Here is a 129,010-nt window from a genome sequence, read left to right on the forward strand (position 1 = left end):
TTCTCTCTCTCTCTCTCTCTCTCTCAAAAATAAACATTTAAAAAAATAAAAAAAATAAAACACTACTTGAGGAGACAACCAAATCCTGGCTTGCTGTTAACCTTATTAGTGTATACATTGTAATTTGGGTATTTCTAACAATGCAAAGTTTAAGTGGGGTATTATCCTTAAAAAATGTTAGAAACCATAAATTACTTTGCAATTGTAAATTGTGAAATGGTGTTATTATAACACATAGCTTTGAGATAAAGCCAAATTTCTCCTGCATTCCCAATGGAAATTAGACAATTGGGTTAACTCCTCCCTGCTTCCAGAGTATAAGTTGGATAACTACAGTTTTGGAGCCAAAAGGGGATACCTGCAGGAAGTTATTGAAGGCCATACACAGATGTGGGAAATAGTTGGAAATATGTGTTTTCTGTGACTTAACTGTCATGGTTTATTCTTGGGGCAATTTCCTCCTGAGTTCATCAGTGAATTTCTTGGATTGTAGTACCTTGATTTTTCTTCTCTTCTCAGTTTCTTTTCACCCCTACCAATTCATTGACTTAAATTCATGTAATGAAGGAAGATTAAGTGATACAGTGCCAGAACTTGCCTGAGGGCTCTGAACTGGACAAGGCATAGGTGATGTCCACTAATGAAATCTTTGTTTGGCCATGTAGGGCATGTAAGTCCTCATAGATCTTGGGGGGGTCTTAAACTTTAGTGTGATGAGAATCTCCTGGTTAATAATAACCTGGTAAAAAACCAAAACCAAATTCTGTTACATTAAGTCTGAGAAAGAGTCCAGGAATCTATATTTATAATGATGGCAGGGAATTCTGATGCAGTTGGTCGAAGGGACTGCAGTTTGAGAAACACTGCATAGAGTCCTAACTCTGTGGCATCCTGGTGCTCAAGAAAATGGATTAAAGTCCCTACTTGTCTTTATTTTTAGACTTAAAAAAATTTTTTTTATTGTATTTTAGGTAGACTCCACACTCAGCGTGAGGCTTGAACTCACGACCCAGAGACTGAGTTGTGTGCTCTACCAACTGAGCCAGCCACATGCCCCCCTACTTTTCTTTGTGTAGAAATAATGTATTCTGTCTCAATGAGTGAATGGATGAATGTGGCATTGTCTACTCTGGGAGGTTTAATGATTCTGATCTCTTCTTCACCAAGGTTGGGAAATGCTAGGTGAGTGGATATTCCCAGAGACGACATGGTCTCTGACCAAGGAAGCTGTGTAAGAATATAGATCGAAGCCTTCAATACTCTACACTTGAATCACTTTTTCTGAGTTGAATTGTAAATCAATAGGAAACAACTAGAGCCAGCCAATTAGTAAATAAACACAAAAACAGGAAGAGCACAGAGGATGGCACAAAGCAGTGGGGATCTGGTTAATCCTGTATGAGCAATATAAACAGTGGCAGCTCAAAGAGCTGTGGGTTAAGAAGCTATGTGATCACAAAGGAGGCCGGCGGTTCTCAGTCTCAAAATGCTACTGTGTGACTTCCGTAAATGTGTTTACATCCCTGTTATTCTGGGGTCTGGCATGTAAAAGGTACAAGTAGGGCTCGGTGTAGAGAGCATAGAGATGTATTACGTGGCCCCCAACAATTTACTTTTGGCAGGCACTTGGAGGGAAGCGGGGCCTTGGCTCTCAGAGCTCACGGGTAGTTTGGCAAATGTTTCTTGTGTACCTACCGTGTGCTCAGCATTGAGCCCCGAGCCATGATAGGTCTGACTCACGTTCTGTGTTCATTACTGGCCAGACAGGTGCCTTGCATTTCTCAGAGCCAAACTGAAGCCGGCTTTAAATCCCTGGGTGTAGCATACAGACATAAGCAGCTTTCTATGTTCTGAACTTTCTCTCTTGCTTAAAGGGACAACTCTATGCCACAACCTGGAGAGATTAAAATGCCACCTAATTGCTGCAGATCACTGATTTCGAGTTCCCAAACTGACAAAACTGAAAGATGAAGACCCCTGACGCTGTTGAGAAACAGGCACCTAACCCCAGGCATGAATTAGTACGTGGGAGAAAACATCAGGTAAGTGGGCAAAATATGGACTTGAGAGTCAGACTTGAATTCAAATCCTGATTCTGTCACTGCTTGCTTGCTGAGCAGTTTCCTCATTTCTTACAAAAAAAAAAAAAAAAAGATTCTACCCACCTCATCAGGTTTATGTAACAGTTGATAAGATACAAACATATAGCACAGTAGTGGCACATAACGGGGACTTGGGAAATATAAAATACTCCCTTCTCCTCCTTGTCCTCATATCCTGGGCCTTCAGGAATTATAATCTTGCCTTTGGCAAAACCTCACATGAAGCACACAGTACATTTTGGTTTGAACCTTCCTGAGATGAGTGTGCTTGGGGGAGAAGGCCTGTGTCAGAGTTCCCTGCAAATTGAGCATAAAATATCAGGAACCAGAAACCATTATCTCTCTAGGAGATTGTTTATACCAGGGTTCCTATCAGAAATAGGGCATAAGACAAGGGTTTGTGTGCAGGTGGTTTGGGAAATGAGGTCAGCGAATGGGAGTGGGGGATGGGGAAGAAGGAAAACAAGACAAGCGGCAAAGCCAGTTGGTAAAGAGTTTGTTATCAAGTTTGGTCACTGCTGTGAGAAACTGGGGCCTGTTCCTTCTGGGACTGAGAGCCATGAAAAATGCCTCTCAGAACTGTCCACTCAAGGGACACAAGTGGGACAGGCACCCGCAAGTTCTCAGCCCTGACATGTCAAGGATTGCCCCCAGGTGTCATCTCCCTTGCTTCACCAGTTTCGCACAAGTTCTGGGTGGTTCCCGTTGGTGTCCTAGCCCAGTGTCTGAGAAGTCGAGGCAAGCGTGTGGCAGAAGTGAGGTGCACTTGGGAAAATCAGAGTAAAATGTTAGGGTCCAGAGCATGTGAATGTGACCAAGTCCAATACTGGGATCAAAGGAAATGCCGACCGACAGAAAAATGACCAAGTGTGTTTCTCCTTTCAAACCTCAGACACCTCTACTGTTTACAAAAGTAGCTGCTAGAATATTCTTCAAGTGCCTCCATGTGGCACTGCACAGCCTCACTTGTCTCTTGGTTTCCTGAGCTCTAATTCAGGTACCGCCTCATTAACTTTGTACTTGATGACATATTTTCTTCCTTGTCCTCCAGTTTCTTTACATGTTTTAGTTGTGTCCCTCTTCTTCACAAGAGACACTTCTCTCCTTGGGTGGCTTCGGATGGAGTCTTCTAATTTTTTTTTTTTTTTAATTCCATCAGCACCTAACTGTGCTCAGCAAAAACCTGTTGACTTGAACTCACTTGATACAAGATGATAAATCCTTTCTCTAGTGAACACAGGCAGTAACTTCTTTGACTTCAGCCGTAGCAACTTCTTTCTAGATATTTCTCCTGAGGCAAGGGAACAAAAGCAAAAATAAACTATTGGGACTACATTAAAATAAAAAGCTTCTGCACAGCAAAGGAAACAATCAACAAAACTAAAAGGCAACCTACGGAATGGGAAAAGTTATTGTCAAATGACATATCTGATAAAGGGTTAGTGTCCAAAATAGACAAAGAATTTATAAAACTCAACACCCAAAAAACAAATAATCCAATTAAAAAATGGGCAGAAGACATGAATAGACATTTTTCCAAAGAAGACAGACACATGAAAAGATGCTCCACATCACTTATCATCAAAACTACAATGAGATATCACCTCACACCTGTCAGAATGGGTAAAATCAGCAACACAAGAAACAATAGGTGTTGGTGAGAATATGGAGGAAAAGGAAGCCTCTTGCATGGTTGGTGGGAATGCAAACTGGTGCAGCCACTGTGTAAAACAGTATGGAGTTTCCTCAAAAAGTTAAAAATAGAACTCCCCTACAATCCAACCATCACACTACTAGGTGTTTATCCAAAGAATACAAAATTACTAATTCAAAGGGATACATGACCCTGATGTTTATAGCACCATTACTTACAATAGCCAAATTATGGAAACAGCCCAAGTGCCCATAGATGGATGAATGGAGAAAGAAAAGCAACTGGGTGGCTTGGTCTGTTAAGCATCCAACTTCAGCTCAGGTCATGATCTCATGGTTTGTGAGTTCAGGCCCTGCATTGGGCTGTCTGCTGTCAGCACAGAGCCCGCTTCAGATCTTTTTTCCCCTCTCTCTCTCTCTGCCCCTCCCCCACACTCCCGGTGTCTCTCGAAAGTAAATAAACTTAAAAAAAAATTTAAAAAAGAAGAGGTGGTATATATACACAATGGGATATTATTTACCCATACAAAATAATGACATCTTGCCATTTATAACGAGATGGGTGGAGCTAGAGAATATTATGCTGCGCAAAATAAGTTCGTCAAAAAAAATGCCACATGGTTTCACTTTTATATGGGATTTAAGAAACAATACAAACGAGCAAAGGGGAAAAAAGAGAGGCAAACCAAGAAACAGATTTTTAACTATAGAGAACAAACTGATGGTTACCAGAGGGGAGGGAGGAATGGATTAACTAGGTGATAGGGATGAAGGAGTGCACAGGTGATGTATGGAAGTGTTGAATCACTATATTGTACACCTGAAACTAATATTACGCCGTATGTTAACTAATTGGAACTTGAATAAAAAATTTAAAAAATCCTTTCTCTAGAAGCACAATGATTTTTTTCAGGGGCTTGTGCATCTTTCTACTCCTTAAGTATATTGGGACCCTCACCAATTAATGGGGCTTCGAAAGCAACATCTATAATGAAGGGCAGGGAGGTGGGAGCGCAATGCCAGTGCCTCAGGGTGTTGTAGGGTTTTCACCAGCAATTCATTCTGTGCTCTTTGTATTTGCTTTCATTCCAATTGCTTCACAGCAGTAGCACTCAGAAGGGACATATATTTAGACTAGACTTCAAGCCTCTTGTTGAAGCTTATAATGAAACACAAATGCACTGGTCCTTTTTCTGCCTATCCTTTTTCCTCTCTGGTTTAGTCCTGCCCAACTGTAGACACCTGGTAAGCATGAATAGTAACTAGGACCTGGGTGGATCAGCAGGGAACTCATATTTGTTGGATTCTTTGAGATGGCAAAAAAGGAACATATCTAAGTCACTCTCCGTATTTCTTAGTGTGAACTTAGAGCCACTTACATGAGGACTATTCATGGCCACCACATTTAGGTGGGCAGGTTGTGCACTGCACAACTCTCAGGAAGCATTCGCATTGTCGTCAGTATGAATGTGTTCCTGGAGGAGTACGGTGAATAACCTGTGAGGTCACAAATAGTGACCCTCCCTGTCTGAGGCTCCACTCCAGTTCTACTGAATCAGAATCTCTAGGGAAGGAGCCCATGAGTCTACATTTTAACAAATTTTACAGGTTTCTATTAACACTGAAGGTTGAAAATCACCACTTAAGAGATAGGTTTTAACACAAAGATGCACCAGAAAGATCCTAATCAATTGAATGGAGCCTACATGATCTGAATACAATATGCACAGTGTTGTCAGTCCTGGAAATAGTCTTTCTTTTTTCGTAAAATATGTGAATGAAGTGTTGGTGTCTTCACCAAGAGGTGGCACACCTAGGGGTTCTGAGGAAATAAATGTATAGACCCTATGTATAGACTTGTGTATAAACAATTTTGTATATACATACAGGATAGCTTTTTTGAATTTATACAGCTGTACTTAAAAGTAGCTGGTATTAGTTAATCCTATGTTAACAGTTTGGATATTTTTCACTTGTACATTTGGGACTTTTTCTTTTGGTTGATGAAAGTTGCATATGTTAAGTGTGTGAATGAAGTGAAAAAAAAATGTGGGAAATTATCTCACCACCTGTGCCATCACTGGATCCTCTGCTTCCCAGGCTTAAAGTTCTTCTGGCTTCATGAATAACTCAGTGAATAATTGCCGTTCAGAATATGGTTGCCCTACTAGTGATCTGACCATTTTTTCAATGTCTTTCAAACAGGCCTCTATTGTTTTCTTCCCTGTGTGCTTTTATATTCCAACTTTCCAAGAGAGAAATTCTGATCGGGCTGGGTTGTCACCACTCAATGTGGAGTGCTCTGATTAGGTAGCTTCTTAGGTCAAGTTGTCTCCTTGGCAATGTCTTGCTCATGTTTATCTTATGGACATGTGGTTGCCTCAGTCCTGGGCACTCATTTTTGGTTCAGTGACCATCAGCGATAGTATCTTAATAAAGAATAAAGAATATCCATGACCACTTTCCTCTGAATGGAGATGTGGGCATAGCCAACATCTAGTACTTTACTGTTTGTTAGAACAGGAAGGAAATGTAATTACTCAATATGCCATCTAGATGCCATATCCTGTAACAATAAGAGCTGATATATATATATATATATATATATATATATATATATATATATATATATATATAATGAGTACCACCTTATGCCAGACATTTTTTCTGATCACTTGAATAGCATTCATAACTTAACCTTCAAAAGCAACTTTTTGTGGTAGATGCTATTATTAACTTCATTTTACAGATTAGAACATTGAGGAGTAGAACTTGCCCAACAGTTTGTATATGGTGGAGCCACAATTAGATCTCACACTATTTAGCTCTGAAGTCATTGCCTTTTATGACTATGTTGGGGTTGTGATAGAGGATCGTGTGTGTGTGTGGTGGGGGTGAGACAATTAGGGAGAATGAAATGCACAAATCAGGTCTGGTAGGCAAAGCATAGGCAGAAGCCTCCATTGGTGCATGTTGGGGGAAGGAGTTGTAAGACAATGACAGGCAGATGCCACAAAGGGACAAGACACAGCTGGACTTGCCTTGAGGGCCAGACAGGATTCTAAAAAGATATCCTGAGAGGTTATTCTTACTCCTTCCTTGATTTCTTAAAAAGGAGTATAAACGACATTTAATTGCCCATGGTTCCTTTTAAAAATAAAGGCATAGTAGCGCCTGGGTGGCTCAGTCGGTTGAGCGTCTGACTTTGGCTCAGGTCATGATCTTGCAGCTTGTGAGTTCAAGCCCCGCGTCAGGCTCTGTGCTGACAGCTCAGAGCCTGGAGCCTGCTTCTGCTTCTGTGTCTCCCTCTCTCTCTGCCCCTAACCCACTCGCATTCTGTCTCTGTCTCTCTCAAAAATAAATAAACATTAAAATAATAATAATAAAAAAAGGCATAGTAAACACCTTCTTTTGGGGCCATTATCCATCCTGGCCAGTTCCTCCAGGGGGTGCCTAGCATTCCTTGATAGAAAAGCCTTGAGAATTTAGGGTTAGACAGGAAAGTTTGGGTCTGACTGTCAAAAGAAAGTGAAGGGTATTATCCTGTATTGCTGAGGAGCACGAAGTTTGCAGCGGGGACGTGGAATGGAAGACCGTTCCACTCTGAAGAATGCTCTTAAGGTCCATGACCAGAGCAGCTACTAAGCTGTAATCAGTCTCCACCAAAGTTTGAGGCAAGGATTTTAGCATTTCAAGAGGAAAGAGGGCTATTGAATTACTACAATAATTATCTTCATTTTCTTTCTTTCCCTCTTTGTTTGCAGAGAGAGAGATCTGGTCTGCTCAAGTCAATGTGTTCTACATTGCTTGCTGTGGGCTGTCTCCCAAATCCTTAACTCTTTGAGTAAAACACATTTTTTTACTCAAAAAAAAAATCATTGAAAAATCATTTTGAGGGCCCATACGGGTTTTGTCAAGGTCTTCTTGGTGCTTCTGAAGTGGAATCTTTTCACCTTTCATTAGCTACTTGTTTTCTTTCAATCAATGCCTTAGGAAGTAACACAGGAGACCAGAGAAGAAAATGGCTATTTTATGTCATTCCCAGGTTATAATCAGTTTCTTGTAGGTTGGGATTAATTTTGCATAGTCCTGACTGAAAACAGGATGATGGACAGGATGACCTTTGCCCTCCCCAAATCTGAGCAGGCCAAGGGGCTGTGCAAGGTTTGGGTTCTGGCCAATACTAGGCACAATGAATGAATTGGGTATTTATATACCCAAAACCAGTACTCTGCTGAGAATAGAATTTGAAGGAAGGGCCTATAGTTCTCTGGGTCAGTTGTTCCTCTGAGAAACACTCACAAAGATGTTCTCTGTTTCAGGCAAAACAATTACTCTAGAGACTTTGGGAGTTTCAAGACAACTGAATGCACGATAAGAAAGGGGATATCTTGGAGAAGACAGACTGCTCATCTCTACTGGGATTCTTCTGTAAGTCACATTATTGACTTCAAGAGGCCATGAAAGTGTGTCTTTCCTTGAGACAGTAAACTCTCTGTTTTCTGAAGTGAATGGAAAAAAAGGGGTGTATTGGTTCGCCATGTCAGTTTCCAGAAATGAGTATACTGTACAACGTACTTCATCTACAATGCTACCAAATATAATTTATTGTTACTCAGATGATTCAGAAGACCTTCTGGTATCTCATCAAGGTAAACAGAAAATATTTTGTGCTGCAGCTGTGTGGAGGAGACATTGCCCAGTGATTTCTAGAAATGAGTCAGAAAAATAAAAATAAATGCTTTTCTCTGTTATAACATATTCTAAACCAGTCATTCAATCAATTGGAACTTACAATTTATTTATAACTGTTGAGGAATTAAAAAATAGGTATGTGGGGAATATAAAGAAATGTAAGTAGTGGACCCACTGGTTGCAAACAGAGTTACATCTACAAAAGTTCTTTGTCAGAGCTTGAGACTAGAACTTAGTATTTGGGGTTTGTGATGGGTTTGCTAGATCTGCTCCTACTGTCTACGCCACCTGCCTTCTAATATGTCTTCTTGTGCTGTAGTGGCTGAAGAGCCAAACACCACATTTTCCAGACTACCCTACCCTCAGGGCTCTGGATGTCATTTAAGTTCTGCCATTATGTTGCACTGTGCAATGTTTAGAAGGTAGAAATGAGGCAGAGGCCATGCTTTCACTGCTTCTGTGTTTTCTTTGAAGTTTGGTCATAGAGGCATTAGAATTTTCTTTTTTTTTTTTTATATTTTTTAGTTGTTTATTTATTTTTGAGAGAGAGAGTGTGAGCAGGGGAGCGGCAGAGAGAGAGGGAGACACAGAATCCAAAGCAGGCTCCAGGTTGTGAGTTGTCAGCACAGAGCTCAATGTGGGGCTTGAACCCTCCAGTTGTAAGATCATGACCTGAGCCAAAGTCGGACACTTAACCGACTGAACCACCCAGGCGCCTCTCTCTCCCTCTCTCTCTTTTTTTTAATGTTTATTTGTCTTTGAGAGGGAGAGAGTGAGAGTGGGTGAGGGGCAGAGGGAGAAGGAGACACAGAATCCAAAGCAGGCTCCAGGCTCTGAGTTGTCAGCACAGAGCCCAATGTGGGGCTTGAACTCAAGAACCGTGAGATCATGACCTGAACGGAAGTCGGACACTTAACAGACTGAGCCACCAGGCGCCCTAAGGCATTTGAATTTTCTGCAGCAGCATTAGCAGAAGTGTGTGACTGTCAGGAGACAGTCACAGAAAGCTCATTTGCAAGTGAGGATTAAAGCATGTCTGGTTTGGTGTGGTGTCAGCTTCCTGTCCATGAGGGCCGCTCCACTGTAATGGCTTCTGGACTTTGGTAGTCATAACGTTTAAGAGGTGGCGGTTTCCTAATCTTGGGAGAACCAAGAGCTCCCCTGGTGACCCAGATCTACCATGTAGTTTCGGGAGACATTTCTGAAATGTCAACCTAAATCCTTGACTCTCCTAATGATGCAATAAGCTTTAAAAAAATTTTTTTAAATTATTTCTTTTTAAAGTTTATTTATTTATTTTGAGAGAGAGAGAGAGAGAGAGAGAGAGAGAGAGAGAGAGAATATGAGTGGGGGAGGGGCAGAGAGAGAGGGAGAGAGAGAATCCCAAGCAGGCTCCTCACTATCAATGCAGAGCCCAACGCAGGGCTCAAATTCACAAATCCCAAGATCATGACCTGAGCCAAAATCAAAAGTTGGACACTTAACCAACTGAGCCACCCAGGCGCCCTGATTCAGTAAGCTTTCTAATGCCCTATAATAAGTTTTTTCATTCTTCATTTTCTTGCTAGAATTGCTTATGTTCCCTGGAATTGAACCCTGTCCATGACTGTGATTGGTACCAGGAGGGTTATAGGCAACAGACTCTTAAAAAATTGGAAATTTGGATTTTTTTTCATTTGATTGGGTTTGATTTGAAAGTAGCAATGATTATGTTAGCATTAGAATATGGAATACTAGCAGTATATGACATGTAGCGGTGAAGTAGTTTCTTCAAATATTGATCACTTAGAATGAAGCGCCCAGTGAAGGCAAAGACTTTGGTAGAGTGCCTGCTGACCACCATGGTGAGAATAAGGAATACAAGATCTGTGGAGTTGGGTGGCTGTTTATAATTACATCGGAGAACTTCAAGAAAAAAAATGATATGATCAGGATTTTAAGGTTATTGTCATGAGACATATCAGAGGACTAAGGAGCTTCCACAACTTTCTAGAAAAACCATTTATTTCATGTAGCTGCAGAGCTGATGCGTTCTAACATCAAATGCCATTTGATCCTGTGGGCTGATGATTAAAAGATAATCTAAACTCATAAAACCACTAGTTCTTTTATGTAAAAGTTTAGGTATTGATTGGGAAAGAGTGGGACCCTGAGAATTGGGACTATTTGGGTGGGTTCAGTTGAACCTCAGTACCGAGTTCCCCAAAACTCCATTGAACCTCATTGCCATAAAAGCTTCTTGTCCTTCTCTGTTTGATAAGGCTGGTCAGGGCTTGCTTAGAGACTCTGTAATGACCTTACTGAGATAAGTTCCTTGCTAGGGGATTTCAGTTTTCTTCCTGCCCCTATTTCCCACCACTCATTGTTCCAGATCTGTAAGCAGAGTCAGACACCAGCATGTCCCCAGAAGGACAAGTACAATGTCTATCTTATGAAGCAAAGGTTTACACAACTGAGGAATTGCAAGAGTTTGCTCATTTATATAGGTAAAAACCTAGGGAACAGGTGTGGGAGAATCTAGGCCAGAGAGGAAGAAGCTTAATTTTAAATCTGGCTTAATTTGTTGGTGTGGGTGCATTTCCCAAAGATTCTGGACTCATTGTTCTAGTTGGTGCAACCGGTAATGGTTGTAACTCTTGGCCTGGCTGAATGACTGGAAATGGGACTCAAAGGTGGCCTACATGGAAGGAAATTCAGGCATCAAAAATCCATGGTATAATATAGGGGGAGGAATCCTGAGAAAAAGAACCATTGAAGTAGGTATTTCACATATGACGTATGACCCGGTAACTAACTAAAGAGGTCCAGAGGATGCTCTCTTCACCAATGCACTGAGAAACAAAATTGTGAGAAATATATCCTTGGCAAATATTGCAGTGTAATCCTCTCTAGGTCAGGGCAGGGGTAAAGGTGAGAGATGCTGCTATTGAAATGGGAATTTTGATTGCAGTGGGCTTGTTGAGATCCTGGAGTGGCAGAAGACAAGTAGCAATAGTCAAATGCACGATTCAAGGTGGAAGCTGCTTCTGGTAAGGGAGCTGGAATAGTTAATTGGGTAGTTGATTGATTATGAGTAGTTAAGGATCATGATGTTTCCAGGAATGGAATAGATGACTGGTCAGGATCCCACTTGATATACCTAATGAAAAATACTCCCTTTGGGAAATAGGCCTGGCATGTTTTTCATGGAATACCAAGTGACCACGTGACCTGAGCTGTCCCTGGGCTTGGTGTTATCTGATTAATCAAGCTATAAGAATGAGTCTTCTCATTCTTCATTCTTCAACACTTCATCATTAAGTGGTCTTGAAGGCACAGGTACATTGCCTGAACAAAGGGCTCACACTCCCAGGGTATCGCCTATTGTTGCATTGTCCTCTCCCTTAATCACTACCTATAGATCCTTGGGTGTGGGCCCAATGAACGTGTTAACTGGGTAAAAAAAAAAAAAAAAAAAATCAAGCCTGGTTTATAGATGTGTTCCACATGACACGCTTGTATCAGCTGGAAGTCAGCTTCTGTAGCATGATAGCCCCACTCGGTGGTAATTTTGAAGGACAGTAGGGAAAGAACAATCTCTTAGTGGGAAGAACTTATCAATATTACCTGAAAGTAAAGATGTTTAGAGGTCCAGGCTGAATCACTGGTGATGGTTAATGGGCACTGGAATAGCTAGATGGTTAGACATACAGAGGGAAAAACATAGGGGGGCTGATGTCAAGGACTGAGGAAGAGGTATGTGAATGGAACTGTTAGGATGGTCACACATATCTTCATGTTCAGGATAGGGCGTGTTTTGAGGATTAGTTGCTAAGAAATAATTTGGACACATTGACCTAGTTTGTGGATATCTGTAAGCCTCTTTCCACGATCTGACAGTGTTTCCTCATAATTAGATTCAGGTTATGCATTTTTTGGCAGTAATATCACGTACCTAATATTGGGTCCTCAGTGAAAATGCCAGGAGGCACATGATATCAGTTCGTACCATTAAACTGAAATTTGAGATTGCCAGTCACCATTTGGGCACCTCATGCAAATGAACCAACAGGCAGAAGAGGGGTCATCATTAGGTCAGCTGGGTGATTGAGCCCCGTTGTCAAGAGGAAATAGGATTGCCATTATACAATGGGAGCAGGGAGAAGTATTTTTGGAATGGAGGGGATTCTCTGGGGCATTTCATAGTAGTGCTGTGCCCAGTGGTAAAAGTTATATTAAATTATATTTTTAATGTGTATCTTAAATATATACCTTTAATGGAAGACTACAGAAATTGAATATAATCAGGATCCCCTAGTGTTCAGATTCACTAGGAATAAAGATCCGGGTGACTCCATCAGCTAAATAAGTTGGCCCAGCCGTGATGCTGACTGAGGACAAAAGTAACCTACAATGGGCTGTGGAGGACAAGAGTTGTAAATACCAACTATACACTTGCACCTGAAACTGGAACTATCATAACCACCAACGATTTCTTCCTTGCTCTGACATGTATATTTTATATAATTAACCATTTCTCTTCCTCCCTTATCCCTTTCATCACAACTTTACATGTGGTCTACTGATAGTGGTTAATTTTATAAGTGAATTTATATATAATAAATACCCTGGTGGAATTGAAACTGAACTAGAGAAGGAATGAATATCACTCAAAGATAGATGCAGACTCATGGAACTTTGAGTTTCTTTTGATGGGAGGTGAGTACATGTTTTTTTTAAGTACAGGGACAGTTATGTTATTATTGTTTGGAAGTTTAAATATGGAGAGAATGTAAGTATGGATGGATGTTGACGAGCTGGAGGAACAGTCTATGGCATTTATGGTGGATCGGTGCTCAATATCCGTTCAGGATTTGTTCTGTGAACTTTCATGATCTGCACAAGTTAGAAAGTAAAATACTTGTTGACTCTCTTGCAGCTAACATTTTGGGTGTCATTTAGGCTGGGCCAATCAAACACACTTGGGTAAGATTTGGAAGGTGGACGTGGAGTGGAGGCTATACTCTGCTGTGCTTGCTTTTTTCTGAAAAGCAGAGTCACGGGGTGGGGGGCGGGGGGCGGGGGGGGATTTATTTTTTTCTGTGGCAGCTTCAAGATAGGTACCAGTGTCTAGTAACCTAGCTGGTTTGAGTACTAAGAGGCAGAGCGTTGGCTCCTCCCTTATGCTGGTATGTATGTAGGCATGATACAACTTTCTGATGTGGCAGCCTTCCCACTGTAGCAGCTTCCTGATCACAGCAGTGCAGCGTGGCTCTGGAGCCAGCTGCTTCCTGCAGCAGAGGCAGAAACTCCTTTGGTGACCTGTTTCTGCATTGTGGCTTTTTGTTCCCGAAAGCTTGAGTTGGAGGCTATATCTTCAGCTTTCCCAATGATTCAGTAAGCCTTTACAGTGGCCTGGAATAAGTATTTTTCCTACTTAACACAGCTACGATGGATTCTGTTCTTTGCACGTACAATCTGATCTCTATATGTACGGGTTTAGGAGACCACTATTCCTATGCCCATACTTTACATGAGGAGCAAGCAAAGTTCAGGTGTGGCTTCTCCACTACTGCTGGTTATGTTCCCTACTTATTCTGGAGAGAAGTCTGTCAAAAATGACATGTTAGTTTATATCTTTTATTGCTTTTTATCTGCTTTTGATTCTAATAAGAAGCAGTGTGGTCTGAAGAATCTGAGACCAAAAGCTGCAGAGACACAGAGGGGTTAATGAGAACATATGTCACACCCTTTATGACAGTGGTTCTCAAACTCACCTGCACATTAGAATCATGTGGGGAGGGGCGCCTGGGTGGCGCAGTCGGTTAAGCGTCCGACTTCAGCCAGGTCACGATCTCGCGGTCCGTGAGTTCGAGCCCCGCGTTGGGCTCTGGGCTGATGGCTCAGAGCCTGGAGCCTATTTCCGATTCTGTGTCTCCCTCTCTCTCTGCTCCTCCCCTGTTCATGCCCTGTCTCTCTCTGTCCCAAAAATAAATAAACGTTGAAAAAAAAATTAAAAAAAAAAAAAAAATAGAATCATGTGGGGAGTTTAAAAAATTCCTGACCTGGGCTGTCCCCAGATCAATTAAGTCAGAATTTCTGGTGTGAGTCCCAGGATTCAGTATTTTGAAAGCTCCCCAGATGATTCCAATTGGTGTTTTCAAGGTTGAAGAATCAGTTAAGTCTGGGAAGAAAGAGAGAGGTGAATTTTGGGGTTATGTAGGAGTTGCAGCTGGGGAGAAATAAAATACTAGTAAAGTAGCAAATTTACCATCTCACAGTCAAAAATCCAAAATGGGTCTCACTGGGCTAAAATTAAGGTGACTGTAGGGCTGGGTTCCTTCCTGAAGACACTAAGGGAGACTCTGCTTTCTTGCTTTTTCCAGATTCTAGATACTGTCTGCATTCCTTGGTTCTTGCCCCCCTTCTGTCTTCAAAGCATGCAAAGGCTGGTTGAATCTTTCTCATGATGCCATTTTCCTAGTTCTGACTGTCTCCCTCTTCCACTTTTACACACCCTGTGATTCCATTGGGCTCACTACAATAATCTAGGGTCATCCTCCCCTCTCAAGGTCAGTTAATGAGCAACTTAATTCCAACTCCAACCTTAATTCCTCCTTACTGTGTAACCTAACATATTCACAGGTTCTGCAGGTTAGGATGTGGATGTCTTTGGGGGAGCCATTCTGCTTATCATAGGAAATAATGGACAAGGACGCTGGAGAATAGACACCCATGGGATTCCTTCCTCATACTTTTGAATCAGAAAAGGTAATTGGAGGGGCCAAGTCACTCAAAAACTATTACAATAAAATAAGACAAAAACAGAGAGGGAGGCAAACCTTAAGAGACTCTTAAATACAGAGAACAGGGGCGCCTGGGTGGCTCAGTTGGTTGAGTGTCCGACTTTGGTTTAGGTCATGCTCTCGTGGTTTGTGAGTTTGAGCCCTGCATCAAGCTGCTATCAGCCTGTCAGTGCGGAGCCTCCCCACCCCCTTTGGATCCTCTCTTCCACTCTCTTTCTGTCTCTCCCCCATGTGCGCTCTCTCTTTCTCTCTCTCTCTCTCTCTCTCTCTCTCAAAAACTAAATAAAACATTTTTAAAAAGTTTAAAAACAGAGAACAAACTGAGGGTTGCTGGAGGGAAGGTGGGTGGGGTGTTGGGCTACAGGGGTGATGGGCACTAGGAGGGCACTTGTTGCGATGAGCACTGGGTGCTATACGTAAGTGATGAATCACTAAAGTCTACTCCTGAAACCATTATTACACTATATGTTAACGAACTTGGATTTAAATAAAATTAAAAAAAAGAAAAGATAAAAAAACACAAAACTTATTGCAACTCAGCATGGGAGCTATCCATCTTAAAAAAACCTATTACAATATTAATTCGGATGTGATGGGAAGCCTGGTACACTGTATATTCATACTTCTGGAAGAAGCAGGGTTAGCCAGAATGGATTGTTAAGAAATTAGATAAAAATTTGGGATTGTTTAGTTTGTCACTTTTCACCTATGTGCAAAATTATATTTCAATGATTTGAAACTTTTGTGCAATCACCTGGATACCTGGCTATAGATAATAGGATAATACAAACATGCAAACCTTCCAGTTTACTGATCTGTGTCCTCTTGTAAGGAACCAGGAGGGGGTCTGCCACAAACAGGTGGTCCTGCTAGCTAATTGTTTTTCTCTTTTTAAGAGCCATTTGACATTAACTATTCTAAAATGATAATTATTCTTTTGGCAGATGTCCTCCAAAATTTATTGCTCTGTATCTAGTAACGACTGCTGCAGGCTAATTCGTGTAGTTCCTCTAGGGGCACGTTGTGCAGCTAACTCATCCAGGCAGGTTCACTGGGAAGCTTTTGCGCGTGAGAGCATTTCTGAGATTTTTTTTTTTTTTTGACCTTGCTGAATGATTGGTAACACCTGTTTTAACTAGAGTCCATGCCAAGAGCATCAGAGCCACGATCCATGGTATAGAATGCCACAACCTTAGCATTTACTTGTTGCCATGCTGGAGTAGACCATGTCTCTTGAGAAAATTCCTACCTTTGTGGCAAGTATTCAACAGATGCTTACTTTACCACTTATTCATCTGATCTTAAAAGCATCTGGAAGCACCCTTAACCAGCATGTCGGACTATCTACACACTGGGTCTTTGGAAACTAGTGATCTGTGTTTCCCTGGGGCCATACTAGATGGAGAGGTGGGTGGGGTGGGGTTGAAATAATGGAAATAAAGTTGGATATTTCTGGCCCACTGGCTGTCCCCAGTCCAGACTTGCAAGATCTTCAGCCTCGCCCTGCAATCCCATTTTTGATTCCAGTGGCTCCTGCTGTTTCCTCCTCTCTAGGCTTGAGGTTGGCCTCATGGGCCCTGGCTCCTGGGTTGCTTCTCTGGTTTCCTGGAAACTACTCTCTGTAGCTGAATTTGAGGCACACTCTAGCCTATTAGCTGCCTTGGGCTTTCCTTAGGCTTGATTTTCTATTTTTGTTTATTTTATCCCTGCTGTTGATTCCTTATTCTAATTTATATTATGTCATAATATTATTGTACAGGTTCTTGCTGAAAAGCTCTTCAAGTTTCCCGAGGACTAATACAGGACACAAATAAATATTCAGAACAGTGACACTGATGTCCCTCTCCCCATTGAGAGACTGGTGATGAACGTCATCTATGTATTTTATTCCTGTACATCAAAAGAGCCTTGGGGATGATGAAATATCACCCATTTCACTGTGTTGATCAAGGGAGGTCTTGGTTGCCTGGGTCAGGAGAGGGGAGCTTTACCTTATCAGGCACATTTTCCAAGTATTCCAGATAGGCAAATGGCCCATGAAATGATCACATACCAGGATTTAGTCTTAGGACTGAGTAGGTAGAAAAAATTATCACCTGGGTCTTTCATTTTTGTTGAAAAAAAAAAAAAAAGGAAGGAAACTAAATATAGCTAACTGAATTTCCAATCTGGCATAAATTTAAAATGTACAATTTTAGCTCAATTGGCAGCATCTAACAATCAGATTTTAAAAAATGTCATTTTGGACTGTGCGTCTAGGGTAGAAGTTATCCTGGGGAAAACTCGCAAAACTTGTCTGTCCGATTCTTGGTCTCTCTTTTTCTCTCCTCTTTCTCCCCCGCCCCGCCTCTTACTGTGCATTTCTCCTCATTTTTCCTCCTCCCTTTGCCTAATACCGTGTGGAGTTTCCACACGGGCCCCACTGCTGTGCTTAATAATAGCTGTAGCTGCTATTTATCAAGCCTTTACCACTTGCCAGGCGTCGTGTGAAGCACCCCGGATACATTACCTCACTCGCTCCTCCCCACAGCCCTCCAGAAGGATGGGCATATTTGTGTAATGAGCCCAGTCAGACGTGCTGGTTAATAGCTGCATTATGCCCTTTGTCAGCACTCCAAATAACAGTTATTGGTATTCTTGACTTTTTCATGCTTGGCTTAAAATTTATTGGTAAATATGATGCTGGCTACAGAAAGAAACTAGCAGGTGGACTGTGGGGAATTGGAGTTATGCTTTATATATACTTTTAATCCTTTCCCTGAGCAGTAATCACTGGTGGTAAATGAAAGTCCTGGGAGCTGTCGTTTTATGTTGAAATGGCATTGCTTCTTTCCCTGGAGTTGTTTTAACACTGGTAGGAATGTGTCAGAGCCCACAGGAAAGTGTTAAGTTTTGTACAATTTTTTTTTAATGTTTACTTCTGAGAGAGAGAGAGAGAGAGAGAGAGAGAGAGAGAGAGAGAGAGAGAGACAGGGCACAAGTTGGGGAGGGGCGGAGAGAGAGGGAGACACAGAATCCAAAGCAGGCTCCAGGTTCTGAGCTGGCAGCACAGAGCCTGATGCAGGGCTCGAACCCACAAACTGTGAGATCATGACTTGAGCCCAAGTCGGATGCTTAACTGACTGAGCCACCCAGGCACCCTGAAAGTGTTAAGTTTTAAATTAAACTTTCCTAGTAGGCTCAATAGTAACCAACATTTTCAGTACTTAACCCTAAGCGAAAATAAAAGTACCAAGTGTTTGTGCTAGGTATTTCATAGGCAAGATGTTCCAAGCTGTCTCTGGAAGGTTGGAGGCAATGAATCAGGAAAGTGTGGCAGGTCCATGCTGTGGATCCCCAGGCTGGGGTGTTTGTTTGTTTTCCCTTTTCTTGGCATGTGCATCACCTTCTTACCTTCCTGACCGTCATAGCGAACCCACCTGTGTGCAGAGTTCTCCAGAGTTCTTCTGCTTCACATGTAAAGACCTAAGGTTGCTTTCAAAGTCAGAATCTGGAGCTCTGGGGACTGGCAGATGTTCCCCAGCCAGGCAGCCGGGTTCTCACACAGGGGACAGAGCCAGCTTGTTGGGTGAGAGGGCACCGAGGGAGCACTGTCTTGCATCAGACGCTGTAGGTCTTTCATCATGCTGTTCTGACAATGACAATGAGGCTGGAACAACCACAGCTGGAAACTGATGCAACAGGACGGAAGGGGCTGGTAGCACGGGGAGTTAGGTGGCCCTTGCAGGGGGGAAGATGGGAAGGGAAATTGAAAACAATGTCTTGAGGCACTGAACTTAAATTACTGGCTGCATACGACCTGTGACCATCCCATATCTTTTAAGATGAGCTTAAAGGGGGTACAGTTAAGTCCCTCACAGGGCAAGTGATAGGGATGTTAGAGATTCATCAGAAAATCAGCCTTTCTTCGTTTTGTTAACATGAATAAGTTCTGGGCAACAGTTGGGTTCTAGATATCGTCATTAATTTGTGAAAGGAAGCTTTAATGTTAACCGATCCACAACTTACTGGAGTGGTCTGAACAAAAGCCCCCAAAGATGATTGGTCCTAATACTTGGAACCTGAGACTATTTCTTTATTTTTGGAAGATTGTCTTCACAAGTGTGATTCAGTTAGGGATCCAGAGAAGGAAAGATAGTCTTGCATAATCATACTGTAATCCTTTCAAGAAGGACACAAGGGGAGATTTGACATACACAGAAGAGGAGAAAGTGATGTAACTATGAAGGCAGAGATTGGAGGGATGTGGCCACAAGCCATGGATTGCTGGTGGCCACCAGAAGCTGGAAGAGGTGAGGAGCAGAGTCTACCCTTGAGCCTATGGAGGGAGCTCAGCCCTGTTGACACATTGATGTGACCCAGTGATGACAGTGGTTTCAGATCTCTTGCCTCCAGAACTGTGAGGGAATAAGTTTTGTTGTTTTAAGCCACCAAGTCTGTGGTCATTTATTATAGCAGTCATAGGAACCTAATACACTTACCTACCTTGAACCTCGTGAGTTAGAGTCTTAAGTCATAAATATAGTTCTCTCTACTGAAAAATATGTCAGAACCTGCATGTACTTGTAGAGAAGGAGATACGAGAAATTGGCAGCCATGGTTGCTTCTGAGAAGGAGAACCAAGAGAATAGAATCTAAAATAAGAGGCAGACTTACTGTTACATTTTATATATTCTGGTTCTGTTTGAGACTTTTTTCAAATGCATGTATTCCTTTTTTTAAAACATCAACTTTTTATAGACATATAGATCAATGGAACAGAACAGAGAGCCCAGAAATAAACCCATGGTCTTATGGTCAATTAATCTTCCACAAAGGAGGCAGGAATATGCAATGGGAAAAAGACAGTCTTTTCAACAAATGGTGTTGAGTCAACTGTACAGCTACACGCAAAATGATGAAACCGGACCACTTTCTTACATCACACGCAAAAGTAAACTCAAGATGGATTAAGGACCCAAATGTGAGGCCGAAACCATAAAAATCCTAGAAGAGAGCCCAGGCAATAATTGCTCTAACATTGGCTACAGCAGCATTTTTCTAGATATGCTTCCTGAGATTCGGCAAACAAAAGCAAAACAAAAACAAAAACAAACAGCCAAAAACAAACAAATAACCCCCAAAACAAAACTATTGGGACAACTACATCAAAACAAAAAGCTTCTGCACAGCAAAGGAAGCAATCAATAAAACTAAAAGATAACCTACTAAATAAGTCTGTAAATGACATGTCCAATAAAGGGTTAGTATCCAAAATAGATAAATAGCTTATACAACTCAACACCAGAAAAACAAATAATCCAACTAGAAAAACCAGGCAGAAGACATGAATAGGCACTTCTGTAAAGAAGACATCCAGATGGCCAACAGATACATGAAAAAATGCTCAACATCACTCATCAGGGAAATGCAAATCAAAACCACAATGAGATATCACCTCACACCTGTCAGAATGGCTAAAACCAAAAACACAAGAAACAACAAGTGTTGGTGAGGAAGTGGAGAAAAAGGAACTCTATTGCACTGTTGGTGGGAATGCAAACCAGTGCAGCCACTGTGTAAAACAGTATGGAGCTTCCTCAAAAAGTTAAAAATAGAATTACCATATGATCTAGGAAACGGCACTACTCGGTATTTACCCAGAGAATATGAAAACAGTAATTCAAAAGGATATATGCACCCCTATATTTATTGCAGCATTATTTATGATAGCCAAATTATGGAAGCAGCCTGAGTGTCCATCAGTAGATGAATGGATAAAGATGTGGTATATATACACAATGAAATATTACTCAGCCATAAAAATGAATGAAATCTTGCCATTTGCAACAGCATGGTTGGATCTAGAGAATATAATGGTAGGTGAAATAAGTCAGTCAGAGAAAGACAAACACCAATATGATTTCACTCACATGTGAAATTTAAGAAATAAAACAAACAAAGGGAAAAAAAGAGACAAACCAAAACCCAGTCTCTCAGCCATAGAGAACAAACAGATGGTTACCAGGGGGGTGGTGGGTGGGGGACAGGCGTATAGGTGAAGGGGATGAAGAGTAAACTTATGATGAGCACTGAGTGATGTACAGAACTGTTGAATCACTATATTGTAAACCTGAAACTAATATAACACTGTATGTTAACTATACTGGAATTATAAATAAATAAGTAAATAACTAAATAAAATATTAAAACCTTTTAAATTTAGGATAGTTTTAGATTTACAGAAAAATTACAAATATGGCTCAGAGGTTCCATATACCTACATCCACATCCTCCTATTACTAGCATCTTATATTATTAATATGGTACATTTTTCACAATTTGTCACAATGAACCATATTGATACAGTATTTACGTACTTTATTTGAATTTCCTTCATTTTTACCTAATGTACTTTTTCTGTTCCAAGATCCCATCTAAGATTTCACATTACATTTAGTTGTCCTGTCTCCTTAGGCTCCTCTTTGCTGTGATAGTTTCTCAGACTTTCCTTGTTTTTGATGACCTTGACAGTTTCAGTAAGTACTAGTCAGTAGTGGCTACTAGTCAGTATAATATCTCTGAATTGGGATTTATGATGTTTTTCTCATGATTAGATTGTGGCATGTTTTCCTTTTTCAATTAAAAACTAGTTAATAGAAAAGGGAATATATTATTAGTACAATAAAAATACTTGTGTAGATTATTGTCAGTATTAAAAGAGTACATATGTGTATGCAGATACAAATATTGTTTAGGACATTATTTAGCATTTAGTCTATACTGCATGGGTATTATGTATTACCGGAACTGCTATTTTATGAGGTAAAACGTTAAAAGCATACACTAAATAAATGTTTGGAGAAAAAGATGTTATGTAGGATAATGTGGTGAAGTCAGGAAGGTCGCTATTACAGTCTCAGCCCTATCACTTGGTAGTTCCATGATCTGGGGCAAATAAGCTCTCTGAGCTTCAGTTTCAAAATCTGTAGAATGGGGATAATAATACGTGCTTAATAGGGTGGTGGTAAATGTTAAGAAAAAAATGTGCAAAACTTGAATGCAGCTACATTAATTTTGTGTTGTTCTTAAGTTTAATATTGGAAGATAAACTAGATACAGCAGATTGTGACTAATTTGCCGGTAAGACAAGTAAAGTACAAATAAAGCAGCCAAGTTATTGCTTTAAGTTGGCTGTATTTATAAACATCGCAGCCCTTCTAATTGTGATTCATCCATCAAATACCTGTTGTCTATCAGAGGTGAAATTCTGAGCAGCACAAAGTTACAAAAGACAGGGTGCTTGCTTACAGTATAACAGAGCCGGGAATGAAATGACCCATGAGTGCGAAGAGGAGGGGGTATTTCTGGCAGCTGGGGCAGCTTTGTCTTGAAATACAGGTGGCTAGAATTTTTATACCTTATCTTCTCTTGATTATCAACATATTGGATGCATACCGCAGAAAATTTGAAAAAGTATAGACAAGTAGAAGGAAAATATTCAAACATAAATCTATTTTGGCATAGTTCTTTCTGGTGTGTTTAACCATGAATTTGTTAAAGAATTGCTGAGATCATATTATATATACAATTTAGTATCCAGTGTTTCCCCATTTACTGTATCATAAACATTCTTTTGTGACATTCAGATCGCTCCTCAAAGCATCATTTAAAATAGTTGCATAATATTTCCGTGTGCTAATAGCAAACAGGGTTGGCTCTTGTGAAAGAGACACAAAATAAGAGTGGGCTCACCAAGGTAGAAATTTGTGTCTCTGTGGTGGCCCTCCAAGCCAGTGGCTCCGAGTCTCGGCTCCTTTATTGTATAGCTCTGCCATCCCCTGGGGTGGCCCTCATCTGCATGATCCAAGCTGTCTCACCACCCCGTTTATGTGAACACAAGAAGGAAGGGAAAGCAGATAGGGAAGACACACCCCTAATCTTTAAGGACACAACCCAGAATGTAGGCCTATCACTCCTGCTCACATCCCATTGACAAGACTGGTCATTTGGCTCTAACTAGCTGCAAGGTAGGACGGGAAATGTATTTATTCTAGGTGATTCTCTGCCCTGCTAAAAACCAGTGTTTCTACTTTAGGTTCTCCTTCCGTAGAAGGAAAAGACTGACACTGAGGGTCGACTAGCAGTTTCTGCCACCCTTCGTGTGGCCACATACTGCTTCTAGACACCACATGCTGTTGCTAGAGGTTTTTGCATTTTCTTTTGCTGTAATGATAACTCCTTAACATTTTTGTGTTTACCAAGTGTCAAGTGTTTAACGTATTAGTTCATTTAAGCCTCACAGGAATCTTATGGATAATACTATTATCCCTATCTTCAAATGTGGCAAGTGACGTTCAGGAGTTTGCACAAGGTTATATTACTGGTAAGTAGAGTGGCCAGCATTTGAACCTAGACTCCATGTTCTATAACCGCCACTTTATGCTTCTCATCTTTGACCATTTACTGATGATTTCCTTGAAAAAGATTTCTAGCAGAGGAATTACTGAGTCAATGGCTATGGGCGTTTTTGAGGCTTTTGATATATCTTTCCCAGTTACTTTAACTTTTTTAATGTTTATTTATTTTTGAGAGAGAGACAGACAGATAGTGAGTGGGGGAGGGGCAGCGAGAGAGGGAGACACAGAATCGGAAGCAGGCTCCAGGCTCTGAGCCGTCAGCACAGGGCCTGACGCGGGGCTCGAATGCACGAACCGTGAGATCATGACCTGAGCCGAAGTCGGACACTAAGTGACTGAGCCGCCCAGGCGCCCCAGAAGTGCATTCTTGAGTAGAGAAATGAGAGCCGATGGAAAACTGTACAATTCATTTCCAGGCAAGTCGTTGCTCACGCTTGTTCTTAGGTTGTCTCAAGTAAGTTATCATGCAATCAATCCGTGGTCTACATGTGTAGACACCACCTGTGGTATGTAGGGTGGCAGCTCCATGAAACTAACACTTGTCTATAGGATAAATGGGGGAGATGTCTAAGTGACCTCTTACTGAATTACCCTAAAGTCTCGTCAAAGGCATTGAGACACTAACTGGAAAAAAATTTTTTTTCCTCCTCTTCATTTCTGTCAAATTTAATTTTTTTGTTTTCTTTTCCTGGAACTCTAGTAGCTATCAAGCATGTATTGCTGGGAGCCAAATTGGCCATTTTATCTTTGTCCATTGCAGAACTTTGATTTTTCTTTCTAGGGGTAATGCATTTCCACTTAGAGGACAGCTAAGTGAAAATGCACTCCGGAAACAAGATTTGTTCTGTCGGCTTCTTTCAATTTGTCAGAAGGACAAAAATCTCCCCAGCCTCAGTCTGTAATAATGCCCTCAGATTACTTAGCATCATCTTCCACCTGCTTTTCTTATCTGGATTATCTACCACTTGTGGCAGGGAAGAAGAAAATGAACACATTTAGAATGTAACGTTCTGTATATCCGTGTATTGCCAAAGCTAATTGTTTTCAACAAGGTGTCTTATAGCTGATTAAAATGATCAGGGCCTATAAGTATAAAATAAACAATAGTGGAGTTTTACAAGCCTTTTACATAACTCTTTCATGTGCTGACACTGATTTCTAAAACACAAGTCCTGAGTTAAGCCATGATTATCCTTCAAAATAGAAAGATGAATGGCCCATTCATTAAGGAAACTTTTTGAGGTTCCTCCATGCTCTATCCAGTTAGTGAGAGGCATTTTCCCCCCCAAATCCTCATTTGCAGAGGAGGAAACTGAGGCCACTAATCGCTTAAGGATTTTTGCTTTTCAATCCAACTGGGTATGAACAATGTTGAATATTCGACACAACTTTTAAGTCTCCTAAATCCCAGCACCATCTTCAAAGCACATAAGGCTTTCCTCTTCAGGCTGGCCATTTGCTCTGACACAGACCTGATGTCTTTTGCTTGTATATTTGATGTTAACCATGGATAATGGAAAAGCAGAAAGAGGTTTTTATTGTCTTCACAGAGTAGGTCTAGTAAAAAAAGAAGGATACTATCTCATGCTTGCCCTGGCCATGTAAGTAGCATTTTCTTTTCTCTGGGTTCCTCCTCCTCACCTCGCCCTCCATCCCTATCCTGGGCAGACTCATGGTGACAGTGCTACTGTTGGGCAGTTCCAGTTCACTATCATCTGAGAGGTTTCCTGGAGGTCGAAATCTGTGTCTCCCTCTCTCTCTGCCCCTCCCCCCCAATCGTGCTGTCTTTCTCTCTCAAAAATGAATAAACATTAAAAAAAAAGGTGTTATGAAGCTCTCAAAAATGTTTTATGTTTATTTTTGAGAGAGAGAGAGAGAACAAGCAGGAGAGGGGCAGAGAGAGACACAGAATCTCAAGTGGGCTCCAGGCTCTGAACTGTCAGCACAGAGCCCCATGTGGGGCTTGAACCCATAAACTGTGAGATTATGACCTGAGCCGAAGTTGGGTGCTTAACTGACTGAGACACCCAGGTGCCTCTAAGTTCTCAATTTTTAAAAAAGTCATTGAATTGTTTTTGTGTTGTATATGTTTGTTTATATTACATATATACATATATATATGTATACATATAATGTATGTATACAAATACATACACATCGTATCTGTGCTACTGAAAGTCCCAGAAGGTAGTGCAAAATTAAGCGAATTTTGTTGTTTTTTTTTTTAATTTCATAAAGGAAAACAGATGGAACACGGTGCCAGGCTGAAAGGAGCTTACCATGATAGGTAACTGACAAGCAAGGGTGTTAGAGATAGAATATCAAAATTCCAGAAACATTGTGAATGCCTGATTCAGGGAAATTATACTCCATCTAGAGTAAAACCACCTCTTAGCTACATTGGTTCTTGACCCAGGGAAGGTTCTTCTTAGGGGACATTTAGAAAAGTGTGAGGGTATTTTTGGTTGCCACAGCAACAGGAAAGGGAAGGTGGGAAATGGGGAAGGGTGGCGGAGAAGGTAGAGGGGTGGGGGAACAAGCAACATTTGGTGTCAGCAATCCGGGATGCCCCACGCCTATAGTTCTCAGGGCAGTCGTTGATGGCTTGTCTCACTGAAATAATAGTAACCTGTCTACGAGAGACACCAAAAGGGAAGAGGATAGTACTCAAACAGATGCTAACACTGGTCATTTGGAATTCATCAAGTTAAAGATGCTGCCATTGAATTGAGAACTTGCTTAGTGTTCGTTCTACACTCCCCTTGCCTTCAGACACTGGACAGGAAGCACACTGAGAGTCTCCTGGGCTTTCTCTGTTTATCTCTCTCCTGTGGTTGCACTGTGATGAGTCACACAGGCTGGACCAGCCTCCCTTACCCCCTTGGTCATGATCACCACCACCATCATCAACCACCTGGAGAGGGAGTAGGTCGTGCAGACAGAGACTGCTCTGCCTTTGAGATCACAAGCTAGTTTGGGAGGCTGGAATTGTATGAAAGTCTGAAGGAGAAGTGTGTTCAAGACCAAAGGCTCTAGGGGGGCCTGAGTGGCTCAGCAGGTTGAGCATCCGACTTCGGCTCAGGTCATGATCTCGAGGTTCGTGAGTTCGGGCCCCCCATCCGGCTCTGTGCTGACAGCTCAGAGCCTGGAGCCTGCTTCTGATTCTGTGTCTCCCACTCTCTCTCTACGCCTCCCCCACATGCACTCTGTCTCTCTCTGCCTCTCAAAAATGAAGAAAACTAAAAAAAAAAAAAAAAAAAAAAAAAAAAAAAGACCAAAGGCTCTAGAATCAAATCATCTTAGTTGGAATTCCAACATTACCATTTATTAGTTTTGTGACCCCAGGCAAGTTATTTAACCTAGTTTTCTCCTCTGTAGAATGGGGATAACGATAATAATCATCTTCAGAGTTTTCATAAAGATCAAATGAGACCATGTGTATAAAGAGCCCAGCACATAATAAGCATTCACTGAGTGTTTGCTCTTTTTATAAGGGAGGTGAAGAGCTAAATTTGGCTGAAGGGTTAAGAGTGCGCCTGCTGGACCCACACTGTTGAATTAAAAATGTTAGTCCCACAGCTTGTGGCCTTGGGAAACCTACTTAAACTCACCGTACCTCATTTTCCTCATCAGTAAAATGGGGGATTATAATAGTCTCCACTTCAAAGGTCTGGAGTGACTTGATTTTAACCATGTAGATCTCTTAGAACAATGCTTGGCACATAGTAAGCTGTCCAAGAATCTTTGCTATAATTTTAATGGAGTAAGGCAGGCAAGCAATGATAGGAATGAAATAGGAATCTAGATTTTAAAGGACAATTAATGAGTGCTTTATATAAAATGATGAAAGGGACAAGAGAAGCAATTTTGTTTGAATGCTTAATAAGTACTTGTAACTTAACATCAAAGGAGTTGTTTTGAGCATTGAATAAAATAAGATACCCCCATGCCCACTGTCAGTGGTTGTTTTCTTATCCCAATTTTGCAGCCGAGTCTTACAGAGTTTTACCCAGGGTCTCATGATGAGCGATGGGCCCTTGGCTATATTTGCCTGTAAGCCCCTGTTGTTTTCCTCCTCCTTTCTGTCTCCAGCCACAGAAGGGAGGTGACGCAGGGGGTGTGGAGACATGAGGCATTAATTCAGCTGCAGTTAGAATTGGTACCTGGTTCCCAGGTTAATGCTTTCAAGTTCAAGATACTGCAGTGCCAGCCTCTTGATGACCACCAGATGTCAGTGCTAACAAGGAATTTCTCCCCTTCCTTCTGTTTCTAGAGCTAAGTGCCAGAGTAGACTTAAATCTTCATTTGGCAAGAAGCACCATCAGATATGTCTCTCTAAGAGAAATTTAACCTTGCCATGGAATCCACCTTCAAATTTATCCATGCGTAGAGTGATTTTGGAGGGCTGGGTCAGAGGAACATTTATTAGCGGAGCCCAGAACTGAATTTGGAAAATGGGTAGTGGTTGAACACTTGGATCTTGAAGATAGAAGTCCAAATCATCACTTCCTAAGGAAAAACTTGTATTTCAAAGATAAAAGTTCCTTGAGGGTGGTCAGTTGTGGAAACCAAAAGGCATTTAAAACCTTGAATTCATGAGTTACTGATTGGCTATTATTCAGCAAAGTCTTTGAAATGTAGCTTTAAACTTTTAAATCATGGAGTGTAATTTATTCAGTGATGAAGGCCTATACACATACATACATGATTAGAATAAAAATTTCCTGAACCAATCCAACATGTAGGACACTCTGATATTTTCTATTCTAGTCTACTCTATTCTATTCTTTTATTAAAAAATGCTAGTGGGAATGCAAGCTGGTGCAGCCACTCTGGAAAACAGTATGGAGGTTCCTCAAAAAACTAAAAATAGAACTACCCTACAACCCAGCAACTGCACTACTAGGCATTTATCCAAGGGATACAGGTGTGCTATTTTGAAGGGACACATGCACCCCCATGTTTATAGCAGCACTATCAACAATAGCCAAAGTATGGAAAGAGCCCAAATGTCCATCGATGGATGAATGGATAAAGAAGATGTGGTATATATATAAAATGGAGTATTACTTGGCAATCAAAAACAATGAAATCTTGCCATTTGCAACTACGCGGATGGAACTGGAGGGTATTATGCTAAGTGAAATTAGTCAGAGAAAGACAAAAACCATATGACTTCACTCATATAAGGACTTTAAGAGACAAAACAGATGAACATAAGGGAAGGGACACAAAAATAATATAAAAACCGGGAGAGGGACAAAACAGAAGAGAGTCATAAATATGGAGAACAAACAGAGGGTTACAGGAGGGCTTGTGGGAGGGGGATGGGCTAAATGGGTAAGGGGCACTAAGGAATCTACTCCTGAAATCATTGTTGCACTATATGCTAACTAACTTGGATGTAAATTTTAAAAAATAAAAAATAAAATTGGGGTGCCTGGGTAGCTTAGTTAAGCATCTGACTTCGGCTCAAGTCATGATCCCACAGCTTGTGGGTTCGAGCCCCACATCAGGCTCTGTGCTGACAGCTCAAAGCCTGGAGCCTGCTTCAGATTCTGAGTCTCCCTCTCACTCTGCCCTTCCCCTGCTCGCTGTCTTTCTCTCTTTCTCACACACACACACACACACACACAAATAAATAAACATTAAAAATAATAATAATAAAAAATAAAATTAAAAAAATATGTACATTTTTTGCATTGTTATATTGGCTAGACATCCAAGACAATGTTGAATAAAAGAAGTGAAAATAGGAAAAAAAAATGCTAGTGGGGGTGGCTGGGTGGCTCAGTTGGATTCTTGATTTTGGCTCAGGTCATGATCTCATAATTCGCAGGTTCAAGCTCTGCATCTGGCTCTGTGCTGACAGTATGGGGCCTGCTTGAGATGGTCTCTCTCTGCCCCTCCTGCCCCCTCTTTTTTCTCTCTCTTTCTAAATAAATAAACATTTAAAAAATGCTAGCTGGGACCCACAAAACTTATGACCCATAGTTTGAAAAACAGTGACCTAGGAGATTATCCCACAGTGTGTTTCAGATGAAGTCCTGGGTTTGCAATGCTTGACCAGAATTAATTTCCAGGATTAGAGTATTCTAACGGAGAAAGCCACTGCTTGACCTGGACTCCAACTACAACTATTTTTAAGTTACTTATTCTCTGAAGCTCACCTTTCTTGTATATAAAATGGATGTAATAATGCCACCTCACAGAACTGTTGTGAGCTGCCTGGCACATAGCAGGTTTTGAACATATGCCTTCCCCTTCTGTACTGGAAGGGTTTTATCTTCTACCTGGTTAGAGTCCCTTACTGTTAAAGTAAACGAGGGCATTCTGAAGTGGAAGGGGATTATTGCTAAGAGCACTGATTTAGGACTAGAGTAATCCTGCACGTGGAGTTCAGGCACAATTGCATTCAGAGGCAGAGTGCAGGAAGCCTCTCGGAGGTTTGGGGAGAGGAAGACGTGTCCGGTTTACAGTGATGCTTTCACTGGAATTCCTCTCTCTGACCTTCTCCTAGTGCTTATTGCATGCATGTTATTACTCGTTTAATGATTTTCCCTGCTAGGAACTGTGTTTGGCTGGTAAACAGTAGGTGCCCAAAATATTGCTGAATTAATGCAAATTATGGGTCAGACTTCTCATCTGAAGAATTTAGCCAAGAACCCCTGTGAGGTACTGAGGGAGGAGCTAGAAAGACTGAATTTTTAATTTTCAAGGTAATGAATAGTAATCACTAGGATGCTGTGATTTGCTTTATAATGGAGCTACTTAGACAGGTTTTCTGTTTTGTTGTTGTTGTTGTTGTTGTTGTTGTTGTTGTTTTTCAGTCTGTGAGAGCCTCCTACTTCTGTTACCTGAGGAAGAGACCCAGAACATCTGGCATAAGAATCCATACCACCATTGGCATTGTTTTCTTGTGATGTATTTCTATCTCTCCTCCCCCATTAGACTGTAAATTCCTTGAATCTGTTTTATGATGATGCCTGTTGTTGTGTTCTATGTATGCATGATCATTTACCTTCAAAGCTACCATAGCAATGTAGATGTTGTTATATCTCCATTTTATAGATGACAGGACTGACAGACAGAGAGGGTATAACACTTCCTCAAGGTCACACAGTTAGGAAATAGCAGAGCCAGGATTCAAACTCATCCCTGTAAGGCCAGAGCTGGGCACATACCCACAGCACTCATGGCACCTCCCTTCTTCATGGCCTCCACATGCTTGCACTCGATAAATACAAATTGATGGTTGGTTAGTTGGTAGACCCAGGAATTTGTGATCTGATTTCTTACAGACAAGCGGGAGACTAACTTGTCCAGCTCCGGGTTGGAATAGAGCATTTCAGGATCCTGAGCCTGGTCTGTGGGAGCATTGCTTCGGAGCATAGAGCCTGAGGAATGGTGGTGTGAGAGATGATGCTTTAGGGGGACTAGAAATGGAAAACCAGGAAGTCTTTTGAGGCTAGGTGAGAGGACTAGGCAGAGGGAGAGAGGATGAGAGAGAGAGGAAAAGAAAGACAGTGATTACATGCAGTCACGGTGATGAGGTTTTGGGGTGATGGGGTTCAGAGCCGACGGCCAAGAAAGAATTCTTGAAGTCATCTTTGGTGCAAAAAGGTGATTTTATTAAAGCACAGGGATGGGACCCGTGGGCAGAAAGAGCTGCCCTGGGACCATGAGGAGAGACTGGTTACAAACTTGGGAGTTGAGGGAGATAAATCCCAGGGGAAGTTTCCAAAGTGAGTTTCATATGCTAAAGAAGACTCACAGGATCCCGGAGGCCTGGCTATTGTCAAACTAAGGTTGTTTTTCCCTCTAGCAAAGCATTAACATTAAGACAGGAGGGAGTTCCTGGAGAAACATTTTACTCTGCCAGCCTCAAGTATTTGTCAGTGGGCTGTAGGTTATAAGGAAATTTAATTTCTTCTGCCATTTTCTTCTTGCTTTTGTTTCTCATATCACAATGGAGGGAAGGTGATGTTGGGGCTCCAGGAAACTGAGTCTATAGGCTTCTGGAGATTAGACTATTGATAAGATTGTCCTTTTCCTTGTAATTTACTAAGATATTGTAAACTGATGGAGACTCACCTCCTGCATGACTATGATCCCTATCAGTTAACCATTTGTTTCCTTTCCTTTGTCTTTGGGCAGCCAGGGGTGCCTGAGGAATATCACACATACCCCATGGAGGTGGGGGGTGGTATGCTAGTTTGTACTTTGCCCTCAACCTGCCTTATGCTCGCTCATCAAAGGGAGAGCAGAGGATTAAAGAGAAGTAAGACAGGGAGGTGGAGAAACCCTCTGAGCCTCAGGAACAGAGCCCCAGACTCACTCAAAGACACCTGTGGATTCCTGCCTCGATGGGAAGGAGCAGAGACCGATGCTTCTGGCTCTGAGAACAGACTTGTGTTACAACCCAATCCTCTTTGGCCTGACTCCATTCCAGCTATAGAGAGAGCATTTTCACAGACCCATGAAACTTTAGAGCTGGAAAAGACAGCAAAGACTTTGGAGATTATTTGCTGCCATCATGTGGCAAGATTCTCTCTCTCTCTCTCTCCAGATAAAGCCACCCTACACACACTGTATGAAACAAAAGTAATAATAACATCAGTACTAACAGTAGCCAAGGGTGAAAGTAAAACTACTTTACAATTGCTAAAGCATGGATGCTGACTAATCAGAAGTAAAAACAGCAGTAAATAGCTGGAGTGGCTGTCCTGGTGCACTGATTTTCAGCTGTATTTCAGCCCCAGAAATTGCTACAGTGTAGTGAGCACACGTATGTGCTGGGCATCAGCTAGGTATTACCTAATTAAATACCCATAAAACTCCATGATACTGATGAGGGAGCATGGGGCAAGCTGAAGGCAAAGTACAGGCTAACAGCAACCCGCTCCCCCCCACCAGGTGGGATATGTGTGATATTCCTTGGATGCTCCTGGCTGCCCAGGAACAGAGGAAAGGAAAGGAAACAAATGGTTTGCTGATAGAGATCACAGTCATGCAGGACAGGAGTCTCCTTCAATTTACAGATAACTTAGTAAACCGCAAGAAAAAGGCAATCTTATCCATAGCCTAATCTCCAGAAACCCATAGACTCTGTTTCCTGGAGCCCTAATATCACCCTCATCAAGATGTAAGGGGATTTAAGTGCTTGCCATGGTGATGTGGGAAACAAAGACAAATGAAAAATTAAATTCCCTTACTGCCCACAGCCCATTGACGAGTCCTTGAAAGAGACAGAGTGACTTCCCTCTAGGAGCTCAGGTGCCTTCATGATGACACTTTGCTAGGGGCAAAAGGGAAACTTGGTTTAACATTATCCCAACCTCCAGGATCCCGTAAATCTACTTTAACATATAAAAATTCCTTTGGAAACTTCCATTATCTCAACTTCCCCAAGATATATGCTGGCAATCGTATTCTAAGCTTATGGCCCCCTGATATACATCTGAAGGGTCTCATGACTGAGGCTTTTCTAAGCAGTAATAAATGGTGTTTTCCTAATAGCAGCTAGCCCCTCGAGCTCCTGGAAACCTTGCTTCCAAAATTCCTTAGAGATTTACACTGTCCCTGACCCCCTCCCAACCTGAGGGTATATAATCAGTTACATGTCACAACCCCAGTGCAGCTCTTTCTGCCCATGGGTCCTGTCCCTGTGCTTTAATAAAAATCACCTTTTTGTACCAAAGGCGTCTTCAAGAATTCTTTCTTGGTGGTCAGCGCCAGACCCCACCAGCACCCCAAAACCCCACAATACTTCACTAGAGGAGGAGAAGTTAGGCTTAGAGAAGTGACATTACTGTCCCAAGGGCACATGACACTTAGGTGAAGGAGTCTGGTTTGAATTGGCAAGTCATGGTCAGGCTCAACCACTCTGGGGTGGAGTGGGGGCAGGGGTGGGGGGTGGGGGAGGTGGTTTGCTGTCTCATAAGCACAGAGCTGGGACAAGGCAGGAACAAGGGGGCATCTGCTTGGAGTCTGAGAGTTTGAGATGAGTGGGTAAGGGAGCCTTTTCTGTTCTTGGAATGACTCCTTGATTTTTTCCAACAAGGGCCTCTGAGAGATGGTATTGCTCTCTTGGTCTTTGATTTCCATTAGCGCAGGAAACACATAGTAAATGGTGACTTCTTTCCTATGTCAAGGTTTTCCTTGATTTTGGTGGGGGGGGGGGGGGATGGATTAGACTTGAAAAACATTTCCATTATTTATACTTCAAGTCTTCTTTCCACCTCAAGAGGGCTCTTGCCTGAGGGACATGTCCGGACTGGATCCAGGCCAACCCTGCAGGGGCCAGAAGGCATAAGGTGAGTTCCTTTACAGTGGCAGAGCCCTCCAACTCCTCAGCTTTTCTCCAAGTGTGGGTCCTTAGTCTCTCTCCCATGGGACCTCAGGGGGCCTCTAAAGTGCAGTGAAGAGGTCCAGGGTGACCTGGGAGTGTGACCTGTGTCTCTCATGAGAGAGACAAATGGAGGAAATGAGGAGAAAATGGAAGAAAAACCAAGGCCAGACATAAGGGCCCAAACTAGTTTTCATTTCATAAGTGAATAAATCTCAGAGGGATAAAGACTTCTTAAGTAGAAGTAAAAAAATCAGTCTTTGAAAAGGCAGTGGGAAAATCCATCAGATGATAAAGAACCCCAGTGAAGATTTCCCTGCCTCTGCCTCATTTTTTATAATAATAATAATAATAATAATAATAATGATTTATTATTATTACATAATATTTTGATGGGAAAAATTGACATGATTTTCTCTTTTGCTTTTCTAAGTATATTTCTGTCACTCCAGCCAAGGGCCCTTGTCTGCCTTAAGAAATTAGGGAAGTTACTGCAGAAAGAAATTGATAGTATTCAGATTCTGATTTCCAAAATAGGGTCTTATTTCAAGGTAATAGACTTGAGAACAGGCACCATGAAGAGAGATTTTCTAAATTCCTTCGTTTCCTTCCTCATCTTATTGAGACCAGCGAACAAGGCCAGCGAACAAGACCATAGCGTTTTCATTTGGGAGGTTCATGCAGGAAGAGAAGTGGGTGGCAGAAAACCCATCCTTTCCATCCATGGTGTGGCTGGAAAAAGAAGGGAGGCCATGAGGGTAGTTGTTCCATAAGCTGATGAGAACACCATGGGCAGAGAGCTCTGAGCCCCCTCCTTCATTGTGCTGGGCTGCTCTGCACCAACAGAAGGTGTGGGCTGCACCTAAGACCTCTCTCATTTCCTGTGTGGTGTGCATGTCAGGTTGAGAGCCATTAGGTCTGATGGGGACCCTACCTTAGTGGGAATTACAGAATTGGGTGAAGAATGTGGAGAAGAGGGGAGAGAATGGGAGGTCTAGAGGACTGCCCTGAAAGATACCAAGCATTTAAATTGAAGGTAGCCGAGTTACCCAAAGGAGACTATTTAGATGGGCAAGCACGAGGATTGTTAATCTGAGAGGACAAAGAAGGATCTCCTGCCTCTGAAATTCCCAGAGGCATCCCACCCCGCCTAGAATAAAATTTACAGTCCTCACATGGGCTGCAAGACCCAACCAGAGGGCTTTCCCTCAGTCCCTCTCTGACCCCTCCCCTTTGTCCAGCCCTCCTGACCTCCTGGCTGTTTCTGCCACACAGCTTTGGAGTACACACTGGAGGTCTTTGGAGATCCCCAGTCTTGCTCTCTCACTCCATTCACGTCTTTCCTAAAACAGAGGCTCCTCAGGAAGCCTTCCCTGACCATCCTATTTAAATAGTGGTCCGATCCCTCTCCAGGCTCTTCCCAGCTTTTTCATTCTTCATAACAGTGATTGCAGCTTGACCCAATGTCTTTTTTTTTTTTAAGTTTATTCATTTTGAGAGAGAGAGAGACAGAGAGACAGAGAGAGAGAGAGACAGAGTATGTGAGCTGGGGAGGGAGAGAGAGAGAGGGAGAGAGAGATTCCCAAGCAGGCTCAGCACTATCAGCATAGAGCCTAATGTGGGGCTCAAACTCATGAACCACGAGATCATGACCTGAGCTTAAACCAAGCATTTGGAAGCTTAACCAACTGAGTCACCAAGATGCTCCAACTTGACCCTATGTCTTCGTCAGCTTGGGCTACCATAACAAAATACCACAGACTGAGCGGTTTAAACAACAGAGATTCATTTTATCACAGTTCTGGGGCCTGGAAGTCCAAGCTCAGGGTGCCCACATGGTTGGCTTTCTTCCTGGCTTAGACATGGCAGCCTTCTCCCTGTGTCTCCATGGGGCCTTTTCTCGGTGTGTGTGCATGGAGAGAGAGGGCCACCAATCCTATCGAATTAAGTCCCTACTCTTATGACCGACCTCATTTAACCTTAATTACCTCCTAAAAGCCCCATCTCCAAATATGTCATATTGGAAGTTAGGGTTTCAACACATGAATTTTGGAGGGTACACTCTTTAGTCCATAGTGCATGTTTATTGGAATATAACTCTATGAATGGAGGGACTTTCTTTGTACATCCCTGTGCCTATATTACCCATTACTATGGCTGGTGCTCTATAAATATATGTTAAATAGAGGAAAGAACTTCATTTTCTCTGTGTATTCTAGTGGTACTGTGAATACATGTATTCCCATTATAATAACACCCCAAACTAGCACCATTTATCAAGCATGTGTATATGTCAGTGACTTTACCTGTGTTTCTTATCTAGCCTTCAACAATCCTAGAAAATAGGATTGATTATTGGGCAAATTGAAGCGTGGAGAGGTTAAGTAACTCGCCCAAGGTCACACAGCTCAGAGGCACAGCCAGGATTAGGACAGTCTGTCAACGCCAAAGTCTGTTTCTTTTTGGACTCTAGACCAGTGGTTCTCAAACTTTGGTGCGCAGCAGAACGACCTGGAAGGCTTATTAAGACCGATGGCAGGGCTCGGTCTTAAACCCTCTGAGTTTCTGATTAGGTAGGCCTAGGGTGGAAATCTGAGAATGTGCATTTCTAGTAAGTTCCCAAGGGATGTTGATATTTCTGGTCTGGGGACCACACCTTGGGCATCACTGCTGTAGACACAGAATGCTTCAATTTCCTTTTTTGCTTCAGCTTTCTGAACTATTTTCTGTCTCTGTGGCCCTTGCTTTCGTCACTGAGTAATGAGTTTCAGGCAAGTGCTGTTTCCACGTAGCCTGGTCTGGAGTGGCCACGAGGAGCCCGGAGAGAGACCTTTGCCACGGGGTGGCAGCAGCACCGCAGGTACAACGTCTGTCCTTGCTGGGGCCAGCTCATTAGCACAGCATCCCCTGGGTTCCCACAGAGCCAGGGCCTGACCGCCTCTCTGGTTCCCCTTGGCAGGGAGGCAGAGGATGGAAGGGGGCCTAGCAGAAGGGGAGGTCACTGGCACACAGAGGGGCAGTTTTGTTCTCTGAGAGACTCAGGAGGAAGCTGGGTGGTCTCCTCAGAGTGTCAAATTGTGCCATGCACAAAACCGCCATGCAGTGTGGTGCTCCCGGGAGCCCAGCCTAACAAAAGCCCTCGGAGGAGACTGGCAGGGCTGCTGGTCCGCCCGGGCGCAGAGGCCCCGGCCCCTCCATGAGGAGGCCCGCGGGTTTCTCATGATGCCGGTTTCCAGGGGCGACAGCCCCCCTCCCAGAAGATGTAGGTCTGCGGCCTCCTGGCCTCCTGGCCTCCGTCCTGCCCACAGATGGAGCTGGGAAACACTCCCCCCTTCTGCAGCGTCACCCCCACTCTCTTCCTCCTTCACTGAGCCGGTTTTGTTCTAAACATCCTAAGAATCTTTCTAAGTGCCAGAAACCGTGCTGGGGGCTTTCTATTATCATCTGTTTCATTTTCCTTACATCCTCATGAAGACAGCATTCTTATATTCATTGAGGATGAGGAAGTTGAAGTTTAATCTCTCGTGCGTCAAGTTTAGTTGACCCCAGAAGCCCGCTGTGACACCTCTGCCAACGTGCAGAAACTTGATACCAACCTTGCTTTGCAGACTGCAGGTTTCATCCAGTCCCCCACATGTACAGATGAGGGCGCTGGACGATCAGGTCAAGGAACCACAGGTGGTTAAAAGCAAGTGAGAGACTAAACCTCCTTTTCCCAAGTCTGCTTTGCACTTGACCTGTCCAGTGAAGCTGTTCTAGAACTGCCATTACCATGAAGTCAATGGATTACGTTCCAGGGTTGATGAAGACGATCCTGGGACCCTGGGGAAACTGCTCGAGGATTCAGGTGTAACAAGTGTGGATTCAGCCCAGTGCTGCGGACAAGTTTAGGTTCAGCCACCACTCTGAAGCTGAAGGCCTTTGGGTTTTAGGACACACGCAGCTAGTTTGAGTCTACTTGTGTTAGTTTCCTAATTCCCACGTGGACTTTCTCCAGTTTGTTTTCTACCTCTTTGGCAAATAGCTCATCATCAACTTAAATGAAACAATGCTTCACAGAGGCCCTGTGGTGCCAAGGCAGTGGGATTTGGTGACAGAATCTTTTAAGTGCTAAGTTCTCCCCAGGGCAGACTCATCATCAGTTCCTTTAGTGGCTTAGCTGACTTCCTGGATGGTCTTTATTTTCTCCTGCAGTGTCTGTAAACTCCAGGCTGGCTGCCTTCAGGCCTTCTTAGGATCCCCTGAACCTGCAGAGTTGAAAAAGTCATCTGACACCATCTTCTCCGAGACTCACTGCTACCTTTAACATGTGCATATGCAATTATTGGGAAACAGTTTATGATTTTTAGGGGCATATTTTGTCCTTCTGCAGTATCCGTTGGGCCCTGCTTTTCATATGCTTCAGCCTGGATTTAAAGAAGGGGCTTTTGTAGGAATGATGCCCGTCCACGGATGGGGAAGTTCCCCGAAAAAACCTTTGAGAAATGCCTCACTCCCAAGTTTACAATGACTGCAAAGTGATAGCCTTTGAATAGCTCAATATGAAAAAAATATGGGCGCTTTCCTAAAAGGAGCACCCCAAATGAAAAAAATGTGTTCACCAGTGGAAAACAGTATGCGGATGCCAAATTTTTCAGCCCTGTAATGGATTACAGAAAATATTTTGTTTGGGGGGGGGAGCGGGTGGTGGTCAGGAGGAAGGATTGAGAAAAAGAAAGGAGAGAAAAAAGGAATGAGAAGAAAAGAAAAACAGATGTGAATCTTAAAATATTTCAAGCATGGATAGCTGAAATACTGTTTAATTTATTTAAGACTATTCTGTGAAGTCTAAAAGGTGATTGATCAGGCTTTTAAGATGCAGCCACAAGATTTACAATCATGTAATGAGTGATAATGTCCCCAAAGCAAATAAATAGTGGGAAATATCCCAGGTCTGGACTGCCTTTTAAAGCGTGTTGTTTGTAGAGAGAAATTAAAGTTAGGATGATTATTTTTAGTAATCACACAAACTTTTACCTGTAGTATCACTTCATTGAGGCAAACATAAACTGTCTTGAATTCTTCATTTCATTTGTATGTAGGGTTATTAGATTCACAAATTAAATTACAGGTTACCCCATGCAATATTTGTGATGTACCCACACTAAAGCATTGTTATTTAATACTTATACTAAGACATTGTTACTTTTAACTGGGCATCTTTTATTTTATCCGACCACCCTACTTGTGTGTGCAGATTCAGTAAACGTGACTTTCCAAACTGAAGGTTGAGACAAAGAGTTCTGTGGTCATGATGAGGAAAGATCAGCTGGAAAATGTTACCATCATGCTTTCCGAGTTCCTTTCTGTGCCTGGGAAGCATAAGTGACGGAAAAGGAAGATGAGAATTCAGAACAGGATGGCAAAAAAGGCGTTGGGAGGGGAGAGAGGCAGGACACAAGGAGACCAAAAGGAGAATACCCAGAAAGGAAGGGGTTCCTGGGGGAGAGGCTATTGGAGAAGCAGAAAGACTAGAGCGAAAACAGAAATGGGGGCATTGAAAACTTTTAAACAGCTGGATGACTTTCTTATACTTATCCTCCCTCTGCTCTGTAGACCTTGGAATTCCTTAGGTGCTTATCCAAGCAAGTTCTAAGAGGAAGTTCAGTCCTTACCCCCCCACCCCCCGCCGTCCCGCAAAGAGCTCCGGGCTCCCCCTGTTGGCTGTCTTGGGTATCGCTTCCCCAGCCCGGGCCTCTTATAACCCAGAGATTTCTCATCTCCCACTTTCCCTCTTAACAAGCTCCCCATCAGCTTCCTTTGCTCTTCCTGCCTTGCTCTTTCTCCGTCGGTTTATTTATTCATTCGGAGCCTGCTTTCGACGTGACACCTCCCAACTGTTCTGGCGCCCGGGAACAGGCCACACAGAGCTGGTCATTGTTGCCCCAGCTCGGGGGACCACCCGGGTGGGAGCTGAGGCTGCGAGCCCGCGGCGGAGGCCGGATGATTGACAGCAGCCTCGGGTCAAGTGCCCAGAGGCGGCCCGGAAAGAGGGCTCCCGGCCCCCAACCCCCCCCACCCCCTTCCTCCACCCCCCCCCCCCCACCGCCCCGCAGGACGCTCCTCACTCGGCTCCCAAGGAAATGAACCCTTCCTCTAACCTCCGTTTAGACCCACGCAATTAGCAGCACGAAAATCCCTGTTTTCGACGTGGTGCCTATGAATAAAGACAACAAAAAAGGATTTTACTTGGAGAGTGAGACTTTTTTAACTTGGGAAAGGGAATCCTGCTTGGGGCAAGACAGTGGTGCTGAAAGGATAAATATGAGAAAGGGAACACACAGACCCCCCCCCCCCCCCAGCTTCTCAAAGTGTAGGATTTAAAAACCTTGTTAGAAATGTATTTACTTATCAGAAACATTTTTAAGAAGTTCACCTGAAAAATGTCCAGTTATATTGTGAACAGATCTGTGACGACCACGCCTAACGATCTATGTTTTCCTTCCCCATCATCTTCTGCATCCCCACCCCACCCCGCCCCCCAAAACAGGCCATACAGTCACACCTTGACCGAGCTGCTATGTCTCCACAGACCTCCCACAGGAGGATGACCAGCTTCTCAGACTTGCACTCTGGAAAGGGTGCAAAACCCAGCTTAGACTGCAGAAGTGAGAAAAAGCCTGGTGATTGCAGCAGGAAGCATTTCCTAGTACTGGATTGATCTTTTGTGGCACTTCCCTGAATGCTTCTGTGCCCAGAATGTCCTCACCCATGTCCAGATATGGGTCCCCTCAAGGTGGCCAGCGCTGGTTTGGTTCCCGCGGGCTGTGAACCTCCCCAATCAGCTATGTGAATACCACAGATGCCTTGAAATAAGTTAGGATGTATTATTGATCAAACGCTGATTTGTAAATTTTTTGGTCAAAAGAGGCTTCAGAGAAACAGATGGGAATTAAAGTTTCTACCCCAGAAAAAAGAAAATGCACAAAGCCTTCCCTACAGTTTCAAGGGCTATGCAAACCCACTGAGGTCTTCACATGGAAACCCATGACCCAAGGGTTTCCAGACCCTACTTAAGAGCCTCTCCTCTGACTGTTACCTACAGGTAGAGGGTCACATTTAAGAGTCTCCAGACACAACTTCAACCTGGGCATTCCATAATACTGTCTGCCAATTTTTTTTTTTTTTATTAAAAAGCCCGAGGGGGAAAATGCAGTAGTCCACAAGTTGTTCTTTATGAAAAGAAGGGTTTACTAGCACGGGGGCTGCTTCTGAAACATCCCTTGAGATCTTATTCAGCTCTTTTCACAAATGGCAGCAGTAATCACATAGATAAATCTACCTAATTTGAAGGCCAGGCAGGAAATTACTTTTTGGGGAGAATCAACGGTGGCATTACACTTTTCTAATCCCCACGTGGAAATGATTCAATTTCTCTGAGAAATTTATGTGGACAAGTAAGGGGGGGCTGTTACTGCAAAGTGCTTCCCTCACCAAGCCTAGTTCTAGGACTTGGGCGGGAGAGCAGGCATCCTTCCTCATTTTCTTGTGACTGGCTCCCCCAGCTGGTCCTCCCAAGCTTTTGCCTAGTAAAAACCTACAGAGATCTGGAGGGGATCCCTTCCCGGCATTGCCCTGAGCTTACTGCAATACTTCCATGAATGGGAACTTTATGGGAATAACAACAACATACAAAATTATAATGTAAAACTATTTTTTTTTCTTTATTGAAAATACATCTACAAAGTAATGTTTCTCAGTCCACACGGGGTGCATGTTATATGCAGAGCCTGTGATGGGCTGGCGAGAGGATCGTCCTAGAGGATTTACTTTCCATAAGAAATGGTTAGTATTAAAAAAAAAAGATCACACGGCGTAACAGAATTAATTTGACATGATTAATTTTTGCTCTACTGGTGTCGTGAGACGACAGCCACGTACATTAACTTTCAGAGTGTATCTCCCAAATAAGGCCTCGGCATTAAATGGTTATTCCACCACAGCCTAACGTTAACTTTTGTACACACGTGATGCTCACGATCTCTAGAAAAAATGTCTCTAACTGTATATCAGAGGGTGTATGTCTAGATATCCAGTCTGTTAGCATAATTAAACCCATTCTTCACCATTTTCGGTCAGAGACTCAAACACAGCTGGTATTGTCTGACAGTTCCCACTTCATGTCTTTGACTGAATGAATACTCCTTAGGGGGTAAAAAATTAATCTCCTCTAAACCTGGGAGCTGCCTCGCCTGAAACTAATGCCCCTGCTGGTTTTTTTCTTGGAACCCCATTGACCGTGTCTTTATACTGATTCATCTTCTACCATTTCTCTCAGGGACACAAACAAAATAAAACCAAACCCCACTCCGGCCGAAGGGTTTGAATGACTTGGTATGTGGAATTCTTACACAAAGAAATATCTTGTTTCTCTTATTCTAAGAACTTCTGATTATAGGCAAAAACTTTTTTCAAATAAGAGACCACCCACCCAGCTCACGGACCTCTATTAGAGAGAGAGCTCATTCATTTGACTTCTTTATATATAAGAAGTGACCTCATATTTTCATATGCGGACCTCCTTGGGGGATGATTTTGAACTGAAGAGACAAAGTGTTTCAGGTTAAAAAAAAAAAAAAAAAGAACCTCTCCTTTTAAATTCTTCCTTAAAGATCATCTATAAATCTTGGTGTCTCAAAATCCCCTGTGTAACGTCAACCATGCTCCGTTCTTTCCTACCTGGCTCTTTAGTGTTCCGTAGTAAGACTATGAGCATGCCTGCTGGTTGCTAGTCTTACATTTTACTTCCTAAAAGTCCATAGTCAGTTGAGGAGTGGTGGGAGACATCCTGCCCAGAGAAGTCCCTTCGGTTTGGGAAGAATAGGAAAGAAGGGCCTATTTCCCGTACTGGGAAGGACCGAGCAGAGTTTCGTGAATAATTCCGCTCCCAAAATGGCCTCCAGCCTGGTGACTTGCATGACTGATATTCTGGCCACAGGACCTGGTTAAACCACACAGCCATCCGTCCCCTACTTAGAAATGTTCATTCCTAGTAAACGTCCTTTCTGAAAGTCCCATGGTCCATGGAATCATACCTGCTTGGGACAGGATGTTCCAAGGGAAAATAGAGGGGAGGCTCTTCGTGATGTCACAGGATGTTTGGGCTAGAAGAGACCATAAAGGCATCTGGGGAACTCATTTGATTTTACGGATGAGAACACTGAGGCCTAGAGAGGAGATGTAACGTGCCCATGGCCACATGGAAATTTCACTTTTATGTGCTTCCTCACAGGTGCACTAGGTGAGTATTCATATTGTCTTGCTATTAATAAAATCAAAACACAAATCGGCAGAGAAAGGGGAACAAACCCTTCTACTGTCCCATTTGATAACCGATTGTGGTTTATCAAGTTGTTTTGTTTTGATACTAAAACTGAATTGTATTCTGAAGGATTTTTAAACGTTGTAGGTTGATTTAAAAGCATATTTTAGCCTACTATTTGTTTGACTCTCTACCTTATAAAAGAACCACATTTACAGTTTTGTGTGCCACATAAACTTGTAAGATCTGATCCGACTCGCAAAATCCTCCCTTGTTTTTGGATGATTACTTCCCAATCCTATCAGTGTATTATGCAGGACAAGGGAGGTAAGGGGCTTACTGGACAGAATGAGTTGTAACGAGATGGAAACATTTTACAATGGTTTGCAAACACCCGCTGCTCAAGAAAACATTTGTGTGTTAGTCTACATCTTGGTTTCACTGTCCATGGGTTTCTCACTTTCGCTTTCCTGGGCAATCAGCTGATAGGGTTTCTTCATTTCATTCTCTTCGATGACCGAGTTACCCATTTCTACGTCTCGGTTCTTCAGTTCGTGTCTTGACAAGTGCTCCACAATGCCGGCTCCAAGAGAATCTCCCAGCACGTTGGTGGTGGTGCGTAGGCGGTCCCTGGGGGTGTAGGTGTGGGGGAGGAAAAACAGGGCTCCTGTGAACATCATGTGATCTCAGCTCATATTGTGAACTGGCTGCTAAGTCTTTAGAGGCATCTTTTTAAAATTCTGCTGGGTGTATCCACCAATTGCAACATCACATAATACACATAATATTTATAATAGTAGTTACTAAAAGTTATAAGGATATATAGATTACCAATCTTCAGTTACTAGTTCCAGTCCTAACAGTGGGTAATGACCCTTCCCTTTCTCCTTTTATTTAAAATTTCTTGTTGCCTCTCTTTCCTACAATTCACCTTCCTTTATATCCGCGGTTCTCAAAGTGTGATCCAGAGACCCCTGGGGGTGCCTGTGGTCAAAACTATTTTATTTTATTTTTTAATGTTAATTTATTTTTGAGAGAGACAGAGAGAGGGGAGAGCACGAACAGGGAGGGGCAGAGAGAGAGGGGGGAACAGAGGATCCGAAAACAGTCTCTGCGCTGACAGCAGTGAGCCCGATTTGGGGCTCGAACTCACCCACCATGAAATCATGACCTGAGCCTACCCAGATGCTTAGCCAACTGAGCCACCCAGATGCCCCAAAACTATTTTCGTGATAATGCTAGATGTTATTTGCCCTTTTTTGTTCTCATTTTTTCATGAAAGCCTAGTGGGGTTTTGTAAAGACTACAACATAACACAAAAGATACCACAACAGATTCAATGCAGAAGCAGTTAGGAGACCCCAGCTGTCTTGCATTAAGCCAGACACTAAGGAGATTTCCAAAAATAAAATAAAAGGGCATCATTCTTTTCCCAAAATTTTTAGTTTGGTCAATGACATTTTTTTGCAAAAATATTATGTTAAGATGTAATGAATTTATTATTATAACCTTTAAATGAATTTAGCACTTAAAAATGTCTGTTTTCGGGGCGCCTGGGGGCTCAGTCAGTTAAGCATCCAACTTCAGCTCAGGTCATGATCTCATGGTCTATGACTTCAAGCCCCGAGTCAGGCTCTGTGCGGACAGCTCAGGGCCTGGAGGCTGCTTTGGATTCTATGTCTCCCTCTCTTTCCGCGCCTCCTCCGCTCGCACTCTGTCTCTCTCTCAAAAATAAAATAAAAGCATAAAAAAATTAAAAAACTGTCTGTTTTCCTAATATGATAAATATTGGTAGAATCCATATAGATAAAAACTTTTGGGATCCTCAGTAGTTTTTAAGTATAAAGGGGTCCTGAGGCTAAAAGCTTTGAGAATCACAGTTTTACACTATGAAAGTCCTCAAGGAGTTGAGTGCCAACCGTGGGCCCAACAGTGGGCTGAATGCTTTCCGTGCATCATTGCAGTTAATCCTCGCAGCCCCAGGGGGTGGTGGATGGCATTATCATCTCCATTTTATAGAGGTGGAAACTGGGGTGGCTGGTGAGGCTGCCCAATGTCACACCGGGCTGGGATGCAAACAGATCCAAGTGACTGTGGGACTCATGCTCTCAACTGCCTACCCTGCTGCCACCTATCGTGCCTTGAGCACACCCGTCAGCTCCTGGTGACCCTTCTAGTGAAGACAACATACAGTTGACTCCAGCATCTACTGTGTCCTTCTAGGCATTGGCTTTGGGCAGCCTGTGAAAAGATGTTTTTGCAACGGAAAGGGAATTTATGAGAGAAAAGAGGCAGATAATGTCAGCTGGAAGGGTGAGGGGAACATGAGAGAGGGCTGGGCCCCCCAAATTAGGGTCTGAGGGGATGGGGGCTGCCTTTTCCCCAGAGCCAAAAGTCATTTCTGCTTCACTAGTTCTCCCACTGCACGGCTGCCCCTCTCCCCGCTGGGTTCGGATGCGCACATCTGTGCTGCATTACGCCATTGGAATGGGAAGCACAAGGAAAAGGGCCTGAGCCAGTGTGTGGGGCCTGTAGTTCTGTTCTCACCACCACGGGGACGTGTTGTGCAATTCAGAAAATGCCTTGCTGATTTATGTCGGCTTTCAGACAGCCGGTTTCCCAATCGCCGGATGGCTTTATGGAGTGAGAAGTGTAGTTGCCAGATGTGCCCCCTGGGCTGATAAGGGAGCGAGAGCGCTTGGCGTCTGGGACTTGGCCTCCAGATAAGGGCAGGGACCAGGCGGTGAGGACAATGCAATTACACGCCAAGCTGCCCCTGCTCTTGGAGCCCTTTTGGCGGGAGTGCCCAGCTGCCAGTTTCCTTAGGAAGACAGAGGGGGTCCCTGCGACAGCAAGCCGGGAGGCAGTCGGAGCATACTCACAGAAACCAGTCCACGGCGATGATGAGCGTGATGTCGTCGGTGGGCAGGCCCACGGATGTCAGCACGATGACCATGGTGACCAGGCCCGCCTGAGGAATCCCAGCTGCCCCGATACTGGCGGCTGTGGCTGTGATGCTGTTAAAAGAATTCCCCAAACGTAAAACATTTGTACACATCTCCCCAAATGATAGGCCCCGGAAAAACCATGCACAGCGGCGATGTCTGACTTGCCAAGTTAACAGAAGAGGACGTGCTTTAGAAACCTTTAGATGAGAGTGTAAAAAACCCGCGGAGCTAACAATAACGTTAACCAGTATTTATGAAGAGGTTCTTTTTTTTTAAATTTTATTTTATTTTTAACGTTTATTTATTTTTGAGACAGAGAGAGACAGAGCATGAACGGGGAGGGTCAGAGAGAGAGGGAGTCACAGAATCCGAAGCAGGCTCCAGGCTCCGAGCTGTCAGCACAGAGCCCGACGTGGGGCTTGAACTCACAGACGGTGAGATCATGACCTGAGCTGAAGTCGGACGCTTAACCGACTGAGCCACCCAGGCGCCCCAACTACAGCCATTTTTAAATGGTAGCTATGTACTTTTGCACATACCTGAAAATATTTTCCAAGGTCTAAAAGACTGCATAGTTACAATAACAATTTGTTTCCAATAATTCTGTCCAAGTAGAGGATTGTAAAGCTACTGAACTTATAAGGTTAATGTGGTCAGAAAAACAAATCAAAGTTATTAATGCAAAAGCAAATGATTTATGAACAAAGTTCTGTGTGACTATAAATATTTTTTATGGAGGCAGTGTAGACCTGATTTGTAAGGCATGCAACCTGTCTAGGACTCTGTTAAATACCTATTTGATTCAGGCTGATGTGACACTGTGGAAAATGTTTTATAAATAGTTTTATAAATAGTAAAGTATTACCTAGATATAAAGTGGAATTAATGAAGCAGTACGTCTGTGGAGGAGACTATATGGTTCCCTCATACTGTCCCTCTTCTGTGGTACTAGAGTATTTGGTTGGTAAATGGCTGTTCAGAATGAAGACTACGTTTCCCAGCCTCCCTTGGAGATTAAGTTCTGGCCAATGAAATATGGATGAAAGTGACCAAGTACCTTGCACGCAATGCCCTCCTCCTCTTCCCAGTGGCTAAGATTTGGAGGTGATGATAAGCCATCCTGGACCACTTGGATGAGGGTGACACCCCAGAGACGATGGAAACGACACCCCAGTCCCTTACACTGTAAAACACCTACCAGCCTTGAGGGCTTTGTGGAACAGAGCTGTTCCACATGAGGAAAAAATGCAGTTCTGTCTTGAAGTCACTCTTATTGTTATTATTATTTTTTTACTCTGTCACATGCAACTGAACCTTTGTTTATAACTCAGGGATTTTCAACCAGTATACCAGAGTATGCCCAAGAATAGGTTATGGTGAGCTGAGATACTGACTCCCAGTCCCAGTGTGGTCAGACTGTGCTCAGGCCTCCCAGAACCCCCAGGCCACTCACTTCTGGCCATGATCGGCCTCATTTTTTAATCATCACGCATCCTACGACTATTATTATTTTCCAGTAACTCAAAACATATATATGGAGTCTAACATAACTTATTTCCAAACAGACATATGTGCGCACACACACAAAAGGTGGGGGAATTGAGAGATTGAAAACAGACTAAAATGACATAAAAACCAAATGCAAGCCATAGATATGGATTATATTGTGGTCTAGGGGAAAAGGCTACACAAGATATTTTTGGGGCAACTGGGGAAATTTGGATACAGAGTGGGTATTCTGGAAGTATTTTAAAGATTCCTACTATTGTGGTTATGTAGAAAATGACTCTTATTCTCAGGAGACCTATGTTGGACTCTGTATATGTGAAATTTAATGAAGGCAGAGAAAGAGGCAAAAAATGGTAAAATGTTAATTGTTGGATTTGGGTAGATGTCTGTCATCATTTTATTTCAACTTTCCCATTTGTAAGATAGTTTTTATAATGAAAAGTGCAAAAACTATTTCGATATCCAAAATAAATTGCTGATAATAATTCACACACACACGCATGCACACACACACACTGAAGAGGAGGGTCTGATCTGGATTTGAGTCTCTCTTGCAGTCACTTATTGGTCTGTTGTGCATAACTGACTGTTAATGAGTAAAAATGGGGGGTTACAATCACATATGCACATGGATATGCATGGGCTAGTGCCAGAAGAATATAAAAGAAATTAGCAAGCCACAGTGGTTGCCTCTGGAGAAGGAAACTAAAAAATTAGGGGAAGGTGTGGAAAGGAAAATTACCTTTCACCAGATACCTCAAATGTAATAGTTAAAAAATAGTCCACGGAAATAAAATTCTCAATCTATTTGTCCATGTGGCCTCTCCTCTATTTTATAGTGCCTAAAAATTAACCCAAGAGAAAATGTTAATCCAGTTTTTCAAGTGTATTTTTTAAATACTGTCAGTAAAAGCTAATGCATTTTAATGCTATTTAAAACTGAAGTATAATCTAACATTTTTTTTTTCAACGTTTATTTATTTTTGGGACAGAGAGACACAGAGCATGAACGGGGGAGGGGCAGAGAGAGAGGGAGACACAGAATCGAAAACAGGCTCCAGGCTCTGAGCCATCAGCCCAGAGCCCGACGCGGGGCTCGAACTCACGGACCGCGAGATCGTGACCTGGCTGAAGTCGGACGCTTAACCGACTGCGCCACCCAGGCGCCCCTAATCTAACATTTTTAAAAAAGAAATATCCATACTATGTATTCTGTAGATTTTATTTTTATTTTTTAAAATTTTTTTATTAAAAAAATTTTTTTAATGTTTTGATTTATTTTTGGGAGAGAGAGAGAGAGATAGAATGAGACTGAGCACTAGCAGGGGAAGGGCAGAGAGAGAGGTAGACACAGAATCCAAAGCAGGATCCAGGTTCTGAGCTGTCAGCACAGAGCCTGACGTGGGGCTTGAACTCACGGACCGTGAGATCATGACCTGACCTGAAGTCGGCCACTTAACCCACGGAGCCACCCAGGCACCCCATATTCTGTAGATTTTAAAAGAGTTAGATGTTTTATCGATGGTACATTGATAAATAAATCAATCCAGTGGCAAGCAGTATGCATGGTATGATTCCATTAATTACAAAAAAAGTGTGTGTGTGTGTGTGTGTGTGTGTGTGTGTCTAGGCACTAGAAATGGTTTTTGTACCCCAAACATTAACAGTGGTCACCTATGGAAAGATGGGGGGGGTGATAGTGGCAGGTAAGTTACACTTCTTACTATCTACATTTCTATATTATTAGAATTTCATTATTAATAAATGTGTACATCTGTAATTTAAAAAAAAACTAATAAAAATATCTAAACATCAAAAGTAAAGCTATTGCCACAAACCCCAACCTCCGGTTTATGTATGATCTGCTTTCCAACAAGTTTCTTTATCCAATCCCTGATCACCGTCTCATCACGTAAAGTCATTCTTAAGCAAATGTTGTGTAGAACTTTCCTCATACCTGATTGTAATAATCTGTCCAAAGTTCAGCTCAAAGTTGTTAACTTGAGCGATGAAAATGGCAGCCAAAGCCTCATAGAGTGCAGTCCCATCCATGTTAATGGTTGCCCCCACTGGGAGCACAAATCTGGTGACTCGTTTGTCCACACCATTGTTCTCTTCCAAGCACTTGAAGGTGATGGGTAGGGTAGCAGAACTGAGAATGGTTAAAAAAAAAAAAAAAAGGTGTGTCAGCTGATCGTCCAGATGGTTTAGACCATGACCCTGTGTTTGGTACTTTGGACAGAGTTCCTTCCTCTCCCATGTCCTAATTTAAAGGGAACTAAGTCAGCACTTGTATAAATAGGGGATTAGGGTTAGCAACAGTGTGGGTCCCCTCACTGGGTTATTTGCAGCTCTCCTGCTCCTGGGTTCTTCTGTGAGGCATCACTTGTGATTATCCCCTATCCTCATGGCCTGTGCCGAGTGACTCTGCCATCTTTCCCTCAGGCAAAGGTCAACTGGAAGAGAGAGATGACAGTGGGCGGGAAGGGAATCGCTGATACGTTTGCCTCCCCAAAGGAGAGCCAACCATTCCCTCAATCCCAACTAGGTCTGATTAGCACCTGAGTGAAAAGGCCAATTCATATGCCTGGAAGTGTAAAACCCAGAACTGCACCCCCTGCCCCCCCCCCCCCCCCCCCCGCCTCCCAGGATTCTGGATTAAAGTTAAGTTTGAGCTACATTTCTTGATAGGAATAAGCCACACATATATCCATACATACCTGGACGAGGTTCCTAGAGCTGTGATGAGTGCCTGCAGCAACCCTCCAATAAAAACCCAAGGGTTTTTCCGAGTTACCAAGAAGTAGAGGAGGGGCAGGACAATGACCGCGTGAATGAGCAGGCCGACGATGACCGTCACTGTGTACATGGCAAGCTGCCCCCCAATCACTCCCATGTCTTCCATCTCAACAATTTTCCCTGCAATCAGGAAGAGGATGCCCAGAGGGGCGTACCTATGTAGAAGCAACATACGCACAGTCGGAAGCCTGATCTCCAATGAGCTATTCCAAAGAAACTACCATGTGACAAGAAAACGTGAGGGTTATTTCCACACTTTTTGTGCCCAGGAGACTATTAGAACTTGCAGAAACTGTGAACTTCTTTTCTTTAAAATTTATTTATTTTTGAGAGAGAGAGAGAGAGAGAAGGGGGGGGGAGACATGGCATGAGTGGGGGAGGGGCAGAGAGAGAGAGAGAGAGAGAGAGAGAGAGGGAGACACAGAATCAAAAGCAGGCTCCAGGCTCTGAGCTGTCAGCACGGAGCTGGATGTGGGGCTCCAACTCATGGACCAGGAGATCAGGACCTGAGCTGAAATCGGATGCTCAAATGACTGAGCCACCCAGGCGCCCCTTTTCTTTTCTTTTTTAAATATAAATTTAACTATAAATAGCACATAATCAGGCTTTCCTCTCAGAATTTCGCTAGGCCACAATTTTTTTTTTCTCCTTAGCCTATGATAAAAGACAGGTACAGAGGTTTTGTGGGGGTTTTTTTTGTTTTTTGTTTTTTGTTTTTTGTTTTCACCTCTTTTTCTAGATCATTCTCCTTTCACCTCATCTGAGTCACTTTTGCGGTCCTCAGATGCCACCCAACTCCCCCTGCCTTTTGTTCTCTTTCTAAGTACCCTGCACAGCCAGAATCCACTGAACCAATATCCAGACTTCGGGAGGGTTTCCCACATCAGAGCCTGCGTTCCAACTTAAAGCAAGACACACACAATGCCATTTCAGTGTTTTAGATTTGCAGTCATCTCAATCAAAGTCCGTTTTTGTTACTTTTTCCCCATACTACATACCACTTACACTATCACTCAGTATTAGTCTTCAAATCAGCTTTTAAATAAATTTACTGAGTAAATTTCATGTTATAGTGACAGTGGAAAACTAGTACCATTTCCCACAGATCGAAGGCAACCATATAATCAATCCAAAGCTATTCAAATTAACAATGTGTATGCAGGTACCGCCACGATCAGGTTACAGATGTTCTAGTTAAGTAGTTGTCACCCACCGGCTGCTACTGACATTTGTGATCTTCCCCTGTAGCCTGGCAAGAATGAACAAACGAGACACAAAACAACTTGTATGTATAGCAACCCCTGTTGCATCAAGATCCCTCTGCCCTGCTTTCAACTCCCTTTGATGTATGCAGTGAACTACGCCCAAACTCACGTTACCAAAAACAGAGGGGCCAATCACCCTGAAGGAGAAGGGTCTGCTGGGAACTGTGGAGGTCTTATTTCAAGTTGAAAAATACAATGCTTCTTTTAAACGTCCTTTAAAAACACAGGCCAGGAAATTATAAGTACCTGTTTTCAGAAATGTAATAACTCAAGGCTGAATGTGCAGGCAAATGTACAGCTAGAAAAGCTACATGTGAGGTTCATTCAGCAGCCTTGAATGGGCTTCTTTCATAAAAGAGGTGAAAGGTGGAGGCATTTTCATAATATGAAGATAAATGTCCACTTTCAGCTCTGCCAGGATTTCAAAGGAGGGGCCCCAGGATTTCAATCAAGGGCTCCTGTGGAGACCGCATTCTGATCAGTCTTCGTGCCCAAGTTCACATCCACCTCATACAAGCTCCTGAAAAATGGATTTCTCTGGGCTTTGGAGGCAATAAAGACAAAGGATATTTTTAATCATGTTGGCGAGGGCTTTTCTTAGAAATGGATGCCTCCGTCCCTCCAGTGCCAAGAAGGAGTCTGGATTAAAAATAAAGGCCAAAGGGAAAGCAACCCCTACATGAGGCCTAAACCAATCAAACGGTTCTCTCCCAGCTGGCGAGAATTTACTTTCCAAGGTCAATGTTCCTTTGCAGATTTAGTGTTTTCATTTGTACCCTACTCTCAACTTTATTTGAAGGAAGTTTTGTTATAAACTCTGGATTGGCATTCTATAATGCTTCCCATGAGTCCTCCAGGCGGTGCACCAAATTGCCATTTGATGTCTCTTTCTTAGGGCTGAAACGGAGGAGAGGCAATCTCACTTTTTCTGAAGGTCAAGGGGCCTCTATGTTTGCTTTTCCCTCCACTGGGAATGCTCTTCCCCTGGCACTTTGAATGGCTAGCTTCTCCTCGGTCAGATCTTAGCAACAAACTCACCTCCTCAGAGGCCTTTGTGAACCATTCAAACCATCCAAGGCAAATTTTATGCTTCTTCCCCAGTTGCCTTTTATCATATCAGATCACACAAAAAAAATTTTCTGTTTTATTTATTTTTTCACAGTATTTGTTACTAAAGCACATGGTGGATTTGTGTGTTTATTTTCTATGTCCCTTAAAAGAATATAAGCTCTAGGACATCCTCGTCTGTTTTCTTCATTGCTATGTCCAGAGTACCTGGCATTATATGCTTGGCATATAGTAGACACTTAATGAACATATATTGAATAGATATAGACTAAATAGATATAAAATGAAGGAATGAGGAATGGGATCCCATCAGCACCGGAGTGAAGAAGTAGACACCTTTCAAAAACAAGGAAGCAAACTTATTAAGAGAGGCTTGCAGACAGGTTCAAGGCCACTACAGGCACAGGAAATCATTGATTTTCTTGTGTTTACCCACGTGGAATTGTTGCAATTGGCTATCCTGCCTGGTGGCATCTTCCTCAGTACAGAACACATGTTGATGGTAATAAGCATCTGGATACAGCATATGTAGCCAATGGAAATACGTACCACATTATCACTGCTACCAATCTCATGATGGCTTCGTTAAGAGAATCAAAGAACTCTCTCAGGGCTTGCCCCTGCTCTTTCATGTTTCCAATCACAAATCCAAAGCACATGGAGAAGACAACTAGTCCAAGGGCATTGACCCCATTCACAGACCCTGGAACTGGGACCAGCTCCTCTGTGATCCTTGTAAGAGTCTCCATGGCCTCCGACACATTGTTTATCACGGCGCTCACGAGTGTTTCATTGGACTGGATGGGCACTTTAAAGCTTCTCTTCTCATAGTTGGTTTTAAACTTTAAAAGAAAAGGCACAACAGGGATTAACGGTGATTTTTGTTTTCTGTTTTTAACTTTTCTGTTGTCCAAATTTTCTATAATCATATACAATACCTTGCATTCAGAGAATAGTGTTATAGAAGGTATCTATCATCTATCCATCTAATCTGTGACAAACCCCTACCAGTTCCTCAGCACAGACAGACACACACGCACTCAAATAAAAAGCATATCTTAACAGGAAAGAGGTATCTGGCTGAAGACGTTGAAGTAGGGTTTTTTTTTTTAAACCCTAATAAAATGACTATAATGGGCTTTTAAGAACTATAAATCCAAACATTCACAATAGTCCCTTTACTGTCTATAGGATCATGCTATGGGATCATGGACAAATCACTGAACATCCTTCAGCTCATGTTCTGCAGCTGTGAAACAGAAAGAACTGTGGTGGTTCTACCTCACAGGGTTGTTGTGATGATCAAATTGAGCAGAATATATGAGAACATCTTGTAAATTTTAAAGTACTACACTACTATTGGCTAATGGTGCTCAATAACAAAACCCTTTAGGGACTAGACTTAGCTGGGGATTTCATTAAATAGTAAAATTTTTAAATCCCATATGCACCCCAATGTTTATAGCAGCATTATTTACAATAGCCAAATTATAAAAGCAGCCCATGTGACTGTTTACTGATGAATGGATAAAGAAGATGTGGGGTACATATATACAATGGAATATTACTCAACCATAAAAAGAATGAAATCTTGCTCTTTGCAACAACATGGATGGAGCTAGAGGGTATAATGCTAGGTGACATAAGTCAGTCAGAGAAAGGCAAATACCATATGATTTTATTCATACGTGGAATTTAAGAAACAAAATAAATGAACAAAGGGAAAAGAGAGAGAGAGAGAGAGAAAGAAACCAAGAGACAGACTCTTAACTATGGAGAACAAACTGGTGGTTACCAGAGGGGAGGTAGGTGGGAGGACAGATTAAATAGGTGATGGGAATTAAAGAGAGAATTTATCATGATGAGCATTGAATAATGTATAGAATTGTTGAATCACTATGTTGTATACCTGAAACTAATAAACACTGTATGTTAACTAAACTGGAATTAAGTTAAAAACTTAACAAAATTTAAAACAATTTAAAAATTCCCCAACAAAGGTCTTCTAGGCACTTCTGATAATATTATTCTTAAGAATAGATGTTTCATTAATAGCTGAGGATGACAACCTAACTCTCAGGTCAATAAAGGAATTTCTCTTCGTATTCAAGATATGGTGTTTTCCCAATAGCTTCTGCATAGATGCCCCAGACAGAAGATGTGAGCATATGATTGTGACCATATAAAACAATTAAGCCCATCCATCTATGATTTTAATGAGAGCAGAATTCCTGGCCTTTGTGTTGATGGTAGTCAAGGATCAGGGAGAGTAATAATGTATGGATGTTGACTGGTTCTCACAGCTGTACATGAAGTGCTGGGCCATTTCTCTACCAAGAGTGAATGGGAGACTTTTTTGTCCAATAGGAAACCACTATTCTCAAACAAGGACGGCCAGCTGTCAATACTGGGGACACATCTCTGAACAACCAGTGATACTGCTTGTAATTCTAAGTAACAAAGAAACTGGCCCTTTTTGGTGTCCTATTCCCGTCAACTCTCAAATCTCTATTTCATCAGGATGCCTATGCATTTTATGGATTGTCTAGGGTAGATTTCCAATCCTGGTTAGCCTTTCCTAAGCCTCCAAGTCTTTCCCCTTAGACCCAGTTTGTAGCCTACAGAAATAGCAACCTCGTTTGCATTCTGGCCTAAGACAAATAGATCTGGGAAGATACTTTTGCTTCCCTTTCAAAATCCTGTAAATGCAATCCCAAACCAAATACAATAAATCTGCTTAAGTCTGCACTTTTCCTGGTGCTGCTAGAAATCAGCATTTTTGATGTTGTCCAGTGCCAGCTGACTAACTGGAATAGTCAGCCCCATGGTGCTGGGGTTGGCTTGTTGGATTGAAAGGGGTTTATTATTTATGATTATTGTTGGTTTTGAATAAAGAAAGTTCGATTTGGGCTTCTTAAACTTTTTTTTAAGGAAAGGATTCTGTTTGAATCTTGCAGCGTGTGCACACATTACCTATTAAAAATAGTCAACAAAAATTTTAAAAAGTGGGGGGACAAAGGGTGACTTGTATGTGTAAAATTTAGTCCTCCACAAGGCTGGGGTTTTATTTTGTTTGTTTTACAGATAGGGTTAGGGAATTACAACTAGGGTCAAGTAACACCATCTGGAGAAATGTTTTGGAACTATTATTTAACCCAGAATGTCTAAGTGTTTTCCTTTTAATGTTTTGGGCCACAAAGCTTTTTTTATTCAGGTGAAGTTAGAATGAACTTTAATCCCTAGCAGCAAAGTATATTTGTATCCACAACACAGACAGCCAAGAACTGTTTGGATATGGGCGAAAAGGAAAAGGAACTGGACCTCACTATAGCCTCCAGGGAGGTGTCTCAAACCTTTCCAGGAAGCAGAATGTAGGAGCAGAAAGAGGATAGAATTTGGAGTCAGCACAGTAGGTTTGGATTCTGGATCTACCATTTATTACTTGTAAGATCTTGTGCCTATTAGACCATCCTGAATTATCATGGACGAGTTTCCTCATCAATGAAATGAAGACAATGATACCCATCATATTCATGTGAGGACTGCATATAACATTAGTGCTTGGCACATAGAATCCATAAGGCTCTTAGGAGACTTTAAAAAAAACAACCCATTCACTTTTTACATTAAACCCAGAAACTTGAATAATCTCTCTAATGTTTAAAGCAAATTGTAAATGTATTTTCCACTAGAATTTGTTTGCTTGGTGGGCTTTTGTGTGTGGAATGTGGGGACAAGAAGAGGGAGGGAGTCTCCTGATTGGCCTTTTTAACAATTAACAGAGACTCGATGAGCTATTCGTATGCGACACATTTAGTACCTGGTAACTAATAAGCCTTTAGTACAGGGTAAGACCTCCCCACACCCTACAAATCCCCCAGAAAACCCTAGTGCTTTCCATCTGGTTGGCAAAAGAGTGTTTCTTACTGCAGAGAAATGGAAAAAAAAATAAAACAAAATGGATAAGGAGGTCCCACTCTGTTTGGTATGCCAAAGAGGAATTTCAAAAGCGAATTAGTGGCTATAGAGTGTTTACCTGTTTAAAGCAGGCTTCCACCAGATTTGGAGGGAACATATTCCTGCAAAGAAAATAATGGTCACTTGAAAAAGTTCTCAAATAATAAGTTTGTTTCTTAAACACTTTTTCATTGTGTCTAAGGTAAAGATTGTTTTGAACTAAGTAGCATATGGGAAAAAAAGAAAGGTGTTGGTGAATTTTATGTCTTGTCATGGGACATATGGTCATCCCTAAGTGGGGCCCATGTAGTTCATATTTTCCAGGGAAATCTCAAATTCAACTCCTCTGTCCTTTTGTCAGACAATGGGATTTTTCACTTCATCATTGTATCTTCAAATCCCGCTCCCAGGAAGAACCAAAGTGAGAATGGAAACAGCTTTGGCTACACATGTTCTGGTAAACTGAGGTATTATCGAATAGTGGCCATTTTGGTTTTGTGCCATGTGTCCAGGGACTGAATGTTCTGAATCATATGCCATGGTCAGACTGCTGAATTTTGTTCTCTACAGAGTCCTCCCAAAGGCCCTCTGGGGGATGGGATATTTACTCTGAATTACTGGAGCTTCTGAGGCTCCTTGGTAACCAACAGGGAGATGGCCCACAAAACTTAAACTTGTGGTACATGTGGCAAAGTTTGTCACTTTCTCAGAGCAGTGTTTGAGTTCATGGTAGAGTTCAAGGGACAACGATCTAGCCGGAGAGTCTCTAACCAGCTGTGTGACCTTGGCCAAGTCACTGCACCTATTCAGGTTTTAGTTGATTTATCTGTTGAAGAGGAGACTGGATTAAACTATCATTCGGACTCCAAGGTTGAAGACTGTGGGAGGAGACATGGCCCAGGCAGTTGCAGAGCCCGAGATCCCAGCAGTTGTGTGCTATCAAAGTCATATTTTAAGGTTAAAAACTCTAGTCCCTTTCTTCTTACTGCCTAGACCATCCTATTTGCTTTTCCTTCCTATCTATGCTCTGTGAGTCTGTTTTTATAAATCTTGATAGAAATGTGGGTTTGGGAGATTTCAGGAAAAATGCCCAAGCCAAGTGACTGGGTGGGGATAGGTTAGTCATATACCTGCCTACCAGTGGGGCGGGCAAGGAGAGGCAGAAACACACAGCATTCAGATGGATCAACCAGAATTGAGATGACAAGATCCCAATTCTTTAAACAAGGAGTAGAAATTATACAGAAAGAGAATATAATAAAATACTCCTAACCTACCTAATGGTAAAGTTCATGAAAAAGTGGTGAAAAGCCTTAATTAATTTTCTGAACTAAATACAATCATAGCTATCAGGTAACAACTTGGTATAAAATAATGTTATATAGGATGGCTTCTTACCTTCAGATAATTGTGATTAACTCCTAGAAAGGGCTTTTAAGAAGAGGATCTATGGGGCTGGGTTGTTCTTACAAACAGATGGTACAAAGTCATTCATGGTAGAAATTCAGAAGTGCTGCTGAAGAGAGCCTTTGTTGCTCAAATCTCTGCTAAATCTACCTGCCACAGAGCCATCCCTTGAGATGGCATGTGAAATCAAGTCCCTAGGAAGACTTTCTTTCAGATGATCAACGGGCAACCCTTTGGGGTAGGCATCTAGGGTTGGTAAACCAGTCACTTTGTAAGAAAGTTGTATAGTAGGGAGGAAAGGGCCAGGTTTGGGGAGGATAGGTTGGGAAGGCTACATGGTGGAGGAATGCCAAGCAGGTGGGAAATATAGAGGCCTGTGCTGGGGTATCTTCCATTTGTCTTTCTAGACCCACTCTCCATCCTGCTCTGTACTCTGGGAGTCTGGCCCCTTGGGTTGTAGCGCGTGGGCTCTCTTGCCTTCCGGCTTCCTTTTGGGTTTGTACAGTGGGATGTGCCGACAGATGACAGGGCAGTGGGACATGGAAGTGGATATGCACATTCTTCAGCTCTCTCTTTGACAGGTTGGGCAGCAGTGCTCTCCCTCTAAATTAGAGCTATTATTCTTGTCACAGGGCCTTTTCCCAAGACCACAGCTCTTCCTGAATTCCTCCCTTTGCCCCTCAGAGCTGGGGTGGCAACAAAACACCTTCCTATTGCCTTCAGTCCCCTGGTGCCTTACCACCCCTTGTAGGCTCCCTTAACCCTGTCTGTACCTTTGCAAAGCCCTCTCAGGGATCCTTTTGAATATGCAATATGCTTCCAGCCAGGATCTGACTGATGCAAGCGAAGGTGTGTAGAGAGAACAAACAGGAAGGTGTCAGGATCAAACCTTGGTTTACTTCACAGTTCTGTGTGAGATGACTCTGCCATCAAGTCCCTTTCAAGAATCAGATAAGACTTATTTGCAATCGGTGTATGGTTTATATACAAAACAATGCCAAAGAAGCCACCCTTTAATCTTTTCTTGCTGCTCTGCCAAATCCTTTCTTCATAAATGGTATAAAAGGAAAACCTTAGAACAAGTATGACCAGATGATCTTTAAAGTCCCTTCTGGACAGAAATTGTTGTGTATAATGGATGATGATACAGATGACAAATTCTAAAGTAGAAGAGTCCAATCCACAGGCTATACTTGAACACAAGCAAACCTTAAACAGCAAAACTGGAAAAAAGTAGGGTAAGGCTTATTAATATTCCAAGGTAAGTGGCACAGCTGAAAGGAGAACCGAGGGATCAGAGAACAGACTGATCAGTGATCAGTGAATCCTCAAAACAGGGCACTCAAAATCTATATCCTCTCTCTGTTCTTCTCACCTCTTTCCCATTAGATCAGAAAATAGAAATTTACTTTAATTTCTATTAGAAAGAAGTAAAGATGTGACCTTCATTGCAAAGCCCAGCAAGGCTGGTTCAGTTAGACACCTGTTTTGTGGTTTGATTAGCTCCCCCAAATGAGGGGTTGGGTGGTCAAAACATACCCAAAGGATGAGCTTGCAAGGACGTACCTGATCAGGTCCAGGAAGGCGTCCGCAGCTGTCACTTGTACAATTTTGCCTTCTCTGTGCATATTTTCCTTTGTGCCTTTCCCGGGGTGGATGATGATGACAATGATTATGCCAATCACCACGGCAATGATGGTCGTAGTCATGTAATAGACTACAGCTCGCATTCCCATCTTCCCTGACGCCTTACTATCTAGGGCCGCCATTCCTGGTGAAGGCAAACAGAAGGAGATTTTCAGGAAGTCAGTCCAAGGAATTCTCCAGTGGAAGGTAACGGGAACAGTATTTCCTTCTATACCCCCCTGCCCTCATTCCAGCCGGCAATGGGATTTTACATAAGTTATGAGAACTTGGCATCATTTTTAGTCAAGGCATCATAAAAGGTGAAAAAAAAAAGCGCCATAGAATAGCTAGTCATCAGCTGTGTCAGCAAACACCTGATCACCCTTTTCTTGCCTCAAGAGTTGATTTCACATGGCTCTCTAATAATATGAAAAGGACCTTAAATTGTCTCCTACGTTATTACTGGATGGGGAGGCTATGAGTGTACATAGCGAATAGCGTGTGTGTATCTGTAGATGAAGAGTTACTTAGAAAAATTTTCTGGCAGGATAACTTGAGCATATTTCAACTCACTGTGGTGTCTCGCAAGGATTAACTGGCACTAAATATTCTTCCAAGAATTATTATTTTATATAAGTACTTGGGAGCTCTTTTTTGATGTCTTTATGCAAAATTGAAGCCATTATTCTGATCACCTACTAACTTAGCTTCAACTTGCATTTAAATTAGACATTATGTAATAAAGCCAAAGTTCTCAAACAGTTTCTCTGTGGTTTCATTTCATTTCATCTCATCAAAATTACAAAAAAAAAAATTTTTTTTTTTATTTTGGTAGGGTTCTTCTCATGTTTCCACCTCATCCCCTGGGCATGGAGTACCTCATCTCATGTTAAACATCTTCACCCCCCTATTTTCAGGACATTCTTCAAAGTCTACCTCAGGTGAGGTGTTATCCTAGGTAAAAAAGGAGGCGTGACTTTCAAGATTTCCCTTACTACTCTAGCAAATGGAACACATCTTAATGCCTCTTGGATGGAAAAAAATTGGAAATGATACAAACCCCTCAGAAGATTAGATTATAATAATATGAGCTCTTCTGTTTCATTAGCTATTTCCCCACTTTTCTTCTTTCTTTCCCCTCCTGAATCGCACTAAAACTCTAAAATCCAATTATAGTACAATCCAATTATAATGAATTGGGACTATTTTCTTTACTATTTAAAATTGTGTTTTTATAAATTGTATTAAAAGGTTATACTGTATCCTAATGATCAGTATCAGATTCTAATAGTGGTTCAATCTTTAGGTAGTGACCCTGTTCATACCAACATATTTAGAGTAAGGTAAAGTATTGGAAAAAATAGTATCCACAGTTGCCAGATAACTGGCTGGGTTTGCCCAAAAAAACATGATAGAATGGTAATGAGCTGATGTGGGAATTGAGGCCAGAGCTTTCAATTTATAATTTCATTTGTATTTGAACCCTGTCATTCATAATAAACACTTATTATTATGCTTATGATACGTTCTTATTTTTAACAACAGCCTGTAACACAGATTTAAAAACACTTAAGTGACTGTCTCAGGTCTTAGTTAACAACAAATAAAATGGAGTGGGAACTTGAACTTTGCTTTTATGTAAATAATCTTCCTGTACTTTTTGCCTCTGAGAAAACCACTTGCAGCTCCCACAAACAACAAGGCCAACTTTGGCTTTAATGCATGAATTTAACTTCTCCTCCCCATGCATTTCAAGAAACCCAGGGCTGAGTATCCATTTATTGGGATGATGCCACTTCAACACTTTCACCAACCTTCAAAATGGGCCAATCTGTTCTCAAAGTGTCCCGTCCCACCATTTTCATCCTCAGGTCTGAATCACATCTCAAATATTTTGGCTTCCTGTGCCTGCAATAATTTCTCTCAGAAGGGGCCTGCTCTCTTGCCCATTATAGCCTGAGCTTGTCACCACTGAAGCCTGAAATTCTTCTGCAGCAAGTGGTGTGGGCACAATAGGCCGGATATCTCTGCTAGGGGGTACCAGGCAGCAGTATTTTCTTCCTCTGAGATGCTTTCTTTCCCTCTTGCCTTCTATTCTGTAGTGCTGTTCCGTTCTCACGCCAACGCTTCTCTGACGTTCCTGCCCACTATTCCCGACCTATAGCTATTCAGAGAGAGCGCTAAGTGGTCAAGGCAGAGCACTGGAAACCAAAGTGGCAAACAAAGGAGGGGGCTTAAATCTCCCTCCCTCCCACCATGGGGTAGGGATTGAAGTTATCCCGGAATCCACAGCTACAAGGCTATCAACTCAAAGAAATGAGTATTATTTATAGGATTTTTTTTCATTTAAAAATGAAAACCAATATAAAAGTATTTTCTCCATACTTTTAAATTCTGAAATAGCTGAAGACAACCACCAAGGCATTTTTTTAGCAGTGAGCCCAGAAGGAGAATCCACAGTCAAATGAGAGGCCTCACCCATCTCTGTATATTGACCCTTTTCCTTTGAAAGAGGATAAAGCAACAGCTGCTATTATTTCAGCCAAGGAAAGAGGGTTGTGTATGTGTTGGGGTGAGGGGAGTGTCTTCATTAGCTGATTCTCCAGGTAGGTCCTTTCCCAAAAGGGGGCTTGGCCTTCCCACTTCTACCCCTGGTCCTCCATCTCCTCCTCACCACCCACCAGCCCTGACCATTCCCCTTCCCCTGAGACAGGCTTGTAAAACTAAAGGGGACTGGGGACAAGGCCACACACCATCAGGAGGGCAAAAGTAGGACGGATGTGGACAGTGTGCCACACGCAGGGAATAGCCCCGATACTGGTGGAACCAGGAAAATGGAGGACGAGCTCTGGAAGACAAAACCCAATATGGGCAGTGTCACTCTTTCTCTCCTTTACCCAAACTCTGTGACCATCTCTGTTCCCCAGCCTCCTGAAATCTGAGACAAAGCTCTACATCAGAGACTATACGCACATGTCAGATCATCTGGGGGCAAGGGTAAAGTACTAAATCACTTTGTAGAAAAGGAAACTCTGGCAGGAAGTGCCCTACATGTTTGGAAAGGGAAAGTTTTAACTGAACCTTGTCACTTCAAAATATGTGGAAGTAAAAGGCACCAGGGCAAGGGAGACAGGAGGTCACTCAGGTATGTAGGTACTGATGGGACTGTGTTACAACAACTATGCGTTTGTCTAAACATACATTTGAGAAACGCATTCCTGAGCAAGTAGTAAAGATAATGATCTCAACTGGTCTCTTTTTCTTCATTAGAGCTGGGTTTAGCTAAACCAGACCCATTCAAGACATCTTTACATCTTTATTATGAATGGCAATTCTGCCATCAGAATTGAGACCTTCTTGAAACCCAAGAAATACTATATCGTATAATTGCTACAAGCCCCATGACTGGGCTTCTTATGATAAAGACGTGTTTGTTATGTTTATATGCTTTATATATTTTGAATTCACTTTGGTGCTAATTCACTAACTTACTCACAAAACCCCACCCCCAATCAATGGCAGATATTCATCTAATTTCATGTCAACTCTATGTTGTAGATGTCATTGATATCATTCCGAAGGTAAAGATACAGGAGGTCAGAGAAATTAAGTAACTTGTCCAGTGTTGCATAACTAGTAAATGGCAGTAGTAGAATTCGAACCCACACTCCCAAGGGATCACTCTTTCCACTATACCTCTCTTCTTATGGACAAGCGAGGAGTCACCCACATTTCGTTTGCTTGTTATCCATGCTAGCTTTCTCTAACTCTCTTGCATCTGGGTTCAATGTTGAGATGAGCCAACTGGCTGGAGGAAAATTCTGTGGAGGTAGGTAACTGTGGAGACACTCTGGCACGTTACTCGGCATTCCCTACCTTAAGAGGAAGTGGGTGACACTGGTCACGGAAGGACTAGCTAGAGAATTAATCAATTAGTACACATTTCTCACCATTCCTAGAAAAGCAGCCAAGAACATGTTCTAATGGAATGTGAAGGGTCATGGATACTTGCTGGCTGTGGGTATGTGAATCTTATTTTCCTTTCTAAAAACCAGCCCATCAAGAATCAGCCATCAAGATAGCAATCCATTGATCATTTCTGCCCATTACATGTTCACCAATGAGGTAAGCATCTAAAAGGGATCAAACGAGGGGCTCCTGGGTGGCTCACTCAGTTGGGGGTCCTACTCTTGATTTCAGCTCTGGTTGTGATATCACGGTTCAGTTCGTGAGTTTGAGCCCCGCACTGCACTCTGCACTGATGGCTCAGGGCCTGCTTGGGATTCTCTCTCACCTCTCTCTCTGCCCCTCCTCCTGCTCGAGCTCTCTCTCAAAATAAATAAATGAACACTTAAAAAAATAAAAGAGATCAAATAAGATGTTTTTTAGAATGTAGAAGATTAAGACTTTGCTTCAGATACCTGAGTATTTTAGGCAGCAGTCACTTTGAACAGAGGAAGGAAGAAAAGAGTTTCTTAATGCAAATAGGTAAATACGCATTTACCTCTTTGTTTATAAAGACAGTCTTTTGGTAATCAGTTAACATTAACAAACATGCACCAAATTCATGGTTTTGGGGGATGGAGGGGGGAGGGAGTGTTTCATAAATATGTATGTGGAACTCTATACGTCTATGTTGTAAATTAGATTTCTTTTGGTATATTATTTGGTATGACTTCTTGGATAAATGAAGTATGTATAAAGCCAAGTATAAAGGATAACGTATAAATAATGTCAATTCTCAAGGCTCTATTATTTGCACGGATTTTATTCTCCCATCTGCTAAAAATCTGTGTCTTATCCATTCATGTGTCTTTTTATACTGCCCCCCAATAACTCCTGTCTCTGCTTTTAAAAACTGAAATTTAAGGAAGAAGACTTCTGTGATGAATTGTCTTACTACTCATTCTCATGGTGTTTCATTGTTCTTCCAGGGCTGCTGGATCAGGCCCAGAAAGAACGGAAGAGGCTGGGGGATGGTAAGTGCTGATTCAGGAATATTGTCTGTTTCAGTTTTTATTTTATTTTAGATGCACTCCTTCTCCACAGTGGGCTTCTCAAATACTCATCTAATGAAAGCCGCCTGTTCTCCATCCTCCTAGAATTTCAAAATGGGCACACTTACAACAAGGAAACCAAGGATGAGCTCCAGCATGTACCACAGTCATTAGACTAAAGGTGATGGATTGTTAATAAGAAAGTTAAATTCTAAGAGCACAATATACTTCATATTTATAGATTGAAAAATGATCTCTTGTGTCATAAAGCAGCCACCCACTGCTGGAGCAGGGGCACGCTGGAACCCTCTGAAAGGAGAGTGAGCAAAAGGGTCCAAAAGCTCAGAGGAAAGGCAGGGAGGAGGTTGGCGGGGGCAGGGAGTAAGGATAAAGTAAATCATTTTAAATCTAAAACTATGTTAAATTTTTCTTCCCTAAAGTATTTCCTTCTGGCCCCTTTACAGACTAGTTTGTTGAAAAAAAAAGTAAAGTTCTACGATTCTATAGGTTCTGGGACAAAAGAATCTTTAAAAGAATCTTTAAAGAATCTTTAAAAAGTAAAAAGTTAAAAGTAAAGTTCTACGATTCTACAGGTTCTGGGACAAAGAATCTTTAAAAGAATCTTTAAAAAGTCTTTTTTTTTTTTTTTTTTTTCTAATAAAAGGTTAGAAAAGGTTGGTAATGATTGTATCACAATTTTGAATCACAACCAGTAAGTAACTAAACAATAGTTCAAACTGCTTAAGGCCAACCTCAGGTATTTTGGAAACATATTCTTTTTTAAAAAAAATTATAGCTCAGTGATTAAGAGGTTAGGCTTTCATGTGAGAAGACCTGGATTTCACTTCTGGCTCTGGTAGCATATGACCTCTGTAAGCCTCTGTAAGCCTCAGTTTCCTCAACTGTAGTATGGGAATAATGAAAGCTCCCTTACTGGATTTTCATTGGCATTAAAGGGACTTCCATATTGAAAGCACTTAGCATAGTGCCTGGCACATAGTAAGGACTCAACAAATGTTAGCTGCTATTATTAATTAAGCTTATAAGTAATAAGCAATCTATTCCCTAAGTATTATTTGCTCTCTCTAAGTCTCTATTTCATCTAGGCAAGAAGCTAATAATATTTGTAAAATTTGCAAGCTTAGGGAAAACTTATATAAAGAATCCAGACAAAGCAGCTTCTTGATAAATGCTAGTTATGATCATTATGTGTCTTTCTCTACAAGAATTTTAGTACCACGAAGGCAGAACCATCTGTTTTATTCACTGATGTAGCCTCAGTGCCTAGAACAGTGCCTGCACTGGAAGGTATCCCATAAATACTCGAATAATCATTCTTATCACTGTTAGTGTTGTTATGCTGGGTAGCGGCCACACACATTTTTTTTTTTTTTTTAAACATTTAGGTTAGGTTACTGTGACTTACAAGTACTAAAGTTGCTTTTTGTTTAAAATACTCTGTAATTCTGATTCATCAATTTTAGTTTCTCTTCCCCCAACTAATCCAAAATAATGAGGTTCATTCTATCTTGAAGAGGGAGAGACAGATCTGGTGGGGAAAGAGTGGCTGAGTGCTTCATTTCCAGAACTGGGGGGTCATTCACAGCAAGGTGTCCCTGGGATGGTCAGGAAGGTGGAAGGCTGGCACACCTCTACTATTCACTACCAGGAGCACCCTTCCTCTTTCCCTTCCTCTCCCACTCCTATATAATTTTCCATCTTTTACTAACATGATGCAGTCTTGCAGAGGAGCCTAGATAAGTAACTGCTGAAGTCCTATCTGTCCACATGTTAACAGAACAACGAGTGAATAAAGTGAAAACATAAACATAGAAAAGGGAATGGAAGAGAGAGATGGGGTCTGACAAGTGCTAATGATGCAGGTCATGAAATCAATTCAGTGGGTTATGACTCGTATTTTTTTCCAATAGTGAAAGAAGACAGAATAGAAAATATTAAAGGTGTCGCCTGTGATAAAGCTAAGTATTATTTTGTGGATCTTTTTTCAGCTGTGTGTGTGTGTGTGTGTGTGTGTGTGGCCAGGTCCCAATATAAAATACATTTGTATCTTTTCTTCCTGTTTTTTTGAAGGGGGCACCCAAATAGGAATAGATTTGTATTTTATTTGTAGGTTCTAGTAAAAAAAAAAAAAAAGTAGCTTCCAAACATTGGTAGATGCCCCCATTCAGTTAATAGTAGACGTTTAAAAAAGGAGTCAGGACTCCGTCGTTGTCATCTTCACTTCCTATGACCTTGGGCTGCCCACAGCACCCAAAAATGTATGTCATCTTGCTAGTGGAGACGAAGGAGACGAGGGTGCTGATCTCTAACATACAGTTGAAATGAACAGAAATTCTGCAGACGTTGTTAAGAAGGGGACATTTTTGAGAAGAGATTTAGCTTCATGCAACTTTGAGCAAAGAGGCATTTACTTTCCTCGGTGATTCTTAGTGAAGAAGAGTCAAACCACCTCTATAAGCAGCTGAGAACAATTTTGTGAAATTCACAGTCAAGTAAATCACAAGTATCTTCCCAGGGGTTTCCACCTTGGCCAAAGTTTCCTTCCCACGTAGCTGTTCATAATATCACAAAACTTCATATTTCATTCACCTATAATACCACTTCATTTTATGAGGTTATATTGCATGAGAATGACAAGGAAGCTTCTTTACAAATTTATTGCTTGTGATGGCATATAATTTGTCAGGCAAATTGATTTTTAATTCGACCCTTAAAACTGTCAACGAAAGTCTTTCTTCGAGTTCTACAGTTTACTAGTAAAATGAAGTGTGGAAAGGCAAAAGGGAAACGTTCTATTCTGAAAGATGGGTAAAGAGTAAACTCAAAGGAACAGACAATATTATTTAGTGGAAGAAAAAGTCACACAAATCAACTTTTATCCCCAGTCTTCTAGGACTAAGCAGCCATCCCTTTCCTCTGGCTATAGTCATCCTCTGAAAATGAACTTTCATACGGGGAAGCAGTGAGGGGAAATTGAGACCCAGCTTTCACTGCTGCTACCTCCAATATCAAAGGCCTTCCAGTGGCCTCCTTGACCTCTGGTTGGGAATACTTCTCCTGGATTACCAGCTGGTGAGGTCCTCTGAGTGGTCAAGGTCGCTCTTCTCTACACTAGCCTTAACCATCCACCAGACTCTCATTACAGCCTAGCACAGCCCTGTGATCATTCCAGTGACACGGTCTGCCGGGGAACCTGCCATGGGGACTTCCTCTCTCTCTCAGCAAGGTTTTAAGAAAACCTCTGAAGAGCCAGCTCTGAGATTCACTTCTCACAGGCCCACAAGCTGCCGGCACAAGACCCACTGAGAGGTGATTTAGATACCCATTTACCCTTCACATTAGCCCATCCTTTGCTCACGATATTGGAATGTGCTGCACAATATGCTTTTCTGAAGAGGAACCAGGGAGTAATTCATCTTCTTTATGTGTGCTAAGCAGAGCAAGAGGGAGAGGCGAGCAGGACCCATGATGAGCTGGGGAGTAGTGATTAGTAACAGCTGACAGCCTCAGACCAAGACCCTTTCTTTGGTTACCTCATTGTAACAGCCGAGCACAAAGGAATGATTGTCTTCTCGCCAAGATTTAGAAACCCAGGACCACAGAAAATAGCAGCTAAAAGAAAAAGCATGGGTTGGGCCATGGAGACAAGGGGCTGATCAGACCAACTCCTGGTTATACCTATGAAGCTTGGCTTTGAAAAGAAACCTCTGTCATGTACAAAGATGTGCCAACATGCAGTCAGCCATCAACAGCACCCACCAGGACCACTTATGTGACCAGGGAAAGTAGGTGACTTCCCTCACAGTAGAAAGAGTGTGTGGAGAGCAGCAAATTACTTCAGCTTAATGACAGGAAGTTCTTTGAGGGCCAGAGCTCCAGCCCCTTCTGCCTTTTCCCCAGAAGAATCATGATTTACAACCAATCACTAGATGACTAGCTTGCAATTTCCAAAGCAGCCTCTTTGCTTTGAATTACTGGCTGTGGAAAAGACCTTTATGTCCTGTGTCCCATGCGACTTTCTTCGGAAGATGATGGTCAAGACAGCATGTTTCCCTGCTGGCAGAATGCTGAGTGGGACTAAACTCCACAACTGGGCCAGACTCGTTCAAAGTTAATCAAAAGGCATCTCAAGCTGACTGCAGAACATGTCAGGCTCAAGGGGTTCCCTTTCTTCCCACGGAAGGCCTGTCCCTCACAGAAGAAAAGGAATTGAAAGCCGCATGGAAATTGAAAGCAACATATGGACGTTAAAAACCAGTTCGACCTGGCCCAGCTTCCCAGAACAGTTGAGGCAGGAGTGTGTCTCCACCCGCTGAAATGAGGTTGGGAAGCAGCAGAGATTCCTGGGGCCAAAGGAGCCATACCCACAGTTGCAACTTGACATCCATCCCATTCCTTGCCATGAAAAGATTCTGGAATCATCACCACTCTGAGAACTTGGAAATGGACCGAGGTTAAGTTTGTTTATTGAAACTGAAATGAACATATTCTAAAAAAGATACATTTCTTATATATAAAAAAAGAAATAATTAAGAATAAAATGTGTTCACTTTAGCTATTCTCGAAATTAAATCTAGGATGTAGGACCTTATATACTATATACAAGAATAAATTTTCAAAAATTTCAGTCCATGTTCTGGCCAGTTAAAAGAATGTGACAGTTAAGTCTTTCGGGACAGAGCTGGGGTTGAACAGAGAAGGAAGAGAAAATTATGGAGACAAGGGGTGGAGAGAATGACAGAAGGAGAGAAGAGAGAAAGACGAGAAGGGAGACCACCAAGCAGAGAAGCATGGGATGGAGAAAAAGTTCAGTAGGTGCTTTATCTCAGTCAGCATATTTCTTGGGCAGTGGCCAACACACCCCTTTTCAGTTCTGATTAATTTTCTCAGCATTTAAAACTTCATCAGTTGTTCTTATCTAATCTATAAAGGAATAGTCGCACCCAAGGAGGGGGAGATTATGCTCCCGGCTACCTGACCTAAACAATAAAGCAGTATCACTTCACCCAGTGAAAAAGACTGTGGCAAACTCTAGAATGGGTTGGCTTCCCTTACATCTGCCTTAAGTATAGTAAGAGCACAGTCTCTCCTTGAAACAGGAAAAGCTGCATTTTTGCCCCCAGGGCCAAGGGCGACAATGGAACTGAATTATTCCCGATCTATTCCACCAGCAGTGGTGCAAGACTTTTGCAGCTTTTCCCTTCTACAAAAGGGAGTTGTTTCTGCATATTCTACCTTAGTTTTGCAACCTTGGTACATAGTTTCTGTGTGCTTCTCAGTTTCATATGATGTTTTTTAAAGAGGTATTTAGAAATTCCCACACGTTCTCCAAAGAAAATTAGGGGCAGCCCCTTCCATCTAACTCCACTTATCCTGAATAGACTTCAGGGATATCCAGGAGGGTGCAGAGACAGGGAGTGGAGATGGTGTGTGGTTGATTTGGCACTGATGTTGCATGGATTGGATTGTAAAAATTATTCTTTAACTTGGAAAATGAGGATAGGGTGGGTAACAATGCAGTTGCCAGTGTTTGGAAAAAACAACTACTGGATGGGTCATTGAGTAAGATCTGGTAACATTAGATGGCAAAAAACAAAACACAAAAACAAAAACAAACGAACAAAAAACACAGAGAGAGGGGAGAGTGAACTGGCAACATTGTTAAAAAGGGGGATGAGATAAAATATTTATAAATAAGGTAAGCGAAAGCAAAGTGAAAAACTGAATTCAATATGGGAAGTCTGGGTGGCTCAATTGGTTAAGCACCCAACTCCTGATTTCGGCTCAGGTCGTGATCTCACGGTTCGTGATTTCAAGCCCCATGTTGGGCTCTGCTTGAACAGTGTGGAGACTGGGATTCTCTCTCTTTCTCTCTCTCTCTCCCACTGCCTCTCTCCCTCCCTCCCTCTCAAAATAAATAAATAAACTTAAAAAAAAAGCTGAATTCAAATGAATGATTTCAAATGAATGATTCAAATAGCTACCATGGCCCCATCGCAAATAATGGAAAGAGGTAGCAAGGCAGTGAAGTTATAGTAAGGATAGTAAGGGTATAGTAAGGATAACTTGATCTCACCACCAGGACCATGGTGATCATGCCTGAAAGACCAAGACCTGAGCTGAAGTCAAGAGTTGGATGCTTAACTGACTGAGCCACCCATGCGCCCCATCTTGCTTCTTTTAAAAGTGGCTATAGTCATTGCTTCTACAATTAAAAAAATTTCACTTATTCATGCATTTATTCAACTTTTATGAAGGACCTTCTCAATACTCTGGCCAAAGGCATGATTGATAGGGTCCTCATGCATTTTAGTAGACGTAAAATTTTAAAATATATTTTTGTGAAACAGCCCTGAACAAGTAAAATGCATAAATTATCCAGCAGAATGATTTGGAATGGAATTGGGAGGAAAACGGGGAAATCTGTTGGTACGTATTAGAAGGAAATGGTTGTAATAAACTCCGGAGTTTGTTTGCTTTGAATCCTGGCTCTATCACCTGTGACTGGTCAAGATATGTAACCTCTCAGTGTCTTAGTAAATGAAGGATAATAATGGTATTTACTTCCCAGGGTCATTCCAAGGAATAAATGAGTTTGATGTACGATGCCTTAGAAAGATATCTGACACATATAAGTTAGCCACGATGATGATGACGCATATGTTTTTGTTTTATAAAAATATTTTTAACTCTGAAGGGTTCCTTGGAACATGACTATAAAATGTGAGAACTTCATCAGTAAAATCAGACCCCATCCTGCTAGGCACCTGCTAAGTGCTTTATCTCATTAAATCCTCCCAAACCTGCAAGGTTAATAATGGTCATAATAATGGTCAACCCCATTTACAGATTAGGACACAGGGAGGTTAAATCTCTTGCTCAGGATCACACAGTTAGTAAAAGTGGCATTGCTGGCGTGTGAACTCAAGTTTCCTTGCCTCCAGAACTCCCTGTTTAATCCCTACATTGACAGCCCTGGAGATTCTTTGTGAGATAAAGTCTTTGCACTGGACTTGTATCAATTGTTGACTTGCATTTGATTCACCTAAATGGGGAACTCTGGCAAAAATCTGTTAAATTCATATTTGAATGGATGCTCTACATCACAACAAAAAAGGATCATGCACATGTTGAAAAGTCAAGCAATGGTGATGAATGGCTACTGTCCAAGCACTGAGCAGCCTTCACTAGAATTAGTCTGAGATCTCATTGAACTGGGGAGTCCTAACATGCAGGCTTTATTCAGAAGTCGATATACCATTGTGCATTTTAAATCAAAGGAGAAAGGAGGAACACTCAACCATGGATAATTTCACACTGCAAAGGCCTTAGGAAATTCCTAGAACTCTCATGTCTCTTGGTGAAGCTGCACCAACCCCCCCACCCCCCGCACCCCCCCGCCCATTCCCTTTAGAGTATCAGTTATGGAACTTTCTCTGAGTCTATCCATGATGGCGCTCACCATCATCTCCTTGGCTAGCTCTTCTCTATTGGGTAGGTTTGAATTTTAAAAAATGGTGGTTAGGAAGAAGCAAAATCTGGTTCCTTATAACCCTTTTCTCTTGAGATAAATTTTCCTTCTGGAGGAATACAGAGCAAGTCTGGTTCACATTTATCAGAGGGACATTGGGCTTTTTTCTCCAGACTAAATACTCATCATTTCTCCAACGGATCCTCATGTACCATTATTTCCAGATGATTGCCAACCTGTAATCCCTCTCACTGCTTACCAGTCAATGCCCTCATGCTCTGGTCCAAACCTTCTTGGCCCAGCTTTGTTGCCTGCCCAGGCCTACCCCATTCTTCCAGGCAACTTAGAATTCTCAGTGTTCCTTAGCTGAGCCTTGAGTTTCATAGTCGATTTTGTTTTACAGTCATGCATGGGGCCTTGAACTCATGACACTGAGATCAAGACCTGAACTGAGATCAAGAGTTGGACCAACTGAGCCACCCAGGCACCCCTACGCTCTCCATTTAAATGTTCAACTCCTTGAGGCTAGAGACTGGCAATGTCTCTTCATACCTTTATTCCCCACATTGGTTAGCACAGTGCCTGCCCAAAACAGGAGCCCAATAAATGTGTCTTGGAATAGATTCAGCACCCTCTTAATAGCTACTTTGCTTTGTCAAAGTCACTCCTGAATGTGCTCAGAATTAACAAATTACTCCTGATGCAGTGTGACCAGCGCAGAGTACAGTGAACTATTAATAATTATAACTGAGTAAACACGACTATATTCATTCTTTTTTCGCCACCACATCCTACTGTTGGTTCATATTAAGCTTTTAGTCACATGAACTGGTGCCAAGCTCAGTCTCTCCCCATCCTGTAATTGCACAATTGCCTTTTGAATCTGAAAGCAGAAATATACATTTATCCCCTGCTCAACTTCATTTTGTTGGTTTCCATCCAGCCCTGCAGCCAATTGAAGTCATTTTGAATCATGATCTTAGGCATATGTGGTAGAAGCCATTCTTCTGGGGCTTATGTCATCTGAAAACCCAGTGTAGGTGCCTTCTAGGTCTTTAAGTTGTTGATAAAAATGTGAACAGGAGAGGGCTTTTAAAAAGTACAACACTGCACTTCACTAGGTTTTTCCAGCTTGATATGGGGTCCTAAACACTCTTTAGGTGGAAATGTTCAGCCAGTTTCAAACTGATTTCACTGTCTTATTAGGTCCTATTTTATTGTCAAAAGTAGTACTAGAGATTCAAAAAATTTGAGAACAACCCAAACAAATTGTGACAGGAATTCCACACTAAACGTTATTATAGGAAGAGAGTAATTTCACAATATATTCCTTGTAGAACATGAAACTATTACAAAGTGTTTTCTGGGAATCCAGTAAGCCTGACTTCTTAGCTTTAGGAAATAACTCTCTTTTCCTGAAAGGGTCAGTGGTATCAATCTAGAAAGGTATACACTGATAAATATCTTTCTCTACTAAATGGGAATGTAATATTATTGGGGGAGAGATACAAACACACCAAGAATTAATACAAACATGAGTTGTTCATATGAGAAAGACATAATAATTATTTTAAGCTTCAGGAAAGTTTATTGGATAGCTCATCAGGAAAAAAATTCTGGATGTGCTCTACTGACCATCGAAAGGTTCCTTATCTGAGTGCCTTTAATTCATCTTCGCTTTTACTTCTTCCATGATAACATATCAGCTTGTGATTTTCCAGGTTATCATCTTTCAATTATGAATATACACAATGGCCCACGTTTATTGCTATATGCCCTGTGGCTACCAGAGTCGAGACTCGATAGATATTCAGTGAATGAATGATGAATGACATAGTCTGCAAATTCAGTAGGTGAGAATAAGCAACTGTACTCCATCCACGAATCAAGAAGTTATTTATGTAGCATCTACTATAACGGGAGCTCATCACTGCAATGGGTCCTGGGATGCAGATGTATAAACAGTAGTTCCTAAGCCCAAGGAGATCTTCTGTTGAGTAAACAAGTCATATTCTCACCAAATAATCAAATGTTCAACCATATATGACATCAAGAATTAAATGCACAAGAATGGGAAAATTGTGGAAAATGTTCAGTTCATGTAGAGAAAAGACTTTATCGTAAGCAGTGAAATTAAGGCAACAGAAACACTTTAGCATTATAAATTGGTCCAGTACAAATGTAGAGGCCACCCTGCAATAGGGGCCACACGGCACTACAGAGAGGGGGCTTTCGTGACAAATGGATCTGAGTTTGAACACAGGTTCAGCTACTTCCTAGCAGGGGAACCTTGGGAAGTTTCCTCGTCCGTACAATGGAGATAGTAGTAACGACCTTGCAGAAGGGATAACAAATATGTGTGTTCAATGCCTGCTGTGTCTTTCATAATCAATAACTGCTAGTCATTATTATGGCAGGTATAATAAAAATTGTCACTGATGAATCAAATAAATCTGCAATGCAGACAATCATTTTATCACTTTAAGGTGAGAGTAAACACAATTTGAAAGATGATGCCAATGTTCTCAGATATTTTCAGCTTAGCGTGTAAACCACACATTATTTAGCGAATTATTGAGGAGTCACCATGTGCCCGGCTCTGTCCCAGGCTAAGTAAACCATGTAGCATTGCCTCTAATTTACACACATCTTAATCCTATGGAAACCTGATTGTAGAGAATGTAATCCCACAGGGGATCTGCAAACAACCTTGGAAACCAAGTCTGTTATCAAAAAGCCAAAATTAAATGCCTAAAACTGGGGCTTAAGTCATAGCTGAGGACCTCCAGGTTTGGTGAGTGAGGCCAAGAAACCAAGATTTATACATGTGAGGTACAAAATGCCATTACTGGTTAGTGGTGAGGCCAGCGCAGAATGACAGTTTCACCAGGCCTTCTGTTAATGCGACACGGCTTAAAGCTTTGCCATACAGCACACCAACTTGAAACTCCGTTTATAACACGTCACATCCTGGAAGGTCATGACCTTTCTTGGCAAGTGGGTTTTTTATTTTAACATAGAAAATGGAGGGATTTCAATTGCTTACTCAGGCTCACCCACAGGCAGTTTTCTCATTCAGAAACGCAGAGAAGCGTTTCTGAGGGCATGATGTAGGAAGCAGCCAGTCAGCTGAAAAGAGGTGAGGTCACATGTGACAGGAGCTCCGAAACTGGTTACTGTTTAGTGACAAAGCCAAGGTGTCGTGGATGAGGATGTCTCAGATGACCTGGGCCAACACTGAGGAACCGATCCTCTCTGGGCAGACCCTATAAGCACAAGCAAGGAAGGGCTTTGCACCTGACACTCCCCCGCAAGGAAGCCAAAAGGGCCTTCGAAGTTGATGTTGATAGTAGTGAAGCCGAATCTGAGGGGTGGCGCTCACTAACAGGACCCTAGTGCCTACAATTCACATAAAGCATGCTCACAGCCACCATCTGAGCCGAGCTCTCCTGGGGTTCCCTGGGTGGCACAGAGAGCAAATATTTCTATTACTATCACTACTACGATTGCCACGCCACAGACGAGCCGTGAGCGCCAAAGCAACTTCCCCACAGCGAGTTAGTACCGTGACTGGTATAGAAACGAGTCGGGTAGCCCCAAGGTTTGTGTTCTTGAGAACCGCACAGGGATCACCACAGATACATAAAGGCAGAGCGAGGCTCCTCTTCTCTGATCAGACGCTCTGCCCTACTCAGCTGGCCCCTCTTCAACTTCTCAGTGTAAACATTTCGTCCTTGCAGAGGAGGAGATCCAGGGCCCGGGGTCTGCGTGTAACAGCTCTGCGACTGCCTTCGCTGGCACCTAGCACGGCTGACCGAGGGAGCTCAACACTGAATGAATCAACAACCTCAATTCGACAATAGCGGCTGTGCATGACTCGGGAGCACAAATGCCGTGCGGACGAGGGAGGGAATGAAGCATGAAAACATATGGCAGAGGCTGTCAGCACTATTTAATGCGTACGCAGTGAAAGCACAGAGCTGTACAAGGCTTGACAAGGGAAATAAAAGACACGCTGCAGTCTGTGCCCCTGTGTATCGATGGTCTTACAGAGGCCACAGCACACGTAAATGCCTCATGAATACTTGCGGAGTAACTCTCCAATGTGTAGAGGTGTAAAACGTTTCAAGTAGGGAGATAAACTCTGCAAAGACATGAGGTGCATGGGAGAACCATCCACGGGGAGTTGGGGAGTCAGTATGGAAGAAACACAAACACACCCCTTCCCCTACCCCTGAGTGTTTTGAGGCATGAGAACATTTTCACCGGCTTTTCCAGCTCATTGTGGATTTTCTATACGCGCAAACAATTTTCTGTGTGCTCCCTAGCAGCCCCGGCAGGGCCGTAAGGACCCCCTCAGAGCTGGAGGCTGACATCAAAGCAGATTAAAAAGAAAATAATGAACATTTTCCTTTCTCTTAGCTAACCATGCTTGGCCAACTTGAGATAAATTTATTGAACACTTAGTAAGTGCCAGGCACAGAACTACAGAGGGAAATACAACCTCGTGCTTGCTCTCAGTGCTCACGGGGCAGGCAGGGCAGTGTTGGGTGAGCCTCAGACCGGGGGCTGGGAAAGAAGGGATGGGTGTGAGGCACAAGAAGAGAGGGACCCTGGAGAAAAAGGATTTGGGAAATAGTAATAACCTATAAGCCAGAGTTCTGGCAACACTTAACTTTGCTGTCGGGGACAACTTGAAAAGCACATTTAGGGAGAAGGAGCAATTTTACTGCCAAATCAAATCTGCCCGTGCATGTTTACCGGTTCGGACTCTGAGAGCCAAGGATTTAGTAGTGATGTTGTCAGAACCAATGAATGGGTTAGGAGAACTCGCGAGGGGTAAATGTGGAGTCAGAGGTTAGGTATTTATGTGAACACTGGAACACATCGAAGGCATAAAGGCTGTTGAAATTCTAATTATGAGACATGAAATAACCCGAATTTTGAAAACGAGTACCCCTCACAAGGCTGCCAAACACCTAGCATCTGTTCAAATCTATTATGAGCCATTCCCTCAGGGAGGGAACGTGAAAGAATTGCAAGAAGCTGCCAAGAAGTGTGCTTGCAAGGGATGCCACGTTCGTGCCATAAATTTATGTGTGACCTTCTTCATTAAGTAACACCACTGCTGACCACAGACATGCCGCAGAACGGACGACGCACTCGCTCACAAAGCACATGTGAGGTCAATGCTTCTAAGAGGTGGTAAAACAATTTGAGAAGTACATCTTACAAAAGATACTAAATGCACTAAAAAGCCAACAAGGACATCAGCCTGACTTGTCACATTTGGTTTATGGAGCTGAACCTTTGCTCAATTTTCAGTACCCTCTCCCTATCCATTTCAAAGCCTGCAATTTACAGTAGCTTTGTCAGTTTCCCTAATCCAGCTTTTAGAGGTTTTAACTTCGTTCGCTGGTTCCTAAGAATCGTTTTTGGTGACATTTTCTTCCACTGTGCATCTACTCGTAGACTCACTATGAGAGGAGAATTAAAAAACCATGTGATGCAGCAGTGTTAGTAACACACAGCTATATTGGGTTACTTTCTTTTTACTGAACGTTTTAGGCCCAGTTTTACTCCCTGGGTAACTCTGGGAATTCTCCGGAGGCGTGCAGAAGACGTGAATCTAGCTCTTTGTGTCTGTAACTGTACACCTGTTATTGATGCAGAGGATGAAAAGAAAACACCAAACACACATTGTTCTATTTTTAAGCTGTTGTACTCAGTTCCAGGGGAGGAAAGTACCCTGTCTCCCCTTGAAAGTTACCAAGAGCCAACTATCCTGCTGTAGTGTAAACTCTATTTCCCAACTTCCAAGATAGAGGAGAGAGAGGGAATATGCAGTGTGTGTGTGTGTGTGTGTGTGTGTGTGTGTGTGCATACCAGTGGGGGCTGGAGGTGCCAAAATAAATCTTTCCTCACATCCGGAAATGCCTATCAGGGGAGCGAACTAGCTGGCAACCAGAAAAGTCTCATGTAATGTTCACTGTCTCAGCCGGCACACGCTCTCGTGTCCTAGGGCAGAACCACATGCCATGGCGTTAGCAGGCTCTCCACCAAATGTTAACTGAAAGATAGAATCAGTGAATCTTTCCAGGAATAGCATGGCAAAGAATTCTGCCTTTTTAGAAAGAAAGAAAGAAAGAAAGAAAGAAAGAAAGAAAGAAAGAGAAAGAAAGAGAAAGAAAGAAAGAAACGAAAGAAAGAAAGAGAAAGAAAGAAAGAAAGAGAAAGAAAGAAAGAAAGAAAGAAAGAAAGAAAGAAAGAAAGAAAGAAAAGAAAGCCAACTTCATAAATTGGCAGTTGGGTGGTGCAATATTTCTCTGTCAAGAGTCCAAATGTTGGCTTTTCTGTTCTGACACTACTCAAGAAAGCAGCGTAATGAGTTTCCGGAACAGCTAGGTCACCTGGGAATTTTGATCCTTCTTCCCTTCTGTGTTGACATTTCCAAAAAACATACAATGCATAACCCTTTTTTCACATGAAAACGGAGACTTTCATGACACTTTCTAACACAACTGAAAAAACTCTGGGAACTCCGAAAATGATTGTTGCCAGCCTCTCGGTGGATGAGGACCAAACAAAATGATTCCTTGCTTCCATAAAACTTACAGTTGGCTGGAGGAAGTGGGGAATGACAGTGGGGCCAGCTGGTCACACTGCAAGGGTAGGAAAGGTTTCTGGAGGAAGTGACATCCCAGGTAAGTCCTGAAGGTAAGGAGGGCTTTCAGGTGAAGAGGCTGGAGAAGATTCGACACGGGAGGTGAGAAATGAGATGGAAAGGGATAGGCAGAAGCCATAGAAGACATACGCACAACTGACCTTTATTCCAAAAGCAATGTGAGGGGTAAGCTCAGAGTTACTCAACTCTTTAGTGAGACTCTATAGTCTTCATGCAAAAAAGCAGGCAGGGGGACAGAGCAGGGGAACTGATACTGTAGATTAGGACTGAGCCGGTTTTGTCTGGGCTAGGGCGGGGGCGGAGGCCAGAGGCAGAAGTCAGAGTTAAGGAGGTAGAATCCACAAGCCTGGGGATGGGGAGGAACCAGAGGAGGAGACTAAGTTTCTGCCGTAGCTTCTGGTTTCTACATTTCACTTTGATAAAACAACAACAGCAAAACCCCTTTATAATAGTTTTCCTTCTCTTTCTTTCTAAATTAAAAATTGCTGAATTCCCCCTCCAATATTTACATTCTTCCCCCAGGAATAAATTTCTTCTACATGAACTCACCATCTTCATAATAATGAACCAGCCGTTTTAAAATCTTAGTAACTTGGAAGGGACCTGTGGGTCCTTTCTAGGCAGAGAGGAGAGCTTAGAATTATGAGGTCTTTACTGGGCCTTTAAGTTTATTTTGTATACAATTCTAGTTATGCACATACCTGGTAACTCATTCTGTAGCCTATATCCATTTTTTTTTTAAGTTTTATTTATTTAGTTTTGAGAGAGAGAGAGGAGAGCACATGCACACGTTTGTGTGCAGGCGGGGGAGGGGCAGAAGGAGGCAGAGAGAGAGAGAGATCCCAAGCAGTCTCTGTGCAGTCAGCACAGAGCCCCATGAGGGGCTTGAACTCACAAACTGTGAGGTCATGACCTGAGCCACCCAGGTGGCTGAGCCCCATCTCATGCCTACTTTGAAACAAATGAAAGAATCGCATTCTCAAAGAGTAGCCCTGTCTAACTCAATATTCTCTGGCCAACTGAGTTCTACCAGCTCCTAAGAGCTATGGTCACTAAGGCTCTTCAAGGCCTCTATTGTATTATAGACTTCTAGTGCTTGTACCTGTTTGTGAATCTCTTGACCTAAAATCATGGTCTGAGAGACAGAGAAAGAAGTCAAAAACACTAGACAGATATGATCAGCAAACTTCAGATGTGGAAAGCTAATGTTACATGACAAACAATCTAGTCTCTTCAACAAACAAATTGCAAAAGAAAAGAGTGGGAGAGAGTGAGAGAGAGTGGTGAAGAGAGAGAGAGAGAGAGAAACTATAGATCAAGAGATTTAAAAGATACAAAACAGGGGAGCCTGGGTGGCTCAGTCAGTTAAATGTCCAACTTCAGCTCAGGTCATGATCTCCGGGCTCCTGGGTTCGAGCCCTGCATCAGGCTCTCTACTGTCAGCACAGAGCCCACTTTGGATCCTCTGTCTCCCTCTCTCTGTCCCTACCCCACTCGTGTGCATGTGCATGCACACGTGCTCTCTCTCTCTCTCTCTCAAAAACAAATAAACATAAAAAACAAATCTAAAGGATACAAAACATTTCCAACATAAGACGTGGCTTGATTCAAATTAATAAACTGGAAAAAGAAAGGGAGAAAAGAAATGGGGCTATTTGAAAATGGACTAGATAACATTATTAAGAGATTATTGTTAATTTCTAAACAAATGATAACGGGCATTATTATGTTTTGGGAAAAGAATTCTCTTTTTAGACATAAGTGATTCTACCAGAAACTACTTTCCCTCACACTATAGAAAGTCCCTATCCTGTATCAAGGAGAAAAGTCTTTCGTTCTCATCCCAGAGCTAGAGGTCAAGGTAGAAAAAGTGAACAAGTTCATCTAACATTTAATCTTATTTCCCCACCTGTCTCTGCACTAAGACTTGCATGCCCCATATAAAAACAGTGAGGTAGGCTGACATTCCTAGACTTGACTTTCAGTTTACCCAGTAGTTTATTCCTGAAAAGAAACTGAAAGTGAAATCAATAACCCTAAAGGTTTTGAAGTAAATTTTAAATGCACTACAGTAATCCATGATGGAGCATTTTATAATTCATTAGTTTTGAAAAATGCACAGTTATTCTCAATTGGGAAGACACATCTTTCTCAAGGGTCGGGAAGAGGAGAAAATGAATATCAGGGTATCGGAAAAATCTTTAGGGCCCTTTTAAACTACACAAGTTTACGTAGCTCCTTCTGCTCCCCCCACACCAAAAACAGACACAACAAAACAAACAAATATATTAGCTACTATTAATCCCTAAGAAGAGCGAGTTTTATCCCTCAAGTAGGTTGGAACTGGACAGATTTTGAGAACCATTCATCTGGACTTTCCTTTAGGATATTTTTTCCAAGTGAACTCTACCTTGATCTTTCAACAGTCGGAAATTGTTTTAGAACAAATCTACTGGGGGCGCCTGGGTGGCGCAGTCGGTTAAGCGTCCGACTTCAGCCAGGTCACGATCTCGCGGTCTGTGAGTTCGAGCCCCGCGTCGGGCTCTGGGCTGATGGCTCAGAGCCTGGAGCCTGTTTCCGATTCTGTGTCTCCCTCTCTCTCTGCCCCTTGCCCGTTCATGCTCTGTCTCTCTCTGTCCCAAAAATAAATAAACGTTGAAAAAAAAATTTTTTTAAAAAAAGAACAAATCTACTGGAATGAAGTTCCTGAAGGAGATAGGAGAAATATATATATATATATATATATATATATATATATATATATATTTTTTTTTTTTTTTTTTTTTTAAACAAATAATGAACTACAGATAGGATAGAGCCCTGTTCTTTGTGACACTTTTCAGTCTCGATCTTAGGAATCAACAGAAGATAGGATTGTTTTTTTCTTCAAGAATCCTTAAAATAGGAATTTAAGCCAATTGTCCATTATTTCCTGATAGAGATAAAAAATACAGAGACTCTTTTACCCATGAGCTCATTAGATAAGTTCATTCAGCTAGGATTGACTTGGTGACTTTTATAATTAAGCACACATAAAGACTATAATAACTGAACTGTACAATTAGGGCTGTTCATTATATGTATGTAAAAGTGTATATTTGCGGTGTTTCTTTTGAATGGTTTTTTGTTTTCATATTTTTTCCTTCTGTTGAAATCTTAGTAACCCTTGAACCACAGGTCATTTATGCAGCTGGAGTCATGAGAGATCAAATCCTGCACTTTCGACATTGCGTCTTTCGACAATGTATGTGGTTGAAAGGAAGAAGAGAGAGAATACTCGTCTGTAAAGACCAGTAACACAGTGGGCCTGCTCATGCTTAAAGAAGTTCTTTTCAAGCCCCTTTCCTGATGAGGTCGCACTTTTTGAATGTGGATTTCAGCTATCTGTACATGTGGCAGGCTGGTATCAGTAGCTCAGTGTCACAAGAAGGCCAAAGGGTTTATCCTCCAAGAATGCCACGATTGTGAACAAAGCCCATAGAAACCATGAATACCTTCTCAGGGGAACCAAACACTGTAAAAGCCAAACACTCAGATTGCACAGAGGGGGAGACAGTATGAGATACAGTACAGAATACATTGGGAAGTTGTTCTAAGATCTGATTAATTATGGGGAGCAAAAATGGTAGATTTTGCAGGCTCAAATTAATTTAATGTGTTCCAAATTATATTAGTCATCAGTAAAAATCTCTTATTGACACAAAACTCAAAATTCCTTGAAAAGGTTCTAAATTAAATTTTTGAAACTTAACTTTGTTGCTCAGAGTGGCTAGTCTCATCTGTATATAAAATGATCAAATATACAGATCTTTTAAAATTTCTTTTTTTAAAAAAAAATTTTTTTTTTCAACATTTATTTATTTTTGGGACAGAAAGAGACAGAGCATGAACGGGGGAGGGGCAGAGAGAGAGGGAGACACAGAATCGGAAACAGGCTCCAGGCTCTGAGCCATCAGCCCAGAGCCTGACGCGGGGCTCGAACTCACGGACCGCGAGATCGTGACCTGGCTGAAGTCGGACGCTTAACCGACTGCGCCACCCAGGGGCCCCGAGATTTTTTAAAATTTCAACATGGAGACAGTGCATTAATTTTTAGAAAGTTAATGATGGAAAGGTATTTAGAGGAATACAATACTATTTCCTACACATCTATGTGTTTGATCCTCAAAATAAAAAGGGATAAATACAAACCAAATGGTAAGTCTGAAGTTGATTAATGCCTTAATTGAAAGAAAATTCTAAGCGATCACACAGAAATGCAGAATATCATACATTAATCCTAATTTTATAACGCTATAGAAAATAATAGACAATTCAAATAGCAGGATTCTAAATGCTCACCATAAACCCATAGCTCTCACAGCCCATTTTAGCCTTCTCCACATAAAGGCTGGCATAAATTAAAAACAAGAAACAAAAAAAAGCCATGAAGCTGCTGTGATACATTGTGATAAAAGAAACCACTCTCTTGTACCACATAATAATGGTTATGACTGCTGCCTTTTCTCAAAAACGGATTTCAGTTATAAAAATAAAATAAAATGGATAATTGGAGTCTGGATGTTGGTTAAGAAAATAGCCTTTCGGTCAAAATTGGACCACAATCTGCCTTTTTCTGGTGCTGACCAAAAATCTCTTTCCATGAAAGAAACACTGATTTTACCTTAACTTTTATATACTCTTCAGTGTAAGTGGACCAATGGGTAGATTGGCAGGAATATTGTACCAAAGTAAAATTGATTAAATTTGCCTTAATGGATTTGATCTCTGTTCCTCTCTCTCTCATCTCTCTCTCTCTCTTTGCTGAGCAAAGTTTGGAATTCTGAATGCCAAAGAAAATGTTTACTTAACAAAAGATACGTTTGAATTTGAGTATATCTTGGTTGAATGTCAAAAATGAAAACATTTATTTGGAAGGATTGAGTATGCTTCGCTCCAGAGAAATTCATGGCAGCTAATTTTGCCTTTTGGGCATTAAAATTAATTAAATTATTTCATTCAAGTCCCCTTACAAAGTTGTATTATGACTGGCATGTGGCTGAAAATGGAAATTGGTTAACAGCGAGTGTTTGCTGAGTACTCACAGGATTCATAAAATATTTTAAGAGGAAAATGGTCAAATTAGATTCTTACTTGAAACTACCACGGAAGAACTACATTTTTCCAATAGGCTAATTAAAGAAGACAAATGAAAGTTAAACCTTAGCCATGCAGAATCATGCAGCTTTCTTTGCATCTCTTGTGTGAGTATGATGTGGGCAGAGTCTAATTCCATCACAATTCTTGACAAATACGTATTTTGTAACATGATGTCATCTGGGATGTATAGTTTATCAGAATAGATGCATTTTTGGGCTGTGGACAGAGATGATTTCAGTGAGAAACACCCCATGGGACCAGTTCTATCCCTAAGTCTTTTATCCCAATAGCACAATGAACACGGGGTGATCTGTGGTTCTTTAAAATTTTTGCCTTTGCCTCTGCTTCCCTCGCGGACACTATTTGTACTCCCCCTTGCAGGAATTACTTGTACCTGCAGAGTTTCAAGAGATCTTTTTGTCCCTCAAAAATTCCTTTTTTTTTTTTTTTAATTTTTTTTTCAACGTTTATTTATTTTTGGGACAGAAAGAGACAGAGCATGAACGGGGGAGGGGCAGAGAGAGAGGGAGACACAGAATCGGAAACAGGCTCCAGGCTCTGAGCCGTCAGCCCAGAGCCCGACGCGGGGCTCGAACTCACGGACCGCGAGATCGTGACCTGGCTGAAGTCGGACGCTTAACCGACTGCGCCACCCAGGCGCCCCAAAAATTCCTTTTTTGAGCAGTATTCATGAGTAAAGTGAGTAATTTCTATTTCTTGAAATAAAAAATATTGAAGTAGAAAGTTTTCAAAGACTTAGGAACCACTCGGTGGAATTTTCTCCTTAAAGAGACCACAAATATGATGCCACAAATTGTTTTCCTTCTAATATCCAATTCCCTTTTCCCAGTAGGCAGGTTAGATTGCCATTGTCAACGTGGACAACTGCTCCACAGCACTGTGTGGGGGAGTGGGGCCGGGGACACCTACAGAGGAGGCTGACTACGCAGCTTAATCAAAGTGGAGGCACACTGTCTGCCTTCATGAAGCTTGCATTTGGAGAGGCCACTCTGGCTCTGAGCCGCCAAAAGCAAATCACAGGGCAGGGGAATAAAGCCAACACACATACCAGAGTGTGGTTTTGTCCAACCACAGGGGGCAGACATTACTGAACAATGTCTAACATTTAGATTTCCAAAAAGCTTGGGATATTTTGTTTATTTTTCGAGGGTTTTAATCTTATGCCCCTTGTGTGGATTTCAACACAGAAAGGATAATCTGAAACAGCAAAATAAACAGAGGAAACCAATTGTTAGTGAAAAAAACCCAGCCCTTGTTATCAAGGATAGTTCATGTAATACTCTATCGGTGTTCTTTACAATTCCAGAGTTCCTTTGGTCAGACCAAAAATCCACCCTGTGTCCAGCAGCAGCACCCATGTTGCCCTTCTTGCTGGTAACTTCAAAAGACCCAACCATCTTTCGTTTTCCTTGAATAATATCGTTTTATTCTTTTGTAAAAAGTGTTCAGTGGCTTAAATTTAACTTATACCGAAGAGTCTTCAGGGGGTTTCTTTAATGAAACACAAAGGAATGACTTACAACTAACTCATACATTATGTCTACCTCTGTAAAAGGATGTCAACATCAACACAAGAAGTTGCTTGGGCTGTAACCCTATTCAGGCATAAAAGTTAGCAATAATCAGGATCATGACAAATCAGCTCATCAAGCAAAAGTAAAACTCACTGCTGGGAGTTCAAGAAATTAGGTGGAAGCTGAATAAAACAATCCTCCAAGTGACTGAGAACGGCCAGTTGCAAACTTCATTCTGGCTCTTCCAGGTCAAGAGGCAGGAGAAGTAATTCTTCAAAGATGCAGAGTTAAGATTTGGATTTGAGATCTCACTAGTGCTTGACAAAGGGGGGTGCCCCCAAAACACAATTACAGGGACTCTTGTTGCATCCCCCAAGTGCAGACACCTCAGGAGAGCAAACATTTACTTTCTGAATGGAAAACAATTCACCTGGAATTATAGCTCACAGTCGAAAGAATGATAAGAAATATGTAATTCAATAGTATTGTAAAAGATCTGAACAGAATTCTCACCACCGGGGCAGGAGGCATTCTGTAAATCAAGATGTACCAGGCCACTGACTAGGGGGTTGTGTCAGCACCTCCGTCTTCGCATCCGCACTCCTTGAGTCGGTGGGGAGGGGGGTGGGGGGGGGGGGTTGGGGCTCGACTCTGTCATCCAGAGGTTCTCTTGCTTCAGTCTGTGTCTTCCTCAACCTCACCCCCAACCACGTCTTCAGCACAACCACTGGGGCGGCTGAGGAATGTGTCGATTTAGAAGAGATTATCTGATCACTGCCTTGGAGAACTTACATTCTGCTCACCCAAGTATCTATACTCCATATCTCCAAAAGTGAAAATTAGGCATGGGGAGAAAGTTCTCTGACCCAAGCAGTCTGTTCAAAGCTTTGTGTTAAAACTCTAGCCGTGGTAGGTTAGAACAAGGAGCAAACAACCGTTTAGAATGCGTCTTCCAAAAGAATTGACATTAAGAGGTTACACCTGATTTAAGAAAAAATTTAAATTGTGTTAAAAATCATATAGAATTTACCATCTTAACTCTTTGAAAATGTATAGTTCAGTCGTGTTAAGTATATTCACATTGTTGTGTCACCTGACATTTTAAAAATTAACTTTATTTTTATTCACTATAACTCAAGAAATAAACACATTGTATTTTAATGTAGCCAAAAGTTATAACTGATTAGTCTACATACATTTTAAGGGATTTCAATAATATTTTAACATAGCCAAAGACTTAATATTTGAATTTTTCTCTTTTTGAAATGAAAATGCATAATTATAATGCCCAGACTACATATCTTATGACTTCAGAAGTTTTAGCTAAAATATGAATCTTTACAGGTAAAAGCAAAAAACAACAACAATAAAAAAACAAAAAACAAAAAAACCCACCCCCTCAACCCAAGGAATAGCAAATGCTGACAAGAATGTGGAGTAATTAGAACTCTCATATACTGTTGGCGGGGATGTGAAACAGTGCAACTACTACAGAAAACAGTCTGACAGTGTTTCAAAAGATCACGCAGAGTTACCATATGATTTAGCAATTCTGCTTCAAGGTATATACCCAAGAGAAATAAAAACATATGCCCATAAATGTCGTTAGCAACATTATTCATTATAGCAAAAAAAAAAAAAAAAAAAAAGTGAACAACTCAAATGTCCACCAACTAATAAATGGATAAAGACACTGTGGTATGTCCATATAATGGGATATTATGTGGCCATAAAAGGGAATGAAATACTAATACACGTGACAACATGGACGAACTTTGAAGATATACTAAGTGAAAGAAGCCAGTCACAGAGGACCATATACTGTAAAATCCCATGTAAACGAAATGTCTTGAATACACAGATCTGTAGAGAAAGAAAATAGATTGGTGTTTCCTAGGGCTGGGGAAATGGGATAATTAGGGGATGATGGCTAAGGAGTGTGGGGTTTCTTTTTGGGGTGATGAAATGTTCAAAAATGGATTATGGTGATAGATGCACAACTCTGAATACACTAAAAGCCATTGAATTACACACACAAAGTGCATGCATATGAACTGCATCTCAATAAAACTATTAAAAAAAAATAGCGCCATCTTAAAAGGGGCGCTAGGCTGCTTCAGTCCGAAGAGCACACGACTCCTGATCTTGGAGTCATGAGTTCAAGCCCCATGTTGGGTGTAGAGATTACTTAAAAATAAAATCTTAAAAAACAAACAAATCAGTAAGTGTCTCTTTGAAATAAGATAAGCATAAATCTACCAATACCAATAAGTAATTTTAGGGGCTTCATAGAAATAAAAGAACCCCCTTCATAAAATGGCGTCTATCATTTTATGTATATAAGTACGCATGTATGTATGTAATCTCTACACCCAACATGGGGCTCAGACTCACGACCCCCACATCAAGAGTTACATGCTCCTCCAACTTAGCCAGCCAGATGCCCCTAGCTCCTCTCATTCTAAGGAACAAGGAGAAGGTTAGTGGTGGGTGGTAATGTTTTGCAGCAAGAGTCTCTAGCAGTTGAAAGTCTGATAACACGTTGTGATGTAACCGTCGTTCACATAAGCAAAGTGTGCTTACGTGTATATGCAGCACTTCTCAGGCACCTAACCTCACTTGGTAGTTGTTAAATTACTGTTCAGATGTTTATTTGATAGGAAATTATATAAAAACTTCAAGCCATGTTCCCATTGGATACCTGTGTTGTAAGAAAAACCCGAATGTTTTCTCCTAAAATCAAATGCTGCTGGGTGCTCAATTCAAAGGGAAAAGCAATGAACAGATTAAAGTCCGTAGATTGAATTCTCTCAGTTTTAAGATTTTCCGCCAAAAAGTTTTCTTAAGCCTTTCTTAACTTCTACTGATCTGAATGCTAGCAGATAAAAGGGCTTGAAAACCATAAACTATTATATCTATATGGTATCAGAGGATTTAAAATTGCCAATCATGCTTAGGTTTAATAGCTTATACTGTACATGGAAATATGTTGTTAGTTTTTTATTTTTATTTTTTATTAAAAAAATTTTTTTAAGTTTATTTATTTACTTTGAGGGTGACAGAGATAGCACAAGTGGGAGAGGGGCAGAGAGAGAGGGAAAGAGACAATCCCAAGCAGGCTCTGCACTGCCAGCACAGAGCCCAACGTGGGGCTCGAACCGTGAGTTCATGACCTGAGCTGAAACCAAGAGTCAGACCCTTAACCAACTGAGCCACCCAGGCGCCCCATACAGTTTTGCCCTTATACTGCGTAAGAGTCACACTATCTCATAGTAAATGTGTTCCTATATCATATAGAATTTAATATGTAAACATTTTTCACGTGCCCATAAAAGCGTTATGAATTTTCGTTTTGTTATTTCTAAATGTGATTAAGAACCACTACATTGCCTGGCTCTAAAACTATGTTCAGAGTCCATGCCAAAAAGGAATGCTTGCAGATATGTCATTAAACATATGTCTCAAGAGAAGACTCCTGAAGTTGATTCTAAAACAAACAAACAAAAACATGGCAAGAGTCCAGGATGGAAGCTACTAATGTTTCCATTTTTTCTTAAATATTTAGTGTGTACTCTGATATTAAGGATTTTTTTCTTGTTATGTATCCCTATATTATAATTTGGGAAACTTTTGTGACATACTTTTAGGTAAATGGCTTTAAAATAATGAAACTTCACCTCTTAGCACAAACACCTTTAAGAACACTGCATTCACATTACAGCTTACTTACAAATAATCTAGTAGAAAAACAAATTCTGGAAAAGTTGTAAATTAAAAGAGTTACCAACAGCTGAGGCACTGCACTGTAAGACTACAGTACTTTTTTGAGTTAGAAGGACTTTGGAAAAAAGAACAAACATACAAAGCTATGTGTGCACGTATATATATTGTGTTCATATTGTGCTCTAAGGAAAAATTGTGCCCCCAAATTTCATAGCATAAGCATCTACTGCATCATCCCCTACTAAAGACATGTCATGCTCTGGCTGCAGAAGGGTTTTGGTAATTCATGTAAAACACCGGTAGAGAAGTCTGTACCACGAATGGAAGGAAAGTAAGGAGCTTGGTTGGCAAAACTGTCTTCAAGTGATTGACAGCTCTTGGGGTATATGTGTGTATGTTGAGGGATGGCATAGGATATTAAAGAAACATAAAATATGTATCATCTTAAAATATTATACTTGTCTTATGTCTTCTTTGCCTTCAGAAATGTAATGAAATTTCTGGCATGTGCTTCAAAATAATCCAGTAGTGGGACAGAGTGTAGATCGGGGAGGGGATCCAGGGATATTACAGATGAAACAAGATTGTGTGTGTATATATACAGATATTTTTTCTGGAAAGTACTGACAAGTTCTGGTAATATGGATGCTGTCTTAGCAGGCTGGATCTAGGAGACCTGTCTTGTTCTTCCTATAGAATTCTTCCTAAGACATTAGCCAACAGCTCCTTCTGATTTGTTTACTCATCTCTAGAATCAAAGAACTCAGACACTGGCCACCTTTCCTGCAGTACCCTGTGAAAGGAAACCCCCTTAGTAATTTAGGGGAATTTTCTTTCCTCTGAAGAAAACTTGGGTAGAAACTCAAGCAATTGTTTAAAATACATACATACATACACACACAGATGGCAAAACCTCTTTCCCCACATGAGGAAGTCCTGGAAACAAACATCTGAAAACAGTGTTACACAGATATTGTAGATATTGATGGGTTAGTAAGACAAGTGTGATCACGGTTGTGTGCTGCCTTGCAACCTGGGGATCTGAGACTATTGCAAACATTTTCTCCATGAGGCAGCTAAAAAGTTTTAAAAAGGTTTTAAAAACGTAAAAACAAATTCTGGAAAAGTCATAAAACTAGATTCCAGCCAGAAACAAAATTGGCTAGATAATTCCAGCAGATCAATCCTCCAGCAGAGAGTAATCCCATCACAAAATCTTCTTTCTGCTTATCAGGAGATGCTCTCTAAACACTGAACAGAGAGATGACAGGATACTTAGCGTGCCCTGGAGACATACAATCCATGATATTGTCACAGAAAGTCTTGTCTGGCTGTAGAAATTCTGTGTGTGTGTGTGTGTGTGTGTGTGTGTGTGTGTGTGTGTGTCTGTTTATGATAGACATTCCAGCATCTTTTTACTTGGCTTTCTGGGACACAGACAAGTCTTTCATAATGGAACACAGGTACCCAAACATTTTCAGGGTATGCGGTTCTCCTAGCAGAAGTCTATTCAAATGAGAATCAATAGACTGACTGTCTTTGTGTTTGGGAGTACTTTCATGTTTTGCTCTGTATATTTCTATATTGTTTTGCTCATACAAATGGTAAGCATTCATTTTATTTAAGTGAGTTTAACTAAAATCATATGGAATAAATAATGAACCTATGTCTTTGGGAGCATATATTAGTAGGGGTGAGGGAAAAACCAGAAAGAGCTTCCTGGAAGATGGGGTATCTGAACTAATAAGGTATAGCCTCAGTGGTCATACCTGCAAAGAACGATTCGAGAAAAACTGTAAAGCGGTGGTCCTCAACCCTGGGTGCCCAGTAAAATCACCTGGAGCACTATAGAGAAACATCAATTCTCAAGCCCCATTTCAGACCAATTGATTGAAGAATTTGCGGGGAGGGTAGGGGTGGGTGATGGCCAGGGGACTACGTCCCGTGCAGTGTAATTAACCTGGATGGGACAGTACAGACTCTCAGAATGTGAACTGCAGAAGTGAGAGGTGCGTAAGATGACGTGTCGCTGTGGAAACACCCCTGCCCCCAGCCCCCACCCATGACTTCCAGTCCTTGACCATAAATCTCCAGTCAGCATTTATCTGGTAACTTACTCTCTTGGAAGCCATTATTGATTGCATGAACAGAAGAAAAACATCTATTCCCAATGCCTCCCACAGATCTATAGTTCTACAGTGGTTTGAGGAAATCATTAGATTGGTAATATAAGGGGGAAAAATCTTATTTTTCTTAGAGAATGGTTCAATTTTAAAGGAAGCTTTTAAAATTTCCTTCTTTTTTTTTTTTAAAAGAGACTTTCAAAAATTTCCGACAACACAGAACTGATCAAAACCACAGGTTAAGTTGAAAATGCTGCAATTTATAGATAAGAGCTCCCACCTCATGCAGACCCAAGCCTTCTGGAAAGTTGCATCTGACACAGAGCCTTGAGCCTGTGGCCTCTGATCTTTCAGCTCAAGAACTGTTCCATTTTTACCACAAACATATTTTCACAGGCATTCATTTCTGAGGGGTTAGGTGATCACAGGCTGAACTCTTCTGGGCCAATGGTTTGATACAACAGCTGAACAAAACCCAGCCAGTATGATCAGAGGGTTAGGTCCATGTCCCTGTCCCTACCCAGTCATATGACATGTGGAGCACTGAGTTCAATTCTGGGAGTGGGTGGGGTCCAAGGGAGGGCAACCAGAGTGGTGAAGGATTGGGACACTTGGCCTGTGTTTAGGGGTCTTTTGACTGGAAGAACTCTCATCCTTCATTGTTCCATGTGGCACAATTAGGACTAGTGGGCAGACCTCACAGGAGACAGATTTTAGCTCAACAGTTTGGACCATCTGAGAGTGGAATGTTCAGGTGGCAGCTGACAGCCACCTTCTGGAGGTGTGGAGGGGGGATTCCTGCCCTGGGTGCCACGCTGTATGGTGTCCCCTCTGCCTGCCTTCCAGCTAGGACAGCTTCAGGTCTCCTGGCTCGCCTCCCTGTAAGCTGAATGGCTCCCCTCTGAAAGGGAAAGTTTTTGTGGTCAAAACCCTGTCAGGAGACTCTTCTCTCAGACTTCCCATCTGTGAGGCCACATTCCCAGGGCGTGATTTTTACTGGGAAACCCACAGGGCCCCACCCCTGGCTCTTACTGCATTTAATGGTGCAAGAGTCAGGTGTGAGGAAAACAATGAGGAGCAACAATTAACAAATGCTCCTTCTCTCCGGCTGACAGAGTTGTTTCCTGCCAGGGAGCACTGGTTTCCTGCTAGGGAGCACTCGTTTCTGGAACACCGGAGAGTCTGGAACAGGGATGCTCCCATTGCTCCCTGCATACTTTGGGCTCATCCTGCCTGGGTCACCACTGCCTCCTCATATTGCAGTCACAAGTCTATCTCCCAACCAGACTTTGAACTTCTTGAAGTCAGGGGCCTTGTCGTCTTCATTTTGGTATCTTTAGGTCCTAGAAAAGTGGCTGGCACATAAAAAGCCTCTACAAATGCTTACTGGATGAAGCTGTCTGTAATAGAAAGGTAGACTTTTTCTGAGGTAGCCAGACTTAAATGATTTGGTCTACATCTCAACAAAACCCCAAATCCACTAACATTTTTTAAAATAAGTTTTTAAAAATAATTACTCGGATTTCCTTTCAATATGGTGCCAAAAAAAAAAAAAAAGGCCAGGTGATCTCTACCCCATGGATGGGTCTTCCCATTATATTCTACCACTTTCTTTTCTAGATGGACATTACTTGCCTACTTTCCAATGTTTCTAAGCAGCTCTAGACAGAAAACAAAGCAGGACCAGCCTATTGGCTTCAGATGAGCTGGGCTGAAGCTTCTTTCTGGCTGGCTTGTTTCAAGGCCACCACAAAGACTTTTCACGTGTTGAGACAGAGACTCAGTTTGTCTAAAGGTCTAGTTTGCCGGAAAAGCTCTGCTTCCTGCGTGTGGAATTCGCTGCCCTGTGGATTCCAGGGTGCCACACACTGGGCCCCAGTGTCTCAGGAAAGACTGGGATGGAGAGTTGTATAACCAATGAAAATATTTAGAATTATGCAGCTGTGATAAGGTAATCACATCCCACGCTGCAGGGCAGAAAGTAATCCCCTCCAGCGGTGAGGAAGGAATTCTCTCTGGCTCCCATGTTGTTACTCGATTACCTTCATGGTTTCTTCCATTTACCTTTATTTATTTATTTATTTATTTATTTATTTATTTATTTATTTTTTAAATATTTTTTTAATGTTTATTTTTGGGAGAGAGAGACAGAGTGTGAGTGGGGGAGGATCAGAGAGAGAGGGAGACACAGAATCCGAAGCAGGCTCTAGGCTCTGAGCTGTCAGCACAGAGCCCGATGCAGGGTTTGAACTCAAAAGAGGTGAGATCATGACCTGAGCCCGAAGTCAGACGCCTCACTGACTGAGCCACCCACGTGCCCCTCTTCAATTTACCTTTAATAGGAAAGTGATGGCTGCAAGGATCACAGATGAGGCATGTGCAATCTGGAGGCTTAGTTACCTGCCTCGGAACTGAAACTGTCTCTTCTTGCCCTAGAATTTTGATTTATACAAAGCAGACCACCAGGACAGCTCTCACTGATGCTATTACTGCCAAAAGCTTCCACTAATTGAGCACATGCTATGTGCCAGGCATAAATGCTCACAACATAGGTATCCATGACATAGGTACTGTTATCACCTTCATTTTACAGAGAATGAAAGGGAGGCCCCAAGAACCTCCTCCCCACCCAAGACAGACACTTTTGTTTCTTCTACAAAATGTACGTGTGGGGAAAAAGGGAGACATTTACAGTCCCTTTTCTCATACATTAATGCCTGGGGTATTTCAAACAGGCGTCATCTATACCCAGAGCCATGACAATCAATAGTTTAAAATGTTGAAATTTTCTTTAAAAAAAATTTTTTTTTAACGTTTATTTATTTTTGAGACAGAGAGAGACAAAGCATGAACGGGGGAGGGTCAGAGGGAGGGAGACACAGAATCTGAAACAGGCTCCAGGCTCTGAGCTGTCAGCACAGAGCCTGACGCGGGGCTCGAACTCACGGACCGCGAGATCATGACCTGGGCCAAAGTTGGCCGCTTAACCGACTGAGCCACCCAGACGCTCCAAAATGTTGAATTTTTCTTAAGTGATTTTGGCTTTCATTTTTGCAAGACCTTGATAAATCCTTCATATGCCCAAGTAACTGATTAGGCATTGTCTAGCTCAGTTTTTGCCCTCTCATGTTCAAAGAAATGATAAAACTTTAGGTTATTTTTATTGTACCTGCCATTTGTCTGAAACCGAAAGGATATACTTTGAGGTACATTTATCGTTCTTTTTTTTAAATTTTTTTTTAACGTTTATTTAATTTTGAGAGAGAGAGAGAGGGAGCATGAACAGGGGAGGGTCAGAGAAAGAGGGAGACACAGAATCTGAAACAGACTCCAGGCTCTGAGCTGTCAGCACAGAGCCCGACGCCGGGCTCGAACCCACAGACCGCGAGATCATGACCTGAGCCGAAGTCGGATGCTTAACCGACTGAGCCACCCAGGCGCCCCACATTTATCGTTCTTTTATTCTCTCAGGCAAAAGAGTCCTTTGCGGGTGATGGCAGCTTCTTGGCCTTAACTATAGTTAAGTCCCATGTTCCACCAAGTACATTGGTCAACAGATTTGGAAGGATGCTGCCTAAGGAATATGTGACAGAGTTATGTCACAGAGCTTATCACACAGATGAGGAATTACAGGCAGGCAGGTGATGTTTTGTTTTTTCTGGATTTAAAACTATTTGTTTGGGGCGGGGGTGGGGGGTGACTGGGTAGCTCAGTCGGTTGAATGTCCAATTCTTAACTCTTGATTTGGGGTCAGGTCATGATTCCAGGGTCGTGCGATTGAGTCTGCGTCAGGCTCCATGTTGAGCATGGAGTCTGCTTCGTATTCTCATTCTCCCTCTCTCTGTCTCCCTCTGCCCCTCTCCCTGCTCGCACTCTCTCTCTTTCTCAAAAAAAAAGAAAAAGTTTGATTTTGCATACAAAAAGAATTGTGAGTTTTCCAAGCACAAATGGGTTCCAAAGATCTTTTGTCCTTGGGAAAGTTAAAAAAAATTTTTTTAACATGTATTTATTTTTGAGAGACACAGCACAAGTCAGGAGGGGGCAGAGAAAGAAGGAGACACAGAATCCAAAGCAGGCTTCCGGCTCTGAGCTGTCAGCACAGAGTCCAACACGGGGCTCAAACTCACAAACTGTGAGATCATGACCTGAGCCGAAGTTGGATGCTTACCCAACTGAGCTACCCAGGCACCCCTGTCCTTGGGAATGTCTAGGCAGAAGGTAGACAATAAATTGGAGGAGATACTGTGAGGCTAGAGGGACCAGAGCAGTGTTTTCCAAAGTGGGGGTAAATACAGTGGTGTTTATTTGTTCTTGTGGGATAGAAACCCCTCCTTAATTAATATTAAATCACATAGTGAGAAAGTCATTCTTTCAATTCTCTTAGTCTTTGTGTTACAGGAAAGACAAGTCTTATTGTGGTGCTAAAATGCGTTTTAACACCTCATTAACACCCGCCCCCCCCCCTCCAAAACACACACCTTTTTAAACAATGAGAGCACAGATCTCAGGTTCCCAAGACCTTTGGCAGGCACAGAAGCAATCCAGAACTTTATTACATTGTAATTTATTATCTCTTTCACTAGACTAGTAACAGGTTTCCACTTTCTGTAATGATTAGAAACATTGGAAGAAAAGTACGCATGTGGATTTCAAGAACATTCTAAGTAAATGAGAATAGGAGTGGTACCCATGTAACTTTGGGATGGAGATGCCATGACTTGAAATATCAGATTTGGAATCAGGTTCCTAAAATCAGTCAAATGTCTTTCTCATTGCCCCGGCTGCCCTCCCTTGTTATTCCACTCCCAGAATTGCACCCAGTGCTCCAAAGGTCACATGACTAATTAGGGACAGTGACCTGGAGCCAACCCTCTGCTAATACTGGCTGGGTTTGGGTCAAGCGTTGTATCAGCTGCAGCAAACTGGTGGCTCAGAGTGCAGCCTGTGGCCACCTAACAAGAGGTCACCTAACAGAGGACCAGCCTTACCCCCTCACAGTTGGAATTAGGATTTGCTTACGTATATTGTGTGATTTAAGAGATGCAGGGAAGCTCTCCCTCTCCACCCAACATACATCCTCTTGGGGACGATATCTTTGTATTCATGTATCTCTTGTGCCTAGCTCAGTGTCTGACATGGCAAGAACTCAAAAAATAGCTGTTAATGGACGAATGAGTGTGAAAAGATAAATTTCACCTGTTTTATAATCTCAAATCCAGGGTGTCCTACCACAGGCCCCAGACCCTGCTGCCACTGTTGTTGACATTCCCCTACCACTCCCCTTTACTTACACTCTTACCCAACTCACAGAGATCGTTTGTCAAGTGGTGCTCCCGGCTTCCAGAAAACTGGAGACACAAAAGATCCCCTCCGAGGTAAGTGATTGAGGAGGAAAAGAAGAGATGAGAAAAGAAGAAAGCACTAGGTTTCTGATAGTTATGTCTACAAAGTACAACCTGAAATGGAGTTTAATTATTATCTAGTGAATTTAATCAGGCTAAGGCAGCCAAACCAACTCATATTTCTGGCATGAAATATCTAGTTGGCTGCCTCTGCTGACCAAATCAATAGAAATTGGTGCCAACCCCCCACTTTATTGTGTGGTGTGTTGGCACAGACTTACTCTTCCTCTTCAAAAACACAGGTACTTGAGTACAAATCTAGCCATTAGGCTCGCTCCCAGCTTCTCTCTGGCAGCTTCTGGAATTGCTAATACACACCAAGGATATTTGGAACGATTGGAATTTTGAATTTGGGAAAGGAGAACATGGCTTATGGGAGCTTTAGAGCCACAATTCACAAACACAAATGTTTCAAATACGAAAACCTAACTTAGATTTTGGAATTTAATTTTTTTTTTTGATGTTTATTTATTTCTGAGGGGGAGAGAGAGAGAGAGAGGGAGGGGCAGAGAGAGAGAGGGAGACACAGAATCTGAAGCAGGCTGTCAGCACAGAGCCCAATGTGGGGTTCAAACTCACAAGCTGTGAGATCATGACCTGAGCCGAAGTCAGACCCTTAACTGACTGAGCCACCCAGCCACCCCTAGATTTCTGAGTTTAAATGTGACTTTAGCACAATAAAATGCACAGAGTCTTCTAAAACAGAATACCCAATCCAACACATGTAGTAAGGGCTTCATGCATTTCTATCTCTGTCTGTCAAGACCCTGGGACTTGTTGACTTAAAAACATTAAGTCTGTCAAACATTTTCCCGTTGGGAAATACTTTCTGTGGGAGCATCACCCCCGAGTTCTTATTCTGGTGTTCCTATCAGGTGCAGGAAAGATCAGCACAACTGTGACACAGAAGATGGAGAGGACAGGTTTTCCAATAGCTATTTGTTTAAGTGTCAATAAATGTGGTGTTTTGTGACAGCACACTGACTCGAGCTCTGGTGTGAACTGTCAACACTTGAATAAGGCCGTAAGGGAAAGCCAGTGAGAGCTCCACGGGTGCCCCAGCTCAGCAGTGCATTTCTTACAATGAATGACACCGACATTCACACCCGAGTTCTTATATTGGTAGCCCAAGAGTTGGACTTGGCCTGCAGAGGAGCTTTGTTTGGCTTGCAGTGTTTTGTTCTGTGAATTGTATCAACATTGAAAAATCAGGAGGTTCTTAAGTTTGTTTAGATTTCTGGACCCTCTTAAAAAAATCAGAAGATTTGGCCCTTGTTGACACAGAGCAACAATCGGCTGAAGCGGATACTTTTCAGGTCACCACAGTCTCCTTGCCTCCCATTGTCTATCCGATTGTGCGGCTGGATCACTTTCCACTCGTCATCACACTTGTCCCTGTTACTTCCCCTGTCACACACACAAGATATTTCTATCATAGAAAGAAAATAAAAAGTACCCTGAAAGGGCAGCTTCGTATATAATCATCACCTGCTTGGCCACAGGAGGCATTTGAGTATGGCTTTCCATTCTAAAATAATGGGCCTGACTCTGTTTCCTCTCTAGACAACACATTCTCCAGGAGCTTCTCCCAACACACACAGGGGTCCTCCAGGGATGTATGTAATTTTTAGAGGCTCCTCCTCCTCCTCATTCCCAATGGGTCATACCCCCTGCTCCCTTTTTGGTTTGGAATCACCGTATTTAAAACCCTAAAGGGAAGTCTTATTGAATCAATCGTTCATTGTAATTGATCATAAGTATCCAAAATATTATGTAGCTTGGAAATTAATCTTTGAGATTAATACCTTACAAAGATCTTTGGCAAACTAAATTATATCCCCCCCCCTTTTTTTCTCTTTTTTGAGAGAGAGAGAGAGAGAGAGAGTAAACACATTGGGGAGAAGGATGAGGTGGGGGGGGCGGGGAGAGAATCTCAAGCAGTCTCCACACTCACCATGGCTTGATCCCAAGACCCTGGGATGACGACCTGAACCGATATCGAAACTCAGATGTGCAAACAACTGAGCCACCCAGTGCCCATATATCCCTTGCCTTAACATAGTCCTGGAAAAGGGCTGAGACTCTCTTATTGGTGCCAAGCGGCAGCATCCCCAACGTACAAGTAGGTTACATTTTAAAAGTTTATTTTATATTGGTTGCTTGCAGCTTATAATTCCTTTCAATATTATAAATGTTGCTAGTTTTTCCAAGGTTTTCCTACAAATTTCTTTTTAACCATGTAAAGAGACGCATCATGGTTTTTTTTTTCCTGCACAATTATTCAGTGAAAGCTTGTATTCCTTCAATGAAGCTGATGTACTAAGTATTAGAAATATCAGGAAATTCCACTTGGAGGTAATTGTCGAGCAACATCGCTATTAAGGGGAAATAATATTTTCTCTAATTGTGCCAAATGAGGGCTTTCCTCTTGGAAGGGTAACATGTGGGTTTTCAGCACAAATATCAGAAAGCAGAAACCTCTAAATACTGGTCCCAATATTTAGATACTGGGACTTAGATACTATACTGAAAGACAGTATAAAGGAATCCAGAACCCCTCAAGTTTGCATCCAGGAAGACTGTAGGGACTCAAGTCAGACACTGGCCAGTAGGGATGGTGAAGAGGGACACTTGCCCACTGAATAAAATGGCACCTGTGAGTTCTGTCCTTTAAGAGCTACTGCAAGAACTTGCTTCGCAGAAAAATGTCAACACGTGGATAATAAAATGAGAATGTAAGGTCCTGTCAGCATGAATCTAGCTTTGGTGATAAGAATTGGGACTGCTAGGATTACCCCCTGGTCAGCAATGGACCAGGTTGTTTCAGAAACAAGCATCCCAATCATCCTGCCTACATGATTGCTTTATGGGCAGTTCACCCTCCAATGGGAGCCTCCTGTACATGCAATCACTTGTTTAAAGACCTGAACAAGTGGAAGCCAGTAGAGATCCGCAAGGCATTGGGGGAAGAGCTGATATAGTTCCTGTCCAAGTTAGGCCAGCCCTCGCAGGCATGCAGCAGTCAGAATCTTGCCCTATGACTTTTGAGCTGTGCTATGAAATTCTTACTACACAGAGATCTTGAGAAGAGATTATAAATATCCTTGAGGACTCTCTGGGAGGGGAAAGATGCTTGGAGCCAGCTCACATAGAGGTGGAGAGATGTACCCATGGAGGGACAGTGAGCCACGGGTGGAGAAGAGAACAGGGTCAGTAATACCTGAGTTCTGGGCTTTAGCTACAAACCTAGAAACCATCCTGCCGGGACGGTGTCTATGGACATTCTTTCTTCATGTCAGAAGTGTGCTGTGGGGAAAGAGAAGAGTGGGCAGGAAGGAATGTATAGTAACCTTTTTTTTTTTTTTCTTTTTGGCTCCATTTGTATTCGCCAGTCACGTGTACAAATGACTCTTGAAGCATTTCCCATGGAGGAGTCGATTGTTATCTTACTGTCACAGAAAATAGATCCTACCCTGCAAAGCTTCCACTCCTTGAGAATCCAAGTGTCAGCTGACAAAAATATCCAGATGGGGAAATCCCCTGCCCCCTCCCCATTCTCCCACCAGCCTCATAGGTAACGGGGGTGGGGGACAACTGGAGAAGGAAATGAAATCATGCGGGTTCACCAGGAAAAGATAAAGTGTTGGTGGCAGCAGAATTGGTGAGTGCGTTGTGGGTATTACCTCTTGATGAGGCTTCCAAGAAGGCTCCCGCTCAAGTCCTGGTGGCTCTGAGAACAAGCATTCTTGCATCAATAGCTAATAGGCTGTCCAACCAGATGTTATCTGGGTGGGATAAGAGGGTGAGAAAACAGACCTGTTGTACGCTGTTGTCAACTATATCGCTGTGGTCAGAGAAGGCTGGTTGTGTAGGGTTTAGCAGGGTGCCTCTTTTGTAGTGAGGCAGACTAGATTACGTGGTTGTTTAAATCCGTTTCCTCTTGTGATTGGTAAAATACGAGAGTTATAATCATTCATGCATTACTAAAGCCTCCTTTCCATCATTTTTGAAGGGACTTTTTTTTTTTTCTAGAACAGAGCATGCATCCAGCAGAAACCTAAAGCATTTGCTTTTCTAAGTGATCTTTTGCAGTAAGCACACTTAAAAAAAAAAAAAAACAACAGACAAACAAACAAAAAAACAACACTGCATATGGTACCTGTGACAAGACTGGAGATTATAAGTGGTAACACCAGCATCTGTAACATCCTCATCAGAAGTTCCCCAGGGAAAGAGAAGTACTTGACTTCTCGGTAGCTCATTTTGTATGGTCGGAGGGTAAATCCCAGGATTGTACCTGAAGGGGGAAAGAAGAGATGGAGAATATTTGAGCCCTTTTAAAAACTGAAGTAACAGTCCTAGGAGAAGGAAGAAGTATTTGGCTGGTGGTCACTCCTGTCTGACGAGAGTACATTTATTTAAGCAGCAAATATTGGTGCTGCTTTAGGAGCAAGGGGTGGGCCTGTCTCTTCCGTCTGCCAGGGTCTGGCTGAATCCAGGGCTTCAAGTAAGACTTAGAGAAAAAACGTCTCTGGCTTTAGCAAATGAAAAATGTCTTTGTCTAACTTAAATGCAGTAGAACCAAGTTTGACGTGGCTCGGTACAGAGTTACAAAGATAGGGGCGTAACTGGGAGACAAATCGTGTATCCATGAACAAGGCAATGTAGAAAAAAAAAACCCTTATTATAATGAATTTCCTTTGTAACAACGGATATTAGGACGGCTAGCACAAGCACTTATTAAAGGGCAGTATGATTTTATTTTTTTCCAATTAAAAAAATTCCTCTTGTTCACATTGTTAATCCATTTCCATCACCTCCCTGTCTGTACACCATGCTTTCTGTCTACATGGTCTCGATATTGCCTTGGCAACTGTATTGTACAGACTTGTTACTTGCCGGCAAGAGAAGACTCCAAAATAAGCAGAGACCTTTTTCCAAAAATTTTCCCTGAACACTAATGGGGCGGGGGGGGGGGGGGGGGGGGGCGGGGGGGGGGGGGCGCGGGGGGGGGAATAAGAGAAAAAGAAAGCAATTTTCCCCTTCATTTTCCTTCTGCTCCTGGGACTTTAAAATATATTTTAAAAATAACTTTATATGTAAATTGAATTACACACAGTAGCTTTCGAAGTGTTTGGAAATCAATAGACCGACTGAATCAATGTACTCCCCCCCCCCGCCTCTCCCGAATTTACTTTCCTTGTCCAGGAAAATTTATGTATTCCATTATTGTAAATATTTTCTAAATTTTTGCCTTGCTGTTACTAAAACATGTGCCTTATAGAGAAATACTGAGTTATCTAGAAGCTGGAGGTCGGTGTAGGGGGAGAGGACACTGGGTGAACCTACGTTTTTCCAAAGGAAGCAAGCAGTCCTTTAAGGAAACAGGCTCATCCTAACTTCTTATGAAATGGGCTCCTTCTCTTAGGAAATGAGACACAAAGTTCATTTCAAGTATTACGGCAACCCCAATTTCATTTCTTGGGTCTCAGCAACTGTGAAGTATCCATTCTTTGATTATATACTGTGATACTGCAATTAAGAGTCTGAATCTACGTGACTAGAAAATCTGGCTGATCCAGTTTTCAGGGCCTTTAGGAAAATAGTTATCGCTTTTCTCCCAATGTAACAGTAATAAGTTCAAGACAGAAAAAGGTGATTTGGAAGATACGCAAAAGAAAAGGCAGAAGCCTGCCTCTATTGATTCTCTCACTTAAATGGCAAATAGCTAATGCTTACTGAGCTCTTACCACATGCCAGCCATTGTCAGTGCTTTACTCGCGTTATTATATTTAATCCTCACAAAAACCCCTGGAGGTAGGTACTATTTTACCCCCAGTGTACTGACGGGGAAATCTAATGGTGAACTTCAAACTTGCTGGACTCCAATAGCCACTCAGTATCAAAGTCAAAAAGTTACTCAAGTGACAGAGCTGGGATTTAAACCCAGGCATTCGGACTCAGAGCTCACATTTGTGACCTTCACACGTACTTCCTACGTCTCCAATAGAGCAAAGACAAGCGCTGTTGGTGCTTCTGTGAGTTTCTTTCCAGAATGTTCTCACACAGAGTTAAATATATGGAAATCACACAGAATATACTTTTCCATATGTAGTTATCATAAGCATCACTTTTAGGGTTCATGATACCAGATCTAATGATTGTACCATAATTTACTTAATACTTCCTTTGTTGTTGAACAGTTAGGTTGGTTAGCATTTTTTTTGCTTTTATGAAGAGCACAATGATAAATATATGAAGGCTGTTTTATAACTAGAAATATTTTTTAGTGTAGTTTAGAGAAAGGAAACCAGTGCATTAAAGAATATCACTACCTTGATTCATGTTATCAAATTGTTTTTCTAGTGGGTTGGCCCAACAGTTTAATGTTCTGTTAGTGGATGAAAAGGCTTTGATATTATCTATATGGGGAGAATTATCATAACAACTATTAAAACAAATAACATTTGTGAATGTGATGAGTATATAGTATGTATTTTTTATTTCCTTTCAATTTACTTAATATCTAATGATGTTGACCATTTCTCCTAATTGTATTTTCTCCAAGCATTTAAAAATTCTAGTAGTTTAAGAATTTATGTGTGCATGTGTGTGTGTTGTGTGTGTGTATGTATCTGATATAAATTCTTTACATAATAAAGATAATTATCCTTTGCCTATGTGTAACATATTTGCTATAACTATTTTTCTAATACTCTAAAATATACAGGTATTTTGCATTTTTATAAAATGTGGTCCACATACCTTTTTTATTAGGTAATTTTTTTGAGAGTTATAAACTTTAATTTCCGTCCTCCCAAATTTGATAAATATTTAATTCCTTTTTCCTTCTTTGACTGGTCGCTTGCTTTGTTTGAAAATATTGAACCTTTAATCTTCCTGGAACTTGGTTTGAGGTAAGGCATTTAGTTCCAATTTTTAGTGTGCAGTATTCAACACAGTATCCTCACCAGCACATAGGAATTATAAAAGGCTCTGGTAATATCTGGTTCTTTACTGCTTGTTCATATAAAGGCCAAATCACACTGAAATAAGTGCTTCATCTTATAATAAGTAAATAAATAAATATTTATAAATCTTACTTTACTTCCAATCAAATGTAATTTCACTGGAATTGATTGTTTTCTGATCTTTTTTAAAACACATTTAAACATTTGTCATTCAATTATAACATAAAATGGGTGCAATAAACACAAGATACTCATTTTCGTCACCTGGAATTTGACCATATCAAGCTATTAGGAATTTTAGACATCTCCCAAATGACAAGACCAGACTTGGTTTTACAAGTTTCATTTCTAAGTTGGCTGTTTGTTATTAGAAATACATTAACTCAAAAACAACAATATTTCCATAGATGGGTAGGATCCTGGCTAGTCCAAAAGTTATTTATTAATTAAATTATTAAGTTGTTTAAGAAATTTATATTATTTATCATTTAGGAAAAAACCGGTAGAGCAGCTGCTCTATCAACGATACAGGTAGACACAAGCCAGTGTAGATGGAGGAAGGGATTATTCTTTCTAAACCTATGTGCATTAGACCCCATTTCCCAAAGTCTAACTCTTGCCAACCTGACTATATTCTCTCTTACAGCCACACCAGCAGTATCCAGACACTCTCTCCTTGGGAGTTCCATGTACCTCCTCCCCTTTTCCCCCATCAAATCCCACATTTACTCAGTGCCACCAATTTTCATCTAGGTGCTAGGAGGGAAAGTAAGCCAGCTCAGTGAGTGAGTCCTGGGCAGTGGGCGAATGACATCTCTTAACTCCAGTCTACCAGGGAGATACATGCCTAACAGAGCAGCAGAAAAACAGCCAGGAGGCAAAGTCTCAAAAGGCTTTTGTAGTCAATAAGCTGATCTTGCTTGGAAATGTAGTTCTGGCATCAGCTCCTCTAGAATGTCTCAGTTTCTTTGCATTCTCTAATATGGAACCCACATTTTCTAAAAGTTCTTCTTTATAGGGGGAAAGCACACAGGAGTCACCATTTATATGGTGAAAAGGGATAATTTCAGGTCAAAAGCTTTGAAGAGAAGGGTTGTTTAGAGGGATAGCACACTGCAAATACTCTTTGAGTCAGTGATGCCCCTGACTATGTTTTGGTATGTTTACTATCTCGGGGTTTACCAAGTGAGCCATTTCTACTCCTAGGAAAGAAGAGGTTATGTTGGGAGGGGCAATACTGATTGAACCCTTAATGGGCTCAAGGTGGCATGATCCTCATCACAACTTTATGAGGGTAGATATGATCATGTCTATTTTCAAAAATGAATACACTGATGCTCAAAGCTAGTGAACTTGCTCAAGTCTACAGAGTTAGTAAGTGATTGATTTGGGAATTCTAAAGAAAACCCAGTTCTCTTTCTACTACACTTTAATGCCTCTCAAACACAGATATACCCTTGTAGCCAAAGCCTGACCCTGGCTCCCGGGTCTTCAGCATCTCTAATCCCTAAACTCTAGAAGCACTTGAGTAATAATCTCAGATCTGCTAGAAATGTCCCAGAAGCACCCAGTACATGTTGGAACCCTTCACAGGTCCCTTTACAATATGGTTACCATAGTGCTAAGTCACTGTTTAAAATGGTGACACTGAATCCCTTTCTTTGGAATGATTTAACTAAACTTATATAAAACTTTTAATTAAAATATCTTGCCTCTTTTGCCCCACCGCACACATTTTAATCCTTGGAAACCATCAGTAACAAAGCTGGAGAGGACATTACATGAAAACATGCTTCAGGGTCCCATGCTTAATGACAACAGCCAGCAGTCATTGGGTACATGCAAGATGCCAAGCCCTCCAAGCACACTGCCTCACAGGACCATGGAAGCCAGGACTAGTAGAGCCTACACTTCACTTCTCATGAAGAACTGGAGTCATCGAGAGGGTAGGTAAACTGCCGAAACCTCACAGCTAGTAGAGGTTGGGGCCACGGTCAATGCAGGGAACAGTCAAGCCGCTTCCCCAATGTCAGGGGGATGGCTGAGGTGGACTTCATACCCAGGCTGTTCAGCTCCAAGCCCAGACTCTTACTTACTATGCTGTACTCATGGCCTCTCAACAGTCATGGTACTAATTCAAAGAGCCTAAGTTAGTACACAATATTTTGCCTATCTTTTCATTCCATTTTGAGTTAGTTTAACTGATACAGAGCCTAAGTTGGGCAAAGGTTTTGTTGATTTTGCTTAATGAAGTCAACATCTAGCTTTTTGCAGTTCATTTGTTGAATAAATAAACAGAAGACATTTTTCTTCAGCTTTTGCTCTGCTGGGCAATATTGGAGGTGAGGCCAGTGTGATAAGGTCAGCCAGCTCTCAGTGTCAAATACAGAGGAAATGCTCTGAACGTGAAGATTGCTTTTTTGGGTAAGCAGTTCAGGTTTCTGATTACACAGCCCAGCAATGATAAAAAGCCTTCCCTGAACCATCCTCACATCCTGAAGAACAGACTTCTCAGAGCCCTCTACTCTCTGCCCTTCTGACCAATTAGAGGTAGCAGGGCGGGGTGGTTTTCTTCACTTTGGTAAAGCCACTCACTGCCTTTACAGAGCTGAGGGCTCTGCCTTACTTGAAGCCCATTGATTGATGTTCCCAGAGCTAATCAAAGCCTTTATGGCCTCCAGACCTTTAATGCAAAAGAATAGATTCTTTATTATTGATTACTCTGCAAAAATAACCATAAAAATCAGAATAACTTCCCAATGGGTTTGTTACAGCTGAAGCAAACTTTGCAATCTGCATCTTGGTGACATTAAAGAAAACACAGATGTCACAATTCAATTCAGATTGCTCATTCTCAGTCAAGAGTCTTCTAGCATTCCTCTTTTGGTATTTTACAAGATTTCTGGAATCTAGGGAATATCTTAACTGGAATGTTTAAGGTGATCAAAATTAACAGTGCTGGTTGAATGCTATAAACCAAGATGCATTTTTATTTAAATACTTTCTTCTAACACAGAAAGTTCAAGAAGTGAGTTCTTCAGGGGTTCACTGTTTCCCCTAGAGAGCCTATACAACAAACACTTCTTTGGAAGATTAAATACCATTTCACTTTTCTAAAGACACAAGGTCCACACTAGAGCCTCAGAAAGAACACCACCACAGGCTTCCTTTTGAAGGCCAAGCACGCACAGCACATTAAAAGCTAAAGACCTATTTTAAAGAATTTGGTCCATATTTAATCTGATAAAATTACAGAAAATATTAAGCCAGAAAATATTTAAGAGTAGAAAAACGTGGCACAAGTTGAAGTAAAATTCGGACCAATTCACCCAATTTAACTTTTGGTAAATGTTGCAGTTTGAAATAGTAAAATTTTACTCGAGTTTCTACCCTGTTTCCAAACTGTCATGAACAGATTGGCAGACCACAGCTCTCTAGAATTACTACTTACAATACTAAATTCTTCAGAAGAAGATATGATGCCCCCAAAGAGCTCAGATGACACAAGGGTATCTAAAAGTAACAGTGGCGCTGATTTTAGAGGAAGACTTTATATTCTGAGGCCACCATATGAATACCACCAAATGCCTACCCAGGATGAGCTAACTAGCTCTTCTAACATTGACACTGCAAACCAGTCAGAGGACATTCAAACCCCCATCCAGAATAAGCGTGGCCTGCAGATCTTTAGCCAGAACGAGAACATTTGCCTCCTTGTTGTCACTCCACCACCTCGGACATGATCCCACTTTCTGGCCCTGGTTCTGGCTCTTCTTTCTGCCTGGAATACTCTTCTCAGAGATTCCCAGGTTTGCTTCCAGACTTAGTACAAATGTCATCTTCTTATTGGAACCGACCCTGAATTTCTCCCTCAGCCGCCTGAATTTGTTTCAGTAGTTCCTATTACCTTCTAAAACACAGTATAATTTTCTAACTTATTATGCTTGTTGTTCATTGTTGTCTCTGCCTCCTAGAATATAAGTTCCGAGAGATCAAGATTGGTTTTCCTGCTGTATGTTTGTTCACTGATATATATCAAGCCCCTGAAACAGTTCCTGGCACACAGTAGGTGCTCGGTATATTGATGAATGAATAAACAAAGAGCATGACTTAATTCTCTTTCAGATGACCCTGGCTCACGTTGAACCGTGTTGAACACATTTCTGAATGGAGGAATCGCTTCGCTCTGTGCTTTGCAGCAAATGCCACTCCCCACCACATTCTGTGAGCAGAGAAGCCTACCCTCAGGAACATCCCCTCCTCCAAACTGTGATTATTCTGTCGTGATCTGTGGAACTGGATCTCAACGGAGCTACGATTTCTCATATGGCTGAGGTTTTTAGATTCACAAACTAGGAGCGATAGCTCCTGATTCCTGTTTCTCTCACAAGGCTTGTTTTTTTGAATATAAAAGACAGTGGATGTGAGGTGGTAGAAAGTTCATGGACTGACAATCTGGGATGAGGTTCTGGGCCTGACGCTGCCAGCAAATTATGTCAGTCGGGACTTTAAAGATTTAATCTTCATATCAAAGCTACAGGATTTAATATCACCATCTTACAGATGTGGAGACTGAACCCGAGAAAGAGTAAGCCACTTGTTCCAGGCGACATGACCAGTAACTGATGTTGGCAGAATGGGGTTTGAAACTTAGGCCTGCCTATTTCCACAGCCCACATCTTCAAATCATATAATCTCTTTGGACCTCTTTTTTTTTTTTTTTTTTGGTCACAAAACGGGAGGGATAGGTCAGAAAAGGCAGTATCTAAAATCCTCTTGGGGTGTCTGGGTGGCTCAGTCAGCTGAGCATCTGACTTCGGCTCAGGTCATGATCTCGCAGTCTGTAAGTTCAAGCCCCATGTCGGGCTCTGTGCTGACAGCTCACAGCCTGGAGCCTGTTTCGGATTCTGTGTCTCCCTCTTTCTCTGCCCCTCCCCCACTCGTGCTCTCTCTTTCTCTCTCTCTCTCTCTCTGTCAAAAACAAACATTAAAAAAATAATAAAAAAATAAAAAAATAAAATTCTCGTGACCTTTAATGTTCTCGCCTAAAGGTTCTGATTTTACAAGAACCATGTAAACCAAAAGCATTATAAATCTTAACTGCTTTACTATGAATTCATCTCGTTTCTCCTAATGAATTCTAACGTCCTGGATAATGCATATGACAGCATTTTTTAATACATCAAAAAATGCTTTGTCAACTTGGCCATTACAGTTATTGCGGCAGGTAGACAATAAATAATTCTTAAAGATCAAATAAAAGTTTCTATTTTAGAACTTGGCTAGCGTGTAGCCCAAGCTGGAGAAGTCGTGAGTCCGTCTCGTGCAAACCTGCCGAAGCTGGTGGACATAAAGTCCCATTGGTTTATTTTTAACAAGAAGGGCAAGGGCATAATGGTGAATTTACCTGCCCGAGAGGTCTGCTGGTCTTGGTCTTCCGTTTCACCCCAAACTTCCAGGCATTTCCTGGTGAGAAGCTACTGGGTTTGAGGCAACCTTTCGACCCTCCCCCACCCCTCTGTTCCCACATCCTTCAGAGAGTTGGGCCCTGGCTTCGTTCAGTCTTTTGTCCTTTGGTATTTCCTGTTGCTGGAGGTGGAAATACCTGCTCCAGCCTTGTTCTGCCAGCGGAGCCCAGACGAACCAGCTCTGGGTAACTAACGCAGACCCAAGTCCACACGGCATACAACTCTGGCAGACAACTGTCTCAGAAGAACCTAAGGAGCTCTGAAAAGCCTGGTGCTTTCTTCCTAAAAGCGCACTGACATAGGCTATGCGAAATGCTAACTAAACTTACAAATAATCCTACAGGTCTTTTAAATGTCCACCCCATGGTCGTTGGAAAAATATCCCACTAAAATCATTAACACCCGTTGCTTTCCTTTCTGGTAAAAAATAAAATATTGTTATGAGTAAATAGAAACCATGAATGCAATTTCAATTCTGGGCATATACCCCACAGATACACTATACCTAGGGGAAATCACTTTTGTACAGGATTATTCTTTATACCATTTAACAAATATCTAAAAGTTGGAAACAATCTAAGTGGCCATCAATTGGGAATTGCTTCCATAAATGAGGGTACATGCATAGAGTGCACCCCCAAGAGAGAATGAGGAGGTTCTTTTTGTGCTAATAAGGAATGATGTCCAAGGCATATTGTAAAGTCAAAAAAGTAAGGTATAAAGCAGGCTATATAATCTATGCCAGCATTTGTATACAAAAGCCAAAAAAAAAAAAAAAGGGATATGTATTTATTTTTATACTCATAATTCTAAAGGCACACAAGAAACTGATAGCAAGGTATTTATATCCTTTTGTAATTTTTTATTTTGGGCAATGTAAGTGTATTTCATAAGTAAAATAACAAAATAAATAAGCAAAAAAAGTTGGCTCACATTTTTTATCTTTAAATCTGACTGAATTCAGGGCACCTGGCTGGCTCAGTTGGAAGGGCATGCGACTCTTGAACTTGCAATCATGAGTTCAAGTCCCATGTTGGGCGTACAGATTGCTTAAATAAATAAAAATAAGACTTGAAAAAAATTTTTTGACTGAATTCTAAACTACATCATTTCTGCTGGATGCCTGGATGTTTCTAAAAATTCACTTTGGGTCTGGGTTGGTTTCTCCTCAACCTTGCTTTAATTTGCTCTAACAGTGAGTGTACTTCATTTGGGCCACGGAGAGGAAAGTCGCTAGTTGCATTCAGATTTCTAGTGAGTGGATCACTTTCTGACCAAACAGTTCTTTTTTTCCTGGAGACAAGGAAGTGAATCTGAAAAAACTTTGAACTCCACCATTATAGGATCATGTCTGCTTCAACGCACTAGCCCTTGGAGTTACAAGTACACCAAAGCGGCAAAGTCACGTTGGAAACTACCAGACAAAGGTAACATCCATCATACTGTGTAAAGCTCTTTCACATCATACTCTTTCATCATCCAACATACTGTGTGAAGCATCGCGGTGTCAGAATTTACAAAGTTCACTGAATCTCGGCTTTTTTGTATGACTATGTCATTTGCCTTAAAAAAGCAAATTCGAGGAGACAAAAGTAAATAAACAAAAAGATAACTTTGGTCTTAGGCAGTCTGGTAAAAGACTCACAGTTTTCTTTTTGATGCCTTTACCTTCACATTCATCAACAAGCTGAAGGTGCCAGCAAGCACACGTATCCCTGGGGTTTTGCCTTACTTGCTTTAAAGATGAAATTTCAAGGGATGCAATGTGTCTAAAGGCAGGGGCCTTCTTTTCAGTATGTGAAGGGCAGCAATTGTCCATTTCTACTCTCATTAGGGACAAATGAGCTTCATCTTACAAGATTCTGAATAGAAAATCTTTCGCTAATAGCCCATTGTTTTCTCTCTGGGAAGCAGAAGCAGTTTATGGCCTGGAATCATTGTTGGAGAACTGGAGAAGTCTCTTTGGGTACAAGAAGAATGGAGTTGTCCCTTCTGGAGACAGAAAGTCAGTCTTGAAATTCAAAACTTAAGTGTGCCTTTTAACTAGCTGCTCCTTAATTTACCTTTGAATCTTTGATATGATACACAGAGTGAAAAAGGAGTGCCTTCCCCGCCCCCCCCCCCCCCCCCCCCCCCCCCCCCCCGCTTGTCTTAATTCAAAGGGAATATCTTCCTTTATCTAGTCTTGGGGGTTTTGTTCTTCTCTTTTTGTTTTCAAAACCACTCCAGGACCTCTCTTGATGGGGCATAGTGATGGAAATATTCTTGGGTTAGGGAGTAAGCTCTGGGCAACATTGACAGCACTGAAGCTTCACCTAAACCGCTTAATTTTTATACTTGGTGAGCACAATGGCTAAACTCTGTGCCCTGAAGTGCTCTGTGTGTTTCCTCATCTCGTAGCAATGATACAGCTCACCTAGCTGCCAGACCAAATAGTTGATGAATGATAGCACCCTAGTGTTCCATAAATAAATATCAAGTACTCTAACACCTGGAATGTACAACTTGGAAAAGACAGTGCTTTCGTTCCAGTTGCCTTTTCCAGATACCGCAGGCTCTTCATAGCTCTGCTGTCTCTGTAGCAAGGACAGGGAGGGACCCACAGCTCTCCTCCTCTGATTTATGACAGACAATCAGAAGAGTGCTGGGCAGAGGTGGCTTCTGCAGCGGCATGCCTCATTTGTGTGCTCCGACACGGGTTTATCACACCCAGAGTTCAGGAACTCCAGGGTCCTCAAGAATTTAGCTGCTTGTTGATGGGAAAGACTGGTGAGGATGGGTTGGGAGGTCAACAGTAGAGGGAAAAGGTCTCTGCCATCGTACGGCATCAAGGAGTAGAAAGGGAACAGGGAACACTGATGTATCTTATTCCCTTCATTCTGCTTTAGAGAAGGGCAAATCAGAGGTTCAGTGATAGAACTGTGGAGCTGGAAGCAGACATTAGCCCCAATGTAATTTGCTGATGAGGAAATACGAGGCCCAGCGATTTGTCCTAAATCACAAAGTGAGTGAGTGGATGGCAGAGCTGGCTCTGTCACCAGGACTCTGAGACTCTCCGTGCTTTCTCAGCTGCATCACAGACCTGTGCAGACACTACTCAGAAGGAGGATGGACTGGCCCTGGATTGCGGTGCTAGAGAGAGCACCCTGGAAGCGCTTTGTAAACCGTAACACTGCCGCGGTGGAAGGTGTTATTACTGCAGGTAATTGTTCCGAGCACACCCGCTCATTTGATCACCTACTTGAAAGAGAAATTTGAAATTGCCTGCTCAGTTTTCCTCATTATCTGAACGAACAGGAAGAAGACAGCAAAGTAAAAATCCAGAGACAATCTTAGAACAAATCAAGCCCTCTGCCCCATACTTCAGAAGAATGTTGACCAACTCTGTTAGAAACCAGCAACACTCCTCCCAGGTCTCCAGAAGACTTCATCTGGCCTGCCCAACTCTGGTAGGGGTGGCAGTTAAGGAGTGGCAGACACCAAAATGCTGGAAAAAAGGAGAAACCAGGGAGGTGCTTGACTCTCAGATTGGTCCCAAGTGGCATGAACAAAGTGCGCTACCGAGAAGGTTCAAACATTGACTGAGAACATTTTCTCAGCAAGTTTACTTTCCTGAGAAAGACATCTACTCCCTCCATCGAGCAGTCGGTATTATGATAAGGGCTGTGCCAGGGGATTACTTTCTGCTTCAGCTCGGAGGCCAGGTGGGTAAGGGACAGATAATGACAGTATTACTTACTGAGGCTTTCAGCTCTGCCTCTCAAAGCCCTTTACAACTGCTAAATCTCTTCCTACAACTCTGCTTGGCTCTCTTCTCTAGCCAAGGAAATAGAAGCCGCTACTCCTACCCATAAACCAGGTGACCATCTTCTCCCCTTCCTAGTCCCTGTCCCCCCACCCCCACCCCCATCCCTGGGTCTCAGTCCTGTAGCAGAAAGTATCAGCGAATCGGTGTGCATTTCCACTTGGTGCCTGAGCAAAGGCACAGGCAAAAGATGAGGGGTTTACAGTTTGTGTGGATACTCTACCTGCCAAGCCCTTAGGGAAATTATTAAAAGTTACATGGTTGTAAGCGGCAGAATTGGAACATAAATCCTGGCAGAGAGGGGTTACAATTATTCTATTTTATACATGAAGGAACGGAGGCTCAGTTCCAGAACTGGGACATAAACCTCAAAGTGTCTGACTCCAGAGTCCATAGCTCTGATCCACTCCCCTATACTGTGCCAGACTTAAACCCCAGGATAGGAGGCAGCTCCTTGGAATGCTTTTTGAGAATGAAACTGAGGGCTGGGATCCAAGTGAGCTGTAAGCACATGTCAGGTAGTTGTTATAGCTGCCCCTGACAATTTTTCTGTGTTTCTGCTCCCTGGGGGAGAAGACAAAGCAGAGGAACATCACTAGTCCCTACACCCTATCCTTGTGTCCCTTCTCCAGAGCATGGCACTGTGAATCCACTGCTTCTGAGCTCCTTAGGCCTAACACTTCCCTCCCAGCCCTCTGTCCCCAGGGGCCTCTGAGAGGAGCTCGGCACCCGGGGAGCGCTTGCCTCAGGAGCCACCCTTTCTAGAAGCTTCCTGAAGCGCCCCCTCTCTCTCTTCTCACTTCCAGGAAGTGTGGAAGAACCATAAATCCCAGCCCGGGAATCATTCACCGTTCTTTGGGTTCCTGTTGTTCAACTGTGTGGAGACTCCCTTCTTTTGGTGAGCCGGGAGGCTGCCCGCATGGGTGCATGGGTGCCGCTCTACACCCGCACCACCCATTCAAACCCTTGGCTCGTTTGGTCCCATCACCGATCACTTGAGTGCAGCAACGGATGGCTAACCACATCGGTAAACTTGTCTGACTGAACTGGCTGACTCAGCCAGATACTGCGTACGTGTGGAAGGTACAAAATACCTGGCCTTGCTGGGAGGTTACTGCTTTACTCATAAAGAAGAGTTAACTGTGTTCTGAGAATGGTCTCACTTACAGAGTAGCTGATGCAGGAGGATAACCCGATTCATGGATCATTATCCATTTAACCTTCAAAGAGAGAACTGTCCTTGTTCAGTCTCGACATCAAAAGAATACCTGCAAAATCTCTAGGTACCCTGAGCCTCTTGCACTGTATTCCCGTTGTAACGTTTACATCCCCAAATCAACATGTCCAAAAAACTGAAATCATCCTTCCCACTCTCCCTCAATCTTCTTCCTGTATTCTACTTTTACTGGGAGCACCAGCACCCTCGGTCACCCGAGTCAGCAACTGGACCAACCCAACAGGCTGCAGTCTGGCTCTTCTGTCAACGCTCACGTGCCATCAATCAATCGTCAAGATGCAGGGTGCCCCTGGGACTGAGGTCTCAATTCCATGTGTCCTTTCCATCGCTTCTGTTGTTGGGTCAGTGCACACCCTCAGCTAACTGATGTCATAAAACAAGAATGGACATGCCCCAAGGGCAGGGACCAGCACTCAGAAGAGTGTGGTGGGTAAGAGTATAAAGTTCCAGCCAGAACAGTGGATTTGCATCCCAGTTGGTGAGCTGTTTCCTTATCTGTGAAATAAGAATAAGAATACCTCCCTGCCTTATTTGTTCTGAGAATTAAATAAAGCCAATGTATTAACAGCACGTACAACAGTGCTTGGTACAGTGTTAGTGTTTGCAATGCATATTATATGTGTAACGATAGATGAGGAAACTGAGGCACAGAGCAGTTAAACGCCTTCTCTAGGATCATACAGCTATTAAATGATACAGTTCACATATAAATCCAGTCGCTGCTTCATCAAAAGCCATATTCTTTTTTCCCACATGGTACATCTAGGTTGTTAACAAGAAAAGTACAACCTCTAAAGTATCAACACAAAGATCATATATTATATACAACAGTATGGATAATATGATCTCACTTAAAAAATGTTGACATAATTAAAAACCTCACCAAAACAAAAACCTCCTTATTACTACCTCTGAAATTTGTCTATTCCTTTGTCATCCCATTTTTATCTCTTCTACTAAACTACCTGAGGGCAAAGATTCTCTATTGCATAGCACAGACCAGATACCCAACATTTAGTATGTGTTAAATTGCTGAATAGCACTGAATCTTTCTTTAAAAAAAAATTATTCAGCAGATAATAGATAATAGATGATATACGAATGTGGCGAAAAGCCTTCAAACCATACAAAAACTTAGAGGAAAGTAATATTCCTTCCATCCCATTACCAGACACCCAGCTCTCATCCCAGAAGCAGCCACAATGACCAGTTTCTTGTATATCTTTCAGAGATAGTATCGAATTGCGCTGAATTGTAGTGCCATTTACATTCATTGCCAAAGACTACAAGGTAATGATGAGCAATGCTTTATACACATGTAGCCAGTATGTTTTCTTTTCTGAAAAGTCACCAATTTTTCTCAAACCCATATAGAGGACAACCCAAACATAAAAGGTGCGTGCGTGCATGTGTGTGTGTGTGTGTGTGTGTGTGTGTGTGTGTGTAGAGAAAGATGCTAGTTGCTGTTTGTGAACTCCCTCAGGTAAAACCACCATCCAGTTCTATGCAATTCTATTTAGTTTCCTTCCCCTCGTAGCTGATGTTATGACCCATTTCTTCAAAAATTTTTAGCCTGAGATTTCATTTTTATTGTGCTTTTTGCTCCCTGGATGTGGAAAGATGGGCATTCTATGACTTAAACATGACAAAGGACTTTCCCTTTCTTTCAGCAAGATGTCTGAGGTCACTCTCATACCACTTACCACAGTTTGAAACGAGAAAGTGCTTCCTGGAGGAAGAAAGATAGTAACCACTCTTCTCAGTGTGGTTTTTGTTAGACAGATGTCTGCAACAGCCCTGGGAGACACTTTATCTAATGCTTTAGTAATGAACCCCCTTAAAGAGACTTAACACTTGGCATTGCCTTCTCTCAGGTTGCTAATTTGCTTTCATTACGTGGCTTTGACATAGCATGGCATATTCGGACTGTGACATCACTTAGAAATGCCATTAGGAATGTCACTTCTTAGAACTGACATCAAACTGCACACATGGTTCTAGGCCTGTGCTTGTAGAGGAATTAATACTGAAATATTTACAATTCTCTACTTTAATCTGACTATATGGTTTCACATGTCTCTACTTCTCTGTAATAGTTTTTTCTAGTTTCCACTTCAACATACTAAATGCACATTTATTTTTTTTCCAAAAAGACAAAAGAATACAGACGGAATAAAAAATTTACCCAATATATAGGACTTTTTTTTGTATTAAAAATTATTAAAACCTAAGAATTTGGTTCTTCTCCTCTTTTCTTTGGGGAAAAGAACTTTTCTTCTTCCTTGCGAGCATCTTTCCATTTTTTGTCCAATGCTGCAGCAAATGAATTAGAGAGCTGAAGTCCAGACATGCTCTTATTATTCTTTTAGGGCTGATGTAGACATGGTACCCAGTGACAAGCTAAATGGAGCCTTTGTTTCCATTGGGCCCTCAATGGAAGACACACCAAGAGATAACTGAAGGGTTCTTCCTTCTCTCCTAAGTCTGTTTGCTACCAAGTGGTCTATTGGCCATTCCAAGTCTTTGGTGTAGACTCAGTGGTCTCTCTGACTGTCAATGAGCTCTTTTTATTTGTTTCTTTGTTAGTGCCTTCTTCTTATTACTTCTACCTCTTCAGTTTCCATTAGTAAAGCCAACCATGAGGACATCCTGCCAAGTTATCTACCCCAGCTCAGCCAACTCACTGCAATTCTCACAAATCTTAGGAAAGTCCTCGCTGGGCTAGGAAATGATCCCAGAACTCATAGAGAAAATGGACCATTAAGTCCTGGCATTATCTTCCTTCTATTAGAGATATGTCTTTGTAATCACTTAGGAACTTGCTTCTCCATCAATCTGCTTTCCATGTGCAGGTTTTATTACTTTCCATTCCTTTATTCTCTAACTGAAACATTTCTGTTCTAGAAATTGAACTCTCCTTGTGTTTGGAACACCATGTTGAATAAATGTTTCTGCATCTTTTCCAAACATACTCCAGTATCACTGAGCTCTATTATTATGTGTACAGGATTGTAGAATAAATGAGTATTTGTTAAATGCATGACAGGGATGTGGCTTAATCATCTGTAGGAGAATTATAAGTTTTCTGTGGGTCTGACTGGGTAAATCATATAGTAAATCATATAGTAAATGTAAATCATATAGTAAATCATATAGTAAAATGACAATGCTATGTGAATGCATGTAGCACTGCTTGCTAATTGGCCTCTACCAAGACATAGCAGCATTTCTCTTCCTGGAATCTCTCACAAGATGCCAACTAGTTTGCAGAGCCCAAAGGCAGGATGGCAAAGTGTTTAAGAGAATGGCCCCGGGCCTAGATAGCTTGAGTCTGACTTTGAGCTCTAGCGTTTACTATCTGCATGACTTTGGGCAAGTTGTTTGATCTCTCCATGCTCAGTATTCTCATCTCTAAAATAAGGATCATACTAATCATTCCTGCCCATTCGCTCATAGGCTTGTTTGAGGATGAAGTAAGCTAATCTAGGCAAAACACTACTTAAGCAGCTGTAACAGTACTCCATCAGCGTTCACTATTATTATTATTTGGCAGCTATTGTTTGGCTTGGCAACGACTGTAATTCAAAGCAAAAAATGAATTGAGCTTGCCGAGTGTTACATCAACTTCCAAGACAACGACAAAGCACTGAAATACTTCCTTCAGGAATGTATTTAAACCTGGGAACCTACTAAAGAAAGCCATTATGTCCCTGAGTCAATCAGGACATTTTCTCTTTGAACATCTCTAAAATGAATTGAACGGTCATTGATGACCAACAATTTCTAAAAGGAGCAAAAGATATTGAGATGGAATATATTGAAAGTCTTGCGACAAACTATTCTGTCGTATTCCTATTTGCAATTTAAGAATCCTATCTTTTTGAATACAGTTATAGTTACATGCCACAAAATTGTCTTAGTTTTTCTTGTCGTTACCTCTTTATATTTGATAGAGACCTTGGCAAACTCCAAGACAGAGATTAAAATTGTACCCTAATGCCCCCTCCCCCTTTTGGGTCGGATTAGTAGAAATTTAATTTTTTATAACATGGCATTAGCTTGCATATTTACCAGCCTAAAGATTTCTGTATTTGTTCAGTCAAAATTTCCCAGTAAGTAGTTTTTTCAGCTATCTGCCACCCATAAATAATAAACAATAATTTCAGATTCCAATACATCAAACAAAACAATGTTTTATTAGTACAGGTTGCTGTTAACAATGCTAAGTTTGTAAGAGGCTGCAACGTTGCAGAGAAGGGATAGTTATTTATGGCAAGAAATGAATGAAAAAGATCTGTGTTAACATTTGTCTCAATTTACCTTTTCCAGTCACTGGATGGGAGATGCAAACACGTAAAAATCTCTACCTCTAGGCATGATACCCAGTTTCAAGTCAGCACCCATTAGAATGGTTAGAATATAATTACTATTAGGAACTTGTATCTCATGTACTAATTGCATAAATTAGCTTTAAGTGAAAGCGACATTGTATGATTACATTTGGGCCAAATCTAGCATATGTTTGCTTGTTTTTATTGTTATTTAACTGCTCAGGCCTAATGATTAAATTGTCACTCTTTTATGCTTCCATGAGATGGGAAAGCATTTGATTTGTTTCTCTTCTCCACACAATCGATTGATTTGCATAATGCCAAATGATGCTTCTTTCAGATTCTGGTGTGTTTACCATATATTGCTTCAAACATGCCAACAGACTGTCATTTAGTGGGAGAAAAAAGCCTAGACTATTATTTTGAATACCTACAATCAATCAGTCCATCTGATAATACGCTCAGGGAGCCAGATGCCCCAGAGAAACAAGATCCTTTTTTTTTTTTTTTTTTTTCGGTTGTTATCAAATGACTTACCCACAATGACTGCAGTGACAGTGAGCAGTACAAAAGCATTCCGAAAAAGGTAACTTTTAACATCCTCCTTTGTGATGCTCTGCACTTTCCTCTTGGCCAAGAGTGTGCGCTTACGAACTCCTCGCTGGAATCTCTCCATCCTGCCCCCCAACCTGGGCTCTTCTCCGTTGGTTTTAGTCATATTTTACTTCTGTAGGAATGTCTTTTCTTTGCACTTCAACGTCTCGGAATCACCCCCGGAAAGCCAGACCTCTTTGGTGTTAGAGAACACAACTAGAACAAGGAGAGGAGAGACAAGAGTTACAGCCTGCAGGGGTGAGAAATCAGGGCTGCCCCACAGCAGGGCAAGCTGTTGGCACGCTGCATAATCTCAGTAGGAATCAAGAGCTAGAGAGCCGCAATGCCAGGTTTCAAGGCTGGGTGGGAGGTGCCTATTTTACAGGACCACGTGTGAGAAATGTGCATCAATTCAGAATCTACCAGCAGAAATGTGTGTTCTATTTTTAAAAATTTGCCCTTCCTATTCCAATGAGGCTGTAAAAGGGTTCATCGGAGCCGAGTGTGACTAAGCAGCCCCCACCCCCTCAGTCTCCCCCAGAACCAGCCAAGTGCTTTTTGCACAATGTTCACCCTCAATAAATGTCTAATTGAATTGAACGCACAGGAAGCGCTCAATAATTACTTGCTGGCTTATGTTGTGTACCCGGTGAAGGCGTAACCAGGTCAATAAAATGAATTAAGATATTGATATTTCATCCTCAGGGCTTTCTGTTTTAAATGATAAAGATTTTCTTCATTAAGGAAAAAAAAACCCACGATAATTACAGCTATTAAATATGGTCATGAAAAGAATGCAATGAAAAGAACATATGCACAGGACTTGGGAAATATATTTGACTATTTTGCAGGGTAACTTTTTAATTTTTTCTCTGAAACAAGCAAAGTTCTCCGAGCCTATCTATGCATTATCTGTAATCGTAATTCATTTATTTCCATTTTTATCACAAGTATAAGTACAAAGTATAGCATTTGTCTTTGTGGCAATCATATCGGAGTCTCCTGAGGAAACCATCACCGACTTCTGGGTATTTCAAAATTTTAGAATTTCTAGAACAGATGAGGCGAATCCAATTTTCATTCCAAACATTACAGCGTGTGGTTTCTAGTTTCTTTAAAGCGCTCCTAGGCTATTCAAATATCTAAGTCAATCTCTCCCGGGTGGAAATCGGTTCTTTTGAAAAAAAAAAAATCAAAGGATTCCTCCGGTTGTATAAGGTTTGTAATCCACAATCTTTCCCGAGATCAATCCAAGTAAAAATCAGTGGTGCCTGTGGACGTGTGTATATGGCAACGCCAACAGCCAGCGTGTGCGTCCGCGGGGGAGGTAACTGGAAAGCAAAAGACTCCTCCGGAGCTTTTGGCAAATCCAAGTGTGGAAAAAGAGACTTGTCTTAACAGTTTTGACTTTTAAATAAAATTGCAGCTTGGGGACAGTGATAATAAGACCTACGGCTTGTTGAAGACGTCACGGCAGATTAGAAGTTTAGGGAGAAGTGAGGAAGGGGACAGACGAGAGACCAGTTTTTTTTTTTTTTTTTAAACTAGTCTCTGGTTCCCTTTCCAGTCACTTTTAAACAGACCAGCTCAGCCTTGATTCTTTTCTAGCTCCCGAACCACAACCTACCCCCAGTCCACCCTGAATGACTCAACTCCGAGTTAAGAGCGGACACGGCATAAGCGGACACCATGCGCTCATTACATTAAATTACTAACGTGGACTTTATCTACCAAAATGGCTAGCTTTTCACTCTCGCTGCTCCTCTGCTCGCGAAACAAAATCCATCGGCGGAGACGTGCATGGAGAGGGGAAGCCCGGAGGCAAGACAGGACGTCAGACTTACCTTTTCGGATTTTGTAACGGGTGGAAGGTACCCCAGGCAATGACAAGGTGAATTCCGCAGCAGGTACGGAAGAGTAACGAACGCCACGAGCCCGGCATGCATGCGCTCTGAAACTGCAAGTTACTATCGGGGCAACTTAAGAAAAGGGGAGGAGTCTGCGCCCGGGACAGGGGGAGTGGGGAAAAATGAAAACACCACAGGGAAGGAGGGCGCAAACCCGAGGTTTCTGGAATACTGATTAATCTTGGCTCACCAGAAGCATGCTTGCTGGCTCTGTTTTGCTCCTTAGACCACTTTCACGCTTTGTCAGTTCACTTTCATTAGGAATGCAGAACCGGGACCAGGAAGAATTGCAAAATAAAGCTCACACACACTCAGAAAGCTGGAAGTCTTGATTAGAACGTTTCAAAGAAGACTCTTCTAAGACGAAATTTAATTATCTCGCATTATTACAGGTTTCCTCCCCCTGAAGGAAACACGAGAGTGCTCTTTTGCCTGGTTGTACACTGTTATGAAAGAGTCCCTCTTTTCAGAATTGGGGGAAATAACTGACATTTCTTGGGAAGACCCAGAACGCAACAAGTATGGAGGGGAAAAAGTGCTTGCTACTATTCTCTAAAGTTGCCTAAAGTTACTCAAAACACAAGATGAGACACGCCTCTATGTTAGCAGTTTAAATTCTGTTATAACAAATCTAATTTAGCTCCAACTTTGCATTGCAAAGACTGAAAAAGCAACGCACAGAGACCAGGATCTTTTCTGAACTATAAAGTAAAAAGCATTTTAGGACCAAGAGTGTAAATGCACACTTGAAGGTTTGTGATTTCAAAAGATAAGTTCCTGTGCATATTGATGCTTCAATTTTAAAGGAAGCTAAATATCCTCCTTGCCCCCCCACCCCCCCACTGTCCCCACTCCCCCCACTCCCCCCACCCCCGTCCCCGCAAGTGCCATTATTTTTAGGAATTAGAAAATTCTCATTGCAGTTTTAGTTCACTTTTCTTAGAAAGAAAAATATATTGTGAAAATAGATCTAAACAAGGAAAAAGCTCGACTCAGCTCCAAAACTTAGAAGTTGTTTAGCATGAAGAAAAAAAGTTTAATAGAGACAAAAATGCATACCAAAAATTGCAGCCAGAGTTCTGTATTCCTGCTCATTAAATCGCATATTCTCCATGCAAGATCTGCCTAGTTCTTGTGTCTGTTATCCAACAGGAAGGTATGTTTTTCCCTCATTGGCAAATCCAGGAGATTTGCTAAAGATACGTCTCCTGCCAACATCAACTGTTTCTTTTAAGCCCTTTCGAGCAGCTACTGGTTGGAAAGCAATGGTGAATCATGCAAATGATTTAAAATTACAAATGAGCAGCAATCATAACAACTTTTAAACGTGGCATAATTTTAAGAGTTTATGGAAAATATATACTCTTGACAGTCCCAGCCCACAGCCATTTTTCTCTTCCTCTGATCTCCTAGGTCACTTAGCATCTGTACCACATTGTTTAACACTTAATTACACTCTGTTTTCTGCTAATCCTTTCTTTTTAAAATCATGTTAAGCTTTGGCTTCTCAACTGAATTATAAGTTCTTTGAGGGCAAGAACCAGTCCTATGCTTGATACATAGTAAACACGAAATAGCTCTTATAAATGCAGAACGTAACATAAAAGTATGAAACAAAATGCTTTTCAACCTTCTGTGTTAAAACAAAAGTATTTGTTTTTATGCTGGCGCTTCCGACCTAGGTGCGTGGAGCAGACATCATTTCTTAACCCCATGACCACATTTGAAAGCATGTATTTACTACCTTAAGTCCTATCTGAGCCATGGGTTTAAGACTAATTTGTCCATATTTCTTGCGGAAGTGACTTGTCTTTTAAGGGAACTTAAAAGAGAAATCTTTAAATGATTTTAAATGGTGCTTCAAGCCAAGTGGCATTTCCATTTTTTAATTCTGTTTTTTCAATAGGCAAGTAAAAGGACTAGAAAAACCACACTTAGGTTAGCATAGATAAGAAGGCCCTACTGCCCTTCTTTCTTTTTTTTTTTTCTTTTTTTTTCTTTTTTTTTTTCTTTTTTTTTTTTTCCTAAGGCTTGGTTATAAACCATTTCATTATTTTAGTTTGTGCAGACATGATGGGAGTCTGGTATACCCCTGAGAAGGAAGTAATTCACCACTGAAAGTTTTGTTGGCTGTAATAAAACCTAATGAGAAAATGAGATGCAAAGAGTCTCAGTTCAGAGTTCATCTGAATTACAAGGTTTTAAGTCTGGGGGAAATATTGAGAATTGCTTCTTTTAAGTCCCACTTTCTCTTTGGGAAATCTGCAGCACTAATGCCCTTGGGGCAACTTGGGTCTCCTCGGCACATATTTCTACCTTTTCCCATATGTCATAAATAAGACCCTTAAGTGTTAAAACAGCTTTTTCCTTCATAGAAATATGCAATAAGTGAAAGATCAAGAAGTTATGAATAAACCTCTATAAGCCAGATTTCGTTTAAAGCTACTCTGGGTAGGAGACACAGAACCAGGGAATCATATTAGTTTTGGTATTCCAGAGTGAAAAACAAACAAACAAACAAACAAACCACATGTAGCAACACCACTCCTTTTGAAAAATCTTCCAGGAATCCTCTTTGAACGTACGATTAACAAAGTATGTTATACGTATTATTATTATTATTTTTTTTTTTTGAGAAAAATGTCACCGTAACGACCACCAAATCTAACTTATTCTTAAATGGACTGTTTCCATTCATTAGTTTGATGTATGAAGGATCATGACTAACAAGTAAGTGCTGTAACATAGTACAGAACGGTTAAATTTCAGCACTCAAGGAAAGGACATTCTGGAATTTGGAAAAGGAAATGGATTAGAAAATCTTTTAATGTTTTCCACTTCTATTTATTTATTTTATTTTTTTTAACGTTTATTTATTATTGAAAGACAGAGAGAGACAGAGCGTGAGCAGGGGAGGGGCAGAGAGAGAGGGAGACACAATCTGAAGCAGACTCCAGTCTCTGAACTGTCAACCCCAGCTGACGTGGGGCTCGAACCCACAAACCGCGAGATCACGACCTGAGCCGAAGTCGGCCGCTTAACCAACCCACCCACCCGGGCGCCCCTCCACTTTTATTTTTAATTTCATGTTTCATAAGAGATTTTATCATCCTTTATTCAAATAGCTTATGTTTTAAGGATCCTCATAAGGAGTGTCAGTTCTCCTACAATTTGGAAATTCTAGAATGTTAAGACAATGAATGGGACCTGATTTAACCCTGGTAGAAATACCAGAGATATAGTAACAGTAGAGGTAGAACTGGTATTTGGTCTTTTGTTTTGTCTTGAATTTTTTTCTTTCTTAGGTTTGGATGTAAAAAGCAAAACACACACACAAAAAAACTGGTGTGAAGTGTGGTTACTTGAATATTATTTTTAAAGAAATTTTTTAAAGTTTATTTTATTTATTTTTGAGAGAGAGAGACAGAGACAGGAAGAACATGGGAGGGGCAGAGAGAGAATGGGAGAGAGAGAGAATCCCGAGCAGGCTATGTGCTGTCAGCATGGAGCCTGATGTGGGGCTTGAACCCACGAACTGTGACATCATGACCTGAGCCGAAATCAAGAGTCAAGATGATTAACTGACTGAGCCACCCAGGCACCCCTAACTGGATGTATTTTAAACCCAGATGAAGCCTGAAAAACCCAACTCTAGGGGTGGCTTATAATTAACCTTTATCATATTCATTCATTCATTCATTCATTCAGCAAATCTTGAGCAAATATTGTACTCCAAACACCAGTCCCTTTCCTCAAGGAGTCCACCAACACACATGTCTGCAATCCTTATGCAGTGGGCAAGGGGAGAACCCCACAGGCAGCTTTGGGAATTCTGTGCTAGGACCTGTTTCTACCAGGTTCTCCCAAAGAGACTGAGAGCTTCTTGAAGGAGCTGTGCCTGGCTAGTGGTCTGGACATTGCATGTCCAGAAGGTCCAAGATGTCAAATTAAAGAACTTGAACTCTATTCCTAGGCAAGAGGGAGGCACAGGATTTAAGCACAAGAGTGATTTTAAATTTTGAGTTGATCCAAATCCTTTAAGTGAAAAAGACTTGAGTTAGGAAGTGGAGAAAAGGTGGAGCATTTACAAACTGGGATAATTCACACCCACATCAAAAAAAAAATTAGATTCCATTGAAAAATACAGACGATCTCATGATACCAAGGCCCTTCAAGGGAAGGCTGGCATTGAGCGAGACCTCCTGCATCAGGTGAGGTATGTACTCCCCCTTCACTGGCCTGCCCACTTCACTTGTTTTAGTTATCTTTAATATATTCTGATGTTTTGACCTTTGGTGGGGTTTGAGCAAGGGCAGAGGTCTGGAGAACCCCAACATAAAAGGAAGGAAGAACACGAGGAACCCTCTAAATAGACCCACAAACAGTGAGAAGTTATGCCAACCATTTGATCATAAGTTAGCCAAGAGTTGGATATAATGGTGGTTGAAAGAAATCGAACACATTTTCTTTGTACTAAAACTCAAGACGATCTGCTTTTAGTGAAGATTTCAAAAGTGTTATTGCTATTAATTGTGACATATTGTGAAATGGCATTTTCCCCAGTTGCTCACCATGAGCCAAATCTCTGAAGGACCAGAATCTTGGTTTAGTGGAGAAAGATCATGTAGGTTAATTGGAATTAAAGCCTTCAGCCAAGTGCTAGCAACAATAACAGTCAACATTTTTATGGTGCTTTATGGTTTTATAAGTGCTGTTTCATACATCATCTAATTTAATTTTTGTGACAATGCTTTGAGGTACAGTCTATTATTACTAGTCTTGTATATCCAGATATTGGTGTGGAGTTTCATACAGATTATGCAGTTTGCTTAGGGTTACAGTCAGCGAGTGACAAGAGTTTGTAACAATTTTCTGAGAACTTTAGTTTCTTGGGGTGCCTAGCTGGCTCAGTGGGTAGAGCATGCGACTCTTGATCTTGGGGTTGTGAGTTTAAGCTCCATGATGGGTAAGGAGCCTATTTTTTTAAAAATAGATAAAGTATTAAAAAAAAATCTTTAGTTTCTCATCTTTTTCTAAAAGAAGTTCCTGGTAGCTTTTATTAAAGACAGAAAAGAAAGTAAAGAACATTAAAAGGAAGGCCTACCCTTTCTTCCTCCTCCAATCTCTGACAGGTTGATTGCCCCTCCTGTCTGTTCCCAGGGCTCCCTGGGCTTAACTCTCCAGAGTGATCACCACTCTCTTCTGCAACAGACTGTGGGCTCTTTGAGTGCAGAGCCTGTGTTTATAACCACTGCATACTCAGTAACCAGCACAGAAGGTGCTCAGTGAAGAGTTGCTGCATGAAAAAAGGGACACAGCAAGCCGCAGATAAGAGATTTCATCAATTCACTCCAATCCTAAGACTTGGAGAAAGGACATCAGTAAACATTAAACTTTAAAAAGTGGGGGAACAAAGCCAATGAATTCCCTTTTAAATCATTACCAGATTCAAGTAGAACTGCTCTAATTGAATGGGTAGGAGGTGGGTGTCATGGTCTATCTTTGTGTCCCTCTTTTCTCCTCCTTAGGTAGGCCCCTGAGGCACCTCAGCAAACCATGGATTCCATCCATCATCCTTGAAAACAAGGATGCATGAGGAAGTCAGGTTGGTTTGCGCCATTGTTCTTTAGGGCCAGGTTCAGGATTAGAACTTGGTCCCCCATTCGTGTTCCCATTGTGTCTTCAATCACTAAGCCACATGTTACTCCCCTCGCAATTTTGAATGCCATCTGTAAGATGAGGTTGGACTACATTATTTTTCTCAAGTTGCTTTCCCTACTAAGATTCTGTGATTCTAAATCATGTCATGCCAATAATGGGCTTGCCTTATCCACTTCTGCCTATTTGAAGACACAGATTTTTATATGCACTCAATGATTAATGGCTTCTCATTAGATTTCTCTGCCACAAATTAAACACAAACACACAAACAGTCGCCAAAGGAAGCTTATTGAAGGGCACGGGTTTTATGAAGCACAGTGATGACATGAATCTTTTATAACTGTTTGCTGGTATAGAATCATAATTACAGCAACCAAGACAGATACACATCTTTTGTAAGGAAAAAAAAAGTAATTATAATTTAAAAGCACACAGCTCAAAGTTGCCATCACAAAAACGACTATTATAGCAACTATTTCGCATTTGGACATTTTTTTGGCAGGAGGTCTGGGCATTGTTTATTGTGAGTCAGAAACAGGCACTGAGAAAATATGCAAATTTTTTAAGCAAGAGAAAATGCAGCTTTGAGTTGAGAAAACAGGGTGAATGGTGGAAACTGTCTGGGCCTTGAACACAAATCAACCTTAGCTGCTGAAATCATTTTTGGTCATTGGATGCTGTTCTGGCAATCTGGGGTAAGGTCAGAATAAGGTTATTTTATGCTTTAAAACATACATTCAAGATTGGTGCTGTGCGCCTGAGTGAATATCTGTCTTCTGCTAATGCTGTGTTTATGGATTGATTCTGAGTAGAAAGACTAGGGAGGAAAGCCACCGGAATGCTCATGGATCGCATTTTTCTCGGCTGGGCAGGGAACTGCTGTCACCTGGTGACTTCTATTCACCTGTGGGTCACAGAAGAGGCAAAGGCAAGCCTCCTTCCTTGCCCAGCTGCTTCCCCTCCCAAGATCACAGCTGCTGAAGTAAAATGAACTCAGGGTGACCAGTTCATTCCTGTCAACAGGCCTCAGTTGTGAAAAGGTGTTTCTATGAGAACGGCATAAATCCACTAAGTTCTTCCAAAAAAGAAGAAAAAAAAAAAAAAAACAACCAAAAACTCTTAACATCAACAGGTGAAACTAGGGGAGATAATATGGCATTGGTGAAAAATACACTAAAACTGGGGTTGGGCTGTGAAACCTTGGGCAAATATTGTAGTCCTCCCCTCCACATGAAAGGCAAGAGGAGAGCTGGGTTTCAAACTTTTTTTTAACCCTTTGTTCAAGTAAAATCTCAACCATGAAACCAACAGCAGTGTGGCACATCAAGAATAAGCCTAATGTGGGGTTGCCAGAGCCACTAGATTGGCCCTTCCTCTTGCTTTCCCTCCCCTTTCCTTGTGCTCGCTGCCAGCATCTGGACCCTGAGTTGGTTCCCAGGGCAAGATATGTAAACAACTAAATCAGGTGTTACTCAAATTCTAAGAATAACACTCTGATAAGCAGGCCTAAACTCTGAGGAAAAGACAAAAGGCATAAAGTAAGCTCTAAGAACCCAAGTTTTAGTAATGCCTCAGTTAATAAATTTTATAGAGGCTGACTTGATCTAGTAAATTCCACCATAGGTAAGATGTGTAGGTGTATGTGTTTCAGGTCTCAGGCTTAGGTCTAGGGGTTTTGGTGGTGATGAGATTGAACTGACTGAGGGACTGGTCACATTTTTTATGGCCTTGTGACCCAGCTAAGCCCCAGGACAGATGTGAGAAATAAAGGACAGCAAAATGAATGGTTTGCCCAAATCAACCAGGTGAATGTCAAAGTCAAGACCAGAACCCAGTGTTCACTCTTAGCTCTAAGCATTTCCAGAAAAGCATATTGTCCTGTTATACCAATTACATTCAGTGAAAGCCTTGTGTGATATGACTCACTAGTAAGACCAATGTTTTAAAATCCAGTGTTATAAATCTGAGTTTTCCAGTATGGTAGCCACCAGAGACATATAGCTATTGAGCACTTGAATGAGGCTCATGCAAACTGAGATGTGCTGCAAGGGTAAAGTACACATTGAGCTTTGAAAACT

The 129,010-nt window shown here is 41.7% G+C and overlaps 1 protein-coding gene and 2 long non-coding RNA genes across 4 annotated transcripts in view; 2 read left to right on the forward strand and 1 right to left on the reverse strand.

The window, feature by feature from the left end:
* Positions 1-8,512, forward strand: part of LOC109491962 — a 13,215-nt gene extending 4,703 nt beyond the window's left edge. For both annotated transcript variants that reach the window (XR_002145631.3, XR_002145635.3), the window contains exons 2-3: positions 1,875-2,042; positions 8,078-8,512. This is a non-coding gene — a long non-coding RNA (uncharacterized LOC109491962). The remainder of the gene's footprint in view (positions 1-1,874; positions 2,043-8,077) is intronic.
* Positions 8,513-41,661: 33,149 nt separating this feature from the next.
* SLC1A3 (solute carrier family 1 member 3) lies at positions 41,662-121,375 on the reverse strand. Its single transcript, XM_003981454.6, has 10 exons — positions 121,209-121,375; positions 119,308-119,580; positions 101,118-101,255; positions 59,803-60,007; positions 56,909-56,951; positions 53,422-53,714; positions 50,461-50,694; positions 49,698-49,892; positions 46,166-46,300; positions 41,662-43,913 (listed from the first exon to the last, which is right to left on the reverse strand). The coding sequence occupies exons 2-10, from the start codon at positions 119,486-119,488 to the stop codon at positions 43,709-43,711; spliced, it is 1,629 nt and encodes a 542-aa protein (XP_003981503.1). The 5' UTR covers positions 119,489-119,580; positions 121,209-121,375; the 3' UTR covers positions 41,662-43,708.
* On the forward strand, positions 63,868-70,670 carry LOC123380244. The gene is made up of 4 exons (XR_006585784.1): positions 63,868-63,987; positions 64,797-64,841; positions 64,965-65,040; positions 66,791-70,670. It is a non-coding gene; the product is annotated as an uncharacterized LOC123380244 (long non-coding RNA).
* Positions 121,376-129,010: the final 7,635 nt, after the last annotated feature.

This window comes from Felis catus, chromosome A1 (assembly GCF_018350175.1).
Source record: "Felis catus isolate Fca126 chromosome A1, F.catus_Fca126_mat1.0, whole genome shotgun sequence".
Classification (NCBI taxonomy): Eukaryota; Metazoa; Chordata; class Mammalia; order Carnivora; family Felidae; genus Felis; species Felis catus.

Bases quoted from the DNA above. Each gene is read 5' to 3' on its own strand.
- SLC1A3 (XM_003981454.6), bottom strand. From the start codon at position 119,488: ATGACTAAAACCAACGGAGAAGAGCCCAGGTTGGGGGGCAGGATGGAG. The intron at 49,893-50,460 runs GTATGTATGGAT...AACCATTCTCAG, and splicing joins GCTCTAGGAACCTCGTCCAG to TTCTGCTACCCTACCCATCA. The intron at 46,301-49,697 runs GTATGAGGAAAG...TTCTTTTAACAG, and splicing joins GGACAGATTATTACAATCAG to CATCACAGCCACAGCCGCCA.